At 40.2% G+C, this 144179-nt stretch overlaps 5 protein-coding genes across 10 annotated transcripts in view; 1 reads left to right on the forward strand and 4 right to left on the reverse strand.

The window, feature by feature from the left end:
* Nucleotides 1-1529: 1529 nt before the first annotated feature.
* LOC122772940 (lysosomal amino acid transporter 1 homolog) lies at nt 1530-7563 on the reverse strand. The gene is made up of 8 exons (XM_044031252.1): nt 7415-7563; nt 6488-6796; nt 6273-6402; nt 5654-5741; nt 4952-5061; nt 4659-4760; nt 3031-3216; nt 1530-2691 (listed from the first exon to the last, which is right to left on the reverse strand). Exons 2-8 carry the CDS (start codon nt 6712-6714, stop codon nt 2578-2580), a joined length of 957 nt encoding a protein of 318 aa, XP_043887187.1. The 5' UTR covers nt 6715-6796; nt 7415-7563; the 3' UTR covers nt 1530-2577.
* Nucleotides 7564-8590: 1027 nt separating this feature from the next.
* Nucleotides 8591-77920, forward strand: veph1 (ventricular zone expressed PH domain-containing 1). 3 transcript variants are annotated; one of them, XM_044031960.1, is made up of 15 exons: nt 8591-8699; nt 15649-16187; nt 16293-16511; nt 18276-18450; nt 37842-38005; nt 39031-39240; nt 45145-45365; nt 47170-47382; nt 48538-48917; nt 51989-52128; nt 52467-52601; nt 59403-59520; nt 69628-69764; nt 73448-73501; nt 73647-77920. In XM_044031960.1, exons 2-15 carry the CDS (start codon nt 16050-16052, stop codon nt 73827-73829), a joined length of 2487 nt encoding a protein of 828 aa, XP_043887895.1. In that variant the 5' UTR covers nt 8591-8699; nt 15649-16049; the 3' UTR covers nt 73830-77920. The 3 variants fall into 3 exon arrangements, with proteins under 3 accessions (XP_043887895.1, XP_043887896.1, XP_043887898.1); XM_044031961.1 differs by lacking the exon at nt 8591-8699 and adding an exon at nt 11416-11456; XM_044031963.1 differs by lacking the exon at nt 8591-8699 and adding an exon at nt 14100-14317.
* Nucleotides 22643-30671, reverse strand: ptx3a (pentraxin 3, long a). The gene is made up of 4 exons (XM_044031964.1): nt 30364-30671; nt 28114-28273; nt 26792-27243; nt 22643-24542 (listed from the first exon to the last, which is right to left on the reverse strand). Exons 1-4 carry the CDS (start codon nt 30500-30502, stop codon nt 23887-23889), a joined length of 1407 nt encoding a protein of 468 aa, XP_043887899.1. The 5' UTR covers nt 30503-30671; the 3' UTR covers nt 22643-23886.
* A 4596-nt stretch (nt 77921-82516) lies between the features above and the next one.
* ccnl1a (cyclin L1a) lies at nt 82517-91291 on the reverse strand. 3 transcript variants are annotated; one of them, XM_044031854.1, is made up of 10 exons: nt 90954-91284; nt 90647-90721; nt 89924-90033; nt 88014-88134; nt 87859-87923; nt 85402-85501; nt 85175-85279; nt 84606-84859; nt 84364-84462; nt 82517-84248 (listed from the first exon to the last, which is right to left on the reverse strand). In XM_044031854.1, exons 1-10 carry the CDS (start codon nt 91191-91193, stop codon nt 83783-83785), a joined length of 1635 nt encoding a protein of 544 aa, XP_043887789.1. In that variant the 5' UTR covers nt 91194-91284; the 3' UTR covers nt 82517-83782. The 3 variants fall into 3 exon arrangements, with proteins under 3 accessions (XP_043887789.1, XP_043887791.1, XP_043887790.1); XM_044031856.1 differs by lacking the exons at nt 82517-84248; nt 84364-84462; nt 84606-84859; nt 85175-85279 and adding an exon at nt 87374-87387 and having other exon boundaries at nt 85433-85501; nt 90954-91291; XM_044031855.1 differs by lacking the exons at nt 82517-84248; nt 84364-84462; nt 84606-84859; nt 85175-85279; nt 85402-85501 and adding an exon at nt 85618-87387 and having other exon boundaries at nt 90954-91291.
* A 7400-nt stretch (nt 91292-98691) lies between these two features.
* lekr1 (leucine, glutamate and lysine rich 1) overlaps nt 98692-144179 on the reverse strand; it is a 72556-nt gene continuing 27068 nt past the window's right edge. Inside the window, exons 4-12 of one of the 2 annotated variants that reach the window (XM_044032855.1) lie at nt 139931-140008; nt 137421-137584; nt 129077-129158; nt 120355-120432; nt 118382-118585; nt 108949-109024; nt 105536-105700; nt 104350-104571; nt 98692-99697 (exon numbers count right to left, since the gene is read on the reverse strand). In XM_044032855.1, coding sequence (XP_043888790.1) covers nt 99275-99697; nt 104350-104571; nt 105536-105700; nt 108949-109024; nt 118382-118585; nt 120355-120432; nt 129077-129158; nt 137421-137584; nt 139931-140008 — 1492 coding nt within the window. In that variant the 3' untranslated portion in view covers nt 98692-99274. Of the gene's footprint in view, nt 99698-101951; nt 104216-104349; nt 104572-105535; nt 105701-108948; nt 109025-118381; nt 118586-120354; nt 120433-129076; nt 129159-137420; nt 137585-139930; nt 140009-144179 lie in introns of those variants that run through there. The other variant, XM_044032856.1, reaches the window with a different exon arrangement.

A 144179-nucleotide genomic window follows, 5' to 3' on the forward strand; every position in this document is an offset into this window, starting at 1 on the left:
CATTCCTGACTACCTGGATTTCTGTAATAAACAGAGTAATGAAAAACAAGTAGGGGTTGAGTTGAGTAGGGGATTTAATTTAAAGTGTGCAATACGCCACATATAAGGAGAAAACAATAATCAAAATCAAAACAGAAATAATTATCTACATCTGATGTAAGTTATTGGCCAAACAAAACTAGCAGGAGGAAGAATCTACATTAATCACAATTCAAAGAGTCTTTGTGATATGTGTTTTTAACAATGCATAGCCCTATTTTGGATGTATATAAAACTTGAAATCAAAGATATGATCAAATACATTAGATAAAGCACCTGAGAGTGTAAACCTATGCTAAGTCACTCAGTTTTTCATGATTCAGATCCAAATCCTAAACCAAATTCATGCTTTCATTAATGGAGTAAAAAAGAAAGAAAACCTGTAAGTGTTTCACCACTAAAATTTACTAATATCTTCCTTGAGCCCTGCCATGGATACATAATCAGACAAAAATCACAAAAAAAACACACAAACGCGACCTTCTTGGCAGATGTAATAACCCACATTTTTCATACTTTACTGTTTGCGGACAATATAAATAGAACCATTTTAGTGCTAAATAGGCTGTTCAAAATGAATATAATAGGGATGAGTATAATTATTATAGGATATTTGTAGTGTACAAGTATTATAACTTAAATACGTTATATGAGTTTATTCATACATACAGGTAACTTGTATTTTACATAGAAGAAAACATGATCATGACAAAGAGCTCACCTACAAAACATGTGCATCTAAAAGAAATGATCATTATATTTTACTAAAAAATAAACTTATCTCAGCAACACCATTAAAACAAAATGTTCTAGAGTATATAGTGGACATACAGTATATATAATAAAAAAAAGGTTCTTTATTGTGCTAAGACTGAACAAACTGCATCAGTCTCATTCTGAAGGAAAAGGCTTAAAGGGTCAAAGTAGAAATTGTGCAATATAAAAATAATTTGCAAAAATAAAACATTTTTCTCCTAAAATCTCCTATTATATACACAGAATCAAATAAATGACAGTGAGTTGCCAAATAAACATTACATTTTGATTGAAATATTCACATTTTAAAATGTATTTCTTCATATCAATCTTCCCATCTTGTAGAGACAAACAGGAGCATTGTATTATAGTGAGGTAGAGGAAGAATCAGTTAAGTGGATGATCCTGTTTAACAGTGACACCACTGCATAAACACTGTAATAAAATATGGCACAACACTAAGAAGCAATTAGTTTTTATAACAATCCTAATGAGTATTTTTTCTTTATTTGCTCAAGAAGACTATTTGTTTTGGGTTGTTGTTTTTTTCTCTCCTTTCTTTCTCCTTGTCCTCATCTGTTTTTATGTTTCTCTTTAATGAAGCCAATGCTTAAAAAAAATAAATGTGACCTGACAACAGCAGCTTCTCTGTGTAAACACAATTTAGAGGCTCATTAATTTAACAAGAGTCTCACTGGCCTTCTAACATCTTAGATCTCTCTTCAAACACACAATTGAATGGCATATCTTATTTTATTTATGTAATTAAAATGTCGCACAACAGGATGGTAATGCAAGACACACACACAAAAAAGGTAAGTCGGAAATGGAGAGGATAAATATAAGCCTTAAGTGAAACAGTCCTTCAAACGGCTGTCAATCATTTAGGAATATGACTTATAAATAATTGATTTCAAAATGAATACATAGTGCATTTATATTAAGACTAGGTTCAGCTTAATAAGGCACAAAGAAAGTATTTCTAGAGAAAAGCAGAGAGATATTCAAACATCCCTTTCAGATGGCCTCAAGGCCAGGGTGCATCTGCACCATCTTTCAAGTGAAGCCATGGTCCCAGCAGACATTTATATTCTGTCTAATTCTAATTCAATACAAGCCATAAGTCTACAGATGTGAGGTTGTTCTCAAATTCCTGTGTGTCACTGTTAACCATAAGAAATAAAAGCCAGGGCGACCAAACTATCTGTCAAGTTCACATAAAAAACATTGGTTCCTTTAATGCTGTGCTCACAATAACTGTATATTTTACGTCACTATCATAGCAAATAAGGTTGGAAGGAAACCAGAATGTTTAGTATAAAACCACACACTGCTACAGTAGTATTTACCCTGTCACAAACATGTAATAACAAGCACTTTGTTCTTCCATAAAGCTGGCATTTGATAAACCACATCTGGCACAAAGCTTCCTCCTCTGGATGTTTACGCTCTCTGACGCAAATATAAAAATACAGTTATTCCATTTGAAACAAAAAGAAATCCCACGGGAAGAATTAATCAAACGTAGCGGGGCTCAAATGTTTCTAAAGTGGTACTTAATAAAATTTGATCTCCTGTGTGAAGAAAAATGCCTTAACCTGATCTGTAATACTACAGTAAAGCACAGAGGAGATGATCATGTTGTGCATGTCCTACAAAAAGAAGAAGATCTGACACAGCTTACTATAAATATCATTAATCAATGATGAGACACAAAAATGGTCCATAACGAAGTGTAGACTAACCAGTCCGTTCTTGACTGGATGGTCCAAAGTGGTCCTCTTACACTGAGAATTCCTCTTCCTCACACAGGAGAGGTTCCACCTCTGGGACGCTGAGTAGCGCTTTGCTTTTGGCGGACTTGTTTTTTCTGTACATGATGAACTGGGCAGTGACCTGACATGGTTAAGGCTCAAACCACAACATGAACAATATACAGTGTATTTATTTACTGAAAATGAGTGCACTCATTTTGTCAGTAAGGTTAGTCAAGTAGTTCAGTAAAACAGACCTAAATTTATAGACCATGCTCAATATGTACTCATCAATATGTACAATTGTACTCATGTACAAGTGAACATTTTAGGTAAAGCAAACACTGAACTTGCCACTGCATGTCACACAAGTCTGGGTGTGAATGTAGTGAAGACAGCTACATTGGTTCAAGGAATTACAGTGACAAAATAACACTTCAATCTTATCTTATCAATATTTGACTGGATTTGTAAAGGATACAAGGAAGTCAAGTATGAGGACACCCAGGCTACCGATGAGCCAGGCCAGATGTTTGATGATGAACGTCTGTTTGGAGCCTCTCAGTGCAGGTAGGACGACAATGACACTCAGCCCATACGTCCCATTGCCCATCATGGCCAGGGCAAACAAAAGATAAGAGGTCCCCTCTGTGGATTGTCGCTGGAACTACATGAAAAGAGTTTATAGTAGTTTTGTTGTCTTCAGGTGTAAAGACTCACACACACACATCATTTTAACATTTGACAGAGGTGGGCCTGATGCTTGGTGGCTATTGGATGTTAGCATAGCAGTGTCTGCCATGGCTGACTAAGTAGCAAGAGTTACTAACATTGGTAAAAATGATGGTGGTGTGATGTCTGCAACCTTGTCGCAGAGTTTCATTTAAGCCATGTGATATTAGAGATAAAAACAAAAATGTGATTTAATTGGCTGGCAAAGCATATATGGTATATTTGCATAACATGTCTTTCTGCAACGCGACGCAATGGACCCACAATAAAAACAACACTTGCATTGTGGGTCGGTTGCCTCGCTTTGCTTGCTGAATGAGATTTGTTTCAGGTGACATGTGAGTCGGCCATTACAGTATAATATGGTGAACAAAAGCCAGGTTTCTTTTCCACTAAATACAATGAATTTGTGTTCTGTGTATTTGCACTTCATATAGATACACACAACCACACAACAGGATAAAAGCAATAGTTATTTTACTCTTTTTTCGCAATAAAACTACTGCCTAAAAAGACAAGAACTAAAACAAATCAATCCTTAATGTATTACGTATAACACACTGCTGAATGATGATGAGAAAAGATAACACTATTGTTTTTTGTACATTCAGAGTGTCATTAAGCACAAGTAGTAAGCTCCTTAGCAAGAGCTCCTAATTTTTCTATTACTACTGCCGAGATAAGAATCAGAACAGACCTGTGAAACCAAAAACATAATTCATTGGCTGAATAAAAGACTTTTATTATCTGTTGTTGCTACGGAGCACAATCTGTCACTGACCATGAGGACAGCTGAAATATTGCTTGGCAACAAGTAAATGCTCTGTAGATTACTCCATGGCCTGGACTCCAGTAATATCTGATAAGCAAGTTGCCCCTTGGAATGATACAATGAAAGTGTTTCAGGCTTTCTGCTGAAAAACGAACACGTTTGGACATGCAGAAATTTCCCGGGGGCAAATGTGACTTAATGAATTACAGTTGTGTACAGTGTGTGTGTGTGTGTGTGTGTGCGCACCCAGAAGTTTCTTTTGCATCATAAACAGCCAACTGGGACTCTCACTCTCTGGTGATCATCATGAGCATCTGCGCCAGGATGTTTCTTCTGTACAACAGCACTATTGTCTTCTAACATCTGGCTCTCATTTTTGAAACACAAACTGTGTAAACAAACACACAAATCCCACCTCCCTCTTCAAACACACAATGTCCCTATTTGTGACTCACTGACATGTAGTAAGTACAGTTTTCAGCTGACCCCCTGGGATGGGAGCCCAAGGCTGCTGCTGCTGCCTCCTCCTCTCATGTGGGCACAGCTCAAGAAAACCATGAAAAGAGACACCACATTTCAGTTGAGTCAAACAATTTGTCACTTACATTTTTATAGAGCTGGGGGAAACGGGAGCAGAGGTAGAAGACAGACGCCAGGTATCCACACACATAGCCAGTGAATTCAATCGACTTAGAGGTAGATGGATTCTGAGAAAGATGAAAGATGAGGGGGACAGAAAAACATTTAGCAAACGAAAAACAACAACAGGGCAATCCCAATTTCCAGTAAAACATGTCTATTTTAAAATTCTAAACAAATGAAAGTCTAATTTCATATTTACTTAATAAGTAAAACTATACAAACAGATGACATTCATCACACATGATCATCTACCTACCTGACTGTCTAAAGTTATACTATTGTCAATGATGAGCTTGGGTAAAGCCAGGAGGACCAGTGTACCAGCGGCACACCACGTGAAGCACAGCCACTTCAACACAGGGCTCTCTAGGTGACAAAGATGTGGAAGCAAAATTAAAAACTGACAACAAAGAAACACACAGAGGCCAACTGTGACATTGTTTGCTTTGGCTGACATGTATCTGACAGTCCAGACAGAGTGTCTATGCCTGCTGTATTTACACAGTCAGTGTAAAAAAAGAATTAATTGTCTTTTTTTGTGATGTTAAATGGAGTCAACAAAGGCAACCAACATAAAATTCCTCCATCATCTATGAAGCCAGCAGATGATTGTGTACATAAATAAAGCTTGATGTTTTATTGTGCTAGGAAAACAAAAGGTTTATGAAATTGTTCTCAATGCTGCCAGCTTACAGTCACAATACAGTAATCATAACAACATAATTTATGTTTTTACTATTAGTGTAAAATTAGCCCAGCTTATCACGTTTTTATTTTTTTTATATCCTGTGTATAGTTTATGATGCTTTATATACTGTATATGCAGCTAATGGCAAATGCATTCAAGTTTTATAATGACTTAATCTTCACAGTTGACCGTATCTTCACTTTTACATGTACTGCACAGTGTACTCCCTCAGCAGCTGCATTCACGATGAGAGATAATGTCAGGGCTTACTTCGAGTGGAGCTGTTCTTGATCTTATAGTAGAGAAATTGGGAGATGAGGATCAGGTCTGTGAAGATGTAGAACACTACGGTGACTAGCTGAGAAAGGAAAACAGAGGGGAAAAAAAGAGCCATTAATGAAATTTAAAATTTATGTGGTAGCAGTGTAGAGAAATCTGAGTGGCATGAAGAGATTTGAAATGCTCTCAATGACTGAGAGCAGTCATTGAGTCAAGTTTGCCAAATCAATTTTTTTTTTTAAATAAATCGTTCACCTCAAAACAGCACATATCCTGTGCTATGATGTGTTTTATTCAAATCTGGTGTCAGATATAGAAAGCCAACAAAATAAAAATGGAAACTGGTAGTTAAGGAATCATGTCTACGTGGTGGACACCGGTCAGTGACTAATATCACATAAAGGAATGTACCAACACAGTTGTTTGTAGCGCTCGTACACTCAGAGGTTTGTGCAGCTATTCTTGCATTGACTTCAACTCATTTGAACAGCCTAAACAAACCATTATCCATAACCTTAACAAGTTACTACCTAACCCTAACCTTAACCTAACCACAATTCAAATCTTAGCCCTAATGAGGTATGTAAACTATGTTTTAATGTGTGTTTACCTGAATGGGCAGCTGGCTAGTGAGGTAGCACCCTGCAAAGCTGGTCATGTCTCCACTAAAGAGGAATAAAAGAAAGCCAAAAGACATGGCCTGCTCCACTTTGCCATTTCGATAGGCCTCATAGACCTGCCTGAACAGACGAACAGGTAGACAGATACACAGAGTTGGATGTTTTATGTCACAAATGGCAACTGACTACCACTACCTTTACTTACGGAAAAGTGGACAGCAGGAAACAAAACATGGATACGAGTCCTATCACCACGCTGCAGTACTCCCACACGTTGTCCACACACTCCTCCAGTAGGTAAAGGATCCACTGCGTCCCATTCACACACAGCGGCCTGCTCAGCTGTGCAGCAGTGTAGTTGGATGAGGTCATGTCCATTCTAATGCTGGGGAAGCGTGCAGCAGGGGCAGACCTGCCGGCTGGCTCTGTCATTCTGTCCTCTTTGTCCTGCTGCTATCTCCAAACTATGGACAGGTGTGTGTTTATTCTGGCGATGAAAGCAGGCCTGACACACCTAGAGTCCTCACAAAACAGATGTGTGAAGACAAGCCACGTCACTTATTTGTACATGTGGTTAGATATTGGTTTTGGGGATTTAAGACAGAGGCATCTTCTGACAAACTTCTTACAGACAGCTGATACATAACAGATATGGCAACTAAACAAAAATGTTCAACAAATAAGTGAAATAAGTAAAAAGACTGAGAATTAAGTACTCCACCAATTAAAACGTAATACACACGAAGAATCAGTGGATTATTAATAGACACCAGACAAAAATAAAATATCTGATTGCCTGAATGGACAATAGAAGCTAATAACACATTTGTTTCTACAAGGAGTAAATCAAATCAGACGTGAGTTTGGTAATGATTTACTTGTAATGAGAAGTGTTACAATCTCCCCAGTTTGCATGTACATCGTCAGCAAACTCTTGTTTAGCAAACGCTTGCTATTTTATAAATAAATAAATAAATTAATAAATTAAATAATACATAAATAAAAGTTGAACTGACACATGGTCTATGGGATGAGTTTTTTTTTTGTCTAATTAGCATTAGCTAGACACCGTCACTGTTTCGGCACTTGAGAAGATGCTAACAAACAAAGGTGGGTCAAATAAGCTTCTCACCCGACAAAATGGTTTCCTCGTAATTTACTGTAGAAAAGTAGGTCAGTGGAAACGCTCCACTCATATTCACATATAAACCATGATCCTTTATGATAAAGAAGATGATGCTACTAGCTCTTAATGTTATCCGCCCTCAATGGTGCTCGGTCGTCAAGTTATCACGAATGACCTCATCCACATCCACTGGAAACTTTCAAAATAATATTTGTTCTGGGGAATATTTCTTTACCTCCAAAAATACGCGTTATCTAAATGATATAAATGATTTTTTATAGTTTCCGTCCAATAATGATCTCGGCATCTCAACCAATAACCCTTTTGACATCTATTTGATGAAAAACATTGCGCTTTTATTTTGAAGGCAGAAGTGCCTCCACTACCTCTGTTATCAGCTGCTCACATTCTGTACCGCCCAGCTCAGCTCTGGCTGATGTCTGTGGAAATACCGCCACCTACCGACCACGTCTCACCAGACAGACCAATAAATAACTAAGCAAAATAAAAAATAAAAAAATGTTTTAAAAATGTGTACTTTTTTCTTTACTAGTCTTTTATTTTCGATTGATTTCAAGTTCCCCACCCTCTTTTTTACTGCCACCTCTCTTTACGTTTTTATTTTTTTCATATATCTTAAGTTATTATATTTAGGGTTTGCACTCGTATTATTTTTCTGTCAATTTACTGACATAGACCTGTTTTTCTGTCTATGTCTATTTCTTTCTTTCTTTCTTTCTTTCTTTCTTTCTTTCTTTCTGTATTTGTTTATTTAAATTGTAATTGTAATTGTTCTTAAGGTCACCCACACGCACACGTTTGTGCAGCATTCGTAGTGAGGGCACTCATAGACATATAATGCGTTCCCTTACCCTGACCCCAGCCCAACTTTAAAACACGTCTTCACTTAAAAAAAAACTTTTTTCCCCATGTGGAAGGCAAGTCCCCATAACGTGACTGTGTAAACAGATTTAGGTTCTCACGACATGAGGAACATCAGGTATACCACACACACACACACACATGCGCGCGGGCCCCTCTTCCCCTCTATTCACCTGTTGCGCTCTGTGGTCGCGCTCTGGTCGGCCGCACGATGGCGCGCTTTCCCAGTCATGTCCTTCGAGGGTGAACATCAAGCTTGCTGTGTGCGTGTGTGTGTGTGTGTGTGGATGAGAACTTGAAACGGTGGCTGGGTGATTATTCGTGTTGCTATGTGCACCGTTGGACCGATGTTTGCAGCCACCGATCGCAGCGTCCGTCCACCGTGTCGCCCTCGTCCTGCGCGGAGCAGGTAAGCTCAGCGGTCTGACACTGTGTGTCTCTGTGTCTCTGCAGGGAAGAGCTGGGCTTTAGTTGCTGCATGTTATTCTCTCATTAGAGGCACAAACGCGTTGCCACCGTGTGTGAATGTCACCCGCATTCCTTGATGTCGGGAAAGTTGAGGGATGAGGTAGAAACCGTGCATCTAATGCCGCTGAAAGAGGAATGTGCAGGTGTGTTTGTTTTGTGAATGTAAAATATGGGCTTAACTTGTTCATTATTGTAGATGCTGACGGTGTGTTTATATAGGACAAGTGGTAGAGATGCAGATAGATACATGTTGTGAATATGTATGCACTTTGTTATACCATGACTTTACTTATTTACACCTGCTTTAATTTCACGTCACAGTCTCTCTCTCTCTCTGTGTTTCGGTGTAAATACACTGGAATGTGTCCTGAGAGCTTGAAAGGCAAGTTCAGTCGCATTACTCACATTTAGCCTGTGCATTTCTTAGTCTGTTTCATCTCTTAATCTACTGTTGCTCCTCTGAATTTGTGCACAAAGATTGGTGTTGGTGTTGGTGTGGGGGTCTCCTCAAGGTCACACCGACTTATGACACAGACAAGGAAACTATGTAGACTCAGAAGGATAATACATTGTTTTCTTTCCTCCACATTCATTCAAGCGAAAATGGGTGTTTTAAATAATTTTTTACTTTGCTAAAAGAATCATGTTCTGTGTGGAAAGCTGCTTTAAGGTCCAGTGTGTACCAGTTAGGAGAGATTATTGGCAGAAGTTGAATATACTACCCATAAGTATATGTTGGCACAAGTGTATTACCAGTTTCCATAGCCTTAAAATAAACTAACATATACTTTGGAGCAAGGGTCTTGCTTTTATTGAGTTGTGCTGTTGTCTGTTCTTTGTTGGCACACTGGTACTGCGTCATGCTATGGGCACAAACATACTGTTCTCAGTTGAAATGCAAGCCTGACTGAGGACCTTTACCGTTCCAAACCGTTCCATACTGTACCAAACCAAACTATACCATGATGGAAACACTGCTTAATTCTTACACAATTGACCTTTAATCACAGGGCAGGTGACATATGTATTGGACATACACGTGTTGTGTAGTGTGGTTGACCTCACTTTATTTCACTGCATTCTGTTAAGATCAAATTGTTTGTCAGATAGAGCACATTTTCATGTATTTTGCACTAGTTTGTCATTCGTTATTCACAGTTGCCATGTAATTTTATTTCCTAAAAAGGAGTGTATATTTCATACAATAGGTTACATCAAACAATCTGGCCATTTTCCTCTGACCTCTGGCATCAACAAGGCATTTTCACCCAAACAACTGCCAGTCACTGGATACAGGATGATTTCTTTTTCTGACCATTCTCTTTCTGAAATACCAGCCTGTGTGGCACCAACAATCTTGACCATGTCTTCATGCCTAAATGGATCAGGTATTTGCCATGTGATTGATTGATTAGATGTACCTAAAAAGTGTTCCGTTTAGGGGATGTTCATCTTCCATGTTGGGTATATTTTTGACACACGACACAGAAAACTTAGGTGTTCATACCTAAACTTAGAAACCTATTTAACATGGATTTAGGATATGTGACAGATGCTCAGGTTTGTGTGCTGAATGTGATCCTTTTAGTCTGTGCATTGAAACCAGAACATGCTTCTCTTTCAGTTCTCAACTCAAGACTCTGGGTTTGGACTGCAGAAGGCAGCGGGGAGTAATGAATAATGTATAGTTTAGGGAATGTGCATAAATGTTATTTGGCTGAGTGTGGTGGTCGTGCACTAACTAGCACAGGCTCTCTTCCTCACAGCAGTCACGAGTCAGTTGTAGCAGAGCCAAACATGGGGGCAAAGTGAAAGCCCTCTCCGCACTTCAGGCTGGATTCAGTGATATTTGACACAGTTATGTCCTCTAAGAGGCCCACACATTTACAAACGTGCACGCAGGTTTGCACAGCTTTTCTTCTGAGGACACCACAGCCATTTCCATTCATTTGGACGATCCAATTCCCTAGCCTTAACCACAACCAGTTAATGCCTCACCATAACATTAACCTACCCATAATTTCAAATCTTAGTCCTTAACTTGACCAGTTTTTGGTCTCCATGAGGACTGCTGGCCCTGGCAAGGTTAAAACATGTCCTAAAGAGGTAACAATACAAGTATATATGTATAGAATGAGATTATTATAGAATAAGCTCACAGCAAGACCATTCCCCATTCTGCCTTCCTTTCAGTTAAGTCAGTGTTTTACAGCGGCCGCTCTCCACAGCTCCCATCATACTGATATTCCCAGCTGGTGCTTCACAACTGCATGAATGCAGGACATAAATAATGGAGAACGCACACGTACACATGAAAGACCAAAACCATATCACTGTTCCCACAATTTGTATTTAGGATTTCTGTTATTCTCATTCTTCTTTTATATTCAAGTTATACTTGGTCCTCAAACACCTTCCTTTCACATACTGAGCAGGGAAAAAATGTTACACTGGTGGTAATTCTGTGTAACCAGGCCAATCAGTTATGTAACTGATGCAATGAATTTCATGAATAAGTAAAACAAATAAGTTACACAGAAGAGTGAGTAAGTCCACACTGCCATAAAGTAATCTGTTAAGAGTTCCTGGAACAAAAGAGATAGATAGAAAAACAGTAACACATTATTGTATTCCAAAAGTCTAAGACCACTTTGGGACAGTACTTTAAGGGGAATGGGTGCAGTGAGATCTAGGTCCAGTAAGTACATACTAAACTTTAATAGTTTGTATTTCATACGTTATTGAACACTGTGAAAAGTAAGATATTTGACTTATTTATATGTCTTACTTGGCTTTGGCAGTTTACAGATTTTTCACCATGGTTCAATACGTTGATTTAAACTTTCCATTGATTCCTGGATGGATTGCCATGAAACCTTTTTTCCAAGTCTCCACAAGATGAGGTTTCTTTACTTTGGTGATCTCTGATCTTTCCTGGTCAGACATACACTGTCATTTTGTAAGGATATTGTCTAACCAGCAACCAGCCCCGTTGCATCATCTATTCTTTTTAAATGAACTTTTTTAAGTTTTTAAAAAGCAGAGTTAAGGCTGTCTCCCGTCCAAACTCCCCGCAGTCCCCCAAATTCAAATCCACTCTGTAATTATGTGCATAAATAAAGTAGAAAACAAGATAGTAAGTAATAGATTAGAGCATGTCTGTGTAAATTTGGAACACAGTGAAGTGTCTCTCAGCTTTTCTGAGAAACCAGGGGAAAGACACTTTTTGTCTTTTGCTGTAATTCCTTTCTGTGTGTCCCTTTCTCCTTGTTCCTTTTGTGTCTGTGTGTGTGTGTGTGTGTGGATGTGTCTTGCAGGCCAAGCAGGTGCACATTACACTGCAGGACAGGGCCGAATGAGCATAGAGAGCAAGAGAGAGAGAGACGTGGGAGGGAGGGGTGGTCTGTCTTATAGGTCACACAAAAGAGCCAGTGTTCTCTCTCTCTCTCACCCTCTCTGAGCACTGAATGACAGCATAAGTGGCACTGGTGTAGGAGAGTCTTTTTTTGACTTTTAACCTAATTTGCCACTGTCATTAATTTGTCTGAGTAGAGAAAGTGAACTTCAAATTAAAATTAAAAAACAGATCAGGCATCATAACATACACAGTAACACTCACACATCCGAGTATGATAGAGGGAGGGAGAGAGAGAGGCCCTTCCGTCACATTGTCCTCACACAGCCCCTCACCCTCACACCGGCCCCCCCAGCATGCTGCACCCCCTGCGACCCTCTCGCTCAGTGTCCCACTCACAGTTCTCCTGCAACATGTGGGTGCTGCTGTGGCTAAAGCTTAGTGGATTTCACTGAGGAAGAGTTTTATGTGGACACCCAACACAACAAAAGATAAAACTACAACTCAGATTATGTTGTTCATTTTGATGCATTTGCATCAGTGTGTGCAAATACAGGTAAAAGATTAATTGTGTGTGTGTGTGTGTGTGCATGCGTGCGTGCGTGCGTGTGCATGTGTGTGTGTTTTTAAAGGCTGCATTCCTGAGCCTGCTGAGCCGTAACCGGGTGATTAATAGTAACTAGCTGATTGTTTAAGAACTGAAATTCCTCAGGTCTATTTTTTGTCTGCCTTTACACGTGTGCACACTTACTCACACACCGACTGGCGTTGGATCACTTAAGAGGGCAGGAAAGGCTTCAATAAATCAACAACAGTGTGAACTTGTGTGTGTAAATTAGGGCAGGGTAAATAAAACATTAACAGTTACTGCAATAGAAGGTCAATATGGATATAATACACTTTGAGGTATAACACATTAAACAGAAAGGAATAGTTTACCTCAGGTGTCTGAACAGTGTCTCTGTTTGTCAAAGGTTAGTTGTCTTCTGCCCTTTAAAGAAGATTAAAACTACTTTGAATTAGAACTAAAAATCAACCTTCACTTACCAGACGTTCATCAGAGACAGAGTTGACACCTGTTTCTGTTTTTGGCCAAAATACCCAGCCGTACCTGTGTGTGAGTGTATGTGAGGCTGTCAGGTAGAATAATGGAAGCTCAGTGTTTCAGTTGTCTGCAAGTTTCACAGGGAATTCAGGACACTGAAACATTATCCACTTCTGGCGTTCTCTGTCTCTCTCTCTCCGACACTCTGTCTGCTCTTCTCATGCTTTCTCTTTTTCCTCCTACTTTCTCTGTTGTATTGTCAAACTCTTATTCTAACTCCTTTGTCTGCATGTGTTCCTTTCTTTATGCCCCTGCACTGACAACAGTGATGGCTTTAGGTATGTCAGTTTTTGGTGGTTAAAAGTCAAGGTCACTGTGACTACATATAGTAGCTTTTGGTGATTGTTGCTGCTGTTGATGCAATCATTCTGCCTCTGTTGGGTCTTTCTGAAGAGAGACATTATTTGTATGCTGCTCCCTTTATCTTAAAATGGGCTCTGTCATGACTGAGGGAGCGTTTTATGTGTAAACAGTGGCAGTTGATGTGATACTGGAGTTTTGTACAGATGTAAATAGTTGTTTTTTTTCCCCAAAGCCATGCTGTGAGGAATGTAATGTATATTTTGTACATCACACACTTCTACAAAATCATTTTTATGTAAGAAAACACAAAAATGCTGTGGATATCCAGGGCATACACCCTTAAAAAATAGGATAGGATAGCCTATAACGACCATGGACAGAAAGAGCTTTGATTTTTGCTTTTGTCTACACAACAAGGGTAGCAGCACAGTGTGTGTTTCAGATTCAGAAAACCTTATTGGTCCCAGAAGGGCAATGTGTGTGTGCGAGAGACAAAATCTCTTTGCTCTTTGTTTATAGTTGTTTTGTTGATTTGTTTCCCAATGGCCTGGCTTGGACCTATGTGAATTCCTGATGTGGTATCCCGGCAATGGGCGGGTTTCCATGGCCATCACCTGCTCGGCAACAGAGATAACGGTCTGCGTTGTGCTCTGCTTTGCGCTTTCCTGTGGTCGAGCTTGGACGTCCTCCAGAGAAACGGCGAAAAGATGATGTCTGATTGTGGAGGGAAGCAGCTGCACAAAGCAGGCAGTGACACAAAGTCACCATGATCACAGAGAGAGAGCAGACTGGCTGAGTATAGTTGCTTTTAACTAACCTACTTGAATTCTTACACAGGAGACACAGGAGACAGGTGCACATCACACAAGTATGTGGGTGACTTAATGGAGACCAATACCTGGTCCTAATGAAGCAGAACTGGGTCAGTTTAGTGACCCAATTTTAATGACCTCAGACTGGATTAGCAGTCTTAAAGGGGAATTTATTATGAAAAGTCAAACTGAAGTCTGTTCGAGAACCTGAGCAGAGGCAGACTATAAAATTAAAGACTTCTCAAAATATCAACACAGCAAAAAAAATAAAAAATACAAGAGAGCTGGCCAACACTGTTACCACGCTGTGGAAACTGACGGGGTGGCAGCGGGAGAGAAGAGCCGGGCACTTATACTACAGGTGATGAGGATTGATTGAAGACAGCTGCTAAGTGGGAAGACAGTTGGCCACGCCCACACCACGGGAGGGGGAAAAGAGGAGAACAGGGAACATCCTCATGTTAATGTTTTAATGGTTAAGTGAGGTTGACAGCATCAGGTAATGGTTAACACTATACATAAGAAACCCAACACCTCTAAATCGATTTTAAACACACCATATCCTCATGTAACATGTATGTATATGTTTATTAAATAATTACTTTTTTTCTATTACTCATAAATACCCGTATGAAATACTGTAAAGAAGTAGAATAGTAGAAGAAGTAGAAGAAAAAAATATAAACACACTATGCACACTTGCATACATACTACAATGATATTAAAAACTTTTATTTTGCCATACTGGGTCCAAATTTAGAAGGTGGACAGTGAACACTGCCAGTATTATTTTCAGCTAATTGCACGACTTACAAAAAAAACCTCCTTGGTAACTGGAAACCCACATTTAGTAAATACAGTGCAAGCATATTTGTGCATGTGTATTATCTAATTGCAGACATGTCACACATTACCCATGTAATTCACAACATGACTTATTAACTTACACATTCTGCACCCGTAGAAAACTAAAGGAGAGAAAAAGTTTTGAAAGGGGAGATCAGAACCTGTCTGCACATGATATACGGGGTTACACAGAGAGTTAGCTCAGCTTTGATTGTTTGTAACAGAATCTCATCATTTTTAACACGTTCCTATAGAGGTCGACTTGGACTGGCAGTTGTTTCCCTTGTTGTTTCCCTTGTTCCAATATTAATGCTAACCTCAGGAAGCTTTAGAATTAATAGACAGAGGTGAGTGTGCTATCACTCTGACATGTTGAGGCCTAAAAACACTTGTTAATTGTTAAATCTATTTTAGAATAGTCAATTAATCTGATCTCTTTCTCTCTCCCTCTCTCGCTCTCTCTCTCTAGGACCCTGCTGTAGAGCACCTTCTACAGAATATGCCTTGTCTCCATGGTAACAGGGCAGACCCAGAAACACATTGGGTCAAAATGGTCCCACTCTCCTCCAATCTACCTGCTGCTGGATTTAACTGAAGAGAAATAAATAATATAAATGATCCCCATGGTGCTGTTCATACATTGTTTTCTCCTTATATTATACAATAGGAGTGTACCTTTCAAAACTTGATGTCATTTTTAATACAAGGCGTTACTTCCAACTTTTTTTTGGAAGGGACGTTTCACAAAATAAATCCAAGATATGAGGAGCATCTTCAACATTTTCCTGGATTATTACTGTGTGTTGGGGATTTATTAATTTCCAGTTAAGCAACAGGAATCACAAAGGTCTGTTCTAAACCAGGACTAGGATGCACCAGCTCTTCAGTCAGGTGCTGGGCCAGAGGGACCTGTCCAGAGCGGGCGACCTTTTCTCTTTGGACGACACAGAGATCGAAGACTGTCTGTCACAAGCCCTCGACCAGATTAAGGCCATCTCCTGCTCACCGGTGAGCAAACGTCACTTTCATCCATGAGTCATAACAATCGTGTCCATAATAATAATTCTGCATGTCCTTAATTTTGCATTCTGATACTGTCTTGCCGGCTGACAGGACTACTTGACCAATGACAATGACCAGGCAGTGGTGGAGATTTGCATCACGCGCATCACCACGGCGATCAGGGAGACGAGCTCCATCGAGCGACACAGTGTGGCACTGGTGGGGCTGTGGGAGTCGTGTCTGGAACATAACCTCACCCCACAAGGTGAAAACACGGAGGACACGCCGCATGCCAAGATAGCCTCTGACATCACCAGCTGTATCCTGCAGGTACGCAGGCGCACACACACACACACACAGTTTGTGTATTCACTGAAAGAGATTTAAATACGTCTTCACTGGACCATATCCCTCACATACAGCACATATGATGACCGACATATTGGCTGTGTAGCCTACATTTGAATAACGCATGACTGTAATTCTGCTTTGTTGCATCAAACACATAATGTATATGAATATTTCACATTTTCACACAAATACTGTCAGTATACCTTTTCTTTCTTGGATTCATAACTTATTCTCTGTGGTGTTTTATTTTATAATGGTGACGTTACAAGAGTTTTACAGCTATAACATGCATGGTGACCAGTTTGACGTGTATTCTACACTTTATGTAATCACTGTTTTCGGGCTTCAAAAGACAAATCTGAACAGTCTCCTTTCCCTTTAGATGTCTTTGTGTCTCTCTGTCTCTTTATTTCTTTATCTTATGTTGGAAGAGACTTGTGCTTAATACAATTGTAATGACACACACACACTGTGGGGAGAATAACTGTCTGACAGCAGCTCTTAGCTCTACTGTCCTACCTTCGACAATTATCAGAGGAGCTCTCTCCTCTCTCTCTCTCTCTCTCTTGTCTGTTGCTTCCATTCAGCCTATTTTTACCTTACGTCCCACCTGTTCTTTCTTATCTTTTCTGATCTCTTGTGTCTCTTCATGTCATTTTGAAGCGACAGACGCCCCAAACGCACTTCATATCTTTCCACTCAAACTCCCACAGAGAGCAGGAGAGAAGTCAGCAACAGACTGAGATGCAGCTCTAAGACACAAACACATTTCTGTCCTATGATGAGATGACTCCCTCGTCTGTGACTTTCACTTGTAAGATAGGACAGAAAGCTCAATCTGCTGTGCAGGGCAAATATGACAAGCCTCCACCTCGTCCCAGTTAATACAGTGTGTAGTCATGTAACATAAGGGGAACAATACGTTCTCACTGATACTTTGTACCAGTGTGTCACAATTACACTATTATTAAATAATACTGATGAATTATCTTGACTGTTGGGGGCGATCACTTTTATATAAATATGCTGCCTGCACTGCCGCCGTGTGGCAGAATAGACTCATTTACAAATGAGTCTTATTCAGATTAGGAGGAGTGACAGAAAGTAGATACATGAATATCATGAGAGAAGGAGAGAGAGAGAGAGAGAGAGAGAGAGATCAGTGGTAAACAGGTGAAAAGCAAATTTTTCTAAGCTTCTTTATGTTATTACTGTAAAGTTGCTTAAATGCAAAAATATCTTTTTTTGAAGCAGTGAAACACACTTCGTGCTCATTTCTCCAGTTGGGGGTGCTAGAGCATTTCAAACCCCTTCCCTCCTGCTTCATGACAGTGTCAGCATCACTCATTTACTGCATTTACATCACAAAGTAAACCTAACCAACGTAAACCTTAACGCTTTAATCTTACTGCTACTCACTGTATCGCGACAAACTTCCTTTACATATTTTGTTTAACAAACCCAGGGAAAGAAAGGATAGGATTTCTGCTTCTGCCAGTACCATTCTGTTTCTGAGTATCCTGTTGTGCAATTTAGTCAGTAACTCTATTTTGCTCACTTTGCAAAAATAACCCATGCCAGTAAACATGTGTTCCAACAATTTCCCTCTGGTAATAATGTGGACCAATACTGGAAATGCAGCATGAGGGTCTTAAGAACCATAAAATTCCAGTTTTCAGTCAGTCTTGAATTTCTTTACTCCCTCCCCAACCATCTTCATGTATCTCTGCTTGTGTCCCCCAGAACTACAGCTGTCCTTCAGTCATGATACTGGCCGTCCCGGTAGCAGTGCGGTTCCTGCAGAGAGGCAACAGGGAGCTGAGCAGGAACATGTCGAGTTATCTCTCCCTGGCTGCCATCGCCAAGGCTGATCTGTTGGCCGAGCACACAGAGGCCATAACACTCAGTGTGCTGGGAGGTAGGGCACGCTCCTGCAAACGCACTATAAGTCACACTGTATGACAATGAATAGAAAGTGATGGAATAGTGTCATACGTGTGCAGAAAAATGTACATAAAAGGTGGTGATGTTTGTAATACAACAGATCTTTGTTATACGGAAATAAGACACTGTGCGTGTTGAAGTGCTACTAGCTGTGTTACCAGGTCCAATAGACCATAAAACATAAACAGAGTCTGTGGTTCACAAATGAAAATGTATTTCATAAATATACTGCCTGCACCATTGTTATGGGCTCAGTACGGCTCGACTCTACTCTGCTTGGTTTGGTATCAGGCACGTAGTTTTACGTTACTATAGTACCTTCTCAACGTGGTTGTCATAGCACCGCTGAATCAGTTCATAGAAAAGATTAGTTCTGTACTTCCAGAGTGCAGTCCAGAGTGCCAAATGTTGGAGATTAACACGTGTTTTCAGAATTTTTAAGTCTTTTTAACTGATCTACAGTTCGGCATTGTTCGGATTGATTCTTGTGTTGGATGTCACACTCATTCACATTGGAGCCTCGCCAGAGCAGGTACCAAAAAAGCACCAGGTACCAGGAACTCTCCCTAATGGAAAAGCAGAGTAGTGTCCTTAAACTTTGTCCCACCAAACCTCAATACTTGTTGGTGCTGTTCGGGCACACACATAAATGATGTTGTTTCCGTGATGTGCAAAGTTAACTTTAACTAAAGGCTTTTGCATAAATGTGGTTTAAGTGTTCAACAGTTTTCTTGACAAGTTTCAGCCTCTCATACTTAGTGAATCTCCTCTCTCTGTTCTGTTTCTGCTTCCTCAGACAGAAACAGATCTTCCTCCCCAGACAGGGAAATGTATGCTTGTGTTTGTGTATGGTTCTGGTCGAGCGTATACAGAAAAGGAGCTGCAGGAAGAGCCGTGCAGAGAAGCTCCTCTTAGGATTCATGGCTGTCATTTGTATTTATTCAGTTGTTGATGGCTGACATGTGGGTTTGGCTTGTGCCACCCTTGTATGCTTTTACTGTTACCAGACCTGCAACAATGGGATCATCTGTTTCACAGAACTGGAGAAAGGAATTACAGATGGAGTCATTAGTTTTAGGAGGAAACCACATCTTTATCCTATCATAAGCTATAGTGAATTCAGAGTAATGACTACCAGCCCCATGAGGACGATAATGACGGTAAATAACAGCTATTACTAATCGACTGCTCCATGATGGTAATTCATACTGTATATAAATGGTACTTATTACGGGAAGAAAAGGCTGTGTTGTCGTGTGCAGGTAAACATGTCTTTGCGTGTGTGCTGCATAATCATTTTTCTTAAGCTGACACTAATTTCTCTACTTTATGATCTGAATATAGAATGTCGGCTTAGTCTTGTCACTGGTGTGCTTTCGTTTGACAGATTATGTTTGGTTATACCCACTGACGCTGTCAACAAATGTGTGCATTTATAGTCCTCTCCTCCTCCCCATCCATCTTTTATTCTGCTTCATACAGCGTCTGTTTGAATTGGAAGACACTTAGCACCTTCAGTTCATGAAACAATGGGTGAAAACAGAGATACCATGTGGTTACAGCCACTGGGAAAGAGCATTAAAATGCCGTTGCTCAGACTGCTGGCAAATAGAGACAGAAGCACCACAATCTTTCTTCAGGAAGTCATAACATCAAATCAGTTAACATTATTTTTTATGTGAATTTTGGTTTTTCTTCTTGAAAACATTATTCTAAGTTTTCTACTGAAAGAAAGAGAAATATAATTGCGTCTTGTTAGGCCACAAAGATACTCGTTCTGCTTTTTTTCTGCCAGTTGGCATGGAAGGCATTACCTCAAACTGAAAGGTGCCTTAGAAACAAAACCCGTCTTTGTCCTTGTTGAACTTATTTCTTAATATTTTTTTACTTTTTCATCCAAATGGCACTATAAAGTTTATATCTGGCAAATGTCATCATCGTTTGTTGGTTCAGTATTTCCAAGGTAAAAAATATTTTGATTATATGTGCACTCAAATTTATGCCAAAGTCAAATTTAGTTCATTTTATAGACTGAAGAAGCAGAGACAGAGAATCCACAATCGGTGTATCGGTGTCTCATTTAATTTGAATGTTTACAGTTGTAGTGCATTCCTGACTCTCAATCATGTTTGTTTCCTAAACATTTACAGCATGTCCTACAGATTTACTCCTCTCATAAAATCACTCTCCAAGACAATAGTTGAAAGAACACAGCATACAGTAACGTTGCCTTGTTTGTGAGCTCTGAGGAAATCATAAAGCATTCGGGTGAACTGTGATCCAGCTTGGGGCAATTGAGTTAAAGTGATGGTGGGGCTTGTATTTAACCAGGACTATGTCTCAAAAATGCACCCATACTGAGAGTGGAAAGAAGATGAAAGTTATTCCAGCAATTCTTGCTGGAGGTCTTTATCATAGCAGGATCAGATTCATGTTTTCTTGGCCAGTTTTTTTTAATGCAGCCCTGCTAGTTTTCAGTGTTTATTCCCCACTGGACATTGCTGATCTACTGTGCTCTGAATGTTTCAACCACTAGTTCCTATTTCAACAACCACTCTCCATTCCTCTGAAACTTCAAAAATAAACACAAAACCTCAAAGACACACACACACACACACATTAGGGGTGGGAATCACGGGATACCTCACGATACAATATGACGATTCTGTGATAATCAATAAATTGCAAGACAATCATATAGTGATACATCACGATATCTGAATAAAAATAAAAATAACACCTCTTATTTAGATATCAAGGTGATTAATAAAAGTGTTTGAATATTTTGGGCATCACATCCAATGTCTACGTCAAGTGTGATAATGAAAACCAACCCAAACCGGACAATTCTTGTCCTCTCCATCTTTGGATCCACGTATTTACTGTATGCCAGGCAGGTTTTCTCAAGCATGAACTACATAAAATCCAAATATTGATTTACTTATTTCAAAGTGAGTTACTTAGTCTACATCATTCTGTGTTTTATTTCAAAGTATTTTTTTTCTCCACAGCAATGAAATATCTTTTTGTAGTTCTATATTATATGTAGTACATGTAGTACATCTGTATAAAAACTTATATGTGATATGGTCAAATGGGTTTTGCAGCTACAGATTAGTTTTATTTTGGTGGCGAGGCGGCGACATAAATGGCTCTTTTCAAAGTAAAGGTTGCAGACCCCTGGTCTAAGTGCAGAAAACAAAATGTGAAAAGTGAAAAGTGCAGGATTTCTCTATTCATTCACCACACAGAGAACAAAGTGCATAAAGCCCAGGTATTGAACATGGCTGGAGCATCTCTTAACATAACTTTCTCCACCATTATCCCGCTGTGAACTCCCTCTTTTTCGGCCAGGTAACTTCCACCCAAGTTTCTCTCATTCATTTGAGCAGCGACACCACAAGGAGATATTAATTATTCATTTGTTAATTCAAATATCTATATTTGCCCTGGCATATCGATGATTGTATTGCACGAGGAAAGAAGACGATATATCACCAAATCGATATTTTGACCCACACCTAACACACACACACACACACAGTTGCCTGTGACCAAAACCTGGTCCTAGCGAAGCAGAAACTCATTTCTGTGGACCTGGTTTGATACAGTGTATCTAGTGTCTATAGTGTTGACTAGTAACAGGGAGCTAACTGCAGGATAAAGTGTGAAAAGTGTCATCTGCAGCTTCAGTAAACCACAGCTGAACTCAGTGGCTGTCAGATGTTGTACGAGCGCACTCACACGTATTCACACTCACATCTGGTATGCATTTGACCCCAAAGGGATTCGGAGGCAAGAGTTCCTTTTCCTTTCAGTAAAACCTGATCTTAACGTAACACTGCAGTGTGTAAAGTGTCAAAGTCATGTGTCAGAGTTCAATGCCTGTTTTTGCCCCACCTGTTGCAAAACATGTGTAGGTGCTGTACTTTGGTTTTGGGAAAGGCTGGATGGATGAGGGGGGAGGTGTGTCTATTTTCATCAACAGGTCAAAGTTTCAGAAAAGTGTGTTTATAAAAATGTGATTATAGCTGCAGGAGGAGCCTGTTATCTTCCACGTTTAAGCTCCTATGATGTGTCACTGTAAACTGTGAGACACTGAGCAGCTACAGGCAAACACTGTTTTCATTTTTTTTATTGACGAAAAAACACGCCAAGAAATGAGATTAACAATAGACTGAAATGTTTATTCATAACTCACTCTCCATTCATCCTCTCATGTTACGTAAAATATATTTATGTACAAAATACATTCAGTTTGACCCTTTCATAAGAAAAACAAAAGCAATTTACAATTATAATACAATGCAACTTAGTTCATAAAAGATTAAATTGTGTAAACATTGTCCTCAGTTTCTTTATCACCCTTAAAAAACACTCTCTCTCTCAATCTCCACTAACATAATAACTTTCGGTAGTATCAAAAAAGGAGACATATATATTTAAACCTAAAATGAATTGGAAAAAAAAAAACCCTGGACTTATATAACTAATATGAATGTAAACACTTTAATTGGTACACACGTCTGCAAATGTAAGGTCTTAAATGATATCATCTCTTTCACAAAAGAATATTACAATAATAAAATAATGATGATTTGGATGCTTGTTTAAAGTCACTATTGGCCAGGCTTGAAGAGAAAGCAAATACAGCAGTTTTCATTTCCAAAGTTATTACATAAATCTCTACACATTGCATTACTACACATCATTAATGCATTTGTAATATTTCTCTGCTTTCAATCAACCTTTCAATCAGTCAAATGTTTAGCTTAAATGTACCTACAAGATAGCAAAGCTATAAACTAAATATTTTATGACATTAATGTCCTCCAGTAAAAGGCAGAGGGGAAACACATGATACAAAATGTGGATATACAAAGACAACAAACACATTATTACTTAAATGACACCCTGCGACACGTTTGAGATGACAATTTCTAAGTGTTTGTGACCACTCATTTCCATCGTGATTACACTGTTTACAGCTCACAACTCATTCACTTCAAATTAAGCCGTTGGTAAATGCAGTTTTCTGCTACATTACACGTTTTCGAAGCTCAATGTGAGCATGTGTGTGCACAGGTGTGACAAAGAATGCAGTGTGTGTGTGTGCGAGAAAGGGAAATAGCCTTAGTTCAGAAGGTTAGGTTAAAAAAATACACTTCAGTCTCTCACAGCATTGGCTTCCTCTCATTTGACCATATCCAGTAGAGTTCCTCGCAGCACAAGTGTTCATATTCTTAGCACTGAGGAGCAATGGAGAAGAATAAATCACAATATAATAATTTCAAATTGTAGCTATGGAGACAGAAATAGAGATGATACAGTTGTAAGTTACTCTGAAAACATTGATGTTGGTGATGATGAAAAGGACGATACCAGTGATAATAAAGTCTCAAAGAGTCTGCTAGTAGATAAACTGAGCGCCTCCGTGTGGCACCATCTCCGTCATGCCCCATGCCACTATGTTTCCTCTCTGCTCACAGCTTTGGCCATTCTGCAAAGCCAGCTGGGTAATCTCCTCCTCTGACAGCACCCTGTCCCACATATTGACTCCTGTCATCTTCCCAGCAAATGCCAGCTTGGCGTTGAAGCCTCCTTCAAACCCTGCCATGCCTCCCCCGCTGCTTGAAGATGGAGAGCAGCAGCCATTCCTCTCCTGGCCCAGCTGGAGTGAACCCCCGTCTGGTAAAACGTGTCCCTCAGCCACTCCAGGTGTATAGGCAACTTTTTTCCCACCTGCCCACAGGGTTGCAAGACCCTGATCAGATGACCAAGCCCCACACAAGTGGATCCACTCTCCTGGTTTCACCACACCTCGTGCTTCTACCAGGTGAGACTCTCCTCTGACCGTGAGGCGCGCAGAAGTTTGGCCAAGTAGCAGCTGGATCTCATACGGGTTGCGGCGGTTGCCGTAGGAGAACAGCACCGTTTTGTTGGCGATCGTCGTTGGCTTCAACCACATGCAGATGGTGAATGCAGAGATGGCGAGAGGGATATCTGATATGACGGAGGTGTAGATTCGATGGGAGCGCATTGGGAAGAGGAGACCCATCTCACAGCCTGTGCCACAAGAAGATGAAATGGTGTTTATTGTCAGTGAATTAATCCTATGCAACTACAGGTCAATTTTTATGCATGTGCTGGATGTCCTGAGAATACTGAATAGGTTAAAGTAACTAATGAACCCATTAACACCCCAACGTTTAAATGTTAATATGTAGACTCTATAGCTTTTTATAGGGTTAAATTTAATTAAGGAGTCTTACAAAACATCAAGGGAGAGTATTCATTTAGGAATATGAATCTGACTTGGGGATTATAAATGAGCCTATTAAACAAAGCCCAAAAACACAACATGTAGCTTTAAGGAAAGCAAACAAACCAGTAAAGAGATGTAACAGTGGATATGAAGCAGATGAGAATAAGCGTTACCAAAGATGAGCAACAGTAAAAATGATCCTATGTTCACTGAAGATGCAAGAAAATGATGGGATTCCAAGGTATTTTGATGTGAAAGGCCATTTACAAAACAATGAAAGTAAAGAAAGTTGAAATGATTTACCTAGACAAAGGTTTTAAATGTTTGCCTTGTCCTAGAGGTTTTTGTTTTGTACATCTTTACTGTAATGGAAGATGAAGTAATGTGAAATCAATATATAACGTAAAACATTTTAATGATATATAGTGGAAGCAAGAAACTGACAAAACAACTGGGCCTGAAATTGAGCCTTGTGGGACTCCACATAAAATGAAAGCTGAGGATCAGGCTCAGTTTCTTGTTTAACAACATAATGAAGAAAATTGAAATATTTCTACATCTAGCTTTTGTTTTATACTATCAGATAAGTGTGAACGCAACAGGCTGGGACTGCACATTATGATATGCAGGTAAATGCCTGTTAAGCTGCAGTATATGAAAGCCTTTGTTTGAATGAGAGACAGTCAGTTCATTGAAAAGTTCAGTTCATGGTCATTGATCATTTTTCTTCCCTCAGGGTTATCTGATCCATTAGTTTTTCCTGCTGCATTTCATTAATCTTTCTTCTTTCTGTGTAAATGTATTTTATACAGAGGGGCTCTGTTGGAGGTTTAGTAGACATTACCAGCTTTTTTATTTCTGTTTTTTCCTGTGTTGTACTCATCTGGTTCCCTCACTACCTTCCTTTCCCTCTCCCTCCAGTTAGCAAACACACGACCTACCCACTAAAACAGAGGATACAAATATTGCTCTGACTTTAAGTTTCTGCCACTCAAAGAATAATGGAGCAAAGTATGTGTGCGCGTATCCATGATTGTTTCCATCTGGTTCTACTTTCCCATGGTGCTTTGGTGTGGGTTTTGTGGCCACCGGCAAATGATTACACCTCTGTCTATGTATGTGGGGCAGACTTACATTTCTCAACTCAAAGGGACCAAAGGGACGAAAGCCCTGGTCCTAATGAGGCAGAACCTCATTTCTAAGTTATTGGTTCAGGTTAGAGGTAAGATGTGACTTGTGGTTACATTAAGGTAGGGAAAATGCTTTTTAGGCTGTCTAAATGAATGGAAGTCAATGTAGTGTTAAAAACAGTGTGTGTGTGTGCCTGCACTGTGTGTAAGAGATGAGTAATATGCAGTCGTATGTGATCAACTATAGGAAATGAAGTTGCCCAACTCATGTTTACAAGACTAAACTTATTCCAGGATCACTTACTCACCTAGCCACTAAAGTTACAGGTATTAGTCACTATTTATTTCATTGGTGGAGAGAGTCCCACACCAACTGTTTGTACATTATTGCTAACTTGTCATGCAATTTCATCCCTTATAAACTTATATGCTTCTATAAAACTCAATATTTTTTTAAGTTTTTTTTACCAAGGGTACGAAATCAAAAAGTATGTTTTAATGTATTTATTTTTTGGTTTTATTTGTATATCACTCACCCCTTGAAAGACACAAGTGTGTTGATTTAGACTAATATTAGTATGTGAATAATAGGATCAGTTGCCCCTTGAGGATGATAACACACCTGGAGAAAGACGGAGGAAGTGGGAACGGTATTGACAAACAAACTTAAGAAGCATGATTAGTTGTTCAGAAGCAAGGTTTGACAGAGGGGGGGTCTCATTCTAATACTTCAAGTGTGACCTGAATGTGTCAACGCAGGAAAAAAATTAAGATGGAAAATTGTTGGATGGCTCTGTGGAGAAAGGTGAAGAGAAAAGATGAAGACAGAGGAGAGAAAGATGAAGCAAAGTACAAAGCTACACGAAGCAACACGTAAAGACAGACATGCTGATTGCTGATGGGAAGATTGATATCTTTACCTGCGGGTAGATATCTTTGCCTCAATGACCCCAGCACCTCCTCCAGCTCCCCCCTTGTCTGTTGCAGTGCAGCCAGCACCCCATCTAGAGGCTTCCCTTCTGGTGTGACCTCCTGCTCTGGGTGGCCAGCGCCTCCATTCTCTGCAAGCTGGAACCCTGTCTTTGTATTCCTCCCCATGCCGGCTCCAGGACTGCTGACGCAGCTGGTCTCCAGCTTGGTGAGTCGGGAAGCTTGTGCTCTTGCTGCGGAAAGCAGCTGATGCAGCATCGACTCCAAGTTGTTGGAATTCCCAACAGAATTCCCAGCAGCAGCAGCAGCGGCAGCAGAGGTCTGGTCTCCAATTTTGAGGCGCTCAAAGGTTTCTTTGAGGCGAGCCTCAAGTTGCGAAGCCATCTTCATTCCTGCTGTCTCCACTGCGACTCCACAGGAACCTCCATACTGGGCAACAAATCTGACCAAATAGACCAATATATTTAATTAAGTACTTTGATAAAGAACATAATCTGGCTTTGCTCCCAATTTATCATTGAATTTAAATGACATGAAGACGTAAGAAATTAACGTTTTCAACACTGCAGTGCATAACTTTTATGGATCAGAGGTAGAGTGGGTCATCTTCCAAATGGAAGGTCGGGGGTTCCATCCCAAAGTCCGATGTGTCGATCTGTAGTGTAAAGCGCTTTAGGTGGTTTACCATTTACGCTGTCAAGCAATACTATCAGACCTGACTGGGGGAGTGTTTGTGCATGAAAGGCAACACAAGAGTATATCTAGTCAAACTGAGTTTCTGGAGCAGTAGGATTCAGTTCTGATTTCTAGTTTTTTGTTGGCGCTTCTCCATGTTCTCAGTCATACTGTTTGCAGACGTCTCAATTTACTAGCACAATGTTGCTGTTGCCTCCGTCTGTCTGGACATAAAACGAATCACTTCCTGTGTGAAGCACAGGAATGTCACCAGGTCGCACGGATCTAAACGCAGAGCGACTTGTGTGGAGCAGATAGGCTTCATCAGCATAATGTGAACTTACAAATGTCTTGTCACAATGTAACAAACATTTGTTAATAAGTAAAGGTTGCACACTATAGTTTTAATATTTTTCAATCCATTTGGTAACAATTCTAGTAATCAATTTAATATAATCATAATCATCACATGTGACAAATATTCGTCATTAGAGAATCCAAACATTAAAATTGACAGAAATATACTTTGGGGATCTGCTCAGTCCTCACAGACCTAGTAGGTTTAGGCAACTTTTGTAAAAGCTCATTTATTCTCATTTTTAATTATTCTGACGTCTCGTTCCTTTGTCCAACTTACTTGTGCATCTCCCCACGCAGTGACCCCATCTCCACCTTGATAATATCATCAGCATACTGAAGAAGCATGTTCTCCCTCATCTGGCTGTTCTCCAGCATGGAGAAGATTTTGTCCCACTTGGTCAGGTCTGACGAGCTGCAGGGCGGAGTGATCGATGTGGCTGCAGACCAAGATGGTGGAAATAGAAAGAGTAATGTGAAGTTATTTAACAGAACATCAAACCATTGCTGTATCTGGTGTATGTTTTTGACAGGAAACACGTTCAAACACTGTGTCCCCACTGGACTAAATTGTACCCATAGTTCTTTGGGAAGTATATTATTACCAACCTCTAGTTGGCAAAATCATGGGAAACCTTATCCAGTAATGAGAAATGTGTCAGACACACTGTTCCAATTAGCTTTTGAGCCTGTTTATACCTGCAGAGGTATTCTAGAGAGAAATCATCACAAGGCTACAGGATTTGTTTTGGCTGCCTGTCCCTGAGGTTCAAAGTGACTTAGGCTGAATGTTCATGCACTCTGCTCCACATGGCTCACCAAACAAGCAGCTCTGGTCTGACGGTGGTTTATGAATGATTTGGAAGCATGTGGGAGTGAGCTGAGTGAAAAGAGACCTTCTGGAGTATGATTTCATTTGATTGGATCTTTGACCATCAACATGCGTAAAGAGTGGCACGCAGCGCAGAGAGCTTTGAGTGGTTGATAAGACTGGAACAATTGTGCTATAAGTTCAGTTCATTTACCATTACATTTTTACCAGTTTCAAACCCATTTAGTGTCTTAATTTCTTACTAGTGCTTAGTGAAATATTTTTGTGAGCTTTTGGACAAAAAGAAAGAAAAGCTGTGATGCCAGTTTTGCCCAGTGAGCACGAGGATGGGCGTTCCCTGTGAAGACACACCTCTTCATAGATGTGAATGAGCTTCTGAGACTTTCCCTATGAGTCAGCATTTTCTATCAACACAATAAAACGCCAGTATTGCCAATAGAATGTCAGATAGATAAAGATTTAGTTTTACTCCTGAAAGTTTGCTGAATAAACCATTCATACTAGTTATGTTACACGTTTCCACAATGCATACCCGTGCTATTGACGTGTATTGAACCTTTGTTATACTAACATTAAAGAATGTCTGTCCAGCCCTAATGTATGTGTAATGTGATTTTATGAGAGCAGGGGTTTGGAGACTGTTAGGACGTTACTGCTGGTTAACATGTAGTCTGCATTCTGAGTTCTGTTGTCTTACAACAGAAAGAAACAAAAAACAACCTTTCTATAATACGAAACAATGATGTTTGACCGCAGTGTTTGTAACTGAGTTTTCAGGACATTGCCCAATGACCCCACACGGTCTGTTCATAATACTTTATAACCAAGTCTTGTTTTAGCCTGCCATTCTCTTTATAATGATCTGTTTCATGGCCTCTCTCATGTTGCCCTCATTCATTTAAATTCCACCTAGAGATTGTGAGATTTGAGCAAGTCAGGATGAATGATCTGTGTCTTCCTCCAGGCTGTGACCTGTGTTCTCCCCTCACCCACCTGCACAAACACTGTACTTAACTCAAATGATATGACTTTTTTTCTCCTTAGTCTAAAAATACCAACTAAGATTTTTTACGGGCTTCTTTGTCCTTCTTGTCCCGCCCATATTTTCCTCCCACAAACAATCGAGTGTTGTCATTTATGTGCTTGTACAGTAGTTCTGCTGCTCGGTCATTTGTCTGAGCCACTCTTCAGGTTTAACATCACATCACCACATCTCAATCATCACATCTTAGTCCAAACATGAAAGGAAACGCTGATGCTTCCCCAAACAAGATTTTCATGATGTAGTGCTTCTCCCAGATGGGGATCTGTCATTCAAGCTGTAATCTGTCTCAAACTCTGTCTCTACAGACTACACTGTGGCATATTGTCATTGGTTGTCTTTGTCTCAGTTTCCTTCTCACAGGAGATTATCAATCACTCATAATAGATTTTAGATGTGTTTTTTTCCATTTCATGTTATCCTTCAGTCGTAGTTTGCAAAGCATTAGACAACTTTCTCAGACTTGGCGTTGAGTAAAGTGTCTGTTGCTGCTGCTCCAATTTTAAATATACAAAGCGATGAATCAAATGTCACCTCTTGTACACAAAAACTTAAAATACTCCTATACAGGAAACGGATGACACACACCAGGATTAAATTAAAGTGCAACTTCACATCTTGATCCGATGAACGCATACATGTAGCTTAATACTCACGTTCTGCTGTGTCTTCCACTGGGATTGCATTGAAGTAGTTGTCCTCATAGTTGACCTCGATATTATCCTCGTATGCCAGAAGCAGACACACGCACAGCGACAGGATGCACGCTGCCTGGGGGAGACTCCACCGAAACATGCTGCTGCTTCTGCTTCTGCTGCTCAGTGTGTGTGTTAGAGAGGAAAATGTGTTACAAATCTGGTGAGATTTAGGAAAGATACTCTGAATACCACTTTTTCTGTGTGTGTGGTGTGAGAAGAAGATGCTGTCAGGTTGTGCGTGTGTGTGTGTTATTATCTCTGCTGCTTCTCTGTGTATGTCTCTGTGTCTCACTCTCTAAAGCACTGCAGGTCCACCACCCACTTTTTCAACCCTCACTCTCTCACACAAATGTGTCCCTCCCCCTCAGTGACATCCCTCTCTCTCTCCCTCTTTCTCTCTCTCTCTCTCTTTCTCAAATGCTGAGCAATGTTTTGGCTACAAGTCTGGCCATACAGAGATGTCCAGCCATAGAGAGATGGCTGCATGGGATACACAAACACACAATTTTAGTTATTTACTACACAAAACGGTTCAAACTCATGTGGTGTATTTTAAGGGAAAGAAGAAATCCTTGTGGATACATCATAAGAACAGAATTGCAAAAGGCAAAGAGGTGCGTCTCCTTGCTGTGAGCAAGGCAGTGAGTAACACTTCGTTGGAGGTAGCCTCCATGTCGTAATCAGTTACAACTGCTGCTCCTGTGACTCACGGGGAGAGGGAGAGGGGGAGAGGAAAGCGGTAATAGTCGGGGGGAGGAGGAGGAGGAACACAAACTTTACTGATTTTTGCCCCATGCAGAGACACTGTGTGTGTGTGTGTGTGCGTGTGTGTGTGTACACCTTTTAACCCTTTTCCCCAAACTTTTTCTCCCCGTGAGGACAAATTGTGCTGGTCCTCAAAACTTAATATGGTTTTTGAAGGTTAAGACCTGGGTTAGGGTTATAGTAAGGGGCTAGGAAATGCATTATGTCTATGACTGTCCTCACAAGAAAAACTCTGTGTGCATCTGAGGGAAGTTTGAATGAAACCCAGACATAAAACGTTACAAAAAGGGTTTATTGTTCTCCTGCTTTGCCTCTTTATTTTATTTATTTGAACCCCTCAGTCGGTTAGTGTGTGTATTTGTGAAGTTTTTGGGACCTTTTCTGGCATAAACGCCGACCTTGTCAGGACCAGTTGTTCAGAAACAAACCTGGTCCTAATGAGGCAGAACCTCATGTCTGAAGAACTTTAAGTTTAGGGCTAAGATCTGGATTGTATTTATGTCAAGGTTAGGGTTAGACATGAAGTGGATATGGATAAGGTTCGGGAAGTCAATATAGTGTCCTAAGAAGAAAAGCTGTGCAAACCTGTGTGTGTGTTCATTTACTGTAATGTTCGTGAAAATGTCTTAGTCGTTTTTGTGTGTACTTTGGAATGGAAATAGTGATTCCCTCATGGGAATCCAGAGTTCACCCTGCCTTTCCCTTTCCTTTCCCCCATCTCCATCTTTGTGTGCCTGTGTCTCTCTCTGTCACTGTATTGTTTCTGGCAGGAACATTAACTCTTCAATCAACAATGAATAGAAGACTTTGGTTCATTCCATGAATGCATTAGTAATAATCTCTAGTCTGATGATTTAAATGGACATGGGAGGAAGTATGATAGTAATATGATTTTGCTCAACAAGCACTAACTGAACACTAGAGACCTGAGACATTTACCACACAGAGGTCAGTAACAATCTGGCCACAAGTGACTGGAGAACCAGGGGATAAGTAGGTGCTTGATGAAGGGATTGAGAGCAGGTGTGCTCCCGCCGCAGGTGAACTGATTGCATGCAGAAGAAAAAGGGGAGGAGGCGTAGGCGGAGATGAAGGCGGAGCATGACAGACACATCAGAAATTAAACTAGTTCATCTATGTTTCTTTTTCTTTTCAAATTGATTGAACATAGAGATTAAGAATTAAGCATATATATGTATGTATATACATATATATATATATATATATATACATATATATATATATATATAGTTATATACATATGCGCAAACTAAACTAAATTAGTTTAACTTGGTGAAATAGACAGATATTTGTTGACATGAAGTAGTTGTATAAACGCTGGTTTTACCAATAACATTAATTAGAGCCAGGGTCATGAGTGTAAGGGGAGGTCGCACTAAATACTTGACACTTCAGCCTCTGAGAAAATGTTATTTTAAAACTGCATATGTGTTTTCTGGATGTGTTCCACTAAAGTGATTGAGAAATAATTATACTCTGTGGTCATTATAGCATTACTACAGCAACAAATCTAAGACGTTTGTGCAGTACTATAAATAAAAAAGTGAAACTAGGTAGGTAATTATAGGATTTAAGGGAGTTTGAGAACAATTGAATTCACCTTTGTATAAAGCATTTGTATTTAACAAGTTGAATGTCACAATGTTAGGTTTATTTTTTCTTTTATTCACTTATCCCAAAAGAGGCTGTATAAGCACACAATGCAATTAGACCACAGTTCTCACAGTTGTGAAAACAGAAACCTGGACAGGACGGGTGTTTGGTCCTCCTTTACAATACATAAACAAACAGCATAGAGCTGACATAATCAATGGTTATAATCTTTCAATGGATATCACATTGCTATCACACATCAACTATGTCATTATTCAAGATAAAGCTGTATTTGCACTGAAAATATATTAATAAAAGCTTTTTTTTGCTGGAAAAGACAATGATTTGTTTGAAAGGCATCAAAACAGAGAATGAAGCTAACAAATATTCACTGAAAGGCAGAAACTGACAAAGACACAATCACGCATGCATACACGCTGTGTACGAGCGCGAGCAATGAAAATGTTTCCACGTTTTGACTAATGTCTGCCACCTGAGATTGGCACCAAGCCAGCTGGAGACACATCATAAACATCAGGCTTGCAGAGAAATCACTTCAGTGTGTGCATGTACAGTGTGCACATTTTTATGTTAAGTATATCGTGTGTGATTTCCTCGAATAAACATTTTCTGATGAAAACCTGACATAGAAATGGAAACGTTCTCTTGCAGGACTTGAACCCTCACGGTTCAGTCGGCTCCACTGCCTGTTCTAATCACCATAAAACTTAATATCAGTGGTTTGTACCTCGTGGTCAGTAGCTCGGGTCTGTTCTGTGTTACTGGACCAAAGGGAGAGCTGTGCACTGCGAAACAGTCAGAGATGGAGAAATGAAAAACTGATTGATGACTGATGAGATCAAAGAAGCTAATACAGAAGTTTCCAGTGAGGGTGTTACAGTAATGCTATTAGTTTCATGTTTTTTGACTTGCAGAGACAATTTTATTACAAGGGCTGTCAATCGATCGAAAAATTAACTAAATAATTGCAGGATTATTGTTTGCCACAGCGGATCATCTGCCTCCATCATGTCCTTTCCCTTGTGTCTTCTTCTGTTAACGCCAACTGTCCTCATGTCCTCCTTCACAACATGCATGAACCTTCTCTGTCGTCGTCCTTTTGTCCACCTCCATCTTCAACATCCTTTTTTCCCAATATAGTCACTCTCCTTTCTCTTCACGTGCCCAAACCATCTCAACCTTCTCTCTCTTACTTTATTTCCAAACTGTTCAACCTGAGCTGTCCCACATATGTTCATTTATCCATCTCGTCTATCCTCCAGAACATCTCAGCATCTTAATCAATCACATCTTTTCATTTCAAGTGTGAAAAGTTATAATAAATAACTGAAATCACAGAAATCATTTGGATTCAACACATTTTTAAGTTCAGAAAAAATACTTTCAAAACACATCTTGAAGTTCAAACGTTGATTCTAAAACTGTCTGTGTGCATATGGATTTAGGTTGTGAAGTGCATTGTTGACATCTGGCCGGCTGCTACGGCGTGGACTTTTTGATTAATGGAGTGTAAAATATTTGAATGCATCAATCATTTCAAGTCACATGTACATGTGCTGCGCTCTGGTAAGTGGACCCCCTGTTAGAGTGCAGTCATGTTTCATACGGGCCTAAATTCTTGAAAGAGTTTCCACCGTGTTCCAGGGGAGGATTTGCTCATGCAACAAAAATACCCAGAATCCCAAAGATATGGGCTTTGTGAGGGTTGTTTCCTACATTTTGATTTGACAGTTTCTCTCCGCCCTCACCCACCTGAGAGTTAGTCGAGCTACGTGATATGACTTGAGGGACGCACGTGCATTAAAATCAGCACTATATGGAAAACAGGTTTAAGTCGTAAAGCCCTCCAAAAAACATCCGTCTGGATGTCATTTGTGCTGAGCGCTGCAGATTTGTGCTGTGCGTTAACCTCCCCGACATACACGTTCAATGTTAATGAGTTTCTCTTGGCAGGTTGTGCACATTCCTGTCCAGAAATCACTTAATTGACCAAATGATTGTTAGATTAAGTCATCATGAAAAGAATCACGAGTTGCAGCCCTTGTAATTTAACTTTTAACTCTTTTAGTATGAAATAATGTTCTTTCTTTTTTTACTTTCTTTGACTGATTACTTCAAACAGCTGTTAGCTCTTGTTTTTGTTTGTCCAAAGTCGAAAATATGTGGGTTTTTCTGCATCGTTCAACTCTGTTTCTTCTCTGCAGTCACGTACCGCTGTTCTTGATCTTGCTGTCTCTGGGAGCTAAAATATTTGGTGTCATGTCGCTTTTTCCATTACTATCGTACCTCTTCGAGTGGGCAGGGTTGTCATAGCACTGCCATGACGTCTATACGCGACACAAACACACAAACTAGTAGAGTTGTTTTCACTGTACTGAATCATTTAATTAAAAAGATTTGTTCACAGAATCGTTCAGCCCTTCCTGCCTGACCAGAGCACAGACTTCGTCTAACACAGTCACTGAACTAAAATACGGTGATTTGGCTCGCGATCGCTTCTTGTTAAATTGTTGAATATTGATATTTTAGAAATGTCCTTGTTAAATGTTGGAGATTAACATTAATGCTTTATGTGTTTTTAACTGATCTACAGTTCGGCATTGTTTGATTACTGTGTCAGATGTCGCACTTGTGACTCATGATACAGCTCTAGCACTACTCACCTCTGCTCTCTCTTAATGGTCTAAGTGCAGTGTCTTAATCTGCGCCTGTATTTCTGAGTATTTCTAAGTATGACTTTAAGATAGCAAACAGTTAAGGACTCGTTGAAGTGAACTTTCTCCAGAATTAGTTTTCGTGTCTCAAATTTCTATTCTAATGTGACATTTGGAAAATGTGCACACTGTCGGAAAGCCATCAGGTCCTCGTCTGCCTCTTCACATCATGCTAACAATAGTTTGACAGTCTCTGCAGATCAGTCAGCGGATTGTTTTTGTCTTTTCTTGGAAAATGTGCGTGCAGCCCTTCAAGAATGTCACCTTTGTGTGCTGAAGGATTGAAGGTCATTACAGGATATTTAACAAAGATTTGTCAGACGTGGGGTTTGCTGGAAGTGGAATGAAGGCATGACGGCCAGATACTGTGCGTCACACACACACACACACACAGAAGAAGATTTAAGTAGAGGACAGAGTGGGAGTCAAGTGAGGCTATCATAATAAATTGGTTATCACACGTATATACATTCATGTGTGTGTGTGTGTGTGCCTGAGGTCAGAGTAGACCAGTGGCTAAGAACAGGTAAGCTCTTCAAATCCATGTGAGCGTGTTTCTGTGCAGACTCCCGTCTCCTCTTGCCTTTTAACATTCCTCTGAACAGACCTGCAAACATCAGTTTTATGGTTATTACTATCTCTCTCTCTTTCTGTACATAAACTATATTTGTCTCCTTGAACAGTGATTTGTAACAGAAGTTAGGGATTGAGGAGTGTTTGTGTAATGCTATCCCGTATAATCCCTGATTAAAGGGAAGAGAAAGGGACTTAAAAGAGCCAGTGTCTATCTCCTAAATATTTATGGGTGCTCCTCTCCTTGACTCAGCGCAGTCAGGTTCCTCTGTGTTGATCAGTACCAGCCGTCTGTCTGTGCATCTCTGAGCTCACAACCTGTGCTTACGGTGATTTATGGCTGTGTGTGCATCCCCCGTTGTGTCGCGGGATTTATTTCAGATCCTGTGAGGTTTTATCAAAAACGACAAATGTGCACCACATGTAGTTAGATTAACTTGTTTTCAACAGTGACCCGTTTGACTTAAAGCGCGGTCAATGCAGAGGCAACTATTTAGAATACATTCTGTGCATGGGCATAATAAAATGAAAATTGAACTGAAGACGGCTGGACAGAAGTTGAACTTGTGTCTCAGCAGGTGTGATTCTTTTTTGGGAGTAATAAAGTTATGGTCATATATCAGTCTCCACTTTTGCTGATACATGTTGGAGAGAATTGCACAAAAAACATTTCCCTTCTATTGCACTGTGTATATGAGTAGCTTAGTTTTGTTGACACCTTTGTGTCCCTGGGCAAGACATCTTATCCCAAATTGCCGCTGCCGGCTGTAATGGCAACATCATTAATGATAATGTGATAGCTGTATTATAGTATATGTACTGTATGTGTAAAACTCTGTACCAGGTTTAAATCCAGACCATCTAATGCTAAAATAAGTAGCTTCGTATAATATTAAACTATACCACCTTAATCAAATACCTCCTGCATCAGTCCCTCACTCCTTTTTCTGCTTTTGTTCATGGTAACGTTTGTAATCAGCTCCCAGAACCCCAGTTTAAAATTAAATTTAAAATATCTCTTGCTGCCTGGCATTTGGTCCCATGTAGGACACAAAGGCCATTGTTTGAAACTGTTAAAGAGTCCTTGTTCAGCAATGTGAATCATTCAAAGATGTTTCTTAAGTGAGTCAATAGCTGTTGGGTAATGCTGTGGGTTTTGTTGTTCTGTGTGCGTTATTTTATTTTTAACAAACACCATTATCACCACTAATGCGTCACCACTGACGGGGAAATCTTGTGCGTGTTTTCAGAGGAAAATGAAATGCACCACAGACAAATTAAAGGGAATTCCAGCCTCACACAACCTGGGTCTTATGTCTTCTTGGTAGCAGTAAAATTATAGTCACACAAGTTAATTAGTGAGATCTGGAAATGTGTGGCTTCAGACAAGAAAACACAGGAAACAGCAGTCAGGCAATTAGACATGTTTGGCAAACTTGTTTAGAGGAGGATGTGAATGGTAAAAAAAAGAAATTGAACAGACTGACACTTGTAAAGGTTTTCTGCAGTACAACCTCACACTAGAGCTTAAATCAAACTGTCATTTAATCTATAAAATGCAGAAAATACTGTTCCATTGCTTCTCAAACCTCATACTGACGACAATGTGAACAGTTGTTTATGTTGGGGGAAAAACATTTGAAATACCCCTCATAGTATTTAAATTGACGTCTCCATATCAGTATTTAAAACTTGACTTTAATGTGTAGTTCATCTCTCGTCTCATCTCTCTGTTTCTCTTTCTGCCAGGTAACCCCATGCTCCTGCGAGTGTTGCCATCGGTTTACCCCAGACAACCAGATACCATCCACCGTCACCTAGGCAACCTCACTGCAATGATGCCACAGCTGGAGTCTCCAGAGCAACAACACCTGATCAGGCTCATTCAAATTGTTGCAGAACAACATCCACTCGTGAGTGTTTTCATAGTTTTACGTTTGAAGCAAAACAAAATGCACTGTGGGTGAAGTAACTGTCACATCTGCTCAAGGGGCTAAAAGGGGGGGGTAAATATTTTATTACTATCACTTTACCAGCAATTCATATACAAACTATAATTTGTCGCCTTGACTTATAAACAGTTATGTCTTGTAAAGTCAGGGATGATTTGGATAACTATGAGCTACGTATAATATGTGGCAATTCCATAAAGTAAAAACATGAATTCAACATGTTACCGTTAAGCTGTGCCATGTTTTGCATTGACTTTGTGTGAACATGTAGAAAAACATCCACAAGAACATGGTCGCACGTAAGTAAATACCACAGTGAATGTGGTTTTCACAACTCTCAATAGGAATTCCCTCAAACCTGCGTGTTTTTCGAGCACAGCTTCTTATGTTCAACGCGAAGGGGGAAAGTACCACATACCAGTGAAAACAGCACATGGCGATAAAACATGGATAGTCTCACGCTCATGTGAAGCACTGGAGGAAGAAAACTCACCATCTGGAGTTATTCTAATTCCCACCCCCCACAGAGACACACACAGGCACACACTGCACACACACAAAGTATTTCCGTTGTGATTGAGGCTGCATGCGGTTACCAGATCTTTTTCATATTTATAGTTGCTCCCTGGAAGAAGGACAAATTAAAATGACAGTGATCAATTAAGAAACTCTAATATTAAATAACTTTAATCCATTGATCAAACTTTGCCTCCCTTAGGAACAGATGGTGTTTGATTTTAGCAGGATTATAAGAACAAATGCAGGCTCAGCAGGGGAGCTGCAGTGATGGTAATTGTCAGTGTGATCCAGTAAAGATAATGAGGAGGAAATGCTTGTTCACTCAGTTTTTCCAGACGGTCCTACAATCAGGCTTTTGTTTCTTATTAGTCACCAGGCTCTTCGTCGCACACTGGGACACAAACAGTGGCAGGATTTCTTATTGTCATAATAAAAAGCCATGTTTTATTTTGTGTCGTTCAATGCAGATGTTGAGCCCTCAGGTCCCTTTGCTGGTCGGTTACCTCGGTGAAAAGTCTATGACAGAGGCCGTGTTGGGCGTGCTCGTAGACGTGTCACAGGCCAGCCCCTCCTCACTGGTCAGCTTCCTCCCGGTGCTGAGGACTGTGGGACAGCAATGCTCTGCTCTCCTGGGCCATGTGGCCAAAATCCACAGTGCTGTTGGCATCATCAGTGAGGTACAAACACACACACAGCAGAGACTTACATTGTTAATTTCAAACTGAACAAAGTTTTGAAATGCACACAAACATCAAGAGGGGGATGAATGCAAACATATGTGGGTTAATTTCAGTGACACATGTTAAGAAAATTAACTTTTTCTTTCCCAAGTTCACATTTAAGGAATGTGAGGAGAGAGAAAAAGGAAAACAGTGAAACTGTCGCACAAAACTACATGTAAACAAATGTATGTATTGCCAGTGCAATGATTCAACAAAGACAAGCTGTCATTATGTAAAAATGGCATGAGAATAATGTTATAGTTCTGTCTGACACATATTCACACACTGAAACAGACAGTAGTGATTATTTTAACAAGCGAGGAGAACATCACAGGTTTGGCTCCAGAGAAGATGACTGCTGCTGCCTGAGTCTCTCTGATACAAGCACACGCTGAGTCCAACACTGCTGCTCTGAAAAGAGCTCATTTAAGGGAACATTTAAGGAGCAGTGTAGCCATAACACTATTAGATCTTCTAGCACTGGAACGTCTTGTGCTGACAAAAGAATAAACTGTAAACTTCAGTCACCACATTAGTTGCACAACCACTGACTACAGTTCTTTTTCAGCCAGCTCCATAGTCAAAGGCACCATTGTGTGCAGTGCCATCTTTGACATTGTCTGGATAACAAATGGATATACAGTATATACCTGAACAGGTACTGCAGCAGTATAAACAAATGTCAGTTTTGTTTGTTTGTTTTGTCGAATGAGTGCACACATTGTTGATTAAGTCTATCGGCTCCACGCACTTCTTTTCTGTGTTTCTCAGTCGGGCAGTGTTTTGATCTCATGTCGCTCGGGGACATTCCTGCGCTGCACACAGGAAGTGATTTGTTTTACATCAAGACAAACAGTCGGACGGACGCAACAGTAACATTATGCTCGTGAAGTAAGGCAGCTGCAAACATGTTGGTGTATAACTGAGAACACAATGAAATGTCTGAGAACAGTTTGAGATCAAGGCCACAGCATTATGTTGGTTTCTGTTCACAAAGACCAGACAGAGGCAGAATAATAATGATAACAACAACAACAATAATAATAACAATAATAATAATAATGATAATGTCTCCCTGGTGTTTTAATCTCAACCTAAGTACCACAAGAAGAGATCCTTCTGCAGACTTCAGTGAACATGATGGCGAATATGGATCTAAGAGATCACTGAAGTAAGATGGGGCAAATAAAAAAACAAATTTTAAAATTAATTCTAAAATAGATTGGGAGCCAGTGCAGAGATGCTAACACAGAGCATGAGCTCTCGCGTGCGTGTTCCTGTCCCCCAGACGTGCAGTTAAGTTAAGTCTGGGTGTCAGATGTAGTCTGACATTAGGCTATAAGCAAAAGTCATTAGACACCATTATTAGATAGCCATCACTCTTAGGATTTACAACGTGCACATTTGTTGACACGTTTTCCATCGTTCTGCATACATCATCCAGATCCTTGGATCTGATTGGTTGTAGGTCTATCTAATTGCGTACAGAGGCATTTTGATCTATATCTGTTGGTCACACTTCTTGCATTCTCATGGCAGCTTTATGTTGTGCAGCATTTATTATGTCTTTCAGGTATTTACTTTTTAAATTACGACTAATATGACCACAACTCCCATTGCAACTAATACATTACCCAGCGCCCAAGAGAAATAAAGCTAACATTAGATTAAATAAAGCTGACTTTGTCCTGTGAGCCTCACTCTGGCCAAACCCCAGGCTGTCCTGCAGACCTGACTCATTATCCCCTAATTACCCTTCTCTTGTAGTCAGAAGTGTTTTAGTGACTATGACAGGAACCCTCTGCTCAAACGCTCGAGCTGCTAAATACAGGTTAATTAGCGCAATGGCTTGAACAAACCGCAAAGGTGGCATCGCTGTGGGAAATGTGTGTGAGTGACACGGGCCGAGGTTCTTCAGAAAACACACGAGCACACAGAGGGTGAGGTCAGTGAATCCTGTCTTTGTAGCTGATCTTCTTTCTTTCTGAGGATGAAAATAACTTGACCTTAACCTTTGATGGCTGGTTGGCCCACAACCTCAACAACTATTTGACGCATGTCCACGAGATTTTGCATCACAGAGAGAGAGAGAGAGAGAGAGAGAATGAAGTGCAGTGTTTTCATGATTCTGTCAGTTAAAGCACCCTCCTACACACCCGTGCAAGTTTAGAGCATGAGATAAATGGGTTAACTGATGTTGTACAGACATTAAATGGAATACATAATTTGTAATGACAGGTCAGATGAAGTCACAGATTACAGACCCTCTGAGGTGTGTGTGTGTGTGTCTAAAGATATGACAGCGACAGCAGGACACACCAAGGGTTCCCACTCTCATTTCCTCAGGGTCCATTTAAAGTGGTGTAATAACAATTTTGGGAAATTAACCAAAGGGGAAAAATACATCATCTGTCTGTAAATAAGGTGCACCCCACACACAGATGTGTACTCTTATGTATGTATATGTATATGTATACATATATATATATATATATATATATGTATACATACACACACAGAAATCATTAACCATAATATCGTTTTCTATTACTCCAGGGCAACCTTTCTTCCAAAAGTTCCCTTCCTCCTCTTATTGTCGAAAAACCTGCCAATCCAGCTTAGAAACACACACATATACACACACACACGCATGAGCACAATTGGTCGGACCATAGTGTCCTGTCTTTCTTCACACTGGAACCATTTGATAAATAACCCGTGTTTTTCTGGGAAATGCCCCTGCAGAGGCCTCCTGGTGATGGCAGTGGAGAACGCCTCCTGTGGGCTTGTGTTTGTGCCCCCCCCCCACACACACACACACACACTTGATTCTAACAGGATTGCACAACCCTCTCTCTCTGGCTTCCTTCACCTCCTTAAGGAAGTTAGTCTATATTGTTCATGACATGATTAAACCACAGTTCTAACTTAGATCTATGTACTGTAACTAATAAATACTCAGATTGATAATGATAGGCTAAAATGATTTGATTTTCCTGTTGAGGTAGATACAGATAAGACATGATTCAGGTGGTGTCTCAGTGGGAGAGCAAGTCGTCTTTCAAGTGGAAGGTTGGGTGTTTGATTCCACTGGACTACATGCCAATGTGGACAAGACACAATGTGGGCATATTTCCACTGGCTCTATGCCTCGCCTCGCCTCAGCACAGCACGGTTTAGGTTGCATCTCCACTATAAAAAAGTACCTACTCAGCGTGGGCGGAGTTATCACTGCACGGCTGCGCAAAACTGCGGTGACTTCATTTTATACGCGACACACACACACAAACAAACAAGTGACCAGTGACTCCTAGTTCTTGGAGATTAACCCACGTTTTTAGGATTGTTAAGTAGTTTTAACTGATCTACAGTTCGGCACTGTTTGGCTTGATTTGTGTGTCTCTTCCTTTGACGGCACTCTGGCCAGTCAGTGGCCGGCAGTCTGACCAATCATCGCATAGTACCTACTCACTCCGGAGCAAGTACTGAAGATAGTACCTGGTACCAAGTACTATGCTAGTGGAAACGTTACAGAAAGCAAGGCGAGGCGAGTAAAGCTGATAGAAATATGCCATTAAACCCATGTAGCTCCTGACAGTGCGTGAATGCACTTTATGAATGAGTGAGTAAATGGGTTTGATTGGGTGAATGACAAAACAGCTTTGAGCGGTCATCAAGACAAGAGAATTCGGAGTTATGAGCATCGTATTTGTGGTCTTTGTATGTTTTTCTTCGTATTCACTGTAATTAGATGAACAATATCCCCAAAAACCTTTACCTGTCATCCTCACCACAATTTTTGAAGCCTCATAAACTGGGGAGACTCTAAAACACATAAATGTTATTTGATCCAAGCACCTATTTCACAACTCCGTCAGGGTGCTTCTGTTTTTACCACCAATCAGTTTGAATAAAAGTTCCCCATGGTTTTTCCAGGCATCAAAGGAATTTCAGTTTGCAGTGATGTAAGGCTGCACATTGCATTTTGACGTCAATACATAATTTGAAAACAATAGAGCACTTCACTTGGTGCCAACCTGGGTGTCACAAGAGAGATTTGAATGATTAAGCACATTGAAAATATAAAGAAATTGGCATTAATTTGGCATTAAGATAAATAGATTTAATATCAGGTTTTATCGTTAAAAGGGAGGTGTGATGTTTTTGTTACTGAGGGAATATGATTTCTGCTTCAATTTGCTTTAAACCCCTCACGCATCCAAGGAGAAAATGACCACATTTCCAAGAAGTTACATCTCCAACGAATATTGTTGCTACTGATTTCCATGAAACAAAGCACACAGCTTCAGTTTTGAGAGATCAGTGAGCAGATGGATGAGGGAAAGACTCAAGAATCACATGTTGGTGAGCAGAGGCATGGTGATCAAATAGACCAATGCAGTGTTTTCTTCATTTGTCATTCATTTATTGAAACAGATATCTCTATCATACAAGCACATGTGCTACTGCCAGATGGGACCGGCTCTCATTGTTGTATGAATTATGATTATTAAGTAATTAGAAGTGAATGGGCCAAATTGTGTCTGTCTCAGAGGAAATGTGCATGTGTGTGTGAGTGTGTGTGTGTGTGTGTGTGTGTGTGTATGTATTTCCCCATACATAAAAGTGCTGATTTCTTACTTCATTTCATATCTGTCTTGAGCAGTAAATCAGTTGGATCACTGCCCCACTGCTCTGTTTTGTTTGGAAAACAACAAAACACATAATTAGGTGCACCAGTTCATAGTTCTCATACACTTCCTGTTAATTTCACTACTTTGCAGGATTTTACATTCATTATTGACCAATGAGTGAAAAAAGCTCAAAAGTGTTTAGGACATCAATCAAGGCCAAGTGTCACTCGCAGAGTCTAAGATGAAAGTTCTGCTTATGTAAAATCATCACAACAATAAAAGCCAGAACTGTGGTGCTCCACAGACCTCTTAATCATGTTTGCATCAAAACAGTCATGTTCTAGCTTTCCTGGCACTTTTAGTCATAGACCTTGTGAAACATGCCAAAACTGTGCAGTAACTGCATTCTTCTCTCCTCAATACAAGGTGTCCTTAAGCACTGCACACTCGGGTTAGCTCTGTCCATCTTTCTGCTCCCCCATCAATCCATCATAGTTTGTCTCTCACTCAGTGAAGCAGAGGAAGCACTTTGAAGCTGTTATTTTTTAAGAGCAGAGCATTTTTTTTACAGGGTTCTTTTTTTCTGAGGCCTTTCTGGCTCTTTTAAATCACGTCTGTCACTTGTTAAGTAATGGATCAGAATGTAATTTGGCTCATGAAGGATTGCAGTTTCCATAGTGATTAAATAATAGTACATGTTTCAGTTACGTGACTATATTAGTTATGAGTATTGCTCATTTCAGGACATATAAAAAGAGATGTTTGAATCTGCCTTGGAGAATACAACAAATATACTCAAGAGAGAGTTGGATACTGGATACAGTTTAAAATATGGTGTGTGTGTGTGTGTGTATGCGGACAATGGGGAAGTAATGTCATTTGGAAAAAAAACAAGTTTATATTCTCCAAGTTAAGCTGAAGGCCATCTGCATGTGTTCACATTTACTGTTTGTCATGATTTAAATGCAAAAGAAGGTTAAACAAATCCCCCAAAATGCCGACAAATGTAAAACCAATGTGGGTAATGTTACAAAATATTCACTCATTTATCATCAGAAGACGTAATGAAACCATAGTCCCATTTTCTGTCCACAACATTAGAAATAACCACTCAACTGTAAGGTTTCATCTGTTATTTATCTTTTACTGTTGATATCAGGATCACGTCACCACATATTATGATTTCTTTTCTTTAAATATTGGCTCTGTTGTCTCCTTTCTCCAGGCTCATGCTCACAGCTCGCTGGTCTTCCTGGTGTCACTGCTGGGCACCATGGAGCACAGCTTACACCACACGCTGCTGCTGGAGATCCGAGCTCTGACTGACCGTTACCCGTTATTGCTGGGAGGCTGTGGGAAGGACATTTACAGGATGAGCAACTCCTTTACAGCTATAGCCAAACTGTTGGGTAGAAGACTGGAAGAGAGCGCGGCCACTCGCTGCAGGTTGGGAAAGTCCTGCTGACCTGACGTTACTTCATTATCACTTCAGCAATATTAGTCGCCCATGACAGACACTGCTCTGCTGACCCTGATAGCCACCTCTAGCACCAAACATTAGGCCCGCCCACTGTCAAGTGGTTCAATATGTAGAGTCTTCCAACTGGAAGGTCAGGGGTTTGATATCCATCTCCTCTGGTCCATGTGTCCAGTGTGTCCTCAGGCAAGACACTTAACTCCCAGCGAACGTTGCGTCAGTGTGTGAATGATGTATGGTACACAGGAGATGTACTCCAAACACTGTAGAGTAAAGCTCTTAAATGAAGACTATATAGCCCACTTATATATATACTTCTAACTCACTTTGAAACTGTTATTATTAAAAGTCATGTATGCAAAATATTACACGATACATTAGTGGTTGAAACCCAAAGCTGACTCCAAACAGGTTAAAAAAAAAAATCATGTAGACATTTATTCATTTCTGTCGTCAGAGGATGTTGTTCTGAATCCTTGTATGTCATCACCTGACAGTCATGACTCACTGAGTGCTCACCAGTACTTAATAAGTGCCTGTGTGGAATTGCTGATCAAACAGCTTGAATTCAGATGTTTAAATTAATACTTTGTGTTTGGCTCACACATTCCGACAAAACTTCATGAAGTATTGAGGCGCCTTAGGGAATCACTAGCACTGCAGACACGTTATTTCTCATATTTCCTTAATATGATACCAGCGTTTAATGTGCTTTGTCATCATTAGTTTAATGATGACAAAGCACATTGTGCAATTTCAAGATTATTTCAACACAGATTGCAACCACCAACAGAGCCTTGCTTTCAAAAGTGACTGATTTATCTGCACGTCTCAGCGAGCAGTGACGAGTTTGGAGACACTGAAGACAATAGACCATAGCAACAGACACATTGAAGACACATGCTAAGGCCTAAAAAACCATAAATAATTCCTAATTCCCTATTAGTCTGTGTCATGGGATGTGCTTAGAAAACGGTATAGATGCACAACACATAAAACAGCATATGCATGTGCTTGTGTGAGGGTGTGCTTCCATGAATTTGCGTGTTAATGTGCATAAGTTGAATGGGATTCATCTGCCTGTAGTGTGGGAATGAAACACACAGTCCTCTCTCTGAAATAAGAACAGTATGTGCAGGATTGGCGGCTTCTAAGAGGCTTTGCTTGGGGTCTACTAAAAGAAAGATGGAGAGAGTGGGGGCTTGAGAGAGGCAGGCTATTGGTGAAAGAGAAGGGGTGAGGAGCACAGGGATTCAAAACCTGGAGAAAAACAAACAGCAACGGGAAAAGTTTTAGAACAAATTATCCTCAGAGGGGAAAAGAAAAATGGATACAAAAAGAGAGAGGACGGGGTTAGATTGAGCCAGCAACAGAGAAAAAGAGTCTTGTTCATGTTTACTGTGGCTGAAAGACCCTGAAATAGAGACGCCATTGTGAGAAAGAAACAGTTAACTGGAATCAAAGTGATTAGGAGAGAGATATCCAAATTAATCTTTATGCCAACTTCTACCTCCATTACTAACATCCATATTTCCATAGTATCATCATAATTATTATTGTTGTATAACCTGCTGTTGGTGTGTGTGCACTGCGACACATCATCATATACCATCATTTTTGTCATAATCTGCTCTGTTCACATCTACTGCACGTCTGTCCTGGTAGAAGAATCCTTCCTCCTGTGGCTCTTCATTGTTTCCATGTTAAAAGATTCTAAGGACATTATCCAGTCACCGAATTTGGGTTGTAATCTTTTCATTTCATCTGTTACAGGGTGGATGAGCCAAGCCCGTCATCTCCCTGTGCATCTCTCCCTGGAGGTGAAGGAGGAGGAGGTGAGAAAGGACGGGGGTCGGTACAGCAACTTCAGGTGAAGTTCCAGACCATTGAGGAGAAAATGGGGGGAGAGAGGGTGGAGGAGGACTCGCCTGTCTGCCTGCGACGCTACAGCCCGAGCCAAGCTGTCAGAGAGGAGAGATCCAACAGGTCAGCTGGTTTGTCCCATTAACATTAACGTTTATGTCTTTATCTTGATAGACACTGAAATGAGACAAGATTTGGGGAGAGATGTTCAGTGAATGGTTCATCTGGCTGGGAGTCGAGCCAGTGACCAGCTGCTCTAACTAACTTGTTTGTGGAATGACCCAAACATTTGTTCTTTAAAAGGGAAACGATTATTATCACTGTCATTGTATAACTCTGTTGATTTCATTGCTTTAATTAACAAGAGATCGGATTCAAGATGACATTATTCCATCTGTTTATGTACAGAGAGCCCACAGCAGCTATCGTGCTGTAATGGTAATAATATTTAACCTTTTAATCAAGTACAGTGAGTTAATCAAGTGTTCCAACATCCAGATCATAGTTTAACAGTGTGTGAGAAATGCAGCCATCTCGAAAGCATGAAAGCCAGTAGTCATTATAGTGTAAATATAGGCTGCAGTTAACTTGACCTTGCATAAAGCTGCTTATATTTTGATGCCAGGTAATATCTAAGCTACGGGAATGTTGACTCTGTCTGCAAACATATGGAAATTATATCTATTAATAGTTTGTAAAGCATGTTCTGACTTTGAGTTACAGTAGCTTCTTGGACTGTATCGCTGAAGCAAGTTTAATTTGGACAACACAGACCTTGGTAGTTCAGTAACCGAAGTAGAAACATGGCTCGTGGCCACAGTTCTGCTGAAGCTGAGTCATTTTTCCTGTTTAATGTTGTTATCTTAATCGCCCAGTGCGTAAATGTTTAGGAAGGTTTATTGGCACAAACTGAATGTCCTTCCCATAAGTCTGTTAGTATACGTGTATAAACGCTGTAAAATTAAAATTTGGTTTGGTTTTCGTAGCCTTAGAATTAGACTTTTATAAGCAGAGGCTGCCATTTTGCAGCAAGAACATGCCTTTCTAGTTTCTAAGCAGAAGCTTACGAGACACACACATGAAAAAGAATGACAAACCATAGTTGTTTGATTTGCTTGGGAAAGGTTAAGTCAGAGGTTATAGGTTTTTATTATAAGACGTCAACAGCAAACCAACCCCCGTACTCTGTACTCTAAGGTGTTGAAAAGAAGAAAACAGACTTTGAATTGGTTTTAGCTTGTCAACTCTACTGGACTGACTTCTTTATTTCCCTCTCAGGTCAAAGAGCCTGGCGCTCCATGCTATGCACTCACACTCCATCAACTCAGACAGTGGGGAGGACGGTGATGCAGTGGAGCCAATTCCAGACAACATCTCCCCCAACACTTTACCTAAACAGCAGCCAGAAAACCAGAAAGCACCGCCAAGCGACAGGAAAAGGACCAGTGATGGCTCCTCACTGCCCGTCACTGCTGCCCTGGACAGAGCGGTCAGAGAGGCAGGTAGAGGTGACAGCAAAGAGAAGGATGAAGCTAAAGAGGAGCGGGACGAGGCTGACAGACTCTTCATCCATTTAAGAGACAACATGGAGACAATCAGAGACTTCTGTAAAGACATGGTGAAGCAGATCCCAGTCCCAGATCAGTGTGTGATAGAAGGTAATGTAATCGTCTTTGTCAGTCACTACTACAGCGTTAGTGGATTATGAAGTCCTATATGAAGTTCAGATCATGTGACCTGCTGAAACTGCAGTGACAGTGATGGCTGTAGTGTCATTAATGATGACACGCACACAGAGACTCACACAAATTATTTTCCGTTATCCTGAAATGAATGGGTAATTATCAGGCTTTTGCAGAGCGTGATGACGAGCTGACCATTTGAATCAGGTGGGTTGGAGCAGGGAAACATAGAAATCATGCATGCAGGGCACGGGTCCCAGGGCTCCAGGATTGGGAAACACTGCTGCATAACCTTAACTATAACCAGTCAATGCCTAACCATAATCTAATTCAAAGCCCTAAACGTCAGTACAAAGCCCTCAGAAAGGAGGTTTTGTCTCATTAGTTCCAGGTTTTGGTCTGCATTTTTGGGACTAATTTCACTTGAAGATTTGGTGTGAAACTGAGTCTTAACATCAACATTTGAAGCCTTATGGCTCTGATCAATACCTCATACCGTTGCTACCTCAGTGTATTGTTGGTTTAACATTTTCTACAGAACATGGCTGAACTGCAGACCCTCAGTATTGTTTGCAGTTGTTCTTCATTTCTTTTTAAGTGAGAAAGGATGAGCTCTAATGTGAGTGAAACCCCCATGTGACTTCGTCATGGACGTATTTGTTAATGGAAACATTAATGGAGGTATAGAGTCAAAGAATGTGGAGTCATTGTATTCAGTTACATCGACACAACATAACCAGGTCTAAGTAGAAACAGATGAATGTGATGCAATGGTGTGTGTATATGGGTACAGTTTTCTGAGCATGCACTCACAGTTTCATGCCATACTTTTAGCAGTGTGTGCAGAGTAGAGACAAAGGATCAGGCAGTTTATTTGGTCAGCAATGAAATCAAAACCCTTTGTCTCTAAATGAACCCAAACCATTGTCTACAATTTAATCCACTTTTGCATTTCACCTCTTATCCTTCTCATACTTCGTCCTTCTCAGGGACTGGATATTTTACTTTCATTCATGTCTCATGTTTCTCAATTTCGTTCGAATTGAGTCGAGTTAAGACTTTTTTACTATCTTTTAGCGGCGCCTGTCAACACATATTTGATTGTGTGTTTTTAATTTACTTGATGCTGCCACTCCCAAACTAATAAGTCACTGTGTGTTGTAATAACCAGTCTGCGAAACTTCACCAACATGAAACACAAAATTAAGAAATTAATGTTGTGAAATGAATGCACAGTGAAGCAGAAACAGAAAAGAAAAAATACATGCATGCACACACACACACACACACACTTCTACCTGTTGCTTCCTAATGTGAGTCAAAGCCAAGGCAACTAGAATATGATGATACATCCTCAGCTAGATGATGTCATCACGCTGCTGGCTGATTTACACATAAGCTGCTGACCCTCCCTTTCTTGGATTATCATGAACAGTGCACATACATATCAACATAGAGTGTGATTAGTTTTTGTATATTAACATATAACATATTAACTATCTTTGACATATGACACACGTGTGTATGAGTGAATAATATTGTATGTATGTAATTAGTTTATCCCAGGAGTTCTGACAGTTCTGCCTCAGAAGAGGAAGGTACAGGTCTTTTAGAATATCATACTCAGTGTTTTATTACCACTAACACTGCCTGTTGAGAGCTACTGCTTAAATATGTCATGGAACCACTTAGGCGTTGAAGATAATTTGTAGAAAAACAAATTAAGGTTGAGTTTTGCTGCAAATTACTTCTGTTGCCTGCAGTTAAGGTTCATTTAAATTTGCAGCAGATTTTTGCAATTTTCAAAGCAGATGATCAGTGCCAGGTGAGGAGTGTGGCTGCTTTTTGGCCAAGAGACATTTGACAGCCTCTGGTCGGTGAATACCTCGAGTGGAATTGGAGGGAAACAGACGATGGTTACATTACCAGGCTGCAGTGACTGAAGCTCCAAATCCGATTGTCAATCAGTGTGTTTACATGCATGTTAAAAGTCCGATTTTAACGACTAAGATAATTGTTTTTAATGTTACGCAAACACGTTATAATGGCATTCATCGTACGATTACTCCTGCATGTATACACTTGGTCGGACTAGTTTCCGAGCGGAAGGAGACAACATATGCCGTAGTACTGTTGCCGGAAATCATACAGCAGTGGCGTCTTTCTTCAGACAACATAGCAACCCCGAGAGCCATGTTTGATCTAATGAAACATACAGAACCACAGCACGACCCATGTCACCATCCATCTCCTTTGTTTTTCTGTCACGTAAAGGTCAACAGAAAAACTGATTCAATATAGTCCTACTGTACTAACCTACGGAATCAGACGTACACAGACAATACATTGTCTCCTCCTCGTGTACATTCAGACATGGCAAGTTGTCCCATTGCCATATATGCCATTCCAGAAAGTCAGATGCCATAGCATTTGTAGTTATGAATGTGAGCCATCAAATCTGGCCTATATTAAATTGGAATTCCATCGTAAATTAAAAATGTTGCTGGTGTAAACATCAACGAGGTTGTTTGTGTACACTGTTTCACGCTCTGTGGCTTGAGTCATGTTACGCTTTGCCCAAAAGTGAAAACACTCGTTACCTTAAGCAGACTCGAACGGAATAAGTGTTGTTAAGATTTTATTTATAACTTTGTTTTGTCGATACGAAATTAAATAATTATGTAAATGGAAATGAAATGCTAAAATGAAGCTCTCAGAAAGTTAATCCTTTATTTTATTTTGAACTCTGTCCTAATGTAGCAGATGATTTCAATGTGAAGCACCGCAACTGTTCACCGACTTCTCCTTGGCAGAGAGGTGGAGGTTTGTGGGGGGTGTTAGTGGGAAGAGAAGCCCTTTACAAGATGCATTGCCCTTGTATGCTATGAATCAGTCTCCAAGTATGTTTCCAGTATTGCACAAGTCCATATGTGCAATAGACACAAGGCAGCATGCAAAGAGAGATAGAGAGGGAGAGAGAGCTGTGCGAGGTTGACTGTCAGCAATATTTTAATCATTTTCACTTATCTGTTTGTTTTGTGTGTCAGATATAAATCGAGGCTGTGTGGCCAAGCTGTCGTTCTCGTGTCCTCAGAAGGGACACTACTGCCTGTATGCCAAGTCCTGTTTCAACCTGACCAGCAGACAGCCTCACCTGTGGATTCACATGATGCTGCTGCATCTGCAGGTGCTTCCACATATTCTGCTTGCGAAAGATAAAATGTAATCTGCAAACTGTCAAGAGTTTCACTTTGAAGCATTATAACACTCCACACTGGCTCCTGGGCCACGACTGTCAGGAATTATAGCTTTGTAGCATTGAATCAATCGTCAAGGAGAGCTTTGTTAAATCTGAACATTCCTGGCATTTAATTAATGTCCTGCAACGTAAGACGTGGTTTTGTAGGTCAAACAAAACTGACTATTGTTTGCCCAACTTCTTTCACCATCTTTCATTCATTTCTCTTCACACAGTGTCATATTTATTTAGTTTGTGTTAATCACTTGTTTTCCCCTCTCAACCAGAGTAAGTCCAGTGTCCCCCTGTGCACCCGGGACGAGTGTGTCCAAAGACTGGCTTCTCTTTGGGAGAAGACGCAGCTAAAGGGAGCCCACAGTTTTCCCATGGCTATGACACAGCACACCACCCCACACAGGAAGGTACTGGACCAGTGTGTGTGTGTGTGTGTGTGTGTGTGTGTGTGTGTGTGTGTGTGTTCGTCCAGCAGAGAGGATGAAGTCATGATGAGTGAAAAAACAGAAAAGTTCAACGTGGACTTCATGTAAATATGAAACTCTGTGTGTGTGTGTTTGTGTGTAAAGGAGTAATTAACAGATTGGGTGAAGAAGACAACAGCAACGTGTGAATTTATATGCGGGTTTCTTTTTTTGCCTTTGTTTTTGTAAGTGCGTGGATGTGGGTGGTGCTCCCCATAATGTGACACGCTAAGTGTTTTCTAGGAAGTAATTAGACCTGCAAAGATAATACAGCTGTTGTTTGTCTTTCTCTACAACGGTTGTACAGTGTCTGCAGTGAAATGGACCAGCTATGGTTACCGTATGAAAAACAAACACACACACATTCAGTCTCATTCATGTAAAACCAAACACATGTTTTAGAAGAGAACAAGGACGTTGAGAAGTGTCTGTGTCCCTCTCTACAGTATATGCATGCAGACTTTTTTTCTTTTTTTTACACGATAACTCACCATTGAAGTTGCACATCCTGCTAATCTCACTATAAAAACGCTTGACTGTTCTCTTCGCCACAGATTTGAAGTTCTTTCATCGCTGTTTTTATTTGCTGCCACTTTATTTTAGTGTGTTTTTGTGAAGCCCATGTACGAAGTAGTGAAGTTTAAAACAGCAGATATATGGATCCTAGTTTGTATTAACCAGTGTGGAGTTACTCTTAATGTCTCTTTTTTTTTCCTTATTAAATGAGCTCAGTCTGGATTTTCATGAAACACTTAAAAAAAAAACCCATTGAAAGAAGGAGATGAGATTTAACAGGAGAGGTCACAACCTTTACCGCCATCCACATGCACTGCATTTCCTCTCTGCTTTCTCTCTCCATCAAACCTACAGGTTCACCCCTGTCACCGTCAGCCAAGCAGAAACACATGTAGTGGAAGACGGGGAGAGAAAAGATGTGAAAGCTATTACATATATAAGAGACTGAAAGGTTACCAATTATATCTGTACTGACAGGGAGATTTAAGGCCAGACTAAAGGACTTTATGAGGCTTCAGCGGTTTAAGAGAGACTTGTGTTTTCTCTGAGAAGTCAGTTTAGTAGTTTTACGACACAGAAGTAATAGAAAGCTGATGTGAGAGAGATAAGAGTGATGGAGTAGGAAGGGACAACAAGAATGTGGACAAAATGGGTGATAGAGATAAAAATGTATATAAAAAAACAGATAATAAAGAGTCTGTTATAGATAAAAGAAAGAATTGGAAAGATAAAATCCGGAGGATAGCAACACACTGAACGGAATGACAAGAATCAAAGAATGTAAAGATTGTGAAAATGCAGGATAATGGGAGCGTTGACTTTAAGTAACTCGCAGAAAAGAGGATGTAGTGCGAGGGAAGAGGAAGTGAGAAAGGAAAAAGAGGAAAGATGTGGCTTGAGATAGGATGAGAAGTGGAAGTCTGAGACTGAGGAGATACTTAAACAAGCATTGTTTTCACCTTTTTTTTCCCCTCTTTTATTGTCCATAGTGAGATCATATGTTGACACAACTGTGGGGAAGATAAAGTCTGATAGAAGAAGAGGAGGTAGGAGGAAGGAGGATGGAGGATGGACAGCTGAAAACCAAGAGATACAATTCAACTAAATGAGATTAGATTAAGAATTTTCAGGCAAGAGAGAGAGTTATATATACCCAATTCCCACTGGTCAAAAACATGTTTAATTTCGGGTTTAACAGGGTTTTACCAGTAGGATCAGCATTCTCCCCTGAGTCTTATGACAAGATGTGCAATACATGCTGGTTTTTAAATCAGCTTTGGGTCTGAACAATATCTCCGATCCAGGTGAACACATTTGGCACGTTTCCTCCGGCTCGCCTCGCCTCGGGACCGTTATTTTGCATTTCCACTAGTGATAGTATCTGGTACATGGTACTTTTTCTAGTACCTCCTCTGGTGAGGTTCCAAGCGAGCATAGGCGACACTATGCGTGACGTCACCATAGAAGTTAAAAAGACTTAACAATCCTTAAAACGTGGCTTCATCTCCAAAAATGACCAGTAAAATGACTAAAATCTCAACATGTAACAGAGGAGTCTGGTTTATGTAGCGAAAGCACTTCCGATCGCGATCAATAAACAAATATTTTGAACAAATATTTTTAATTAACTGATTCTAATGATTCAGTACACTTCAGTGCATCAGTGCAGTGATGACTCCTCCCACGTTGAGCAGGTACTTTTTTGTAGTGAAAAACCAACCTAAACCATGCCGTGCCGAGATGAGTCGAGAAGAGCTAGAACCATAGGTTACAAGCTATTCATTCTTCATCTGCTCTATTTCAGGTGCAAAGCTGCAACACGCATTTGTCCTCCAGCTGTTAGTGTTAATGTTTGTAGAAAATTCTTACTTTTTAAATCTTTGGACAACGCCTGTATTTCATCTATTAGATCATCTAAACCAGGGGTGTCAAACTCAAGGGGGCCGGACCAGTAAAAATAGCAAAATAATGAGATAAAACTCACCACACAGAAATTAGTAATCTATGAATGGATGATGCAAAAGCAGATTGCTCTGCGTAGTCCATTCATACAGCTGTCTGGAATTAGCAACCTGTCAGCCAATCAGAAAGTAGTATTTCTTGTTGCCAGGTAAAGTCTGAAAATAGGCTCCCGTGCAGAGATGGAAGTGAAAGAGCACGTTCAGGTAATCATTGCAATTATAATCACTTAATTTATTATAATAGCTGCTTATTACAAGTGTAAGTTTGAAGGTTAAAGAGTATGAACTTAACCTCTGCCTGTCTTTTTTTGTTCTGAAAGGCAAAAGAAAGGTTGAAAGGTTTAGTGGAATTTGTCTTGGTAAGCTTAAAAACATACATATATAGGGGTCGTATTCAGGGTTTGGTCAAAAAGACCCAGAGTTACACGTTTCAGTTGGAGGACTGGTTGATTTTGTTTCCGGCCTGTCAGCGACATCACAGTTTATGCAGCTGTCACAAGGTGAAAAGAAAAACAACTAACCTAACTATTTTTATTGTGAACGAAGGGCAAGAAGAAGTTGAAGTAGTGAAAGATCTTAAAGCATCACATTCATGTGAAATGCTCCACTTCTTATCCACTCACCGTTGTCCTGGCTTCCACTCCCCCCCGGCTCTCCTCCTCATCTTGCCTCCACCCCCCACTGTCTTTCTCCCTTTGGTCTGGAAAACTCAAAATCAAACTCCAGAATATATTTGTTTTCATACTGAATCAACATTTTATCAAGGACTTTAAAACAAATCAAAAGTTAACAACATGCAACGTAAATTGTTACTTTTAACGCCTAAAATCATGTCTTCTGTTTGTAAATAAAGTTATAAATGCAATTTAAAAATAAAACGTCTCCAAAAGGTTATATTTAATACGTCTATTACTGCATTTGCAGGCTGCCTGCAATCAGAATCTGTCATGAGCAGTTACAGCCGCATCTTGTTCAAATTATAATTAGTGATGGAGAGAGTTGCAAAAAGAAAAAAAAGGAGGGGGGTGTTTACTGAAAAGGAAGAGGGGGTTACATGAGGATAGAGAGATTAAATTCAGACCCACATAATCCAGCCTTTGTTTCTTTGTGTCTTTACTGAATCAACTGCTCTGGTCCTGATAAATCAGATATGGACTTGTTTTGTTCGGCCCCGTTACTCGGCTGCACACATGTCACTCTAAACATGGCTTATTCAAACCATATACAAGTCATTTAGTCTGTGCATTATGGGCTGTCAGCTGTGGGTTGCACCGTGGTGAACCTGGCACCACGCAGACTGTGGCTAGAGTGTTTTATGGTAATAGAAACAAATGTGTCATCTTTCTCATTTTTCTTACATTTGACAGCCTGTTTTTCATCGCCGCTCCTCTTCTGTCTTTTTTTTCAGTTGTTGCTTTCTAGAGAATAGACGAGTCGTGTCGGCTTTGTAACGATCTGAACCAACCATTCCTTTGTGGGTTTTATTGCCACTTCTGTATGATATTAAATTATTCAATTAGGACCTGTTCCACTGTTTTTAGACTCGACACTACTTCAAGAACAATTTAACATTAACCATTTTCACATCATCCCCCTCTTCCTCACTTCAGACATTGGTATAGTGAAATTAGATTAAAGGTGGAGCGAGAGATGAGGGGACTAATCATTTTATATTTTGCATTTAAGCATTTAGCAGCCGCTTTTATCCAAAGCGACTTAAGAGGTATAAGCGACATAGAAGTCTTGAAAATAAATCCAGTAGATAGGAACAATGGACTGACAGAGGGTGAGAGTGCAGAAGGTGATAGTGCAGGGGAGGGGGTAAGGTAAGTGCTAGAACAGAAGATGCACATTTGCTTTATTTTCTACGCACTCCGGTCAAAACCCTGTTATATATGTAACCGATGATTTTCTGCGTTGTGTTTTATTGAGTGAGGCACACACACACACACACACACAGGAGTTGAGTTCTGGAGGATTTATTCCACTTTTCAAAGGAAACACAGGTGTCACACACAGTCCACAATGCACAGCATCTTACTCCACTCAGCTCAGAGCATCAGTGCTCACTCAAGCTTATGATGGAATTGTTTAACAGCGACAAATTAAAAAAAACTTCTAAAAAAAATCAAAGGGAGAGAAATGTAAAGATAACCAGCTCAGAGCATCAGTGCTCACTGAAGCTGGACACACAGGTGCAACGCCAAAGTACTCCCCTGGGAAACAAAAAGGTAAATGGAAAATAACAATGTGGAACCAATTTACAATAGAAAACTATTTTGGTGGCGTTCACAATAGAAAATAACGTGAATAGGTGACAAAAATTAAATAAAATTTATCTCGGCTACACATACAGTGTTTCTGATTTTCCTCCAAGTACCAAGGAGGAAACTTGCGTGCCACTGGTGGTACATGTACCACAGTTTGAGAACCATGGCTCTAGGGAGTATGGGCAGGTGAAGAGTCTCAGGAGGGAAACTTTTCACATACCGCACTAACATAATCCTCTGATCCTTCATCACGCTACAGCAAAACGATAACCAGGAATCACGAAAAGGTGACATCATTTGTTCCTTTGGAATGCAGTAAATGAAACTTGACATCGTGTTAGAAGATGTGAACGTTATTACCTTATTTCACTCATGATGCGCGTTGACCGCTGTATAAAAATTCCATATGGGCATGTTAACAAGGTCAAAACCTGATTTTCATTGGAAGGGGGTCTTTAATGTTCATGTAAACCCACAGATGGCTGTCGGTCACAGCCACACATGGTCCTCGTTTAGCCGTATACACAAGCAAAAGCCCTTTCACATCAATAATTCCAAGTTGGAACAACACAAAATAAGCTCTGATGTATGGATTCATCCGAATGCTCTGACAATCATTCAACTTGTGCTGAAATGTTGCTTTTTCGTCCACGTCTCAGGGTTCCACAGGGGAATACCCGCTTAAGAAACAGCTTTCACATTTACATCCAAGCTCATTAATATCAAAGGATGAAGGAACACAAGTCAGAAGGTCAAACACACCAGTAGCTCAGCCTTTACAGCTCCCTGTTTTTCTCAACGTTCATTTAGATCCAGCCCTCCAGAAATGGTGCTTGGATCATCAGAAAAAGTCAAAGGACAGATTTCTGTTCACGGGATATTTAAACTGCAGATCACATGACAGAAAATCACAGTATGAAGATACATACATAGATAAACTGGTGTAAATACACTATAGATGCTCAGAGCGATAAAACTGCCTCGTTTTCATGAAGACTAATGAGAGTAATCCATCATCATCTTACCAGCACCATAACATAAATATATTATCTCAAGGGTTTAAGTGTGACAGCGTGTATTTCAAGTGGAGTGCAGCTCTCACCATGTGTTGCAGTCCTTCGGGGTTTCTAATGGGGATCTATTACTGTCTCACACACACACACACACACACACTGATTTGTTCATGCTGATGAGCAAAAACTTCTCTCCTGGTGCTTTTCTTCCCCATTTTCTTCTCACTCTTACAGTGATTTAATAACAAATACAAAGAAAACCAGACAAGTGATGTTCGAACCCACATTCATATTCATTTTTTTGACAGTTTCTTCGTGATACCCCACTCTATAGCTTTGTGAGCATGTGCGCTACACAGACACCAAAGAGTATGGATTATTCATAAACGGCAACCAGCAAGGTGAGAGAAGCTATCATTTTTCAGAGACTTGTGAAGCTTAAGTAATATTGATCAGCATCAGCAACCTTCAACACAGACAAGTTGTCAGTGTCTGAGCTTCAGCGTGTCTCAATTCTCTGCTCAAATTCTGACAGTGATATTTGTGGCCTCAATCTTCTGTCCTCTCTCCACTCCTCTCATCTCATCTCGTTGCCCCATCTGGTCTTGTCTGTCTGTTCTGGATGCTCACTTTGATGGGGAGCTCCTGTCTATTGCATACCAGAGCTGGAGTGTCCCACCCCATAGTTTATGTCTTCTGCTTTCAGGTCTCATTGATGTATAGCCTAGTGTGAAAAAAACAGGCCTTCCTGCAGTTCTGGGCCTCATAATATACACATATGATTCTTGATGGGACATGAAATAGAGATACAATCACTGATGTAAGATGCAAGCAAAAGCGTGATGTGGATTCTGGCTGCTGTGTGTTGAATTAAGGGTTTGAGAAGAGAGTTAAAAATGTCTAATGTGTTGTAATTTGTATGGACAGGCTTACAAACACAGTCTCTTTTTAGTGATTTGATTTGCATCCGTCTTCTGTCTTCAGGACCTAGACAGTCTTCAGATCCAGCTGGACGAGGTGCGTTTCTTTGACCTGTTTGGATACAGTGAAGAAGAGGGAGGTTGGCGCTGCTTCATGTGCAACAACCCTGAGAAGGCCACAGGTACACACACACAAACACACACACGCACACACACGATCCTTTGGTGAAAAATGCTTTGTGTTCATGTGTAAATGTTTCAGAAGTGGATTGTGTGACTATAAAAAACACGGATGTTCAGCGGTTTGATGGGATAAACGCTTGTTTCAGTTGGTTAGCAGAAAGGTGGGAACAATCAGGCATAAAGGCATCTGCAGTGTTTTGGTATTTACGCAGCATTCCCTAGAGGTCCCACAGAAGTTCAACACTGTATCATCAAGCAGTTGGACTGTAAAAACATTTTTTTCTGTATACCCTTAAATTGAACTCAGACTTTGTGTGCAAAATAATCAGAATAAAATGTTATTTATATGGCACTTTTCTTAATAATGTGAAAAAGTGCTTACAAGTCCAATCAAAGTAGAAATATTGAAAACATACTGTGAAAATAATACAAAATGAAGCAAAAAGCTGTTATTTTCTGGTCAAGTGACACTTTCCACATTTAGGAACAACTTAGCACACACATTAACAGCATCGGCTTGGACGAACAGAGTAGAGTTACATTTCTAACCTTTTCTTTTTTTCATATTCATTTATCTGGCTCACTCAGGCACAGTTGTGTTTCTCAGATGCTGCAGAGATCCATGTTTTGTTTTCACTCAAAACACCTTCAAGGCAAATGATATTTTCCCAGAATGGGGCAAAGCCTCTGTGCATTGCACATAGTTGTGAGTCATCACAGTAATGACTGCAGTCACTGCCACCATGTCATATGTCTGAGTGTTCTACAAGGTTTATGGATTAAACAATTAAAAAAAAAAACAGTATGAAAATGACCAAAAATATAAAAACATAATCCACACTATGGGTTTCGTACTCTGTGCTACTGAAAGTTTCATGCCTGGGGTTGATTTATGCTGTGAATCATCTCTCCTCATGTTCCTTGGCGCTTTTCAATCATTAATCTACTCTGAGGATCGTGGAAACGACAAATTGTGCGATGATAGGTGAGCGATGAGACAGTAAATTAGTCCGTATTGTAAATCAACGAGTGACAGTTTAGCCTAAGGAGCGCATACAGTAGGGAAACAGACTTTAAATTTGCGCATATCTCTCCCGTCAGTTTCACGTGGGAGCAGCTATTAGTTATAGAAGTAGAGTCAGAGGAAGGCAGTGTGTGGCATGTGTTCTGGTGAGAAAATATGGAGGAGGAGGAAGAAGAAGAGGTTAAAAATCAGAGGGAGTAGCTTTTGAAAGTAAAAGAGAGCCTCTAATAAGTACTTAAATCCTGTGTTTCATACAGTAACATGCTGTTTTCCGGCAGCCAATAAGAAAACAGCAGGTATTTACAGCCAGAGGCAGGAAATTGCTTGGGCAGGACAGAGAAAGGCAGATTACAATTCTCAGGAGTGTAGATGACAGGCAACTTAATAAGTAACGACCTGTAAATAAAACAGCTGTAGAGTTGTCAGGTCTTCAGATATAAATTTGGTGATCTTAGAGTGATCATCATCAACATCATCATCATCATCATCCCCTCGAGTGAAAATAATGTCCACATGATTGTGCCGTAAGCTGTCATTAAGTCTGGGTCACAGCTTTTCATTTTCTCTGTCTTCCATGTTTCTTTGTCTCATCATCATCATCACCCATGTCGTCACATACACAAACATCATCAGGCCGCTCAATCCAAACAGAACACAAGCCAAATGAAAGTCATTCTTTCAACTCTGCTGCTCAGTGTAATCAGTGAGGGAGCTGAAAAGGACGGGTGATTAACTCTGTTTTGCTTCATTAAACAAGGACTTAGAAAAAGTGAAAATTCTACTGTCCCATTGGGACTGTGTGAAAGAAAGAGTGTGTGCATGTGGATACACACACAAAAACAGTAGTTTCATTAGTCATCATTTTTATTTAGTCAAGATAAACAAATCCATCTGAAAATGGAAAACTATTAAAAGGCAACTGTTCTTGTTGAAAAGTAGTGTTTTTTTTCTCCAGCTTTTTTTGAGCGACATGCTATTTATTTAGGGATCAGAATCAGTATCAGTCACTATTGATATCTGTGCGATACTGGTCAAAATCTCTGGATTGGATATCAGACAGATACAAATGTAAAACTGCAATCCAAAAAGTCCTATATGTCCCATGCTTCACTCGGCACACAGACTGTAAAAATGTAAGGGAAATCAGCAAAGGCATTTTAGCTGAGTCATGTCTGGAGCAGTTTATTTCTTTTTTGGGGGGAGCACAGTTGGAGAATTATATCTTTGAAATGACTCAGCACAATGTGTTGTTAACAGCATCATAGTTCATATATGGTCTGAAATGACTGTAGAGGACTAATATCGGTAGATACTCGTATCGTCCCATCCCTATTATATCGTAATATGTCTTCTTGTCACACATTTTCCCAAATAAGCTGGTTCATGATAAAACACACACATTAGACCTCACTCACTTAATGGGCTGTTTGTTCCACCTGGAGGATACAGTACACTCCACATGTAGTAAATCAGTCTGTATTCTTTTGAGCATCAACTCAACTTCCAAGACATTGAGCGTAAGATTGTTCTTGGATTTGATGAAGAAAGACATTCAGAGCTTTTATGGTAGTGACATCTCGACAGTGTGTGTAAAGTCTGCCCTTGGCAACTTCCTGTTTTCAAAATCCCCTTGGAAACTCAGGGTAACAACAGCCCCCCGAGCTGGCAACCTGCACACTGAAAATGGCATCTTTGGATGAAGATTTCGATTGGGTAATCACACAGTTGACGTGCAACTTTAAAATCATGGCGATCACCGCCCACCCTCTAAAATCCTACCTAATCCGGCTATGTGAATTTATTGGACAGAGACCAGTGACAAATTCAAATGGGTCATGCACATGACAGTTTGTGGCGTTGTCTTTCACCAAAATGAAAATATCCATGATACAAGTTTAATGTGCTGTGAAAGTTTCCACTAAAATCTGAACAGTGTCCAGCTCTACCAAGCATTTTAGGTCAAGTGAGAGTAAGTGACAGTGATGACTCATCGCACTGAAACAATACACTGACTTAACTTCAGACGCAGAGTGATTTAAATGTTTACTACCCCTTACACAGCCTGGTATATAACACATCTGCTTCAAGGATCAATGTGTTGTGTGTTCACAAGTGTTTGTCAGCATACCTTAGTTGTAAAGAGTAGTTTTTTTGAAACCAGTCTGGTCATTCTCCTCTGACCTCTAACACTTAAACAACTGCTGCTCACTGAATACTTGGAGATGGTTGAGTGTGAAATACTCAGACGAGCCACCCTGACACCAACGACCATGCCACGTTATAGCGTGATATAACCATGTCTACATGCCCAAATACAGTGAGCTGCTGCCAAGATAGTTGAAAGTGTGTACCTAATAAAGTGGCCCGTGTGTATATTTATTTTTATTTACCAGCTGCCGCCAGCCAGCATTTTACTTGCTCCACATTCCTTTGCTATAATCAAAACTTGCTGACATGGAGCAAGTGGCTCAGACTCGTGTTTTTAATGATAAAAAGGAGTTAAGAGAGAGAAAGGTGAAGTGTTTCCATTGTGAAGGCCAAAGTGGAGCCAGTAGATACTGCAGCCCTATGAAGCTTTATGATATACTGTTGAACTGTTTAACGACTGGAATGCTTTTGAAGTGAGTGGTAATGAGCAGTCGTGTGTGTTTGTGCTTGTACTGTATGTGTGGACATGCCAGAAGAAGGTACGCACATGTAACACGTCCATTTGGCTGAGTTCTCTCAGCGTTTCTGTCGCAGTTGAGTAGTTTCACTACAACTTGCCAGCGAGTAATCATTAAGAGGTAACTCGTTTCTATGAATAGCCATAAAAAAAAAAGGGGGGGGGGAAGGAGAATTGTAATTCTGGACTTTTGGCATTCAAAAGACACAGTTGTGAAAATATGCTTACGGAATCAAATTCTCTTAAGCCTCACTGACATTAACTTGTGCCTGGAAGACAAATCCTCTGTCTGAAAAGATGGAAAACCCTGAGCAGTACTCTCCATCATTTCACTATCATTAAGTCACTGGAGACATGCTGAACATACCAGGAATTATGCTGCTAATTCAGGAGATTTTGTCACAGTGGATTTACTTTTCTCATGGGTGATGAGTTTTGGTCATAATGAAACATTATGTCTTGAATCTATGAAGCTCTCATGTCCAGACGGCGAAACACAGGGAATATGGAGTACACAATTTTAGATTCTAGATATATGTACAGTTGCATTATGTTCACGCTAAGCATGGCAACATTGGGTTCAGGTTTCTTTTGTGAGGAAACCGCTCCCAAGAACAAACTACATGGACTAAACCACCTCAGTGTAACTTGGTCACTTCCATATTCAAACTTTCACCACAGCTTCTTTTAAAAACACATTTCCAACTTCGCAGTTTAACCTGTCGTCTGAACATTTCATATCATCTAGTCATGTTTGTCTTGCTGTTTCATGTCTGAGCTAACTTGAACTTGATGTTCCATTTTCATTAAAAGCCACTGAAATGTAAGTTTTATTCACATTTTTCCAAAGTCTGACTTCAGTGGCCATTTCAGACAGTTGATAGCCAGACTAAAGTGGAATAGCAGAGTCCTGGTTGTCTGGTGTAGCATCAGCACTTTAGTAATAATTTGTTAACTTTACTAAGTCACAAAACAGTATTTTCCCCCATAAAATTGACATTTAAACTGCATTCTTGATTAGTTAGTATGAAATAAACTGAAGTGAACAAAATGATTTGACCTATGCACATGTCATGTCATGTCATGTCATTTAATTTCATTTCATTTCATTTCGATGTATGAGGAAACGGGGGTCACGTGTGTGTTTGTCTCAACAAAGTGTTTTTTGAATTTGATTTGGACCCAAAACTGAACAGAAGAATAATTTTTTACTACAAAACAAGTTGAATAGTGAATGTACTGAGGAGGTGGTGAAAAACCAGAGATCTATGCACAGTAAACATATCAGCAGACACAAAAACACTGACAAACACTCACAAGATAAAATACTGCGCAGCCAAAGAGAGCGACTGCCACTGGGCTCACTGAACAGACTGAGCATGGGTAGAGGTTTTTGTACTGCCAGGTGATTGGAGATGATTGGACCCAGGTGTGGAGCTTAATCAGGCCAGGTGAGGAGCACACACACACACACACACACTCATTTACCAGGCTTTCAGGGGACTGTCATTCTACATCACCCAACAGTGGACCTCTGTTTCTGGTTATTTTTGAAAAACAAAAACAGAATAGAACATTTTCTTTTAATGTCTTTTATCACAATATTACTTCAAATGTGCTTTTTAATCATTTTACAAAAAAAACCTGAACCCTTGAGCGGCCTCTACCTGTCAAAGAGGGAACAGTGAAACGTTGACTTATTGAGTGTCTGATTACTGCACATTTAACATTCAACATTTAAACCTATTAATGGTGATAAATAAATTACAAAAATATTCATTACCACTTTCTTAAATCAAAGGTTACTGAGCTGCATGAAATATCAAGAATTACAGTTTTGGCATCAAGGCTGACTTTATCTGGACTTTATTATTATTATATAAATAATAAAGTTAATTTGTTAAATCATCTTTTATGGCTGAACATTTCACACACACACTCACAGAGGGGGAGAGGAAGTGAAAAAACCTGTACTTACAGCAGAGGTTGTGACATATGTATATCAGCATTTTTTTTAAGCAGTGAAAAAATTGTTTTTTGAAAAGTATACTTAGCATTTAATTAATGGGAGGTGAGTGGGGGACTTGCTTCTAATAAAAACCTTTTTTTTTTTTACTACAATTGATTTTTAACAAGACTTCATGTACTGTCTGTGGTTTACAACCATCATTTTCACCTCAGGGCTCAATTTGCTGCTGTTATTCCCGAACCAAACCCTAGACTCCGTCAACTGAGTCACACTTACACACATACGTTACAAAACCCAACCAACTGGACACATATGACGCAAGACGGTCTTTTTATATGAGGACCTGAGGGTGTAATTTGGGGGGGAACAGCTGTTTCTGGTAAATGTGTTGCATTTTGACTCGTGTTACAGTTTTGAAATTCTGTGACTCCCATAACTTGTCAAATGTGGCCTGACAATAAAAAAGTAATTGCGTAGGCGTTGTGGGGACGAACCAGACAGCGGAGCTTCACATTTTCATTGCTCTCCATGTGGCCCGATTATTCATAGACTTAGAGCTCACAACTCACAGACATCATAGCATCAGTGTGAAGTCTGCTTTTATCACCGCGCAGGCCCCGTCACCATGGTGACACGATAAACAAGGTTTGCTGAATTATATCCATATCGTGTCCCGTCCAGAATTCACCCAGAGTCAGTGTGTCTGCTGGGCTCTTGCTGAAACCACATAGCTCTGTTACAACCTACAGGACACAAGATGAGTTGTCATGGTGATACAGACATAGTGATAAGGCCCATAAAACATGCAGTGACAATCATAAGGATTAGGGTTAGGGTTAGGGTTAGGGTTAGCCTGCAATAGACTGAAGATACACATCTTCAGTGATAGAAACATGAGACTCAAAGGTAAGATGAAGTCAGGATCTCCCTCAGGATGGATTGCTGGTTCTCTTTCAGGATCAGTTTGTCATAAATTGTGATTTGAACATAGTCTGTGTCACATTTATACATAAACACAATGTGGTTAAGGTAATAACTCGGCGTTACAATGAATTAAGCTATAATCTTCAATATGGCACTTGGACACACCCCTTAACAATTCACAGTGCTGGTGGAAAAAGTAATGGATCTGTTGGATTTAATAACTCGTTGAACCTCTTTTGACAGCACTTACCTTAAGTTGACATTAACCTGTAAAATCCTTTGATTGAATGCGGCTCCCGAGGCAGCAAAGCTGCACCCCATATGCAAATGAACATCGATTGAGCTTGTCTTGTCGGAGCACTTTACTGTAAAACTCAGTAGTATATGTATTATTATTGTCACATTTAAGAGAAAGCTCCAGGCTCCTCATGGATGGCAAGATTTTACTTGAAACAGAAACCACTTATTCATATTATACATGCAGGTTTTGGACAAAAGCATTTTGTGTTTATTTAGCTTGCACTGGCGTCCACAGCATTAGTTTGTGGCTCAGTGTGTGTTTTGCAACCTTTTTCTTTCTTTCTTTTTTTTGACATCAGTGTGTGTTGAATAAGGGGTTGTGAACTCCAGCACACGCCTCAGGCTGACCACAAATTTCGGGCATCACTTTCCAGGTGTTAACTTCAGAGCAAAGTGACAGCACGGCGCTCGATGATTTATGCAACAGACAAGTTTACTTCTGCAAATCCCAAATAAGAAATATGTTGTTTGCGGACACAGACAAGCTGGCAACCCCCATGTGTCCAGTTTGAAATGAGCAATGTTTCTCTGCAAGTGGCCGACAGGAAGTTTGAAAGCTGTTCGGTAGGAATGCTGCGTGAGTCAGACTCTCGGTAGCCTGGTGAATCATGAGTAAAGTATCTAACGTACTGTATAAACATAATTAAGCGGTACCCTAATTAAGTTACATCAATAACTTCACTTTCTAAACATTTAGAATTGTTATCTGAAAAATCAAAGAGTCCCTTTTTTATTCTACTCCCTGAAAACAAGAGTTGTTGTTTTTTTTACAACATAATCAATCCAAGAATGCCTGAATATCACAAGATATAAGCAAGAAGATGCATTTAAATTTGTGTGAATAAACTACTTATTCAAGAGTTATTATTTTAGTTTTCGCCCAGAGATGTTTCTTCTATTGTTATTACTTATTCATGTTCAATTCATCATCAAACCCTCAGACCCTGACATAAAGTCTTTATCATGTTTCACAATGTAGTTGGACCGTGTTTCAAAGAAATGGGGGGCAGCTAAGAATGAAAAGGTAGAGCGGGTCTTCTTCTCACCACGGGGGTCTGTGGTTTGATCCCCCTGGTTCCTGTAGTCTACATGCTGAAATGAAATGTGGGCAAGACATCACAAATCACTCCCAGTCCCAGCATCCGTCAGGGCAGCGTGGGAATGGATGTGATAGAAAAATATCGCTGCATATACAGTAGAGACTTGTATGAATATGTGTGTGTGTGTTCTTGTATGGGTCTCTTTGTGAGGACCAAAACAAACTTGTAAACCTCAGGAAGTGAGGACATTTTAGTTGGTCCTCACATGTTTGAAGTGCTTTTTGGGGGGTTAAAACCTGGTTTTAGGGTTAGGGTTAGAATTGGGTTTAGGTTAAGGTTAGGATAAGGGCTTGTCAATGCATTATGTCAATGAATGAATGCTGTGTATGGATAAAAAAGACGTGGATTAGTCATTAAATGGCTGTATTAATTTGTGGCAACAAAGAGCTTCCTCTCTTCTCTGACTCAGGTTGTGTTGGGATGAACTTTAATTTGTCCAGTTTGGCATCAGTTACTTCTGTGAATCATCTCTGTGAATCACAAAGATACACCACACACATACACTTTATCAGATTGTGGAAATCTCTCTTTAGTCATCGTCATCGTTTGTCCCCGGGGGCGAACACCATCGAAGTACACACCAGTGCCGAAACAACTGCTCACTTCCTACATCTAACCAATGTAATTACATTTAAATTAATTGAATTGGACAAAATGAGCAGGTACTCAAGCACATCATCCATACATAAAGGAAAACATTACCAATGTCATGTCGTTATAGACGCATACACAAACACTCAAACTGGAACATGATCCGACTCAGTCAAGGAGGTTGATGAGGTTGTTTCTAATCACAGCAGTTGAGAAGCTTCTATGTGGGAGTTCTCCCCTACAGTACACTCTCACACGTGTGTGTGTGTGTGTGTGTGTGTGAGAGAGAGAAAGACAAAAGGCTTTTGTTGATTTAAAATGAAAAACAACCATGTTCCCTGGAAGTGGAGAAGTTTTAGTAAATTTCATGCAAATGCAGTTTTAAGTGCTTCAAGGTTTCAAAATACTGCAAACGTTAGGAAGCACAAGTGAGAGTGAGTTACGTGCAGAGCAGAGCAGAAAGCTTTATTTAGCAGTTTTGTGGTAATTAAGTGATAGAAATGTCAGAGCAGTGGGGAGAATTGTAGCTGTTTATTTGGTGCAGGCTTTGGGAACACTAACAATGCATTCTGGGTGTTTCTCTTGCATTACATGTTGTATTAACCAAAGAACACTATCACACTAGATGTTATGCTACTTCCATAATAATACATTCCTCATAGTTTCTTTGTTAATGACAGCAGCATTATATTTTAAGATTACAAACAATTTAATGCTACGATATCTATCTATAAATTCCAGGAACGTCTGTGTGTGACTCGTGTGTTATCTCCTGAACCAATGGTCCGATGGATTTCAAACTTTACAGGTGTCTTGCTACGGGCAGTTTGACGGTGTTTGTATAAGCTATGCAAGAGATATCGTTCAATATATCGCTAAAACAAGCACACATTGGCTTTCACCGCTCTACTGTAGCCACTCCCCCTCTCACTCACACAGACAACGAACGCAGTGCCAACCACTGACTGTTCACCCCACTCCCCCTCCGGGAGGCGTTCCAGGTCTCTGTGCACCCGAACCAGCAGGTTCAGAGGAAGCTTCTGTCCTGCAGCTGTCACCCTACTGAACTCTAGCTCTGCATCCCAGTGACAACCAACTGTTATGCTAGCATATAGTTAAATTTTCCATATTTATTGTATGCTATTAAGTCACTATCAGTATTTGCTTTCTACCATACACAAATGAAAATGTCACTGAACTTTGAATATACCAACAATTACTAAAAACACACACAAAAACAGATTTTGCACGGGCACTGCACTAGTATATTATGATGTAATAAACACAACAGAAAGCAATTTAAATAAAACATTTCCTGCCAGGTGTAATATCATTTTAACATGTAGGGGGGCTTTATGATTGTCACCTGGCTTGTACCTGACAATTCTTAAATTTTCTATCATCTTTGCTCATGTACACAGCGTTGTGCTGACGTCACCTCTGATTAAGCCATGCACTTATCACTATTGTGACGTAAATGTCTTCTTTTGAAGTTCTATTTCTCTGTAATACTCTGTTTATGTCATCCCACAGTCGTGAACAAGGAGGGGCAGCCTCTGATTGAGGGGAAGCTGAAGGAAAAACAAGTCCGCTGGAAGTTCATCAAGCGCTGGAAAACGCGTTACTTCACCTTGGCAGGAAACCAGCTCCTCTTCCGCAGGGGCAAATCAGTACGTAGCCAACGAAAAAAAGATGCTTATTCACTCACAGATGCACACGCACAGTTTTCCTCTCAATTATTTAACCGTCCTTAATGTTTTCCTGTTCCGTATCATTTACAACATGATGATCCTTTGTATAAAACAGTGGAAATCCCATTTTGTGATAGGTTTAAGTGTCCCTCAGGAGCATTTGGTGAATCTGACTGTGTCAGTGACTGGCCCCAGGAAGGATTGACAGGGCCAAAGCATGATGCTGCAACATGAGTCACTCTCCCCCTCCATAATGTAAACACAGAGAAAGAGGCACTGCTTAGTACAGTGTGTTTGAGTAAAAGAAGGACTGATTATTCTCATCTGAGCATAGGTGAGGAGTTTCCCCTCCTGCTCCCCTCTGTTTGTGTGCTGCTGACTTGCCCATTGGTTAAACAAAGGCTGAGGTCACAGAGCCGAGCACTGTTTGCAGAGACAGAAGTTTGCTTAATCAAAAACATGGAGAGTAAGCAGCGTGTGCGAAATCAAGCTCAGGTCAGAGATCTGACAATGTTTTGTGCAAACGTAAGGTCAAGTTTGATTTCAACCAGCTGACGAAAGGGGAAACGCTGATTGATGTGGAAGTTTTAGTGCAGTTTTGTAGTATTAAGCGCAGGTCACACGCAGTGCCTGAACACACGTGGCTGAAGCTAGAGGTGAGAAGTTTCAGGGTCAAACTCCTGGCTGACACAATAATGTAACTGTGTGTGCTAAAGATGGCCGCACACTGTGTATGTCCTGGTCTCACGCCAGTCACCAAGAGTGAAATAATTAGTCATGATTAACATTTTCACAGCCAAGACATGTGGTTGTTCTCTCAAGTTACAAAAACTAAAGCAAAGCATCACAGAGGAATACCTGGAAACAGAGAAGGACTTCTCTCTATCCTTTTTTTTTTTGTTGTCACTGTGAACAATAGTCTTTGTGCTCCCATCCAAATGGTTATGATTTCCTCTTTCCTTTTACAGCAGCCACACATTGGAAAGGTTTTGTGTCTGTGTTCTCGCAGCAGTTTGTGTTTGCCAGCATGTTGTGGAGCTGGTTAATATGTTGTGAAAGACTTTTTCCCATCTGGAGAGTTGAAATTAAGAACCACACAAAAAATTCATTTTAAATGAACAGTGACCCACAAAGCTGAGATGAGCATCTTACTTTTTTAATAAGAATTCAACCAGCTGATAAAACATGTACTAAAAAATGAATGCTTATTGTAATGTGTTGTTTGCTCAGCTGCATTTTGCTTGCCTCCAAACATTAATTATTTTTTTTCAGAATAATGCTATACTGCACTTTGGAGAGTCCTCGTGCACTCGCTTTGTGAAACGTTTCCAAAGTAAATGCTCTTGCACGAAGAGGGGCATGAGTATAGGGGGGAGGGGGCAACAACAGTTTTATTGATGTATCAAGATCCAGTTAATTAATTCAGACTGTTCATTATTCAATGCATTAATTAACTGTGAAGTGCGTGAAGAGGATTTTAAGCAATACAGTAAAAATGCTCCAGAAAATGATCACCGACCCCACCTATAAGTTACAAAATCACTCAGTACAGAATATACTGCCATTTACAAAGATGAGACAGTTTGTTTAGTACGACTGTACTTTATCTAAAATAATGATGTCTATTTTGGTCCTCCGTGGGACTTTGAGCACACTCAGCCTGGAGGTAAAACTGTAAAACTTTTTAACAGTCACATCCTTCAGAGAGGATGTGGACAGTCGCCTCGAGTCCTGCAGCTAGTTCTGGTTATGTGGTTACGACCACAACCTTGACTAAATGTGGGATAAAAAATACTCGGTGCTATACTGGAGCAATTTGACGTACAAGTGCACACATTCAGAATTACAACAGACAGGGGGGTAAAACACAGAGCTGAAGAATTCAGCAGAACAATAAAGTCTAACTGTTGGTCCTGCAGATGGTTTGGAAACAACACGAGCACACAGTGTTGTGGGTGTTAAAATCGTGTGGTAGTTATATTTTTAAGAGCTGTTTAACGGCGGGTTTGAACTGAATTCACATCACATTATGGTAACTAATTAAAAACATAAAGTGGCTCCACTTCTCCTGACTGCCATGAAAATTACAAGGAAGGAAGGAAGAAGGAAGAACAACGATTCCCTCAAGCCATTTACGAGGAGCACAGAGGACACTGGCTGACCATCGCATGTCCGTCACACTGAGTATGAGCTCTTACCCTCTGGCAAACGACACAGTGCACCAAAATGTGGATTCACTTTGTTTAAAAATGTGTATTTGTCTTCTTCCATCATGCAGTATGTGGCCATGTGCTTTGTTCCTTTTAGCCATGCAGAATGTTTTCATTCCCTCTTTATCCTACTGTATTTATCTATTTAATTGTAGTATACTGTATGAAGTTTGGTCCGCATTGCCGGCAGTAAGTCTGATCCGTTTCCAATGGGGGTTGGATTCCGCCAGGGCTGCCCTTTGTCTACGATTCTGTTCATAACCTTTATTGGCAGAATTTCCAGACGCAGCCAGGGCGTGTAGGCAGTCCGGTTTGGTGGGCTCAGCATTGGGTCTCTGCTTTTTGCGGATGATGTAGTCCTGTTCGTTTGATCTTCAACTCTCACTGGAGCGGTTCGCAACCAGGTGTGCAGTGGCTGGGATGAGAGTCTACACCTCCAAATCTGATCCTAAGTCGGAGAAGGTGCCCTCTCCGGGTCGGGAGTGAGATCCTGCCCCAAGTGGAGAAGTTTAATTATCTTGGGGTCTTGTTCACAAGTGAGGGAAGACTGGAGCGGGAGGTTCAGAGACGGATCAGTACAGTAATGCAAGCTCTGCATCGTTCTGTCATGGTGAAGAAGGAGCAGAGCAGAAAGGTGAAGCTCTCGATTTACCGGTCAGTTCCTATCCTCACCTATGGTTACGAGCTGTGGGGAGTGACTGAAAGAATGAGATCGCGAATACAAATGGCCGAAATGGGTTTCCTCCACAGGGTGTCTCTCTTAGACATAGGGTGAGAAGCTCAGTCACCCGGGAGAGGCTCAGAGTAGAAGCGCTACTCCTCTGCATCGAGAGGAGCCAGATGAGGTGGCTCGGGCACCTGGTTAGGATGCCTCAAGTCCCACTGGAAGGAGGTCCCAGGGAAGACCCGGTCTCGCTGGAGTCAGTTGGCCTGGGAATGCCTCGGGATTCCCCGGAAGGGTTGGCCAATGTGGCCAGGGCAGAGGGAAATCTGGGCTTCTCTGCTCAAGCTGCTACCCCTGTGACCTCACCTCGGATAAGCGGTAGAAAATGGATGGACCTTGGTCACACGGTGGAATAGTGGCTTGCAGCAAAAAAAAAAATGCTCAGGTCTGAGCATGGATCTTTCTGCATGGAGTTCTCCTCGTGGGTGTATTTGTTTCTCCTCATACTCTGGTTTCCTCCCATAGTCCACAAACATGCAGAGGTTAACTGGACACTCAAAAATGAGTGTGAACGTGAATGGTTGTTTGTCTCTATATGTTTGCCCTGTGATGGACTGTCGGCCTGTCCAGGCTGTGACCCCGTCGTTCACCCTTTGTCAGCTGGGATTGGCTTCAGTGTCCCCGCGACCCTCATGTGTTGATAAAGTGGTAGACAATGAATCCATGAATTATGAAGCCTAATTACCTTAGTAAGCACTTTACTCATTTATTGTCTGTCCTGCCCACAGAAAGATGAGCTGGATGACATTCCTATCGAGCTGAGTAAAGTGCAGAGTGTCAAGGTGAGGAGTTAATCAAGTCATCATGACAACAATGGCGTATTCTCCTTCATTCAACATTCATTTTCATATACCAAGGTATCACAGAGAGAGAAAACAGAGGAAAACGTAATGTCTCACTGTCATCACCTCTCCTCGCTTTCTATAGGTCGTGGCCAAGAAGCGCCGAGATCGGAGTCTGCCGCGGGCGTTTGAGATCTTCACCGATAATAAGACGTATGTGCTCAAAGCTCAGGACGAGAAACACACAGAGGAGTGGCTGCAGTGCATCAACGTGGCTGTGGCTCAGGCCAGAGAGAGAGAGAACAGAGAGGCCACCACGTACCTGTGAGAGCGACACAGATGCTGACGCAAACTCACACTGAGGAATGTATTTTCTCGTGGTGAGCTGTTATTTTTATTTTATTTTTTTAACCTATACCAGAGCTGTGAAAAAACAAATGTAGTGTTTTCACTCAGAGGAAACACACTGCCAGTAACACTGTAACTATAACTTTATATGTGTACTTTGTGTAGTACACACCTTCTATTCCAGTGACGATGAAGCACCATTCAAAAGTTATTAAATATAATGCAGTATTTAATTTTTCTTTTAGGATTTTTTTTTCTTTTTAGAAATCAGACGTATTCAACCAGCAATACCAGCATTATAGAAGAACGGTGTTATTTACTATATTTACTGTTACACCATGTTATTTCTCATCCTTTCATCATTAATAACTGACTCCTTTCAATACATTAAGTGGTAAAGACTGACTGGATAAACCAATGCTGCTGCAGAACTTCAACAACCAAACCAGCACAGCATCTATAGAAACTTTGATTTAGCAATAAAGGTCTTAACAGATCTAATAAAAAATATGTGTTGCAATAATTTCACTGTCAAATGTTTGTATTAAACAAGACCAAAGTTTCAAACATTAAGGGAAACATTGCTCTGAACTCTCAACTTTCTAATAACGAGCTGACGTCAACTTTTCGCAAATGTTTTTATACAGTCACACTGACTTTTTTCAGGATCACTAACAGATGCTGTGGCTACAGACGAGTTTTCTCCATCTGTTCACAAACATCATTCAGATTTCCTGTCTCACTGTTCTCATTTGCCATGGCCAACAGAAGTGCTCTCCCATATTCTGCTCCTGACAAATCTGCTGACAGATAAGCTGACAAATGGCGAAATGAAGGGTACACCCTTTGACACATTTCATTCACTCATTTACTCGCAGCTTTTTTTGTTTTGTTTTTAACCAAAAAGGGTGAGAACCAATCCAGAGCAGATGTGGAGATACCCACCAATGACTTTAGTTTCTTGATAAAATATCATGATCATCTGTGTCAGACACTGAGGACAAAGAGCATTTCCCTCCATCTGCAGCCATCATGGGCCACATTCAGATTAACAGGCTGACTCAACTCCACGCAGGTGTGACTCAAATGTGATTTATTTTAGGTCTGTGTGGACACAGAAATCCGATCATCAATTCCAATTTGTGAATGGTTCTATGTCAGAATCAATGTTTCAATCAATTGTTTGCATTTATTCATTGGCTTGCACTGCAACAGCCTGGCAAAAACCATGGAGGAGGGTAAAATGTCACCCACAATGCTGTCTGCATTCATATTCAGGATTAGACTCACAACTCAGACTCAGCATGATGCACATGATGACTTTAAGGAACTCTTAAGGATTTCATGCCAACACTACAGTCATCATTTTACTGTATTTTCACATTTACCCAGCAAACAAAACCTGGCTGTTTTCTAAAGCCTTTTCTAAAGGAAGAAGCCAGCCATCAGAACGACAGATGAACAAATAAACTGGAATTAAAAGTAAATTACAAGTCACTGAACAGGAGGGCAAACAAAAAAAGACCAAAAAGAGAAAACACATACTTTTACCACAGATTTTAAGTAAAAACAGACTAAAAAGAACACAAAAACCACACAAAAAGTGAGCAGAGAATCTTTAACCTCACCCCACAATCGGGTTGATTGTCCTCAGCTGTGGGAGATCGCAGGTGCATCCAGGAGCTCCTGATTAACCAAGACAATCTGTGACCTACATTCTGAGTCTTTGACCCTTTAGTATTTCCCACACAAACAAATATTAACTAAAAACCCCATACTGGAGTGGTTTAAACATGTATTGCACCTTTTTGTTCAGTAGATCAAAACTAACAATATGTCTGTGGATGTCTCAGGATCCACATGATGACTTTAAGGAGCTGTTTGTAAAAAAATCTGTAATGTTCTGCTATTTAGTGGCAGTTTGCCTTCAGAACAACCACACGTTCAATAATTACATATTAATACAACACACATGCCCAGAAAATATCTGAGCAAAAGTGAGAAACTCTATGAATCTGTGCAGTGGTCGGATCTCGGTGCTATAAGGATTAGGCTATTTTATTTGGCTTTGGAACGAGAAATGTTTGCAACAATTTAATCCATGTCTTCCATGGAGAATGTCCGCTCAGTTGCTGCTTAATTCTGCTGTGGTGCTTCTGTTTGTGAATTACATCTTGTGAGGTACATCTATCTTACATGTCCTGTTGTTGTTGTTGACACGTGCAAAAAGGTGTTTAGATGTAAGACACTTGAAGCATTGAATCTAATCTGGAAAGAATCTGTTTTTTGTCACATTTGAACTGTTGTTGGTTGTTTCTGTTGGATGCAGTTGACGAAAACCCTGATTGAAAGATGTCATACAGGCGATAAGTCTCTAAAATAGATATAAGATGTTTTGTGACTACTTTTTTCCGGGCAGTTGAATCTCACGTGTCATCATAGATAAATAGTTGTAATTCAGAGAGGGTGTAGGGTATAGATAAACCATATAGCATGTTTAAACTGCAGGACCAGTGGAGAGGGAGGCGTTACCCATGGGTACACACGTGGAGCTAATTCAATTAAACGATTTTAAAAAGAAGGATGAGGGACGAATGTCAAGGGGCCTGAATTTGAGCAACAACATTAAAGCTTTAGCTCACAAGGTTGGAGCTGCAATCACTTTTTCTGACAAGTGGAAAGGTGAAGAGGTTTGATATTAGAGAAAGGGTTGAGAAGGTACAGTAACTGCTACACATCAGCTCTTGTTTTTATAGTCATAAATAGTCTTGTGTTTATAGTTCCAAAGACACATTTTGTTGCTCAACAAAATGATCCTGTCATCCTTTATCGTTTCATTCCAACTGATTAAAAGCTTGTTATAAAGTGCAGTGGACCTCAGCGTGGTGGCCTTCTATCAGTGTGTTGTGCTCCACATATAAAAGGTAAGATTCCCTTTTTACCAACACCTTCCACTACAGTCATCTGTTTAATGTGTTGTCACTTAAACAAACCTGGCTGTAAGGTTTTCTAAAGGAAGAAGCCAGCCACATAGTTCTATCAGAATGACAGACGAACAAACAACAAACAAGGAATTAAAAGTAAACTTCAAGTCACTGAACAGGAGGGGAAACAAAAAAAAAGACCAATAGGAGAAAACTCATACTTTCACTCGTATTTTCAGTAAAAACAGACTAAAAAGAACCATTTGGAGACACAAAAATCAAGTGAGCAGAGAATCTTTAACCTCACCTCACAATCAGGTCGATTGTCCTCAGCTGTGGGAGAACACAGGTGCAGCCAGGAGCTCCTGATTAACCAAGACAATCTGTGACCTACATTCTGAGTCTTTTCCCACACAAACAAATATTATCTAGAATGTATGGACAAAAAAAACATCTTTCAGTACATTAAGTGGTAAAGACTGACTGGATAAACCAATGCTGCTGCAGAACTTCAACCACCAAACCAGCGCAGCATCTACAGAAACTTTGACCAACAACACACATGCCCAGACAATATTGTGCCGCTACCTTTTCTTTTTGTTCTTGTCCAAAATGAGAAACTTTATGAATCTGTGCGGCGATGTGAGTTCTGTTCTTTTGCAATGTCGGTGCTATTAGGATGAGGCTATTTTTGGTTTAGTCCATGTCCTTGCATGGAGAATGTCCGCTCAGTTGTTGCTTAATATTTGAGTGTAGAACACAGATTTCTAAGAACTCATTTAAGTACATTAGTGGTTTCTTTATGTTGTAAGAAATGGTGCCAGTTCAGTCAAAGGTTTTGTTTTAAAAGCCAGGCACTGAAAGTGACCTTTCATTTAAAAACAACCGTTTCAGAGGTTGGAGGCAAAAAGTGTTTTTTTGGTCTTTGGATGATGAAAAAGAAAACATCTCACATGTAAAACTTCGAGCTAGAGTTCTTACTCAGATTTCCTGATCCTCTTCTCTGTAGTCACTCCCATCTGTTCATTTTTCATTTTCCACCCCCCAAACATCAACTTCATACTGAGGTGAAATACTGTAAGTCCCTTATCATGATGCAGATGACAAGCATTTCTTGACCCAGTTAAACTCGGCCGTAGCAAATCAATTACTCTGTGTGATGTCTGATTTTGATTTTTATCTGGAGCCACATCTGAGGTGTGGGTTTGCCCACAGGTGATCGCAGAGCCTTTCCGTTTGGTTTTCGGAAAAAAAAAATCCATGAAAGTCCAGATTTTGTAATGCCAAAGGTGGAACACAACCATATTTGGTCTTATTGTTGTTCAGCCCTGTCACTACACTGCCTCTCTCACTATTTTAGGACTCTGATTTCATGCAATGATTCCTAAAATGTGAGCTGTGGCCCACTGGTGGCCTTTGAAGGTATTGCATTGCATTACAAATGGATCAAATACTTACTTTGCTATTCTACAGAGTATTTGTAAACACAACACTGGGCTTCTCAATTAAGGCCAAATCCTTAACAATATATTTTAACTATATTGACATCAATATTATTTATTATTTTATTAACTGGTAGTTTGGACAAGAACCTCTGAAGTTAGGAAAGCTCAGTGTGATGTAGTAGAACAAAGGTTACTGTCAGACACAATCCTACTGCTGCCTTTAAGTGATGTCTGATTCTCTATTTTATTTTTATTTTTTGGTAAATCAAGTGAATGTCTGTGAATATCAAAGTTGTCTAAAACTATAAAACTATCAATGTGAAAACTGCCTCTGAATGCATCTATCTATCTATCTATCTATCTATCTGTCTGTCTATCTATCTATCTATCTATCTATCTATCTATCTATCTATCTATCTATCTATCTATCTATCTATCTGTCTATTTATCTATCTGTCCTTCAGAATGGAGATGAGTGAGCTGTTACTGTCAGTACATTAAAGCACAATGACAATGACATTATTTATATACACTGTAGTTATCAGCACATAAACCGTTGACTGTGTGTATGTGAATGTGATCATCTTAAGTATTTAAGTTCCTGAATGTCCATGAAAAAGCGTGCGTATACAATAAAAGAACTGGAAGGTTCTCCTTTTTTTTGTTGATTTTGTATTTTTAGGGAGGATTTCCTCAAACCGTGAATTACAGATCTGTCTTCTCTTTCTCCCTCCCTTGATTATTATGAATGTAAATTGATTCTGCAAACAAACCATTACATCTAAGCTTATGGACTGTACTGTATTTGACCCGTTGCACCTTTTTGCATGTCCAACACTGACACTTTTTCTCTTTTCTAATTGTACAATAAAGAAATCAATCTCCCATGTCTCGTTCTGTCCTGTCACACCTCCACTTAACGTAAGTAAGATCATTAAAGTGCATGTAGAGTAAATGCAGATTCTCTTCCTCACGCTAAAAAGAAATTAAGAATTATGGCATAATGGCATGTCTTAAAATACGGCTCGATGATGCACCAGGGCCATCGTACGGTGGCCTGGAAATGCAAACCATTATTACAAAATGTGAAACACTTTCAAAAGCTTGAGACAAATTCACATTTTTGAAAGCAAATGAATAAAACATAAATGCAAAAGCACTTTTACAAATCCCAAAACAAATGAACAACATTTTAAACACTTTTACAAGAGCCTCAGTCCTTGTGGAAACAAAAGGTACCAATGCCTGGAAGCTACCATAACTCCCCCCCCTCAGATGCTGTCATGATATAAAAACCCTCTGCACACTGTATCACTGAATAACTGCAGCTGCTCCCACACGACCACTGCCTTTGGTTTGCTCGCAAGCTGAGATGTTTTGGTCTTGAAACCTTGATGCCAAAACACACAGAAAAGCTCTGCCACTTAATAAAAAATTCCTAAAGATGAGCTGCAAGTAATGCTGATAAAAAGGAAGAGGGAGAGAGGACAGGACTGTAGCTAAAAGATTAAAGATTTTAGTCGGACTAAGACAATAATTCTTTATGTTTTCTTTATGTCATGTAAACATACCTGGATAATGTGATTCATAGTCCGATTACTCCTCCATGTATACGCCTAGTCGGACTAGAGTCTGACTAGGCCTTGACCCCGAAGTAGAAGGAGACGACATATCGACTGCAGTCCTGTTGCCAGAAATAATACGGAGGCGGCATCTTTCTTTGGACAGCACAGCGACCACAAGAGCCATGCTCCATCTCATTTGTATCATGATTAACATGTACAGAAACAAACAGAACCACAGCACAATCCATCACACCGTTCACTGTTTCTTTCTTGTGACGTAAAGGTCAACAGGAAACTGATTTGATATACACAAGCTTATAGAGCGATACGGCGCCACCTACAGACGGAGTTACTTGGACTCTGCAAATTGTCCAGTTGCCTGTCTTAGTCGGACTATGGCCTTCGGTTTATTAAACTGTGCATGTAAACGTACTGTGTGTTTGTGCAAAGTGCAAAATGTTGTTCAACTGCGACCAATATGTAACACCACAGCATTTACGTTTATATTCTGTACAAATAGCGACAGTCACTTGCTTAGGTCCTCATTAAGCAATGAATGTGTGTGTTAGAAGAGTTTTGAATTACTTAAATTACTTTAAATTGTATTTTTTTTGTATCTTTACTAAAATACTAATTTCAACAAAGTGGGAAGTGCTTCTGTGCAAGTCCAGCTTTGTCCAGTTTAGGCAATAGTGATGACGTGCTGCTTCATCGGCTCACGCAGTTTCTGTGGGGTTATCTCTGACCAATCTCCTAGAGATTATGACACTATGACTAATGTGAATTAATGATAGAAATATTGAATTAAGGACGCTGATCTAACACTCACCACACATACAATAAGTTCACTCAAGGACAAAGAATAAAATGATTCCATAGGTTGACTTAACCAGAACATTTTATCAACTCATGCGTGTCTCTCCTCCATCATCCCACAGACTCGCTGCAGTATCTCTGATGGGATCTCCCTCTTGCAGTCAATCTATCAAGAATATTGTAATCCTGAAATCTGTTTCACAATTGACTGAACTGCCGCTGGCTTGTTGAGGACTTGGTGTTCCCGACGTTAGTTCCCATTTAAAGTTGTTCAAAGCACTTTAAACACATACGACACCCACGAGACCACCTCAATCACTGTGAACTGTTAGGAAACTTCTCACTGCGTTGTACTTTACTGAATTATGATTCAATCGTTCAATTCAGATGAAAAAACAGTTGTCAGACGCTCGGAATGCAATTTCTTTTCTAAACACAACTGACAACTGAACTTTTGTACACCTGAGGAAATGACTGTATACTATTGTTTCTTGACATCTGTTCATATATTCATGCACTTGTTCACACTATAAACAGTTTGTCCAATCCCTGATGCACATGCGCAAATATTACACTCCTCCTCCTCCTCCTCCTCCCATGGAGTCTAAACATTGCTGGGCATAAATCCAAGCCAGTGTTTGTAATTGTATAGACATTACCTCTTTATAGTGTCAGGCTGGAGCAGACCTTGTGTATTAATGCACGTGTTGTCAATAACAGGGTGAAGAAAGAAACATTTCTACATATGATCGTCCTTAAAAATGGCAATAACCTTGTTACGGCTGCTCATTTACACAGGCTAAAAAAAGAAACCCAGGTTTTAGACTCTTCACTGTATGTTCCGTTTCAGTGTCACACAATGTCACGCGGTGAGTTTCAGTTAAATACAATGACTTACAACTGTATACACTAGGCTGGGGGGTTAACCACCAGGAACAGGACATAAATCTTTTCAAGCCCCGATCATTCTTCTTTACAGCAGGGAGAGAATCGGCCAGGTTATCTTATTCATACCTTATGCCTAACATTTCATGAGCTGCTGGTGAGAGGGCGCTTATGTTCAGAGCTGGGTTTTCATCGTGCTGATTATGTCAGGTGGGATTTCAAACACACTTCTTAGGCTTGTCTCAGTCGGGAATTTGACCTTTCACTAGACATAGATTGATAGATGTGGTGGGACAGCAGCCAGGCTGAACCGTGGACACATTTGTGTGAGCAACCTGGGCTTCTTAGGGAGACTGTGTGTTACCCAATACTTTGGCAGAGTGTTAAATCAACTTGTTTGTCTTTTAAAAAAAACAGACAAATTATATGAGGACCCACTTTTTAAAGAGCAAATGTATGCATCACATTTCTGAAAGTGATTTTAAAGGGTGCTCTTAATAAAACTTGGAGACAATTTGACATGTCAGATTATTGTGAAGTGTGGGAAATGGTTACATGTAAACCTCTTCTAATTATCAAACCAACAGCACCCTCTTGCTGCTCAAACACACATTAATAATAACCCTCAGCAACAGGGAACTCCACACCTCTAAATCTCATCTGTCCATTCTTTTTCACTTTATGCTCTACATGAGGGTCACAGGGGAAAGACAGGATACACCCTGGACAGGTCACCAGTCCATCGCAGGACCAATAACCATTCACATCTCTATGAATCTCATTTGGACTGTGGGAGGCAGTCAGAGTATCTGGAGAGAAACCACACAATGCTAGCCACTGCACCACCAACTCTTATCTGGATGTGCGTTACAACTGAACATTACTTGACATAACTAGTGCAACAGTAAATAACATCCATTCAAGTTAAACATCATTGTAAGTATGCTCCAGGATTTAGCATTATTGTATATATAGGTCAATGACTGATATTGTAGATGTCATTCTTTTTTAATAATAAAGATTAAGAACAGGTCAGTGGCATAACTCATTTATTATCGAATAAAAATTGGACATGAACACGTGCAGACTAAAAACCAGTGTTACAAATTGACAACCCTAAAATGTTCTGAAATGAAGTCTGCACCCCTGCTGTAAAAAAACCAAAAACTAAGAAAAAAAAACCCAAAAACATAACCAGTTTGCTTTTTTGAAACTGTACAACACAGCTTGAGCAACATGCATCTGTCCATAAAGGAAAACAAAAGCAAATTAAACACAAAATTGCCTGCCAGTCACATATTGTGCAAACATATTGATCTTTCCTGAATGCTTTCTGCTTTTATTTTACATTTTTTTTTTCATTCACTCTTTCCACTGTGAAATTCACTTTTATAAATCAAAGCGTTCACATTTAGTCAGTGGATATGAATCCATCTTTACACTGTAAATAAGTTTCCTTTTACCCCCCCAAGTCAATACCTTTACATGTAAAACCAAAGACATAAGGGTAAGCTAGAGGGATGGTAGAGGTGTGTGGAGGAGGGCATGATGGGAAGAAATAAAAACCTACAGGTCCCGGACTGATCGTCTCGCTGCATCAACGCCTCCCCGTCAACCACTGATCAAAAACTGGGTGAAGAAGAAAATAAAGGCTCAACACATGTAAATGTATAAACAGCACTCATCACGCTGGTTGTTACTGCTGTCACCTGGATTCCTCTGATGCAAACCTTCACCAATTATCAGCTACAGATAATTGGTGAAGGTTTCCACAGTCTGCACACCACTGCTGTGGAGACAAGAGTCAGAGACAAATGTTCCATCACCAAAAGGTTTGTACATGCAGCAGCAATTCAAAAGTGTTTACATTTACTGGATCCAATGTCAAGATTAATTTAACTTTTCCATCATGACAAAAACTTGTGGTCCTACAATTGTTATTTAACTTGAGACAACAGATCATGGCTGAAGAAAATTCCTGTAAATCATGGTTTAATGGTCAGTTAAAGGATGCGCGTGAGGAACCCAGTCAACCAACTATGACAGCTGTTAAGTACACAAAATTAAATCAAACTCGGCATGTTCTCTGACAGATGTGCAGCATTTAGCTTTGACAGTTGTTGGTCACTTAGCCCCATGACATATCAGCATCATCTGATAGGCTGCAAATATTAGCTTTACTTTTTTCACTCGGAACATGACAAATTTGATTTTGTTTTGAGTATAATGAAAACATGTCAGTATCCATCAGTCCTGGAGCTAGTCTGTTGGGAGTGAATATATATATACACATGTGTCTCAGCGCCGATGACGACCGTGTCCTGAGTGTCCACTACTGCTGTGGTGTTTGCTCTTGTGGCTGCGCTCCCGCTCTCTGTCTCGGTCATAAGAGTGAGACCTCTCCCTTCTGTCGCCTCGATGCCCCCCTCGCTCGTGTTTGTGTTTCTTTGTAGCCAGGTCAAAGGAGCCGCGGTCTCTGTCTCGTTCCCTCTCCCTGTCCCGGTCCCTGTCTGCTTTTACCGGAGTGCGGGACCGTGAACGAGAACGAGAGGAGCGCTTCCTCTTGTGGCCAGATCCTCCACCTCCGCTGTTGCTATGGCGTCCACTGGACTTGGAGTCGCTATTGCTGTGGTGGCTCGTCTTGGACTTCAGGTGAGGGAGAGATGGCGAGGGCGGGTGCCTCCTAGGCGAAGGGCTACGACTGTGGGAGCGAGAACGTGAGCGAGAGCTATAGGTCCCGGAGCGACTGCGTCTGCTATTGTAACTGTGGAAACGGAAAAGAATAACATTAGGAATACATTCAACTAATTTAATTATACTACATGTTCAGATAGGGAGTGTGATGCTATGAAAAAACTACGTAAACTAAGTGATCTTACTGTCTGCGAGGTGATCGAGATCTAGATCGGGAACGCGTTCTTGAACGGGATCGACTTCCACTCCTGCTGCTCCTCCCAATCTTCACTTCTTTCCTTAACCTTATGAAGTATAAAGAAAGTTAACTGAATTAATGAAAGACAGGAATTTACTATCCTTCACTCAGAAAATTTATTTTTATCAGAAGTACAGCAAAAAGACCAACAGCTGAAATGTTCTCAAAACAAAATGCCTGTATTCTTACCCATTATGGGGGCTCTTGTTGACCTGTGTCCGGTTATCTGGCTCCTTCTTCACTGGCTTGAGTGTCTGCGCATTGGGGGACTTCTCATCTACCTTGACCACACTTGGAGAACAGGGCTTGGAAGCAGGAGAGAAACCTCCCAGCGTAGACAGTGCAGGGGTACCATCAGGATTCAAGCCTTTAGCCTTCAGCTTAGCTTCGGCCAAAAACACCTTCCTCCGCTCCACCTCCTTCTCCAGCTGTTCATAGTTGGGCTGGAGAAAAATAATCACAATGTCAGTTCACATAAAATGTTCAGGTTTTATTCTAACAACACCTGCTATCTTTCTGGTTCCCGGAGGGCCACACACCTGTGCTGCTCAACATTTCCTTACAAGTGTAACACCACTTAAAAGGGGAAATAAACAGACTTTCCAACAGTATTATATATTGCCAACAATATCAGTACAACAAAGAAATAATTAATCAAAGTGTGCCAAGTTTGTATAATTTGTATCTTGGAGTTGCTCAGCTCACAACAAATTCAGAATATCTGGCTTTGAGAACCTAAACAAATAAAGAGAAAGTACCTTCTTCCTGGTGTAAAGTTTCAATGTGGTAATGCAGATCTCCTTAATCTCCTCTTCAGTGACGCCAAACAGCAGGTACCAATGAGGTCTGGATGGCAGGGGTATCTGGGGGAGAAAGGACAGATGAAACATTGCAACACTGGGACATACTACACAGCAAATCAATGATAGTTTAAATCTGTGGTATCTTTGACAAGAAAAATCAAATCAGTTTAATGTCCTCTCACCTGCAGAGCTCGGGCAGCGAGGTATATGCACGCACAGGCAATAGTCTCAGCTTGGAATCTCACAAACACATTCGTCCTCAGGCTATCATTCATGTAGTTCCTATAAAGGCAGAAAGAAGACAAGAACCAAAACATAGTATTTTCTCCACACGAAACGACCTTCCTCCACACACACACTTTCAAGTTACTACTGCAGAAAAATTGTCTAATATTTGGATATTTATCTTATCTTTCTCAGTGCGTTTAAGTAAATTATTTCGTTTGTAATTGCAGATTACAAAAACAGCTGATTATTGCATGTACAAATGAGTAACATCAACAGGTCAATGACATGCTGACAATATAGTATCTGTGGACTTCAGCTTTCAAGGCAGAGACAAGCTTTAGACCCAATACCTATAATAACATCAGCTGCACATTTGAGATTTCATTTTCCTGTTGTGAAACACACATTTAATTAAGTTTAACTTTGTCCATTTTTCTCTGGGGCATCCATGTGACATGGTACCATTATGTCACTGGTAAAACATGAAGACACTGAACACCTGCCAAGACCATTTCACCACACAATGACCCTGGAGTTACTATATTTGGACTAATGATGATCAAGACAATGACATATGCCTTGTAAAGGTGGGGACATGCAGCACACAGATGAACAGCCATCAAAAATGCAGGGGCCACTTTTAGATTGTTAGACCTCAGGTAACATGGAAGGACAGAATACATGGCAGGAAGCAAGACAGACAGGGTTTGTGATTCAGTTCCATGGTGATGTCATCAAATGATGTAAAACTGGTCAACTATTCAGCACATATAGTGTATGGACCACAAAGATTGTGACCTTCATAGTGACTGAGAGGTTCGAGCAAAAACCAAAACTTCCCACTTCCCAAGTTTCCATCCATTCAAGAGTTGCAACTGACCACCACAGGATCACCGATTCTACTAGCCCATAACTCAATTCCATTCCATGTGGCATTGAAGGACTTATCTACAGGATATGAAATGGCAAACTATGCCTCGCTACTGAGTCTGCACACAACAAACAGATGTCAGTAGGTTGACCAGTACAAATGATAATTGGGATTAGCCACTGGGAGAGTTAGAGGAGATACAATGGCCAGGATGTCAATCAGGCAAACGGAATGGTGGGTGTGAGCATCTATGTCCTTGGAAAACATAGAAGTCAAAAAGACAAAAAAAATGTGACAAACATTATGATTAAAATTCCAGATAAACTAACTCCTAACTGTTTAGACTCAGGGACTATAAAAAACCCAACTACAACCAGGCAAAAAGGGACATGAATAGTGATAACAAAGCAGTGCAACTTCCTTTCTACAGGTGACACTTCTCCATTTCCATACACTGTATGTGTACACAATGAGCAATTATAATTGAGAAGAACCCTGCTCTATCCTGCTCGTCAGACCTGCTATTAAGCAGACGGGTTTGCCAAGTTTACTTAAGAAAACATGAGGCCGTTGAATTCTGACTGCTGCATGGATGAGACCGATCCTTGGAGGCAAAACCAGAGAACTGGATCAGCCTGTAAGACAGACACATGTCTTGACACCATGTCAGTTGGGGACAGGACATAGTATACTACTGTTAACATTACAAAAAAAGAGGCAGGTTAACTCGTAAAAAAAAGTTAGTCTGTTCTGGCAATGTTTACTTCATTGCTTGATGCAATGAAACGAGAAAAAAAAAATCTAATTATTAGCTATCTGGCAAAATAAGAATTACAGATGAAACCTATGTAGCAAGACCAAAAAATACAAATCCTTCTGGACACCCAAGAGAAAACAAGATGATGTAGGCTGTTGGGAAAGGCCCGCCTGCCCCCTTCAGTGAATCTCGGCATTGGGATTGGCTGTCTGGAGAGGGGCAGTCAGCCAAAAGGGGGAGCTTCTTGAGGTCATGTGGTTGGAGGAGGCAGAGTTCAGAGGTTCTTTATGTGACTTACCAGCATGGACTACCCTTTAATCAAAGAGTAGAGAGAAAGGACAAAGTTAAACCAAGTTCCCTGGGCACTGCAAATCAATCAGACTTACAGCAAAGCCATGTAAAGACAGGCAAGAGTGATTCACAGGTAACAGTAACAGGTTTGTAAATATAACAACTTGTACTATCAGAGAAAAAAACAAGAGGTGGAAGGGTTAAAATGGAGTGAGGGAATGTCTCAGTCAGACCTGGGCAAAATGGATGTCGAATGGTTTTAAGTTTGTGCTTAATAACATGCAGGGCACTTGAATATCACTTATCTGACATATGTTGTTTCCACATATAGGTCTGTCTCGAGTTCCAGGCAGATAAACCAAGTGCTCTTCAATTCAACTTTTGAAACTCATTCAACTTCATCTTTAGCCCAGGTCTGGTGGCACTTCTTGCAGACATGACACAGGTTGCTGCTGTGAGGAATGGTCAGTGATGAACTAAAAAGGAACTTACCAGGCCGTCTGGACAAGTGTCTGATTCCGTTCACATTCCAGGACTTGGAGGTACATGACGATAATCTAGAATTACAAAATAATCGTGGATTTACCAAAAAAGAGCCCAAATTGCTCTGATGGGTAACTGGTTACTGTATGTCTACCTTAGCTCACCTTATGTGGATGCTTGACGTGCACACAGAAGCCCAGCTCCTTCAGGATGCGTCGCTCCCCTTTGATCACTTGGTTTTTGGTATTTATGTAGTTCTGATCAAGTATCAGTGGATTTGGAGTCCTAGTTTATAAAAGGAATCAAAACAAAATAATGGCTCCCCCCTTCAAAATGAGGGTAAAATAAAGGAAAGAAAGAAAGTGCCCTTCTGATATCAAGTTCTCTTTTGCTTTTTTCCCCTTTCAACCAACTTAAAGCAACAGGTTTAATTGTTTGCATGCCTGACAGTTTGCAGGGGTTTGTGGACTCCTGTGGTTCCTGATAAAACTTGTGGGATCTTTAAGACAGTCCTCAACCTCCACCACCCAATGACACGGCTTTGACAGAAATATCAACAGAAAACATCTATCTCAAGGTGCAGCAACAGTCTTTAAACCTGACTAAAGTCAAACAAAATGCACAACTATGAGTGATCACATGCCACTCTATATAATAGATAGCATACATGTTTACAATATTCAATTCAATAAACAACTGACAACATACTCTCTCATGCAGCGGTATATATACTTTTTATCAAATAAGTAGTTTTCTTTGTAGAAGGACTACACATTAGCTCACAATTGAGATAAATCTGTGATGGCCTACACCATGGTATGCTGATTACATAAAGCACATTATTCAAAATGTGCAAAAGATAAACATACAGATTACAAAAGTGCTGTTTAGAGATGTGGACTTATGAACCACCAGCCAACTACATAAGGGACTATGGAACACAAAATTCCAGCCAACGTCCCTCTACTACTTTCTATATGACTGAACAGTGATTCAGCACTTTACCTTCCCTGAGACAACAACGATCATCTTCAGTGTTTCAGTATCCCCAGTAACATCATCACACTAAAAAACCATGAGCATGGGGAAATATACTACACCTTAAGGAATTGGCCATTGCATGTCCATATCTAAATTTGAAGACATCTTAAATCTCTTTTATAACTACAAACATATGAAGCCAAGCTACTGAAGCTGCGGTACATGCACTGACACTAGTCTAATTCATAATCCAGATGTGCAACTTTAGTTAAACTCTATTAACTTTAATGGACAAAGTGATATTTCAATGAAAGCCATGGGTAACATTTGGTGAATGAGGTTTTGCTAATGTAGCACAAACAAAATGCAGGTGAGGATCAGCCATAAGAGAACTACATTACCCAATGGCCCGCAGATTGACGGACAGATACCCAAAGCTTAAGAATGAACCACAGAAGTCCTCAATGCGCCCCGGGGGCCAAGGATTTTCGGCCAACCTGTCATCCCCGATCCCAGTGCCCCGCGGTGGCTCAGACCACGGGTGTCTCCCACAGGAGGGGGTGGGGTGTGTCTGGGGGAGGAGTGTGACCCCCTTGCATCATGGTTGTCATGCCGACTGCTTCATCTTACGTACCATTCCACATCACCCAGGCTTTGGTAAATGTAGCTGGTCGCTGTTAGTTGGTTGCAAGGGAAAAAAGAATGCAAGTTAATGCCAAGGTCTATAGTACCAGCATGAACAAATTTCTAAAAAGACAAAGGCACGTGAAAGTAATCCAGCTGTGCCTTGTCTTGTAATGCACTCCATTAATTTTAACAATGAATGCTGATTTTCAGTGTAATGTCAAACTCAGATGTCATATGTAGACAATTACACGTTTGAAACTACTACTGAAGTGGAAACTGAAAAGTTTAAAATGGTTTAGAGTACATGGATAAACAGAAGGGCACTTTCACAGAGCAGAAAAAAACAACATCCAATAAACAGCATTGGGTACAAAAATTAAACCAAATACAATTCAAGAAATCCACTGTGAAAAGAACACAATACAGTATTTCCAAAATGAGAACTGGATTCAATATCCACACTTACTTTTTGACTCTCATCTGTCTCAGATGGTGGAAAACATTGATGACATCTCGTATTCGCCGGGGCGCTTCTTCAATCTTGGAGGCCAAGTTGATACAAGCCATAGCAACAATCTGTTGGGGTAAAAATAAGTTAAGAGGAACAGTTAAAAAAAAATTGATTGAGTCAAGTAAAATCGCATCAGCAGTGCGGGTATTAAGTGTTTCCTTTTAGTTTCAGCTGGACACAACTATAAGTCAATATATTTTCAACATTAAGTAGACAACATATGTTTAAGTTTAGTTGTACATGCTTATGTACAGTTACATATTACGTTATGACTATGCCGTTTTACATTATTTTTCAACATAAACAGATATTTTAATTAATATTGTGATATTGACCTGACAGCAGTAATGTTTAATTATTGTCATTACCACATGTAATTTAAGAACGTTACAAAACAGGCAGTTTAACTGATACTCTACATTAGTGTTCAGACACCCACCCACCCACCAACCGATTGACTTTCAGACATTAGAAGTTTTCCCACTAGTGATCCAGTAACAACTCGTTTTATTCATCGTTTATTCAGAATGCCTCATCGTTGACCGTAAGATGTTGGGAAACTCTCGCGCGACGTCTCGACAATATGGCTGCCCCAAACGCAACCACGACGACAACCTATGCTAACATTACATAGCAAAATGCTGCCTCATACCATTACAATACCGATGACGAACTTACCTCAAAGCTGTGTTTGACGAAGGACTTGGAGTAGAAAAAACGATGGAAGAGCACCTGACCAGTTCCCATCGCCACCTGCGGGGGAAACGAAACATCCTGTTTATCCTATGCTTTGTGTAAAATAGCTCAACCTTGCACAATAGATCGCCGCCATTTTAACTCCACCACGCCAACGTCTAACAGCTAACGTTATTAGCCGCTAACAACCAGGCCATGGCGTGCTTCGGTGCCAAATGTGTACTAATAACGATGTACTATGAATGAAATTTAACCGTATTCCGATACGGAAACACCAGAAGTATTTTACCTGTGGTAACCGGAGAAGAATGCCCGCCGACTGGATCAGCTCACATCCGAGTATGCGAAGGTCGGTCTCCGTGTTCAAATCTAGGCCGTCGAGCATTGACGGCGTCGGCGAAAGCCTTTCCTCCGGTATGAGAGAGTTGTCGATTGTAAGATACACCTCTGAGTACACTTTGTCACCAATAAGAATGCCATCGTTGTTTGTGGATGCGGTGGAAGATACAGAGAGGGGACCTGCGGCCATATTCACCCCGAAAATACAGCTCGGATAGCAGCTCTCAGCCTGTTGCCTCGATAGAACGACGGAGGAGCGGCAGGGTGACTGACAAACTGAGTGACGTCACGGCGACGCTGAAAACCGATTCATGTGCACATCCGCGGGAGTAAATAGTCGAACAGTTTGGTATCGCTGAACAAAATTAACATATCTTTATTTTTACTCACAAACTATATTAGAATTTTGAGAGTTTCACTCTTATTTTTCATTGCTGCTGGTATGCATTTAATGTAAGACTTATATTCCGGTCAGGGTACCAAAGTATAATCCGTATGTCTGACAAATCATATTTCCGTTGAGTTACAGTTGGTGATGATTTACCTCATCTGTTTTCACGTAGCACTTAAATGTTAAATGGCAGTTGGCAATCGTAATGTTGCATTAGTTAATTCTTGAAACTTGACTACTTTAAACATATTTATGTACATATATGTATGGTCGCATATTAAACTGTCCTATTTTGTGTGGCCTTTTATCTCCCTTGGTTGGCTGTTTTTTAAACGACAATTGGCATTTAATTTTACATGATTTAACCATTTTACATACACGTGTATTATTATTTTTATTGCATTGTATTATTCCGTTTACATTTATTTTTCTCCCCTCCCCCCCCCACTTCGTATTTCTCTCAATTCAGTCTCTAAATTTCTTGTCAAAGTGCGTCAACCGGTTAAATGAAAATTTGCACAAACGTTGTTTTCAGTGTGTTCCACTTCTTCAACTGTGTTTCATGGCAGTTGATGTCTGTAATGTCGCATTACTGCCTCCCTGTGGTCTCGGCTGGTCTTGATTTAAAAGTCCAGACTCCGAGAACAACAACTTGAAAACACAAACCTTTCCAGTACAAAAACAGATAGTATATAACAATCGAATTTGAAATTTGTAGTTATCGTGGTAATTATTATGTTCCCACCGACACCCGGTATAGAATGAGGAAATGACTCAACACCAACGCTTTCTGTGACGTATTTTACTGGAAAGTCCGGACTTGTCACCACTACCTCTGGAACATATCCATCCGCCAATTAAACAGACCATGAAAGTAAGAAAGAAGTTTCTCAGCCGCAACGTTACAGATTATAATTAAGCAATTATTGTTTGCACGCTCTTTTCACGCACAGTGCAGTGAGGTCAGTGATATATAGTGATTGTAATGTTCCAATCAAACATTCAGAGAAGATACATCGATCAAAGAAACAAAGGCAGGCCGGCACAGTTTAGGAGAAATTATAAACTTAATTTTAAATACAATTTATATTGTAGCACAAAGGTGCGGCTCCACATGAACAGTAAGTACACAACAGTTTGTTCATTAACTCACTCTCCTATGAGGTTTTTGTTTGTTTTATGGCCGGAGACCTTGCAGTAACTACATACAGACAGAAGAGGGAAACAGAGACCCAGCAGAGTGGATTCCCTGGATCAACAGAGACAGTGCACTAAATCCACACCAATGACCCAATGCTGCTGTTAAAAAGTTAACATAGTTAATTGTTAAAAGTTAAAATAGTTGATTGCACCCTTTCCACAAAGGAATTTGTGTGTGTTTGTTGAATGATGTTAATATTTCTATATACAGGACACTGCTGTAGCACATCTGCTTCATGGTTGGTTGTGTTGTGTGTTCAGAAATGCTCTTCTGCAAATCTTCTTTGATTTCTTGAGTTACTGTAGTAATACAAACTCCAAAGTCACTATACTCTGTTTGACCTTCAGCAGGTCATCTTGACCATGTCAATATGCCTTATTGCATATTGAGTCCCTGTCATGTGATTAGCTGATTAGATATTTGTGTTAACAAGCATTTGAACAGGTGTATAAAGTGGACAAGGAGTGTATATAAACAGTAAGGTTCACATCCAGATAAAAAAACAGACACAGAAAGTATAGAAAAAAATCTGTACCATTTCAAACTATAGGAGGCCTGTATCTATAAGCTTGAGGTCATCTCTTGATAAACTCCAATTTTAAGACCTAATACCAGCAATCTCCAGTCTGTTGGCTTAAGACACCCATTAAGGAAGCAGTTTCTTAAAAAAAACCCTAGACTGTTTACTATGCTGGTGGTAAAAATCTAACATTTAAATCCAATTAAAAGTACAATAATGATATTGTGATTTATTTTGTGACTCATACAATACAGTGAAGTTGTCACGTTTATTTTGCTGTGTGCAGTGTTCATGTGGACAACAGGGTAAACAAGCGGATAATTCTCACTCACACAGGGAGGAAATGGGGAAGTCAGAGGGAGACAATTTAGCAATTTATTGCCCCAGGCCCCACTCACAGTAAAATCTTCCCAGAGTTGGTTCTTTGCTAAGGTTAACTCTACTTGCATGAGTGCTTTTGTGTGTCTGAAGCTTAGAGAAAATACTTCATGACCACATTTACACTTTAGATGACATTAGTATGGCTTCCGGTTCTACTGGTCAAAAATAACATGGTTCCTTACATGTAAGGAACCATGTTATTTTTGACCAGAATGTGTCATTTGACTCACACATAAAACAAATTTCCAGAACAGCCGTCTTCCACCTGCAGAACATTACGAAAATTAGAAACATTTTGTCCTGAAAGGACGCCGAAAAACTAGCTCATGCTTTTGTTACATCTCTATTGGATTACTGCAACTCGTTACTATCAGGATGTTCCAATAAGTCTTTTAAAACCCCACACTGCTGCTGCAGCACGAGTTTGGACAGGAACTGGAAAGACAGACAATATCCCTCCAGTGTTAGCTAAGTATCACTGGAAGCGGCTCTCATCCATACAGAGCTCCCGAATTTAACAGTGAAACTCGCCACGTTGTCTCTAGCTCCTTATGGTTGTTGTGAATCCACAAGCGATAAAGTATCACACAGCTCAGAGTGTCCACACACACACTTTTTCCCGAGCGGAGTCTGGCCACTGGCAACTACGTGATGTCATTCAGAGAATCTCAACGCTGATTGGCCATCATGTCAGCGATGCTATGGGCGCGATTTTGTCGCATGGCTGACAGTGCCTTGAGATAATGTATGTTTTGATTTGGCCCTATACAAATAAAACTGAATTGAATTAAAAGCAATAACTGTAATTATACAAACACAACATGGAGCCCTACTGTCATAAGCTTTTTTGAAAGCCTATGTGGCATGTGAGACACACACACAGAGAGACATTTTAGTTTTAATAATCGGTGCAGACTGAGGTTTCATTGTCCTTGTCATTCGCCAACACCTACAACAGCACCTTTGGCCCCTGCACTTACGCAATTACCACGACGATGACAAGAATGCTGGGCATTCTTTCTTCAGTTGCCTGGGTGACGCAAATTATAGGGTGTGGGAGGGCTCACGGGACGGCAGAATACCGAAATGACCAAAACCTCACAGAAGAGAGGCGTTCAGGGACGCCCATTGACGAACAAGGGCTGAGTTGTATACACACACACACACACCACTCCCTGAAGCGTGTGTGTTTATGAGCAACTTGCACAGATTCCCCAGGGACACGTGTGCATGCCTGCCCTGCTATGATAATTACTGCGAGGAGATCATGCTCCAAATGTGTGCATGGCATGTGTGTGTGTGTGTGTGTGTGTGTGTGTGTAGGGGATTTCTGAATGTTTAAGCACAATCAAAAATGTCACCCATGCCAACGTAGTGGGGCTTTATGCTGCACGTATCAAGTTGTATAAACTGTTTCAAGGAGTTGCCTATCTATTAAAGCCAGATCCCGCTCATATGACCAGAGGCTCACACACAGACACACACACCAGGAAGGACACCCAGGCAAGGGCTACAAAGCAAGGGCATGAGCAAACGAAAAAAAGCAAAGGGGAGTAGAGATGAGAGCAGTGACTGGATCAAATATAATGTGGAGGCACAGAAAGCTGAGGAGGAGAGGCTGAGGGGGAATTGCTTTTTAGCAACAGGGTCAAAGGGGTTGAATACAGAAAAGAAGGCCGAAAAGAGTATAAGCATATTGACAAAGATACAGATGAATGTATAAATACATGTATGTGTGTGTGTGTGCCAGAGATACAGTAAGTGGGAGCGATAAAGTGAGAGAAAGAGAGCAAGGATGTTTGTGTTTTGAGGTAGACAGAACCTGTGTGTGGCCAGAAAACAGAGTCAGTGAATTAGAGACAGGGAGAGAGTGTGTGTACTAAAATTACACCCATGCTCTTTGAACCTGGCCATTAAAGGCTCAGTTTGTAAGATTGAGATGAAATTATTTCCATTCAAAAAGGAACGGAATACAAAATAATTATAACATTTTGATCAGGAGTGAGTCTTGGCCGCCACGTTGGACCACAATGTAGTTACAGTAGCCCACAATGGACAAACTAAACACCTTTTGAGTATAGTGACATCTAATGGATGCCATAGAGCTCCTCCACTAGCTGACATCATGCAGCGTCGTCATGGAACAAAAACAACGCCATTTTGGCAGGAAGCTGCACTGTTTAAAACAACACAATAACTGTTGTGTCTGAAGACACCAAAACAAAAGTGTTTTACCAGAACGTGCAGTAAAACAAGGCAAGCATCGAAAGACAGACCACCAGGAACCCACAGGCGATGGATTCCACTTGTGATCGCTCTATATTAGGTACAGAACCAACAGCTTACCTACAATAATATCTTGTTTATTTTATGCCCTTTTAATATGATAGTCTAAGTGTTCTCTGGAGTAGGATGAGGGAAAGCTTAAGATTCACATGACGTACGGAGCTCTGTAGGGTGTTTGCATGCATGCCTTTTTCAACCATGTGTTCAATATGACTTCACAAATGCACTGGAAACCAGTCACAAAGGAGCTCAGTTACCATTTTTACAGTCGCTACTATTTTATGTTGATCCCTTATTCAAAGTCAACGGTGTACTGTCCCATGCAGTAAAGAGTAACCTTTTTCTCAGTCATAGCTAACAGCTGAGGTAATAGCTGGAAGATGAACGTACATCTTAGCAATTTGCATTGCTGCCAAAAATAAATACAACGAAGAAATTGGTTTTGCATTCCCACTAATGAAAATCCTGCATGCATTGCAGTCATTTGACAGGCAGCACTGATTAGACATGATTGCTGATTAGACACATTCCCACTGGTCATAAACCTGAGATTTAACTGGTTTCTTGGCCAGTGAGACTAGGGTCTGTATCATGGGACAGAGCCGGGCCAGTATCTTAACACCACCCAGACTGGCTGTGAAAGAGGTTATTTCTTCAAATACACGGCAGGCATGCAGGTCATGGTGGAAAGGAAGTATCGCCGGAATATAAAGAAAAGGTCAAAATACTTTTCTGACAAAAGCATCTGCGGGGAGAATGTGAGCAGCTGTCAAAAGGCCGAGGCACGTCATCTGGAATCAGGAAAAAGACAGGTGTGAATGAGTCCATTGGGTGTCCCAGTGAAGCCACGTCAGTGAGCCGGTACCATGAAACTGGCTCACCTCAATGAAATGCAGCTGTCGTCCTTTTTATTATTTCCACCTGTGGCTTGATGGAATAGCCTGAAAGCTTTTTTTAACAAAAGCCACTCCCTAGTACAGAGGTTTCAGTCACACATCAGGCTCATGTGACATCTTCCTCTTTGACGCACACACACACACAAACAAACACACGTTTGCTCGCCATTTGTAGTAGAGGACACTCATAGACATTACCCTATCCTTAACCATCACAACTTACCCTAACCCTAACCCTAAACCCAATTCTAACCAAGCCTTAAAAAGACCCTTTAAGGCAGGGGTGTCAAACATATGGCCCGGGGGCCAGAACTGGCCCGCCAGAGGGTCCAATCCGGCCCACAGGATGAATTTGTTAAAATTTCACTCTACGATTACAATCTTACTTAATGTGTTTAATATGTTTGTGCCTTTTTAGATCCAGTGTGATGTGTAAATAGTAAGTTTACGCATGATATTGTTGAAATTGCACTTACATTTCTCAAGAAATGTCATGTTTTGTAAAAAATATCCTGCATTAAATGTAAAACAAAGGAGTTATTGTTGTTCATAGATTATTATGCTATTATTTTACTATTTTTACTGGTACAGCCCACTTGAGATCAAATTGTGCCGTATGTGGCCCCTGAACAAAAATGAGTTTGACACCCCTGCTTTAAGGGGTGACAGAACATGAGGACCAGCCAAAAAGTCCTCACTTTCCACAAACGTCCTCACTCCCTATGGTTTCTAAGTTGTTTTGGTCCTCACAATGATACCACATACAAGAACACACACACTGTATTGTGACGTTGACCATACAATTGATGTCCTTCACTACATGATTACAAAGACTGACCCACAGTGGTGCTCTGAAACAATCACTCACTGGAGAGAGAGAGACACACACACACACACACGCACGCACATACAAGGCAAAGTGTTGCGCAATGACACCGAGTAAACAGACACAAGGACACACACCATCAAACACTCAAACACAGGAAGGCAACAAGACGTCATCCACAAAGTACAAAATCAACGTTACTGATAAATATACTGTAAATCCCATCACAAGAATATATAGGCTTTTTTTGGTAACACTTTAGATTAGGGAACACATGTTCACCATTAACTAGGTGCTTACTAACATATATAAGTAGTATACCAGACCTTTATTAGTAATTATTAAGCATGTATTAACACCTTAATCAGGAAAAATCTTAATTCATGTCGTAATGGAGGTAGAATAAGATTGTGTAGAATAAGGTGTTAATACGTGCTTAATAATAACTAATAAAGGGCTAGGGTGCTGTTTATGCATGTTAGTGAGCACCTAGTTAATAGTGAATATGTGTTCCCTAATCTAAAGTGTTACAGTTTTTTTCAGAAATGAAATGAAATAACAATAGTTAACAGCATTTGAACGATTGTTTCGGGAATTATAAACTCACGTGATTATATCAATTGAAAACATATTTTGTTATCAGCAATGTATGTTAACCAACATCAAACATGAATCAGTTTGCTATGTGTGATTGGAAATGTCCCATTATTCCATGTTGTACAAATAGAGGAGGTAGACAATTAGGTTTCAGTGGCACAGAATGCTTATTGTTCTGTGACTCAAAATGTTTTTCCACACAGTGAAGCTTGTAGCTAGACAAACCATAAGTGTGTGTTTTGGCAAAACAGGAAACTTTGGCAGGATAAAATCATTACGTCTGTCCTGAACGATGGGCATTGTCTTGCAGACAGACTGGAAGAGAGGATCAAACCAAAAAGATTTCCATGTGTGATAGTAGGCAGGGAAATTAGTAACATGCCACACACACACGCACACACTCTCTCGCTCTCTTCACGGGTTTCTCCCATTATGACAATTCATCCCAAACATAGACAGAAAGGAAGAGGGAGAGGGAGGGATGGAAAGACCTTGTATGGAGTAATTGATGTCAATAACACACAATGCCTAAGGGGAGAGGACTGTGTGTGTGTGTGTGTGTGTGTGTGTGTGTGTGTGTGTGTGTGTGTGTGTGTGCATGCCTTACAGTTTCTTTTGTGTTGCCCTTTGTTTGTGTCCATGGGTGGCAAGGGACATGCTGTCATGCTCCTTCAGCACTGTCCTTGTGACAGGCTGTGTGTGTCCGTGTGCGTGCACGTCCGTGTGCCCGTGCAGTTTGTGCGTGAATGGGTGTTTGTCTGTGAAATCCTCTGCGTGCCAGTGAGACTGCGTGAGTCGGGTTGTGCGAAAACAAGTGCATGTCTATCGGAGAGAGTCTACGTCCTGGGAATTTGCTGCTGTGTCAACAGGATTCAGCAATTGTGTCTATTGTATCAGCTTGTCTGCTTATTACATATGTGTCCGTTTATTTTAGAGAAAGGCAGATAAAAGGCAACGTGGCTAGCACGTGGCTGGTCACCTTGCAGCAGGAAGGCTGCTGGATCGCATCCCGGTTTGGGCCTTTCTATGTGGGGGTTTGCGTGTTCTCCCAAGTCCTAAAACATGCAGAGGTTCATTCGACACTCTAGATGTGAATTTGCAAGTGAATGGTCTCTGTGCCCTGCGAAGGACTGACGGTAGAAGATGGATGGATGGATGGACTTTTTACAGTTTCTACTTCCTCCCCATCCCTGAAGTGACTTTATGTTTGACTTCACTCACTGTGCTGCTTACTTTCAGTCTGGGTAGTTTTCCTCCACCTAACACCTCACCACCATTCCAGGACTCCAGACTCTTGCCAGCTACTCCTCCATCTGTGCTGCGGTCTGTGCGGTACCAGGCAGGAGAGGGTTGTGTGAGTGTTTTTGGTGAGCTTGAAGCACGGTTAAGTGGTATTCGGGAGTGACTAAGGAAATGGAAATGCTTGTTCCCTAGGGGTGTGTTTCTTTTTATGGGGTTTAAAGGAGACTTCAGGGAGTCCTGATGAGACACCGGGGAGCGCAGACAATGGAGCTCCTCTTGAGCTTCGGACAGAGCGGCAGTCAGATCCTCCCTCTCCTGACACTCCCTCCTTACTGTCTCCTGGAGTAACACCACCTGGAGGAGTGAGAGAGAGCGTACTGATGTAAGCAGCTGAGGATACTGCTGTCTATTTCACCTAAAATGTACGTGTAATGTTCAGAGTCAGCATGTAACACAAACTGATGACACATACACACCCCTCCCAACTCCATACAGTACAATATTAAGCAATAATATAAACACGTACATTTCAAGAGTGAAGCAAACACAAAGCTGATAATTCAAACAGATGCAGAGAGGTTGTGCAGATTTAATTGGGTCAGTTCTTGCTATTTTATATAGTTTATCCTCTAAGAAATCAACTAAGAAATAAAAACCTTCCACTAAATCAAATTGGATTAAAGAAAACTAAGGATCAGACAGACAGAGATATGAGAAAGCTGCTCACTTCATGTCCAAATACTAAAAATTAATAACAAGGCTTTTTCAAGGCTTTACATTTATTTTCTACCAATATGGTGTATGACCATAAACACTGCTCAGTGGCTCATTAAATTACAAACATATGCCATTTGAAAAAGTTACATTATTACAGCCATCTGCTGCCTGATAACAAACATGTGTTGTATTTTCATCTCAAAATGTTTGGGTCACAAACTTAAATGTGGTAAAGTCAACAGATGCTTTATGGAAGACTCCTGTCAACGCTCTCCATGGGTTGCCAATGGAAAGAACGCAGCGAAAACTCAAAGCCTGGACACTCCCATGTAGCACAAACAGAATGGGAATTCTGCTTTGATAGTAAATGTACGACATTCTCAAACAGTATAGCAAGTACAACACTGTTTGAAATGAGGAAAGCCGATCACTCGCATCAAGAAAAGTCATTTCAGTATTCAGTATGATACGATTGTGGAACTATCTGTGGCGCCACAGAAGCCACAAATAACAAAAAACATAATGGTGATGAAAATAGTAATAACAGTAATTACAAATTAATAGCAATACAGTATTCTGAACAGACAGTGGGACAACTTTAGCTACTGGTCAGAGCAAACCAAGTCTGTAGATCTCCTGACCTGAGTGTATTAAACTGCTAAGGGATGTGGTTTTAATTTCCATACCAAGTCACGTTTTCATAATCATAAGAAAGATTACAGTATTGCCATAAAACAGGTCATCTACAATAAAATAAAAAGTGTTTGGCTATTTTCAACAACTGCAAGAAAACTATGAAGCCTGTGATAAAATACAGTGGTGAGTAGTTACAATAATGTCATAATCTCACTGTGTTAAACTAATCTGATCACAGCACAGAATGGACTGAGATATTACTTAAGCTTAAGCTTGCCATATTTTCACTTGTCACACATGTGATGTCATGACATGCAGAAAGATTATAGGTTTCAGGAAGAAGACAGAGAAGAAGGAAAAATACTGTGTATTGCTTTTATGAAAGTTGTACGCATTTTTTGTAGGAATGTATATTTGACTTTTAGTCCCCATGGTGAAGTAATGGAGGTCATACATAGCACCACATGTGTGTAAGACTTTCATTCTGTGCGTCTGTAATAGTCAAAACATGTGTATAATTTAATAGGTGCCTATACGTCATTATATCCATTCCATGTGGCACGCATCTATGGCATGTGGCCATTGTGTGCAATTATTGAGCAAGTGTGCGTGATATTTTGCACACTTGTTTGGCCACTTTCAGAGTGTGTTTCAGAGTGTGTGGAAGGACTTTTATGTGTGTGTATCTCCTATCTGCCTGTTTATATGCAGGCATGTGTTAGTTAGATCCTTAGTGTGTCTGTGTGAGTCTGTGTGTGTAATGTCGTGCATCCCAGTCTCGCCATAGAGAGGGACAGGCATCATTAGGGGCTTCTAGTGTGAGCAGGATTACAGGGTTATTAGATGGAAGTCACGTGCAGACCCACTCAGGCTCGTACTCTCAATCTAACACTGTAAGCCACATTCCACTGGCAAATCACACACACACATACACACGCACACACACACACACACAAAAACCCTAATGAACATATACAGTTTAAAGAGATGCCTATAGACTGGCATTAAGAGGGAATAACACGTTAACATGTGGATAAGACGTCCAATGCGCGCGCACACACAAGGCACACATAAACACACACACTGTGCATCATGTGACCTCAGTCAGTGTTTTTAGTGGGAGGTTAAAGTTCAATCATCTCTTCCCCCAGACACAGTGACCTTTTCCACTCATTCACATCCATCTGCAACAGAGATGGGGGGGAGGGAGGAAGTCAAGATTAGGCAGGGATGGAGAGAGACAGAGACAGAGAGAGAGAGGGAGAGGGAGAGGGAGAGGGAGAGAGAAATAATAAATAAAAGACAGTTGGAATGAAGAAGACAGGGGCAAAAAAAGCATGTAGAGTAGATTCAGAATGACCTGTGCTGCATGATAATAAGAGCCAACAACAACATGCTTTACTGAAAAATGAAAAATGAAATTGCAAATAAAATGTATTGTATTCATTAAAAACCTGACTGGATAAAAGGTCACTCATACACCATGCTCTCTAACACTTAGAGAGAAAAGATTTCACACCGCAACGGTATCTTGGCAACAGAGGACATCTGAAGGTCATGATCAAAACCTGATTATCTCTAACCACCATACACACACACACACACAAACACACACAAACATCCACAGATCAATATAACATCGGGCATGAATGAGACAGAGAGATCATTAGAGACAGAGACTGAAGGACGAGGAAGAAAGACAGGCAGAAAGACAGGAAGAAAAAGAAAGATAGAAGGTCATCTTCAGAGATTATACTGATTGATCTGCCTTAGAAGTATGGATGCAGTGAAAATTTCCCCTTTAAATTAGATTAATAAGCAGAGAAATAAGGGTGGCGCTGTGTTAAACATAAAAGAGCACATCAGCTGTAAAATTGGCATCAGGACACCTTGAATAGGTTGAACCTCCTTGGACAGACACTCTATGAGATGGAGATGATTAGAGAGACAAAATGGATGGACTGTTAGCAGTCATAAGACAGCAGGAGGTGGATGAGAGACATAGGAGGAGGAGATGAATGAGTTGATGAGAAAAGGACAAGAGACACTGATGTGACCTTTCTCATCCCGTCTCATCTCGGCTGAGGTGACCTTTCTGTTGTAATGAGTTGAAAATAAGGTTTCAACTTTAAAACTGAACCATCTATCCTGACAGAAATTAGCACAGGTAAACTGTGAACACCGCCTTCCAATGAGTCTGGTCAAGAATCACGATATACAGACTGCAGCACTGTAGTTGCCATCTTGTTTACACTGTAATGCCGCAGGTGAAGGCCTTGGCATCAAACCTCAACACTTTTGTAGTATCTAATATTGAAAATGTGTTTGTTAATCTCATCAGCGTCAGTGAGCCAATAAGCATGAAGCATACGTTTGCCCAAGACATGATTGCGCTCGTGACGTGAAGAATTTTACAGCACTGTGTAAATTTTTTCATTTTATTTCATAAAACAGATTATTCTTATTATCTTTCAAGACTCAATATTAATGTATCTAAAATGTCTAATCAATATCCAACTCTACACAGGGCTTTTTGTACATTCAGTGTTATTTCTCTGCTGTTCTGTCCATGCATGTCGTGTATTTTCTTTGCAGATTTTACCATTTTAAAGCTGCTCTAATGAACAAGGATCAAATAATTAGGGTGTGCAATAGAAAAGGTGACACAAACCCTCACAAACAGCTCACAACTTTTCTCTCTTAACCAGGTGACTGGAAAAAAAAACTGAAATGAAAGCTAATGTTGATCTGTGTCAGCTGGATGGATGCAAACCTGTGTTGATGAGAGATTGTTGCAGAGTTCATAACGTGTTTCATTGTGGTCAAGAGGATTAAGTAACAAAACTTATGATACATTTGGTACATAGTTGTGGACCAGTTTTGACTTTTTCCTCATGTCTGCAATCACGTCATATAAATAGAAGGATATCACCGCCAGCATTTAAACGACCCTATCTAGCAACATAGAAGAATGAACTATAAAACAGCTACGAGCCACAATTTCAGTTCCCAAATTTGATGGGTTCTTACTTAAGTGATGCCAGGCCCCTCCACATTATTTCATGAAAACCACCTTGAAAACTATGGTCCCCATTTCCTGTTTTTGACTTGCTGCATCACATACTTTATATTGTTAGTGGTCTATACTTGTGTATAACAAATAAATAAAATCAGTTCAGTGGTTTTTTAAGTAATCCCGCTATATTTGTGTTAGTGGCCAAAATGTGCCTGCAGCCTCACACATAGACAAATGCATGCATGCGCATGCACGCACACACACACAGAGACAGTGTTGTGTTCTATTTTTGGTCTTTCTCACTCTCATGTTCAAAATGACTTAACTTAACTGCCACCATTGCATTGCTTCCTTCCTCCAGGCTCTTCATATGTACACCACATCCTGTTTCCCCGTGCACTGCCTTTCTCTTTTCACTTTTTGTTTCACAATTCAATTCATCTCCATTCAGATGGCCCAGGCTCAGAAATCCATCACCGCACACTCTGCTGCCAACGCAAATACTGAATGAATGGAAAACACACAAGTCGAGTATGAAGCAAAGGCAAATCTCATTTTGTTCTAACAGTCGTAGTCACAGCTTCTTCTGTCACCTGACTCTGGTGAAGATAATCTACACACATGCGCCTACACGCACCTCTTCTTGTAGTTCAGCATTGCTCTCCTTCATAAGCTGTAGTTCAGATTTGGCTTCGCTCAGCTGTAGTGCCTCCTGCTGTCTGGAAAGGTGCAGCTCCTTGTGAATCTCCTCTCTCCTCCTTCTCTGCTCATCTTGTGTCCTCCTCTCCTCTGCCATGCTCCTCCTCTCTTGCAGCAGCTCCTCTTTCAGTTCTCCCAGCTCCTGCTCTCTGTGCTTCAGCTGGAAAGGAAACCCCCCCAAAAAAAATTCTGTGTGTGAATATTTATTTTCCACAAAATTATGCTTATTTAACAATTGATGTGTTTTGTCAACTCTGTAAAATAGCATTTGCCCTTTTTAACATTGACTCAGCCAAAGACAACACAGACTTCAATATGACTCTGAGGGGTTCTGCTTCCTCTGCTGGTTGCAACATGTTTTCTGTTACCTTGTCTACATTTTATACAGAAAGTGGGTGGGAGGAACTCACAGTGCCAGACACAGTGGGAGCCAGAGACACTGAGGAATTTTACTATTGTGTGGAAAGTTCTTAACTGTCACTACCTTATTGACGTGAAGTGTTGAGACCTTCTTATAGTGTGTTAGTGATGATACTGTGGGTGGATTTGTATAATTAAGGATATGAGTGATCCCTCCTCATTTAATGTCACCCCCACTGTCTGAATTTCTAGTCTTTCTTCTTTCTTACCCCCGTCAGTACACAGAGACTAACCACAGTGTCATTCACTCTGTCTGCATGCAAGTACATTTGTCAGACGTGTGAGTGTGGTTCCGCTGATGCACAAATTACACACAAATACATGTATGTACATCTGATGAGTAGACACAAAAACAAAGTGGTAAATTCTGGTCTTAAAGGCAGAAAGTCAGAGAGAGAGACAGAGAGGAACTGAACAGAATGTACTGGGAAGTCAATCAACCATAACACAAGCAATATGAGAAATACCAAGAAATAAAAAGAGTGAAAGAACGATCTGTGGGCCTGTGAGTGTCTTCTTTCTCAAAAACTATGGAGATTAAATGATGTGAAAAGAAAACAGGACAAGTCAGGGAAGCTACCGAAGAATGCATGGAAACAAACCACAAAACTCAGCACCACAGAATTAAAGAAGCTTTATTTTAAAGAGTAAGGGTTAGATGCTGAATTTCACAAATACCCTCCACTGTTACTTCATCTACAGACCTTCTGCTGAAGCTGCGTGCTGTCTCGTTGGTATTGAAGAAGCAGCAGTTGGTTCTTCTCCCTGTCAATGCTCAGCTCCAGCTCCACCTCCCTGTGGAGCTCCTCCATCTGCTCCCGCAGGTGCGATCCACTCTGGGTCTTCTGCTCCTCCAGGGCACCAGCCAGCTACAGAACAAAACAACAAGAAAAGGGATACATTTACCAATTAACTTGAGCGTTTGTGTGTTCATTCTCACACACAGTAAACATAATATGATGCACATGCGTCATTGTGTTGCCACTTAAAATACAGAAAGACTTTTCCTTTGAGAGCAAAAACATCAGTGTATAAAAATAGTCGTGCCCACATTCTAATGTCTGTGTGAAGTGTTTAATACTTCATGATATAAAGAGGAACAAGGAAGGTCTGACAGTTTTGTGTGACAAAAAGGACGGACAGAATTAGACAGCGGTGGTGTTTGAAATCGCTAGATATGAAACACTCACACAACCTGAAAATGTCAAGGATGAAAAAAATGTGATTTTCTGCTGCTGCCAGGGAAAGAATTTAAAAAAAGGACGTGGCATTGCTGCCAAATATTTCAAAACACATCAGTTCTTCTGCAAACACATTCTATCTCAGCAGAAATGTTGCACTACTACCCACAGTCCCTAACCTCGACATGACATTTGACAAATGTGCTATTGTTCCACGTTACATTTCATGTCATTGTTGGCGTGAGCTTCAAATAGAAAAAAAAAAAATGCCTTCACCCCTTTCATGATGTAAGAGGAAGACGTTGTTTTTTTTATGTTAAGTTCTTCAGAGAACAACAATGACAGCAGTGTAATTGTGCTGTCATCGTCCTCTGTCAGTCACAAATGCAATCGTCAGGAAAATAAATCACCAGCTTTGGCCCTTAAAAGATTGACGCCAAAGCTGCATGTGGCATATTTTTAGTCAGGCTTGGCCAGGGCCACCGTGTTTTCTTTCAACCAGCACTCGTGCCATGCGCTGAGATCATTCTGGCTGTGGTATGTGTGTCTGTGCGTTTATCTGTGTGTGCGTGTGCGTATTTACGCATGCAAGCGTGAAGAGAAGAGAAACAGTGGATGTGGGTGTCAGATAAAGACACCGATTAGCATGTGAAGAAATGTTTATTGGAGCCAGCGTGTTGTTTGCGAGACAAAGATTGCGTGTGCAAATGAGAAAACACTACTTCCTATTTGCTGCGGTGAATGTGCGTGTGTGGAGTGTGGATGGTTGTGGCGTGTGTCTCCTTTTGTGTGAATGCGAGTGTGTGTACGTACGCATCTGCCGTTTATATTTAAAAAGTGCACAAGAGTGACCACTTCCTTTCTATGGGTATGGACCCATGAGAAGACAGGAAGTTCACAGTGAACAATGACCATTATGGACTGTGTGTCTGGAAAACGTCCCAGGTCAAACATGTGTCTGGAGTTCAGAGCTGCGAGTGTGTGTTTGTCCATCTGTCATACAGCATGAACTGTAGAGTTTCACATCAGCATGTTGGACAGTTTTTCTGGGATAGACAGAATAGAATAGAATAGAATAGAATCAATCCTGAATGGAAAGAGACATTTGTTAGTCGTAGTGCTGTGTCTTTTAATGCAGCCTCTAAAGCAGGGCTGTCAAACATATGGCCCCTGGGCCAGAACCTGCCCACCAGAGGGTCCAATCCGGCCCACAGGATGAATTTGTTGAAATTTCACACTAAGATTACAATCTAAACGTAATGTCAAATGCAATATTTTTCACTTCCAGATACCTGTGACTAAATGTTTGCGCCTTTATAGATCCAGTGTGATGTGTGAATAGTAAATTCAGGCATGATATTGTTGAAATTGCACTTATATTTCTCAAGAAATGTCATGTTTTGTAAAAATGAAGTTCTTGTTGGTCATAGGTTATTATGCTATTATTTTATTGGTCCGGCCCACTTGAGATCACATTGTGCTGTATGTGGCCCCTGAACAAAAATGAGTTTGACACCCCTGCTCTAAAGGTTGTGGCCTCTTGACATTCCTGTTATTAAGTGGTGTTTAAAATAAAATAGTATTAAATGTATTTTGCAACAGCAGAAGAACACAACTGAAGTAGAATTTTTCACCCTCACCTTAGGATAATGTAACATTTTATATCGTATCTTAGGCTACTGGCACCGATGTAATACTTAAAATTATTATGGAAAATACAGTAAAAATGTGCTGTAACTTGAGACTATCTGCTCTGGTTTACTGTGGACAGATCACCTCTCACTCATATTGTGACTCAAAGAGACTCAAAAGTCTTGCCGCTATTCTTAAAGAAAGACCACGCAGTGTGTGTAAACATCGTTCATATAAGAGGGCCGGAACTGAGACAGAAACAAAATATGATACCGCACTGATATAAAGGAACACTTTCTGAGTTGTTGTTCAACTAAAGCTCAGTGACTCCTGCTGCCAGACAGTCAGACAGGACAGGAGACACTGCTCCACTGTTTGACTAATAAAAGACAGCTTGATTTTGGGACTCTGTGTGTGTGTGTGTGTTGCAGGTATTACTCATGTTGTGGCAAACTAAATCCGCTTATATATTCACATTATGAAGTCTTGTCTTCCTTATGGGGACAAACTCCAAGTCCCTATTACATAAATGATTACATTCTAAGGTGAAGGCGTGTTGTATGTTAGGTTAGGGATACGCCAGAGGTCGTTGTGGTTGTGAGTCAATGTAATGTCCTCTGAAGTCATGGAAACCAGTTTGTGTATGCGTGTGTGTTTTTATCTGGTGTTAAACAGACTGGTGCTCTTGGAGCCTCATAATCTTATCCACGTTTTGTGCATCAGGATCTTCGACGGTAAACTCCTCTGAACTGTGACAAAGGCTTGGATTCTGTCCTACGCGTCTGTTTACTTCAACACACTGGAACTAAATGTCTGCCAGTAGTAAACTAAAACCCCATAGTCACTACGCTTATGAGTCATGTTTTGATTTGTTTGAGTTCTTCATACATAATTCAAAACATTACATCGACTGTCTAGATAATACGACCCGTATCCAATTCCACAAAGCATCTAGATTGCTAGCTAGCTTGTAAAGCCTGTAGTTAGTTATAATGACGCCATGGTCATGTTTTTCTCACCCAAACCAAGTCTGCAGCTGAAAAAGAGTCAGGGCCAGCATTTATTATTTCATTTTGTTGCACAGTGTATCCTTCCTGTAACATTGGATTCAATTTTAAAAAAGTATGTGGTTTAAATATGTTTGGCAGCTGGTAACTCAATGCCGTGTGCTTAAAATAAAAAACATTTGGGGAAAATAAAAACCAGGATCCTTATAATCAGCTTTATTACTATTGTTGGTATATGTGTAATCTGCAATACTAGGATTACTGTGCTGAAATAAGATTATTGTTATAAAGCATTACCTTCAAAGCCATTTCCTGTGTGAAGTCTTTCTCCAGATTTTCCAGGGCTCGACCATGGGAGTCTATCAACGCGTCTCTGTGAACACACATGTAAAGGTACGAACACTGAATCACTGATTCTTCAGATATCTCTTTTGTTTGTTTGTTTGTTTGTTTGTTTTTAAAAATGATGCACTTGATACTTGATCTGATAAGAGCAAACATTCGCTGGTGATAAATGTAACATAAGGCCATGGTCAAAAAGCCACTGCCTTCAGGCTGAGTATGCCGTTCCTTCACTTAATCATGTGTGTCTACATCATACAATTCCAATGTAAATGCCTTAAGATCCCCATATGTGGCCTAGTAGCATGTTCACAGTCATTGGCAGCATTGGTTTCTGGAGTATAAAGAAACACAACACAGAAATGCAACAAAAAAACTACACACATATAATTATTTCTGAGGGAAAATCAGAGAAACTCTTATGCAAAATGTGTAAAGCTACATTTCTTAGAGAAACAAGTGGACAAACTAGCTTTAACAGTCAGTGAATGAAGTAAACACACATGCACACAACCTTTGCACAGTGAGCAGCCCTTTCTGCAGTTAAATAGATAAAATTGTTAGCCAACATCACATCCCAATGCATTGATCTAAAAGACGCTGATAATATTTACTCATGCTTCACTTTTGGCAGATCCTGTCAGGATGTCAGGTTGCATAATGAATATTTAACAGGAATACTGTCTGTGGGGAAACAAACAAGAGGCATGTTAAGGGCCAGTGTGTACGAATTACTGACAGAGAGACTGTGGATCATAACAAACAAAGGACTCCTCTGTTCAATCATCCCTTTTCCAACCATGTCAAAGAACTATGGTGGCCTTCTCAACCTAATAAAACATGGCGGTACGATGACCTCTGCCTTTCTCCAGTGAACTCCATCCCTGCACTCGAGGCAATCTCAGTCCAGATTGTTCTCATTTGTGGTTCCCCTGTAGTGGAAAGAGCTGCTTAATTCTGTCATAGCAACAGAGTCTCTCTCTCTATCTTCAAGAACACTTGAAGACTCATTTCCTAAGGGTTAATTGGAGACTCTAAATCAACCGTCGGTGTGAAACTGATTTGTCTTTTTACACACATTAGCCCTGTGATAGACTTTTGCCCAGTCTAGTCTCTACCCTGCCTTTTGCTACATTTCAGCTAAGATTGGTACCAGACTCTCAAAGGATAAGCAGTAGATAATGACTCCATGTATAAAATATTTAGATACAAATTATAAAGTCTATTCAGAAACAAGAGGAGGGCCTGGCCATTTATTATCAGTGTTTATACAGTTTCTACAGAAAAGGCTCTTTGAGGGAGCTCCTTGGACATGTCATGTAAACATTTACTAACAAGCTCACATACATTTTCATCACAAAACTCCATTTTGTATTCACCAAAGAGGCACAATGAAACACACACACACACACACACACAAAACATAGAACTGTGTAATGTCTGTGCTGGGCAATATATGACAATGTGTGTGTGTGCGTGTGTGATTGTGGAGTAGATGATCTACAGTATAATAAAGAGCAGCAGCTACATTCCATCTCTTCCTAGTCAGGGCAGACACAATATTATTCACTCCACTGGCTGTGGCTAATCACATCAGCCTACATACACACACACACACACAGTGGGAGAGAGAGAGAGGGAGGGAGAGCGAAAGAGAGCGAAAGGGAAGCACAGAAATAGATCCAGACAGACGAACATGCATGAATGTGCAGGTTTGATGCTAAGGTCGGACTCCTAAGGCTCATTTAAATGTGCTCCAATCTTGTTAAAGAAATATGAGAAATAGTCGATGTGTAGAAACTAGAGGTGGACTGATGTAGTTACAGTATATGCAGGCATAGCATATTTTAAAATAAAATACCAAATATCCGACTAATAAACTACAAAACACAGCAGCCACACCATGTATCAAAATAAACTGTCATTGGTGTGTGCACGACCTCTATTAAAAATTATATTTAAATGTAACATCCTATTACCATCCAATACAATAATTACTTAGAATCCAATAATCATGACATGATGAAGTGACCCTGTCGAGTTCACCACAAATTCAAAGTCTAGAAGAGATTGTATTCTTATGATGTCATCATGTTGTTTTAAAGAAATTGAATTGTATACATTTCATAGTATTTTAAAAACACAAAAATACATGACACAGAAGTATTTTGATACAACATATGAAGGCATTTTTAGTCATCTCAATAAAATACAAATTACAATTATTATTGTATCAGAAATACTGCCCATCCCTGGTTATAGGCATTATGGAGCTCCACCCACCAGAAATAATAAAACCCATTTGCAATAGATGTGTCGTTACACTTTGTGTGCTCTTGTTTTGTAGTTAAGTCTTAACTGGAGGAAACTCCCCAAGTAAGGATTATTTTATGAAGCTCAAGTCTTTTTAATAAGCTCATTTAATAACAAACTAATGGTACACACAGTGTGAGTGTGTTTGTGTGCTGTGAGTTTGTTTGAGTCCCACTGTCAGATATGAATCCAGCTCTCTGATGATCAAAAACCTCCGCAAAGGTAGTGCATCATAAGTATATACGTACAGTATATATAGTGTGTGTTTGTGTGTGTTTTCTGGTATGTGTATCTTCATGAGGACCAAACATATGTATAAACATAGGGGGTGAGGACATTTTGGGAAGTGAGGACATCTTTAAAGCGCCTTTTGAGGATTAAGACCTGGTTTTAGGGTTAGGGTTAAAATTGGGTTAAGTTTAGGGTAAGGATTAGGTTTAGGGATTTAGTTGTGATGGTTAAGGTTAGGGTAAGGGGCTCTGGAATGCATTACATCTATGAGGGTCCTCACTACAAAAGCTGCACAAACATATGTTCGTGTGTGTGTGTGACCCTGGGGAACATGAGCGTGCAAATTCAGGGCTCAGGGGGAGGTCTGAGGGGATTACAGGGAGGAACGATGGGAAAATCTGGGAGCACTCTTTCATACGCTCACACGCCACGACTGCTTTTAAGGACAGACGAGTGTGTATGTTTGAAGTGTGTGTCTGTGTGTGAGAGGCTCATCAAAAGGCAGATTCCGGGTTTTTTTTCTCTCTCTTTTTGTACTGATACAATCTTTGTGTGCTCACACAGAAAAAGGGAAGTGGACTTCTCCAAATAATGTGTGATTTTTACAGCAAAGCGAAAGGGGCCATTGAATCAATACAGTACAGTCACTCAACTTCCTTCATTTGTTTTCTTTTCAGGTCCTTGAAACTTTCTCCCTGCAGACACACTTGTATTTTCAGATCTGTTTTCTTTTCAGGTCCTTGAAACTTTCTTCCTGCAGACACGCTTGTATTTTCAAAGTCAACATTTTTTAATTTTTTTTTACATTCACCCACATTTTCAAGAATTTGACACATATATTTAAGGCAATGGCAGTTCATGACATGTGAATCAAAACAACTGGGAGACGAAATAAAAGTGAAGACCAATACAAGTATGAAACTTTCCTCTCTGGAAAACTGAGAGAAAAATAAGACAGTATAGAAACAGAAAAAGAGAACAAACCATTGTAAACATAGCTGAAAGTAGTATCCTAGGTAAGTGGTTAATGTTAATCTTTCATATGTTCTCTGTATAGAAATGGATAGAAGGGAGATTTTTGAGATCTTAACTTCTGTCAGGAAATATTTCTCTGCTGCTTGAATCCACTTGAAACAAGTCCTCTCACATTTAACACATTGTTAAAGGAGCCGCACAGACACCACTGACCTTTCACTTAAAGTGTCACATCTACTAAATCAAGGGCAAGCTGTCACATTTCACCCGTGTATGTGTGTGTGGAGCAATCTACATTTACTTTACTCACTGACTGTTAAAGATGAAATGTTTCTGTAGCAGATGTAGCTTTCATGTCAGTTTCCCTGATTTTGATTGACCTTTTCTCTGTCCTAATGAGGCAGAACCCAATTTAATAACCTAATTTCATCATCTTTGGCTAACAAAAGAGATAAGATGTGAATTGTGGTTAGGTTAATGTTAGGGACAAGCGTAGGCTGTCCAAATGAATGGAGATCAATGAAGTGTCCGAACAAAAATAGCTTCAAGTGTGCAAGTGTGTGTGTGTGAGATCATCTGCGGTCCCTGTGACTGTGGCTGTGTGCATGCGAGAGCCAGACTGTGATAAGTAACCACTGAAACCACAGTTAGGGTCTCCATCACTCCGACCACAACAATCATTCTCTTCCCTCCGTGCTTCCCTCCCTGGGTCTTTCATGTTTGTCCTTTTTTTTTTCTTTCTTCCTTCATCTATACACTTATGTGTCCTTCCCATCAACTGTATATAAAAAAAGACATCTTCTGGTTTCCTCCCTGATGCCAAACTCAAATTAACATTATATGGAATAGCCACCAAAGCAAACCTACAAAAATAGGTCAGTTTCAATGCAAGTCTATGGAAAACTAATGTTCTGGGTTTGAGGAAAATAGACGATAAAGTTGTTTTGACTGAGGGACCATTTTCATAGCACTAAGCTTTAGTTTAAGTTTAAAAAATGCTTTGGACAGATTTTGCTCATAACTTGACATTTACACCACAAAGACAACCATTATATCAGTAGATCCTTTATGGATGTTTGAACATGACTTAATCCTGCTTTATGGTAGATTATAAAGTAGAATTATAGTATGTTGATTGACCTCATTAACCTAACACAAGGTAAATGAACTTTTGTGAAATGTTGTGTCAGCAAATTACAAGTACGCCTCAACACCTGACTCAAGCAAAACAGATATCGTAGCTGAACAATTACTTGGGCGTGAGGGAGGAATAAAGCATGATTTTCTCCACCCACAGCCTCCAACTACAGAGCTTTAAAAGCCACATTAACCTACTGCATATTAACTCCACAAAGACAAGTGTTTTATCCTTAGTATAAACTAGATGTTTAACTCTGGAAAACAAGTAGCCATTTTTGCAACAGTATTACATCAACAAGTCCTTATGAGCAATAAGACAGCACTTGTTTTTTTGGAAAATGCCTACAAGAGAGGGATTGGCACTGGTTGATGTGCAGTTATAATGGTGGTACAGAGGGTGGAGTGTGTGTTTGCAGCTGGGATAACAACAGAGGTCAGAAAAGATAAAGATGAAAGCAGATGAGATTACTAAAGTGGTGATAAGGCACACAAGTAAAACTGTATGTGTGTGTGTAAGAAAGACCAATGTACAAACAGGAGAATGGTCCTTTTATGGGTCACTGATGGTCACTGAAAAATCTCTAATTTGGCTAAATAAAAAAAAACATCTAATTTGTACATGAATGCAAATGTGCAAGTGACAGGATATGGCACAAAGAGAGTACGGTGAAATCTTTCTTCTCTGAGCCTCTTCTCATTTTACTGAGCCAAAAAAGTACACAGGCAGAGGTCATGCCTAAACCGAGAAGGTCAAACACAAGGAGATTGCTAAAATAAATGCAGGAACCCTTTCTGGGTACAGATAAGACAGACAACGCACACTCACACACACACACGCACGCACACGCACGCACGCACACAGGTGTGTGCAAATATCCTTTGAAGGACCATCATTGACTGCCATTCATTTAGAAAGCCTAAAACAATAATACCCCTTACCTTTACAGTTTATTAATTAGAAATTAGGGTTTGCCTCATTAGCACCAAAGAACGGGTTTTGGTCTCCATGAGGACTATTGGTCCTGACAAGGTCACTGTTTATGCCAGAAAAGATCCTAAAGGTCACTGTTTATGCCAGGAAAGGTCCTAAAAATCACTGTTTATGCCAGAAAAGATCCTAAAGGTCACTGTTTATGCCAGGAAAGGTCCTAAAATCACTGTTTATGCCAGGAAAAAGAGAAAGATCCTAAAGGTCATGCCAGCCAGGTCAAAGGTCCTAAAAATCACTGTTTATGCCAGAAAAGATCCTAAAGGTCACTGTTTATGCCAGAAAAGGTGCTAAAGGTCTCTGATTATACCGAAAGGTCACTGTTTATGCCATGGTCATAAAGGTCACTGTTTATACCGGGAAAGGTCCTAAAATCACTGTTTATGCCAGAAAAGGTGCTAAAGGTCTCTGATTATACCAGGAAAGGTCACTGTTTATGCCAGGTCACTGTTTATGCCAGAAAAGGTCATAAAGGTCACTGTTTATACTGGGAAAGGTCCTAAAGATGTAACAAATACAAGAAGACACACTCAAACACACAGTTTTGTATATCTTTGGACTCTGCATTTACTTCCATTCCTTTGGACAGATGCTAAACAAAGCATTATCACTAACATTTACCATAATCAGTAAGTACATAAGCCTAAGCCTAACCGCAATTCAAATCTTATTTCTAAACTTCATCAATTTCTCAGAAATTAGGTTCGGTCTCATTACGACCAGGTTTTGGTCTCCATGAGGACTATTGGTCCTGACAAAGTCAATGTTTCTGCCAGTAAAAGGCACCCACACACACACACATGCAAGAACACACACACACACAGACCATTAGACATCGAATAACTTCAGTTCAGCTGAGGGCGCCTAATAAAAGCTACACAGAAACGGATGGGGTGTTTCATGTGTCCCACCATGACGCTGATACATAATTAGATCAACTAGAAAATGTTAATTTATTAGGAATAAAAATGGCTCATAAAGTCATTATATACGTTTTATTTTGAGTACAAAGCTGGACCAATCATGTGGTGTTATTTATTGTACAACACTCATTACTGTTGCCCCATATCAATAGGATAGCAAGGACACAACATTGATTATACAGGGACAAATAAGGACATTTTTGATGGGGAAGAATTAATTAACTGATGATGCGCGCACACACGCACACACACACACACACACACACACACACACACACACACACACACACACACACACACACACACAGCGAGAGACATCTGCTCTACAGTTGTAAACTCTTCTGAGATTGTGAGCATTTTTTGAATAATACACTTGTTTTGTGCTAGATATCTGAAGGAGTGTTTTATTTCATGAGAGGCCAACTCCACATTGAAGGTCATAGGTTGCAGTGCTGTGTGATAAACTTATATGATATATCTCTTATACTAATATATCAATTGATATTTATTGGCACTCCTGCTCTACACGTTTTTGCAGGGCACTGGTACTGAATTTATGACGTGGAGAGAGACAGATGTTGAATGAGTGAAAACGTCTTTTTATGTGTGTGTTTAACAGATTCTATAATTGATCTTTCATTATTAATAAATTGAAGGTTTGTCAGACCATCACTTTTCAGAGAAACTGATGTGCTCATCGGTTGGCTTTGGTGTGAAGAATGTATTCATTTACATCAGTGTGTTTAATTGTATTGTTTTATTGTCCGTGTTTGTAGCACAAACTTATCTATCGTGTCCGGTTGCTGCTTAATTGACTCTGGTGCAGTAGAGTTTTTTAAAGGCTATGTAACATGAGAAAATGGTAAATATACTTGTGCAGGTGAGCTTTTTGTAAAGTGGCTAAAATTAGGTTTGTTATCAGGTCGTAGCCATGTTTTGCTAAACTTGTGCCCACATGATAACATGCAGATCTGTATGTAACTCTCCGACAATGCAGTAATACATATTTATACCCCACTTCAGAATTCCCTTCAAGATACTGTCGTTAATATCAAAAATATGGTTTTGGGATGCCATCTGGTCAGTTTGCTTGATGGCATCATCTGGACATCATTAACTGGTTACATTGTCTCTGTCTTGCATCTCCAAGGCTATAAACTACATAAGTAGGTCACCAGTGAAGATTGGCCCAATAATTTTAACGGTGCATGCAGCCCAGTTAAGAACAGAGCTCTACAGCTGCATGGAGACATGTGTCCATTGGTGATTTCACTGGATGATCAAAGTATCCTCGGGATTTGTTGCAGGACTCGAGGGAGAATGTGTTTTTTTTCTGGTTGGTGCAGCAGTGAGGTGGTTGGCAGCAGTTTGATATGACGTAAGACTAACTCCAGATCTTACGTGAAACCTGCTTCACACAGGGAATAATTCTTCGTTCCTCCAATGTAGTGCAGGAGAGCTGATGTCATATTTTATATATGTATCGGTAAATCATAAAGGCTTATAGCCTTCAGCATGGAGCTGACCAGGTCCGGTGTGGAAAGACACAGATAAGATAGACTGCTCCTCAGTTTCAGTCCTGAAGTGCCATAAAATAGTTTGCTTTTTACAGGATATATGATGAAATTGTATAGCACTTGTAAATATAATATGCATTTGACAGCTGTAAACCTTGACCTGCTCAGGAAGTGACACATGGGAAATACTCCTTCCACCATTTATAAGGGTTCTGATGTCTCTTTTAGTGTTTCAATTTTATTTCATATTCTAAATTCTTATTGTAATATGTCTTATGTGTGTGTGTTTGAAATTATTATGCAATCCTTTTATTTTTATTTTGTTTTTATGAATTATTTAGACTCAAGTTGAGAAGAGTCAAGTTGGTTGGGAAATGAAATAGTAAAATAATTATCAACATAAATGTGATTTCATGGATTCTCATTGAACATGGTAACACTGTTGTCTGTACATTTTTAATTTATATAAATGAAAATGGACGTTCAGGTTCAGTTTATGACCTGCTTAAATATTATTTTCATCTAACTACAGGATCCAAAAAAACTGAATGCTGATTTAAAAGCTAAATTTAGCTTAAAACTCTTAACAAGAAACATATGTGTAACAGTACTGACAACCAGTCTAAGCTGGATGCAGTGAGATCAAGGAAATGTAGTCTGCATGTTGACAACAAACGCGATAAAGTGCTGTCATGGATGAACAAACCTACACGCAATCTGGGCAAAATTCCCAACACTCTATTAGATCTGCACTCATCCTGCACTGACAGAAAGGGTGTATGCCTTTGGCTTGGGCTTTGACAAGAACACATACACATGATTCCTGTCTCTACTCACCCATGTCCTCTCAGACATAAAAGGGCTGTAAATATTTAGCATTAGAACCAAACACTTGATTTTCCAACTGGCACTTTAGCCTGCCAGCAGCCTGTGGTTGTAGTTTCACTGTCGCTGCCATCACTGCACTCACACTGTCTCACAGTGACCTATAACTGCTCTGGTGTCAATGCTGAGGTGCCAGTTTGACACTGTGGTTCAGTATCTCACAGTATCTTACTTATAAGTCGGGTGTTTGAATGAAAGCTTTTATTAGAAGTGCCAATGGACCAAAGTCAAATGTGCCCTCCATATATACACATATTTGATATCCGTGACTGAATCACTTCTGGTTCATAGTTTAATCTGCAGTGCATGCAGGTTTCTCAGATCAGCATTGGAGGGAAGACAAGACCAGGGTTAACATGCTAATGTCTCCAGCAGTTAGTCATGAACAGAAACAGAAAAGATGCATCAGTCTTTACCGTTCTCTCTTCAGGTCTCTTGTTTCCTGTTGGACTTTCTCCAGGACTTCCTTCAGCTGTGTCACTTCCTCTTTGGCTGAGCAGTACCTCTGGTTTGTTTGTTCTTCCCTCTGTTGCCATAATGAAAGCTGGTCCTGTATCGTGTCACACGTTTGTTGGCATGACAACCACCTGTCACGTTTCTCCTCCATCTCTGCTTTTAATCTGTTGTATAGATACAGTAGCACATGTAAGATAAAATAAGATAGTCCTTTATTTGTCCCGCAGTGGGGAAATTTACAATGTAGTTACTGTCCACACTGAAATGTTCTCTGTACATTAATGTTTGCCCACAGTTATGTTCATTTCAAGGTTGGAAATGTCAGTGAAGGCCCAAGAAAGAAGACTCAGATGGTTATGTAGCACATGTCACAAACAAGATAAAGGTGGAGATGAAGAGGAAACGTGGCAGACTGAAGACGACTTGGCAAGAAGGCGTAATGAACGATATGAAGTTACTTAATCTAATGCACGTGGACATCAAAGACCGTAAGAAATGGATAGAACTGATTCGCATGGCGGACCCATTCAAGGCACATAATACCAGGACATGACGATGATGATTAGCGTTCTGATTGTTGGTGATTCTGATTTATGTTGCACAAAATAACTGAGGAGCATGTGAGCAAAGTGAAACTGAACAAAGTCGAAAGCCTCATGTTCTGCGGTTTTCTACAAAAAAACAAATGTTTTAGACCAGGTAAACATGATCATTGAGCAACTAAAGCCTCCATTCTCAGAGTTGTCTCCCATTACATTTTTGTCAGGTGCTCCTTACCCCCTAAATCTCATCCTTGCTGAAATAACCCACACCCTCCAGTGAAGTGCTATCATATGTTGAGCTGTATAGGAGGCAGTGGGCGCAATCAGAGACTGCTGTGTGGGACGGGAAATAAATCAACAGTGTAATTGAACACACCAGGCTGCCAGGGGCTTAGACAAAGAATACCACCAGACACCATGTGAAAGAATACACACCCCACATACATCCAACGCCTGCATGGAAAGATGAGAGGCTCCCTGTGTGTGTGTGTGTGTGTCTGTCTGTGGGTGCATGCATGTGGGTTGGGTGGAGGTGCACATGTGTCTGCTGGCATATTAATGTGATGTGCCACTGCTCCTCTCCATATCTATGGTGCGTGTGTGTGTGTGTGTGTGCGTGTGTGTCTGTGTGTGTGAGAAACATGACTCCACGCCAGCTAAGAAGTGCTTCCATCTGTTGCACCAGCTTCACACGAGAATCTCTGCTGTGTCACTGGCACTTTATGGAGCCTAAGATCTCTTCAAATGATCCACAAGCGGATTTCAGCCGACACTAATATCCCCACCTCTCTCTAGGAGGAAGGAGACGGAGGAAGAGAGAAGAGGAATGGCTGGAAGAAAGGATGAATGGAGGTGAATAAGTGGGATAAGCAAGGGGAAAGTTGACGAAGTCTACTGTGATAATCTTTTTAGTGTTGTCAATGGTTGTTGTTGTTGTCTGTTCAATTGTTGGTCTCTCTGTTAAGGATTATTTGGGTAACACTTTAGATTAGGGGGCACATATTCACCATTAACTAGGTGCTTACTAACGTGCATATAAGTAGCATACCAGACCTTAATTAGTAATTAAGGTAAATGAGTAAGGTGTTAATATGTGGTTAATAATTACTAATAAAGGGCTAGTGTGCTATTTATGCATGTTAGTGAGCACCTAGTTAATTGTGATATGTGTTCCCTAATCTAAAGTGTTACCATTATTTGTTTTAATGTGTCTTATTCTTTAAAAGGACTGCAATTTAGCTATAATGACATGTCCTATATGCATGAAATGGATCAATGCTTTTATGTATCATCCCTATGAAATAAATGAATAAAAATAAAATACAAACAGGATAGTGTGGGAAATTGTGACATGAGATAAACAAAAAAAAGAACAACAGAGATTAGTGTACCTGAGGATTTTATCTCTGTTCTTCTTGTCAGACTCTTCCTGTTGGAACAGCTGTTCCTCACTCCGTTTCCTCAGCTCCCTGGACACACAATGGATGGCAGGGTCATGAAGTTCTCACAAATTGTGAAATCAGAAATGATTATTGTACCCACATTTCACATTCAAACAGAGGGAAACCTAATATAAATACATGCACACTCTCTCCTTCTCACGGCCTCTTTATCTCGCTTGTTATTTAACAAATGAACAGCTTAGCATAAATTATTAAGCTATTTTTAAGTATGTGTATTTCACCACATGTGGCTGCTGCCTCGCTCTGGAGGAAGTAAATTGGGAATCAGTTTTAATTCTAATTGTGCATGCCATGACAGTGTGTGGAACTCCAAAGTCCTACACACACTCACTCACACAGACACACACAAACACATACACACACACGCAGACTTTACTCCAACCCTCCTAACCCTGTCGACTTCTCAGCCTAATCCCCTCACTGGCGGCATGATCAGTTAATGTCTTTGTGTGTGTGTGCGTGTGTGTGTGCTTGGCTGGCTGGCTGTCTGTCTAGCCCTGTGACCTTGCAGACACACGCAATGAGGATACAGAGAGAGACAGGGTCCGCATGTCTGAGCTCACAGACAGACGGACTGTTTTCACTGTCGATCCTCAGCGGATTTCTCTCACAGCTACGTGGAATTATTCCTTTATTTCACTAAAGTGGATTTAGTAACACAGCCATGGTGTCATTAATAATTCATTACATCTGCATCATAAAGAAGTATTTGTCTAATATCAATAGTGGCACAATATGGTAATATTATCATCAAGTAGCAGTGACACACACACACAGCTGTCTGGCACCAGTTTATCCACCCCCTCTCTCTCTGTACCTCTCATCACACATCTCCATCTCACTTCCTCTCTCTCGCTCTCTCTTTAAACCCCGTTTTCCACTCCTGCTGTCACAGCTAATGGTGATTTAGAGCAAGCCCCTGAGTTCTCCTATCTTCAGGCTATTTAAGTAACTACCACTGTGCTGTTCATACTGTGTTTCTCCCTCGTTTCTCTTTGTTTCTCCCCTTGCTGTCTCCAAGGTCAGAGATGACACAATACATGACTCCCAGCTGCTGTCTCCATTATTGTTCATCCTCTGGTCTCCTGATCCTGATTTTGATTTACATATGAGAGTAAGATGAGAGCAAGAGTAAGGTTTGTGTTCTGGTGGATTACTGTATGGAGTAGGGTTCATAGAGCAGTCACAGCACAGTGCACCAAGGGAGTGACAAAGTGCTCTGGGTATTTTGTTTGTGGCTGCAGGCGTGTGGTGTACTTGTTGTGCACGTGGAAACAAGGAGGAATCTATTATTATACATTATTAGTGGGCAAGTTACTGATGCCAAGTGGGCTCCTTGAGGGGTTTAGAAAAACATATATATATATTTTTTTCCTTCCATTAATCTGAGTTAACTCTATGTGTGCATTGGTTACAGTCTGCAATGACAAGCACTGTATATGTAGTATATACTGCGAATAAATTATCATATTTAATCAGAATCAACAAAGGGGAAATGCTGTGATTGACACAATCTATTTACACCTGCCATTAAATGCATTTTGCGTCATTAAATTGCATTCTGATAGTGCTTGACACACATGGCAGTACAGGTGTTAAAGCATTCAGGATGTTATGGAAATGGATTGTGATCTGATCAGCCAAGCAACAACTATGTGGGTGGAAATAATAGTTTTGCCAAAGCTTCACAATGGTAGCAGCAGTTAGTAAGTAAGCACAAATAATTCCTCCCCTCAGTTCTTAAGTTACTTAAGATGTGTGAAATGTTAAGACTGGCTGGAAAGCAATACGTCATAACTCATAAATCTCGGATTGGTAATATCTTTCCACAGGGTCTGTCAAGATAGATAGTTTGCTTCTGTTAGATTTTAAAGTTTGATGTTGTTATTTACCATTTTTATGTCCCATGTCCTATGAGGTTTCCAGCTTGTGTGATTACGTTCCCTGTCTTAACTAATTGCACTTGCATCTCTCATTGTCCCTTCTTCATCTTCATCTTCAGATGTGTTTTCCTCACTTTCAGTACATACTATATACACTTACTGTATATGGTGATTTATATGTGAGTTAATGTGACATGGTTATTGGTGGTAGACGGGCTGGTGTGAGTGCTTCAGAGACTGCTGCTCCACTGGGATTTTCACACACAATCATCTCTAGGGTTTACAGAGAAGAAGAAAAATATCCGGTAAGCAGCAGTTCTTAGGGCCAAAATGATTGTTGATTGCTGGAAGTCAGAGGATAATGACCAGACTGGTTCAAGGTTATAGAAAGGCAACAGTAACTCAAATAACCACTCATTACAAACATGATATGCAGACGACCATCTCAGAGTGTACAACACGTCATGGACCTTGTTGGAGCCCCAGCTTTCTGGCTCCAATCCTGTCTGATCATGGGTTTTTTTACCTTTTGTTTTGTTTTACTTTGTTCCGAGCACTAACTCCAACTGTCATAACCGTCTTTTTGTCACTCGGATGAATCATACATACCTGCAGCCTTAGGCTGTGATAAGGGTTAACCAGCTGACAAAAATCAATCATTAATTTTCAGTATGCCTTCTGGGAAGATCAAAAATGTACCAACAACACTCCGCTGAGTCAACCTGAGGAGGCCTCAAGCAAAACGTTGCTGACGTGTAAGTAAAGCCCAGTTAAGTCATCAAAGTGTGCAGTGTGCGGATGATTTGTGATCTCCATTTTTATATTCTCGCAACAGAACCTCTTTTGTGTGTTTGTAATCAGATGTGGTAACCGGTCAAAGAATGTAGCATTAACGTGAAACAGACAAGCAAAACATGTGGGTGTGCCACCACAAATTAAAGTGAAGAAAACTGGTGTTGAACTGAAACTGATGGTGTTGATCTATTCCGAACAGATGGTGCAAAACGTGGTTAATCTTGATACCAAAATTGTAATTCACCAGTGACATCCTGCTGAGCTTTCCCTCCCTCTGTGGTGACTGACAGCAAGAAAAAAAAAAAAAGTAGCCACATCAAAGGCGGAAAAAACTCTCTGCATTTCAGGAAAACACAATTTCTTATGTGGAATGTGCCAACATGATAAGAAGGAGAGGGAGGGAAAGAGAGAGGAAACTTCCTCTTCCCCAAAAAGCTGCAACTGATTTTTATCAAAAAAGAGATAGAGATACGACTGATGTCAGAGAGGAGGAAACACTGAAACACAGAGACAAACGCACACGTGTGTGTTTGTTTGTTTGTGTGTATGTGTGTGATGGGCACGATGTTGCTGGAAATGGGGTCCACCCTAAGATCAACTGTTATTTCACTGCCGCCGGTCACACAGGCACAGACACATGTTGCTTGCACACGTACGTATACACACACACACACAGAGCAGTCGGCGTGCTTCAGCCTTATGAAAACAAGCTGCATCACATCAATCACATTCCTCGTCTGTCTCTTGACCTTCACTCATTCCATCATCCACTCTTTCATCCCTCCTCCCTGCTCAATGCGTCCATCCTGTCTTTTATCTATCCCTCTCTTCCCTCTAATCCATCCTTTTAACCTGGCCTGCTTCTGTGTCGGATGATCCACATGTTCATCCTTTGATAAAACGATGACCTCAACATCTTCCGCCAATCACAACGCAGCAGCTTGTTTCGCAAGCACCTCTTACATGCACGCAACACAGGAAGACATTTGAGACACTGAGATCCATTTACAACTGAGACCCATTTTCTCCGAGCACTGCAGCTTGATTTAATCCATCGTGTCACACAATTATTTGTGTTTCCATTCTCAAGGTTGAGAAGGTTACCAAAACAATTGATCCGTACTGTCCCAGTTTGTGGCAGGGGAGACAAGCACAGTGGTACATTGGTCCATTGATTTGTTGACAGAGATTGTCTCATATGCAAGGTAAGGGAACATGGCTGATTTTTTGTTGATCAAGAAGAGTGATGACTGCTCCATGATAGCAGGGGAAGCCCTGCTTTCTCTAGAATGTCAAATGCGTACTGTTGTATTTATATTTATATTAATAAAACGCGATACACTGTTCGACTAATTTGCTCAGAATCAGCTGTTTATCACAGATCGTCTGACGTGATTTTTTTCTCATACAATCCAGTAGCAGCACGGGGCATTAAAACCAGTGGAAGCTCAGCTTTAATTGATCTCTAGCTTTTATTCACTGTAGTGAGCTAGACGGTGATTGGATAAATGTGGCTAAATCATCACTTCCAGGAAAGGTGAGCATCTCTGGGAACAGAGGGCAGAATTCATGTATAAATAACTGGTTTACTGTTTGCCTTCTTCTTCTTTGTCAAATTTATTGGCGAATATGTGGCGCTGGTATGATGTCAATAGATCTGCAACTAAACATTAATTTCATCATTAATTCATCTGTCGATTATTTTCTCGATTAATGGTGTAATCGTTTGGTCCAGAAAACGTCAAAAATGTTGATCAGTGTTTGTCAAACCTGAAAATGATGATGTTCTCAAATGTCTTGTTTTGTCCTCAGACCAAAAGGATTCACTTTTAATAAATTTTTGTTATCTGGAGCAAAGAAAGGAAGAAAATATTTACTTCATTTAAGAAGCTAAAACAATCACAAATCTTGTTTTAATAATGAAAAAAAGCTTCAAACAATTGTTTCAGCTCTAGATGTCAAGCTATTTATGTAGCTGACACAGCTTTCACCACTAAAGTGACCTCACACGAAATCATACAAGCGTCTTATACCCCTTCTACATCAAAATGAAGGGATATACGGACATAGATTTTATCAAAACATGGGTAAACCCCCTGAATAAAGATTGGACTCAGGAGTTTGACTTCCCATGTTTTTTCTCCAGTAACTTGTGTTTGATGGCAATCAAATATCACGGTGGTTATTATTCAGTGCCTCTTTCAAACTCATCAGCAACCTACATCAATGCTCTTTGGGAAAAGGGGCAGCCTGGTGCAGCAGGCCTTGCTAACAGACAGCAACAAATAAGCATCTGAAGATGGAATTACCATGTTTACTCAGGTGTCGTGTTTATATTACTGCCAATCAGAGTCAAAACATCTAACAACCATTTGTTAGATGCAAATTTGACCTGCAAATGAATGCTGATTTATTTCCATCACAGACAAAAGCCAGGTGTTAGCACACGTGAGTGTTTTCTTCCACCAGTGAAAAAGTCAACACTATTAGCATACTGTAGGAGTCTATGTGCAAATAGTAAAAAGTGTGTTAGTCTGTGTGAGCGTGAACAGACATGACAAATCAGCCTTTGAGCATCTCTTTGACATGCTGATCAGATTGCATGCTAGGATCAGAAGGATTCCACAGCCACTCACTAGACCACCCCCCCGTAACATGTGCATGTGTATATGTGCATTTCCAAGGCAACGGTCTGGCGCCACAGATATGCAACAGGTGCAGAACACTGGTAGTTGATGGAGGTGTGGGATAAAGTTGGGCAGTAGTCATGGCAACACATAAACAAACTGGTTCTTTCTGTCTTTGGATCTCGAGGGAGAAACATGTGAGATTTGGGAGGTCCTGCAGCTAATATGATGTAAAAGTGTGACTGAAAAGAAGAAAGATCACACACACGCACACACACACGCACACACAAAGAATCAGTATCAACTGGACAGTGAAAGGCTCAGCGAGCTCACTTACGGTCTGCCACACCTGTGACAGAGTTGGTAATCCTTGTTTAAAGACTGTGTTTACAACAGTTTGCAATGCAAGGTTTATATTTTGTACACAACTTTACTATAGTTTGATACATGTATTGACCAGAATTACATACATACAGTATATAACTGTAATATAATCTGTGAAAGCTCATGCTCATACCACATGTGTATTTAGCAACCTTCATGACATTCATTAACCTAGTTAATTAAAAGTAGCTTCACTCTGGCCACAGTAAAATGCTCCTCTCACAGTTCATGATCTAGCAATATAAATTAGAATAGAGTACTTGATACCCTTTTCTGCTAATAATACTTTATTGCAGTATGGTACTATGATTCTATATAGTAAAGAAGGTAAACACTTTGTCCAGCACTAGATTTTGCATATACAGTAAACACCCAAAATTAATAAATAAATATTATTATTCAGATTAATCATAATTTAACATTTTAATTTACCTGAAAGCCAGTCTTTCCCAATCAGTATTTGTTTTTTTTTGTTTTTTTTACTAACTTTATATCTTAAAAATATGTTGGTCTATATAAATAAATGATGTGGCTTCAAATAAAATTTTATATATTTTTGCAAACAAATTCATTATTTATCAACAGCTGACACAGTTCACCCAAGACAAAACGTAGTGCTGCTATGACATCAGACGCCCCCCCGCATGTCTTATCATGCAATACAGTCTTATACTTCAGTTCATCCACCGTCTCCTCCACACACTTCATCATGCAACATGGCCTTAAGGCTGATTCTCCCTGTAGCATATGTCCATATGTCTGGGTGAGTTGCGTGCGACTGCAAACATCCACTCCATCCGTCTTTTCAGTACATTTTTCTGGATGAGGGTGGAGGTCAATTCCTGACTTTCCTGACGTGATGAGATATTTGGAGGGTAAACCAGCTGGATGGCGATTTATATAAACATTTAATAAACTTTTTCTTGATACTCCATGATGTTGAATTAAATTTTGCACTACAACCAAATTTTATTCATTTAAAAATAATCTTCAAATAATAATCTTCAATAATCTTAAAATGTCTTTATTTGAGAATAAAACACATTAAAACTGCTTGAAGCCACCAATCTCGTCTGTGTCACAATATTAAGTCGATGACAATATACAGTAATTAATAATCAAAACCCTGACACATTTTCTGCACCTTTAACTGAATCCTACCCACACACGCGCACGCACACACGCGTAGAAATCCACCACACATAGCAAAAGTCTTTAAACTGATTAGAAAACGAGAGAAAGAAAAAAACCAGAGCAAAAGCTGTCATTTCTAAAGGTCAAAAACAAAGTTTATGGCCAGAAAATGTGGGAGAGGGAAAGAGAGACTGATGAGGAGAAGGAGGAAACATTAGTGAACAAATGACTGCTTCATCTGTAGTCTGTCAGGTCAAGTAGTCCTTTAATACTTTGATTATCAGATAGAGAGCAACATTTAACATTACTCCCTTTTGTGGAGGGGGATGTTTGTGTTGCTGTGTATCTGCATGTGTGTTTCTGCAGCTTTTTCATTCATTTCTCGGTGCACCTTTGAAGTGGCTGATTCAAATATCCCATCAAATAAAAGATGGCATCAAAATAAGAATAAAGGCAATGTCTGCTCCTTAAAATAACAAAACTAGGAAACATTATACACTGTATACTGTGTGCATTGGGGAATGTATTCTGCATCACCTCCACATAACTCTCTGTGGTTCTTGGCATAGCCGTGTTTTGTTTTTGTGTCTGCGGTGACATTGCCGCGCTGCACACAGTGACGCATTTTAAATCACAACTGAGCAGACAAGGCAAAAATGAAACTAGGTCAAATCAGGGCCATGGTGTTCTGGTATAGGTACATGGGGGGCAAGAGAAGTTCTGCAGTGGAACTTTAACTTAACTAAAGACGCTTTCATACGTGCATTTTGCTCCGATTCAGAGAGTAATATGTAACAATGTTAACCTTAACCTTAGTGTGATTTGTTTTCCTACTGCATTCGAGACTCGTCATGCCCTCAGTGCTACGTGCTTTAAACAGTTTTGTGACTGGTCAGAATTTAGTGGGAGATTTGAGTCCAGTCATCGAAAATGGATTACAAGCATATATTGCTAGGTGAAGACGTGTGACATATTCACATCCAGTAGGCTGCTTGGTTTGTGGGTAAATTGTGTACACACTGCAAACGGTTTGCTCTGTGGAGCGATTGCAACCGAGCTGAGATCACCTTCTCGAGGCAGTTTCAGCCCGGGTTGATTTGTACTAGAACAGCATGGCGATTGTTGTGTTCACACTAGCCCATTAGAGTCGATTTGCGGGGGAAACGGCCCCGTTTTTGGAACAACAACAACCTAGGTATGAAAGCACCCTTAAGCTGTCTTTGTGATAGTGGTGATGTGATGCTGGAGGTTGTGTTTTGTGCTCTGTAATAAGAAAAAACTAGTATTTGTGACTGATATAAAAACTGACATCATGATTAAATCACACTCAGCCCCACACTGAGGGTTAAAAAAAAGAGTACATTCAAGTGACTCCATCTATATATCTTGTATTTATAGGGTATACATGGTGTGTTTGCGTGAGTATATCTGTATCTGGATTCTTTATATATGATATTAAAAGGGGGAAAATGTCAAAGCAGCAGCAAAATATTTTAAGTGAAAGAGCTGCATCACCATAATATTTTCAATAGCCGCAGTGTGTGAGTGTGTATACAAGTCTAATCCTCTGTTGATGCAGCTTAGCAGGCAAAATATGTGGAGCATGAGCATTTCCTGGTTTGGGCAGTGCTAAAGGGAATGTACATTGTGATAGGCTTAGCAAAATTATACATACTGTATAGTCAAGTCCCGCAGTGACCTGCTCGTCACCCGACATATTTCAAATGCCATGATCCACCTGTGTTTCCATCTGTGCACATGCTTTCACATGACTAAAGAGTGTGTGTGTGTGTGTGTGTGTGTGTGTGTGTTTCACCACATACTTACGTCAGCTGCTGATTTAGGTTCTCTCTCTCTTCCCTCATTTTGTGTAACTCCTCACTGGAATGTTTGAGCACTTCTTTTAGCACTACACACACAAACACAAACAAAGAGAGAGAGAGAGAATTTACATGACACAAATGCCGTAGAAGCTCACAAAACCCGCCTGTGACCTGAGGCTGTTACATTTATATGAGTCACAGAAAGAGGGAGACAGAGGAGAGTAAAGACACAGACAGGTAGAGAGTTTCCTGATATTGTTACTTCACTCTTGTACAAAGGAAGAAACCTGACACCAAATGAAACTCTCTTCAAGAATGACAAGACTGGTAAAGGCAAAGGAACTTAGCATGGAGGAGAAGTAACACGAGAGAAAGACAGATAGGTGTCCCAGACAGAAACTTGAGAGCACTGAAACCGTAAGACGAGGAGGAGACAGAAAAGCACTGGGGCTGAAAAGAAAACCAAGGTGAAAAACTGAGGCACAAGGAAGCAGTTGAAAGTGAAAGGGAGAGCAAAAGAAGGGGAGTGTGCAATAAAGAAAGGACTATGAGGGAACCCATGAAACAGTACACCACAGTCTGGCAGTGTGTTGTTGTGTGTCTGATACAAAGTAGCTGCTGTAATGCTACCGTTTATTCCCTTCACTGTCTGTCCTATTTCACCATGACTATAATATCATGAAACACTTAATTATTCATTTTAAAAACACAACAGAGCAGAGCACATTAATACTTTAAACATTAAAACACTTAATCTGAGTGAGGGTGGTGGCGCCTGTATATGGCTTATTTCGACTTCCTTGAATACTTAGTATAACCTTGCATAACCTTAAATGTGTCGCACAGTTTTCAAATTCACATAAGGACTATGTGGAGAAGAATATGTCTATTTAAAATACAGGAAGAAATTCAACATATACAAGAGAAAGACATTTGAAACTGCAGTGCACAACTTTCAAATGAAAACAATTGTCTGTTCTATTCAAACCATTGTTCAAATGAGCTCAGACAGTGCCCACTGTGCCTATTCTCTGTAGTTGTGTACAGTGTGTATAGTGGTGTTTTGGTTTAGCATCACCCGGCAACAATCACATGCTGCACGTGCGACGAGTGATTTGTTGTCAAGACAGACATGGTTCACAGACATTGCCCTAGTAACTGTGCCACTGTGGGTGTGCAGCAGGTGACCTTGTTCATATTCTACAGTATATACACACCAGTACAAACTATACAATACATTGTTTTTTGTGTTCCGGCATTAATGCTCTACGGTGTTGCTGTGCAGTTGAAGCATTATTTTGATGCACTTACAGACTAAGAATAGGTCAATTAGAAAAAAAGTGCATGCACAGGGCAAATGAAGCATGAGCCTTTGTGTGCTCAGTGTCGATGGCTGTATTTATCAAAATCACATTTAATTTAAAATGTTGCAGAAAAATGGTATTGTATTGCTATGGTATTTGTGTCATACAGTACACAATATACATGTAAATATTCCCTGTTAATGGACATCTACTTTAATGCAGTCTATAATGCCTGGTATATATATATATATATATATATATCTGTATATGCCCTACATATTTTGTGTTAGCTGTGAAAATGTTAAGCAAATAGCCCAATCAAGGGAATTTTGACTGCTCTGCCACTGTGTGTGCCACTGTCTCGGTTGCCATTAAAAAATATGGAAAATTTTAACCACATTTTCAATGACTCTGCAGTAGGTTAAGAGTTAGTAAGAGTTAGTTCACCAAGCAGAAGGTGTGGCTAAAGTGAGTGCATCATCATAGGAAAAAACTTGATTGTGAAAATTGATTGTGTAAATAAAGAACATCAATAGCTGTTGATACTGTCATGTGTCTTTGCTACTTCACTGTAAAATTGTAGCAATATTTGCTTCTTGCAGTAAATGGAGGAAGGTTGTGGTTTTCTCATCAGTACACATATTCCGTCTTTGCAGTTACTGCAATTTTTCACTTAGAGTAGAATGTGGACGCAGTCAGTCGCATGTCAGTTTCAACTGCACACATTTGTGTTTACCTTCTATCAACAAGCCAACTTTATCACCTCCTTCAAGCATTATATTTGGACGTTCAAGCGTCTAATTAGTTAAAATTAGAATAGAAATTCACATTTAAATACCACAAATGAAGCTTTTCTGAAGTCCAAAATGCCAACAGACAATGGTGCTCTGCAGGGGCAGCTTGACTAGGTAAATGATTGGTTAACAGGCTGGCAGTGTGGGTAGTGAACTGAGTGCATTTGTGTCTGTGTGTGTGTGTGTGTGTACTGTATATTGAATGAGATGCCTGTGAGGGTCCTTCAGAGCAGTGCAGCAGGGCACTGTGGCTGTGCCATTGAAGAGCTCTCAAACGTATTCAACAATGTCACTGTGACATTCTCTTCCTTCCTTATTCACTCTCTTGCTTTATTTTCCTCTCTTACGTTCTCCTCATTATTGTCTCCCTCCTGTGTCTTTCCTGACTTACTTAGCTGTTTCTCTTTCCATCTTTCTATGGCTGTTTTCCCTTTTTCTTCTGATCCTATCCATCGCTCTCTCTATCCTTTTCTCTCTTAGCAGGAAGAGGGGAGTGCAAGAGGTCCTCCTCAAAGCGGCAATACAGCAATAATTGCTTTCTGGTCACTGTGACATGACAAGGTCTGCCAGGGTAAAACAACACGCACACACACACACACACACACACATGCACGCACGCACGCAGACAGAGTAACTCACATGGACTCAGACAGACAGACAGACAGACATGCACGTGAACACAAGAACACATGTAAGAACCACTAAGCACGTCTGACATTCTCCACAGTGCCTCTGTTATGTGTCTTAATGCTGCAACACACAAACACACACACACACACACACACACACACACAGTGTAATAAGGTGGCTACGAATATTACAGCAATTTGGAGGCATTTGACCACCAAGTCACTGTGACACTTCTGCTACAGGACTGTGACTGGAATAGTTGTTCACAATGCTGCTCTCACAGTACACATCATTGCTGATAATTAAATTAAAAAACTAGCTTGTAATTATATCACTAAGTGCAAATAAAATAAAAATAAAAAGTGCAAATAAAAAACTATTATTAATATTATAATTAACTAATATTAATATCACATTATTATTTAATAACATTAATATTGAAAATGTAATATTAAAATAATCATGTTTATAAATACAATTTTCCAAGGAGGGAAAAAATGGCAAAATTAGCATTTATGTGATTAAAAAAATGCAGTGATTCACTGGAGTCACTGAAGATAAACAGCACACACCATGTCAAAAGTACTGCACACTATGAAAACTATCTAAATTAAACGTGTATTTCTTAAAGCACACACATTCTCATGTAAAGCATACAGAGTACGAGATGATTCAGCATTGGGAGTTAAGTGTATGTGCAACCTACACTAAAGCACCATCACAGACAAACTGCAGACTGCACCGCGGAATATGATTCCACATTAATGTAATATCACATTCTTTTCTGTGTGTGTAACATAAATATGTTCTGTGTCTTTCCACTTTATCATGCACAATAAAAGCTATATTAACCCAAACCACAGCAAGTTCTTGAAAAATGGGTCCTGTCAGTGTTGGATTCCAAAGAGAATAAAGCTGTTTCTGCCTGAACTTTTTTTCTCCTTCAAGAAACTTGCACTAGACTAGAGTTCTTATTTTGTCTATACGCATCTATACAGATATACGCATCTTGTACAGATATTAAAATATCTGTACAAGATATTATATTGTGCAACAAATGCATTCCCAAACTGAACCTACGGACAGCAGACATTTTTCATAGCAGCCATCTGGTCATGAAATAGAAGGGGAATAAATAACAAGTATAAATAATGACATTCATCAAGATTTTGTTACAGAGCTCTAATTAATGTGATGTTATTAATTAATGTTAAGTAACACCTGTGTTTGCTATTGTGGGTCAAAATGAATGCTATGAAAAATGAAAGGAAATGGCAACGTTTTCACCATTTAAAATTTAAAGAATCACTACATTTTCTCGGGTGAATACTGTTTAGCAAATCAAAGTTGGCAAAAAGCTCCCAAATAGCATGCAACACTGATATATGTTGTGCTAATTATGGCGGGAGGTGGTGAAAGTGTTTCTAAAAAAAGATTTCAGCCATCTGGGAAAACGGAATACAATTGCAGAGGGACACTTGAGCATGTGCAGACGTCAGAACCATGTTAACCGGGTTTGTGAAATTTGCTAATAGTTTGAGTTAATGTAAACCGCAATGATCAGTGTTAGAGACTAAAACCGGTCAAGTGGGGACAAAATTAGAGTCACCCATTAGAAAAAGCCTGATTATTTGGGTTAGTGGTTAAGATCATTGTAAGGTAAGCAAGTCAAAGAAATGAATGCAAGTTTGTGCAAGTATACAAAAAGTCCTCAAAGGTGCCAGCCACTATGAATTAGAAGGGGGAAAAAAAGAGTTAATTTGTGTGAGAAAATATTTCCTTTTTTGTCTTTTGTCTTTTTTTCCCTGTTGTCAAAATCAACAAAATCCTATAAAAAAAAATAAAAAAAAGTTGACTTCTAAGGAAATAGATACCATATAATCTTAGGATAGCCCAGGGTGTTGGCAGATGCTGCGGTTCAGGGATCGGCCTCTCTCTCTCTCTCTCTCACACACACACAAACACACACATTCATACACTCTTACTCACACTTAGTCACAGCCCTAATTTCACTGTCAACCCTCTGAACCCTCTTTTACAAAATTTTGAATGAAACCTCCCGTGCTCCAAAGGGTCTGTCTATCACCTTTAAATCATCCTGTTCAAGTCACCCACTGACATGTGCACAAAACTCATCTGAGATTAGTCATGTTTTCAGCTTCCGCACCTCTCGGTTTTTTACCTTTGTCTTGTCCTCAGTAAAATTCCACACCCCTTGAGGTTGCTCTCTCATCTCCACCTAACCATAAACCACGTTCATACTGCATGTTCACATTAGGCAACCTCCTCATGATTTTTTTCTTCTCTTCCATTTTTCCCTCTCCTCTTTCTTCTGCTGTTTGACACTAACCACAAATCTTTGATGGATGAGTGGCAGAGTTTAATAGTTAGCTAACGCCCACATGAGTTTGGAGATATATGCAGGTGACTGACTCAGGTATGTGCTCTGTAGAGGTCTGCTACTTGGACTCCACTGACACCCAGGAACTTCACAAATTCTGGATCAGGCCACACTTTCATCTGTATATACACAGGTTCTTATACAATATGAGCACAAGTATTAAGCACTTACTTTCAAAATTAAAATGACTATTAATTATTATTAAGACTTCACTTTCTGCGCAGACTGAATGCTTTTTAAATAAAGAAATGAGTCCTTTATTGGTCCCTCAGGGGAAATTCCTTCTCTGAATTTAACCCATCCTCTACTACAAATGTTCCTAGAATCAGGCGCAGTGGGCAGCCACTGGGCAGCACCGGGGCCCCTTGCTCAAGGGCACCCCGGTCCTTTTTTGACGTGGTGGGGACTCAAAGCGGTAACCCTCCAGTTACAAGCCAAGTTCCCTTTCCAGTTGGCCATGGGCTGCCATGTGGATATGGTGGATAAAAGTCTGATGGTTTTATTGGTTTTATTTTATAAAATTTTGTCAATTTTAACATTCTGTATTATTACATGGTATGGGAACCTCACAGTGCAGAACAAAAACCGCCTGTCCAGCATTGTTAAAGCATCATAACAGCAACATAACTGGCACACCGTAGCTTTCTCTGACAGCTTTTTATGACAGGTTTTGTGCAAAGTGCAGTCGAGCGTGGCCAGTCCTGATCACACACTCTTGGAAGAATTTGCTCTTCTCCCTTCTGGGCAGAGATACACGTACCCCAGGGTTAAAAGCAACAGGTTTAAATTCTCCTTTGTCCCGAGTGCAATAACTGCACTTAATTTGCACTGAGTCTTGACTTGAACAGAAGATCCTGTTCTTTTTGACTTAATTTATTCATTTAATCCCTGTGGTAGTTTTGTTACCGTTGTATTGTCCTACTGCAAATCAATTTTCACCATGAGGGACAATAAAGATCTGAGCTGCACCGAACTAGTGGTTAAAACTGATTTCTTTGGCCTTGTGTTTATATCTGTTTGTGTGCATATTCCTGGGTATGTGTTTTGTTGCATCTGTTTTGTCTCTGCAGCAGCTGTCATTTACGCTCTCATCACTGAACACACATCGCATAGTCATGTGGAATCAAACAGCAAAACTACTTTTTTTTCCCTCTATCAAATCCTCTTGTAGTCCCTCTATTTCCTCTTTCCACACACACGCTATTCTTTCATGGACCCACACTGACTTCCATCCGTTTAGACAGCCTGAACAAAGCAGCCCTAACCTTAACCTAACCAAGACTCGATTCTTCGCCCCCAAAACCTAACCAGTTCCTCAGAAGTGAAGTTCTGCCTCATTAGGTCCAGGTTTTGGTCTCCATGAGGACTAGTGGTCCTGACAAGGCCAGTGATTATAACAGAAAAGGTCCTAAAGTAGAAACAAATAAATGTAAAAACCCACCCACCCACATACACACATTTACTCTAGGGAGATGTTTGGAACACGCAAAGAGAAAAGACCCACCCATGAGGTGAGCTGGAGGTTAGCTCTGCTTCAGGCATTTACTGTCAACTATAATCACACACACACACACATGCACACACTGTCTTGTACAGCATTCTTTGGGCGGACACTCATAGACTTATTGCATTCCCTACAGCCTATTAACCATCACAACTCAATGCTTTACCCACACTCTTAATCTAACCTGAACATAAAACCCAATTCTTAAAGTCCCTGTAAAGCAAATACAGAGATTACCATCTTCACACATTATATAGGTTACAAAATTGTGAGTAAAAACGGAAAAAACTGTTCCACTTCAATGTTCTGTCCCAGATTTCTTAGGTATGTCTAAAATATGGCACGACGATGCACAGAGTTAGGGTTAGTTAATAGTAAAACCCACCCTGAAACACTATAACAATATAAACTGTATAAATGCACCACCTCCTACACTACTCGCTAACTGAGGACATGTCCACACAGGAACAGATTTTTTTATATCGCATTGGCGTTTCATCCACACAGAGATATATATATATATATATATATATATATACGTCTTCTTCTGTTTTTTTTTTTTGTGTAGCAGCATTACAGCGCCACTTACAGGCCTGGCATATGTACTGCAGCATTTATCGTCATCCTGGGGGGTTTCGTGCAGATGGAGACATTTCCTGAAACGATGCCGTGTTTATGGAAAACTTTTTTCAAAGGGACAAAGAAAAAGATTGTTTACGTTTCGTTCCGTTTCCATGTGGATGGGGCCTGAGATGTATTTGTCTTGAAAATATGTCTACCCTGATGCAAAAAACACACAGAAAAGCTCTGCCATTTCATTTAAAATTCCTACAGATGAGAACATGACGTAAAGAAGAACAGACTCACCCACTGATAGAGAGGACACCAGTGCATTAATGTCAATATTCTGTACAAAAACTAACAAATAGAAATGTTTGTGGACTTTGGTCCCCAAAAAGTATTTAATAAATATTTGGTAACACTTTAGATTAGGGAACACATATTCACCATTAATTAGGTGCTTACTAACATGCATATAAGTAGCATACTAGCCCTTTATTAGTAATTATTAAGCACATATTAATGCCTTAATCAGGACAAATCTTAATTCATGTCGTAATAGAGGTAGAATAAGATTATGTAGACTAAGGTGTACGTGCTTAATAATTACTAATAAAGGGCTAGTGTGCTCTTTATGCATGTTAGTGAGCACCTAGTTAATAGTGAATATGTGTTCCCTAATCTAAAGTGTTACCAAATATTTTTCTATGGGGGTGACAAAGTCAGCCCAAAGAGTTATTTTTATCACTTCACAAGTTTAATGACCTTGAAAAAGCTGTTAAAAGTTGTGAGGACCTGCCAGATTGTCCTCACTTTCCCGAAATGTCCTTGCCTCCAATGATTTATACTTTTCTGGTCCCTTATAACGATAAAAATCTAAGCACTGTCACACTGTATATTACAGTTTTCCATTGACGGTGCTGCCCGCAGAACTGAAAGAGGCGTTGTTATAATATGTTCCTGCTGAGTGATTATTTGTTCAACTCTCTTTGCGTTTGTTTCTCCATTTCTCTGTCACATCCACTCCAGCTCTGTATTAAAAACATCACTGTGCTATAAATTAGTCTCAATCATCTACACACATGTTTATCTCTCTCTTCCGCGAAGTGAGAGGTTAGTGTGTACATGTGTTATTGTAAATGAGTGTGTGTTACCTGAGGATGCCTGTGCACTGTGCTGCAGTATCTGCGTTTTGAAGGCCTGCCAGGCCCCTGTCAACTGGCCGAGGAAACCCCGTATATCAGCGAGCTCTCTGCCAGAGGAACGGAGCGTAGAGAGAGTGGCTTGGAGGACCTTCACCTGCTGCACACACACACCTCTAACACACACACACACACACACACACACACAATAAAATCTACTGTAAATAAATAATGGTGGAAAATTCCAGTGACAATATAGTTTTTCCATCATAAACTGAAGGTATATGACAACCACACCCTGTTATGGTTGTCATAACAGGGTGTGTGTCCTGCATTAGCAATGAAAATGGGCCTCAAAGACAAAGATAGCTGCTCTTAGAGCAGAGGAGTGTAGTTACTGCTGCCCGGTGTGGATGTGTGCAACTATGGGCATTAAAAGAATATTTATAGAGATACTCTTCTTCATACTATAAGTTATGGGAGACATTCCCTAGATAGATCAGCATCTTCTATTTAGTTAGGTGTTAAATAATGTCTGTGTGAGTCGGTGTCACACAGTAATCAAGGTTACAGATTTTATGTATATCAGAGCAACTGATATATAATATGACTGTGCAAATTAATGGTTAAGGTATCACAATAAGTTGGTTTTAGTTAAATTAGTTGGTCATGTACATCTCTTTAACCAAATTCCTCTGTCTTTAAAATGTATTAATTATTCACAGAAATGCTTGAACTTTTGGAGCATAAAAGCTGAAAATCACCAAACCCATTTGAAAATGACTCACCTAAAATTGAACACATAAAAAGAGTAATTTAAAGTAGTTAGATGAGTCAGAAGTGGTACTCTCCATTTGATAGTGTGAAATTACATTCAGAAAATCACCCTGCCATGCTGTTTTGATTGATTTTGATTGTGCTTTTATTGTGAAAGTGACACGTGAAATTACACCAAAAAAATAAAATGATATACATACAGTACATACATACACAACATACAATGAATACATACGAAAAAACTCGATGCTTAGGGGATTCATGCAGCCAAAAGTGAAAGTGGGGAGCATTGATAATTATGGATTAGAGAAGCTCAATTAAGTGCTCAATCAAATGTAATTACACAATTTCTGCAGACTCAAAACATCTCTTACACCCACAGTTCCGGCATTAAAAGTACAAAAATCCTGTTCTTACAAATCTGTGCTTGTCAAATGTTGTTTCTTTTGTACTGTTATCCACAGATGTAGTGAATGAATGACAGGTAGAATTTTGAAATACATAATTAATAGAGATTAAAAGGAAGACAGAGAAGGTAGGACATAGGGAAAGTTAAATATAGGAGCCGGAGGGAAACTGGGGACTAATGTAACGACACTGTCCTTAAAAAAAAGGCCACAGCCATGTTTTACAGCACTCTACTCTTCTTTCCTCTCTTTCTACTCCAGCTCACTCATCACAAAGAAATGTTTAGATGAAAAGCACTTTTAGCAACATGGAACTAGCTCATCTCCTGCATGTGCATGTGCACACACACACGCACGCATGCACACACGCGCGCACACACACACACACACACACACACACACACACACACACACACACACACACACACACACACACACACACACACACACACACACACACACACACACACACACACACACACACACACACACAACAAGTCACAAACTCATGCAAAGCATAGATGTGGAAAACTAGAGCACTGGAACAGAACATTCTGTTATTCCAAGAATACTTTTGAAGGAACATGTGGGTGAGAGCACACTGAGCTTACCATTTTCTAACACACACACACACACACACACCTGAACACACACACAGACAAACACCGGGAACATGGCTGCATGCAAAATGATGTGACAGTTTTTGAGAGCTTGATGGGGTTTGTGTTGGGTTGTGGCTTAAGGTGATCAAAAATGAACACAAGAGACAAGATGGAATAAGAGGGGAGAGAGCTGGTCTGTGGTGCCTGAGAGACACACACACACACATATGCGTGCAGACCAGGTGAAAGCGCAGACACTGCGTGTCACAAGAGACTGTTTTATAATGTCAGATGACATAAATCATAAGGCTGAGAACACCAAATAGAGGAACAGATAAGAGCCAGATCTGTCATTTGAGATAAGGCAGAGATATTGAAAAACAGGGACAGAAAAAAAAAGCCGATGGTTTATTCATTTAGTGACTTTCACTGTGAGCAGCTTGATTGAAAAAGCATTTTTAGCCTCCTGATCTCCTCCCACTCGCTTTGCTCCACTGTTTTCTTTTGCTTGTGACTTTATCAATCTCTCCCTTCCAGGAAATAACCAGTGGGTCAGCTAAATCAGGGTTCTCTCTTTAGCGTTTCCATTCTCTCTATTATTGTCTTCCCTCTATCATCTGGCACAGTTGTTTCCCATCTGCCCTGGCCTTCCTGGCGTGCAATCTCGTCATGGAGCAAACAGCCAATCAGGGCGACACAGACAAATATTCTCTATTCTCTATTCTTATTTCCTTACCTGAGCATCTCCCCGTGCTGTTTCTCTTGCCCAAGTAACTGTTCTGCATCCTCTTTCAAGGAAGCTGCCACCGCCAGGCTGTCAAGGAAGATGAAGAGAAAGAAAGAGTGAAGTTAAAAAGTCACAAGCAGTGCCGGATAGCTCAGTTAGTAGAGCTGGAGCCCTGTCCTTTGTTGTGTGTCTGTCTTTCTCTCCCTCTCTCTCTCCCTCTCTCTCTCTCTCTCTCCCCTTTGTCCATAAAAGCCCCCCAAAATACAAGCAATATTAACTAACTGAAGAACCTAAGCCAAGTGTAATGCCACTGTACTCCTATGAGATAAAATGAGATTATTGATGATGCAACTTTAATGACAAAGAGGAGAGGATAATTGAGATAAGATGAAAAATGTAATGCTCTTACATGTAATGATATTAAGACGTGGACTTCCCTCCCCAGCTCATCTTTCTGGTTATTTTGAGCATGAGCAGTGTCAGCAAAGTGTAAATTGGATCTGGCCTCAAAGGATTTATAAGTCGTAAATTAAAAAAAAAAAGAAAATAACTGAATTAGTCTCCAAATGTGAGCGAACCTGCAAGTATAATGACAGACAGGAGTGTTAGGATTTGTCACTATAGCCACAATACTTGCACATGCAGTGCTGACCATATGTTAATTATACATTGGAGGTAGGGATTAGTCATTACAATACTAGAATCTGAATCACATATCATATTGGGCTCTGTTATAAGAACAAGAAATGGTAAATCCAAAAAATACTTGTGTAACTTTTGAACATAAACAAATGTCCATTACATTCAAACCATCGTCAACCATAAGTTCACAGAATGCTAATTATCTATTCCACATGACTCTCATATCTCATATCTTGTAGGCAACTGCAGCATTGCACAAGTAAAGTGAGACACCTGCAAACAGTTTGATGCAATCAGTGCCCCTGCACTGCTGGTGTATACACACAAATGCTCCCTCTGTCAGGTTTGGTAGTATTGTTCGTCAAAGGACGCAGTAAACAAATAATGTTACATCATTTCTGAACAGGAAGACAAAACAGAAGCAGAATAATTACAGCATAAGAAACATAAACACTGAAAGTTACGGTACTTACTAAAGCTTTAAAGCCCATACATGTCCATGTAGTCTTATAAGAATGCTATTCAGAGATAATATTAAAAAAGAATTTAGTAATGAGCCTATTAGCTATTCATATGAGCGACAATGATCTACAGACAGTTAAAGTTCATGACATGTTTTTTTACTACTCTTAGAAGGCATAAATGTGGGTTTATGGACAAACCTTTTTGTTTGCACTGCTCTTCAGCAGATGTTTTCACTCGGTCATAATCGGCATCATATTCTCCAGTCAAAGCAACTTCACTCCTCATTCATCCTCACCTCAAACATTTCCTCCTCAACCAGCCCGTCAGCCACACCCACCTCATCAGTTGATTCCACTCCCCTGGTTCACTCAGCTGCTCGACATCTCCAATCAACCCAGTATGAAGACTCCTGCTGTACAGTAAAGCTGGGGACACGCCGCACAACTGTCCCAGTATTTACCGACTTGGAGTACACACTAACCTACTGGTTTCAGCAGATTTCAACAGAGTCTCCAAGATATTCCTTCATGACGCGATTTCCCGTGTCCCACCAAGTCTTTTCTCATTGACTGTTGGCATCATGTGTTTGCAGTTGAGTCAGTCAGATCAGCACACACTACCCACGAGTCGGCTCGAAAAATCAAACGTGATTGTTGGGTAATTCACCCTCACACACTTCCATTCAAGTCTTTATCTTTTCACAAATAGCCATGCTGACTGGAGCAGACGTGGGTAAAATCAGGCAAAACATATTGTAGCATGTCCCCAATTTTACTCACTGGCAGATTGTTCTTTGCCACCCCAATGCAAGACTTTCCAGCACTCTGGACACATTTACACACACAAACACCGGTCGCAAAGGAAAGACGTTTTCTGTCGCCTTGTCAGGTGTCTGTCGTGGGTGGAGCTGGTCTACCTCCTCTCGGACTGTACTGCACCATTTTACTCTGGTACTCCAAATATACGTACCGTACCAAACCGTTCCACTCAGCGAAACCACGGCTTTAAGGACACTACCAGAGACTCCTGTCATACTGTGTGCTGCATCAGGATCCAACCCTCACCCATTACACAGTTTGATTGACTCCATATTGCCTCACTTGAATTTGACAGACAGGTGTTAAAGAGCAGTAAAAAAAAAAAAAGAAAGATACTGACAGTGAGCGTATGTGACCTTAAAATACAGAAACAACACTTGTTTTTTTTCTTAAACACCACAAATAAGCACTGGCAGTGAGACAGAGATAAACATAATGAGCCAACACAGCAGACTAGACAAATCAAGACTAAAACCAGACAGGTAATGATCAAGACCAACACAATTTAATCAAGCAGTGTAATTTAAATAAGATGCAGCAATCCTAACTGGGGATTTTCTGCATATTGCCCACATTCAAAAGCCCTGTATGCAATGAAAAACACCCCAGTGATGATAAAGCAATGGCAGGTACATTCTCTGTCACTGTTACTACATAAGACAGTGGAAATAACTGGTTTATTATTAAGACATCTGTGTTTATGGTATACCTCGGCCACTGACATCACCCTGTTATTGATATTGATCGGCAGGTAATCTTTAGCTATGTGTTTCGTGGCAACTATTTCACATACACACCTCTTCTCATTTATTTAGTGACTGATCTGCTGTCGTAACCACAGATGTGCTAATAGGCAAAACAAACAGGCTCTCGAGTGTCACGCTGAATATCTCAAACAGCTCAGACAACCTCAAACAACCAGGAAACCGGTTATTAACGTTTTTTGAGAGCCTCAGAAATAAAGAGGGATTGGAAATAGATCAGTCGTTTTATCAGTGGTATCCAGAAACGGTTATCTTTGTTTGTTTTATGTAGAGGGAAGACACAGATATCAAGTTGCCTGAGTGTGATTAATAGCATCATCATTTGAAGGTAGTGAACAGCCATTTTATATTTCATGGAGTCATTTATCCAAGATTACAAATGGAGTTAGTGAAGTGGTGGTGGAAAGAATTTAAAGACTGATATGTTGTATCCCACTTTCCTCTTTCAGAACTGTGTTATTTGCACCAGCTTGATGAACAAAAACAGCTGAAAGGGGACATTTAAGAAGATTGTAATGTATACATTTTAGGATTAAAAGGATTAACATTAAGTGAGTTTTTTTTTTTACATATTTCTGTGAATGCAGTCGTGTTTTTTTTCTTTTTAATGTGTAAATATTTACATGAAATTTACTATCCTGATTCAATAAAGGCCACATGTTGGTAGGAACTTTGTGGGTGAGAATGGACTGGGCAAATGTGTGTCTCTGGTGATCCTGTGTGTGTGTGTACATGCATGTACCATTTTCATGAGAGTGTGGCTTAGCTGACATGCTCCTGTCTGTGTTAATGTGAGAGTCAGACATTTCTGTGAGCATTTAATCCTGTCTATTTGTACGTTTGCCACTTGCTGACCAATTGTGGCTGAGTGTGTGATCTTGTGTGCATGTGAAATGAGTGTGTCTGTGCGTGCGTGCCTTTGCTTTTGGCAGCTCAGACTCCCACTGTTCACCCATCTGTCCCCACCAGTCCCAAAGCAAGATCAGACAGAACGCTGCCGAGAGAGAGGGAGAGAGAAAGAGAGAGAGAGAGAGAGAGAGAGAGAGAGAGAGAATGGCCGTTTGCGTGGATTCCGTGTGAGTGTGTGTGTGTATTTTGTATACAAATCTGTGTGTGCTCTGTGCACACGGGTTTGAGCTCCTGTTCCCAGGGTAGTGGCTGTCAGTGGAATAACTAGCTAGCACGGTGCCAGTGAGTGCGTGCCAGATTAGAGTACCCCCTACCAGCAGCCCGAATCAACTGCCTCATCAGGACATGCCTCTGTCTCTCTCACACACACACACACACACACACACACACACACACACACACACAGCGAGAGCAGACGTTACATGCACACACCAGCAGTGCTGATCTGCTAATCACAGTGTTATCACGACCGACCAAGTAAAAGATTTTTTTTTTTTTTACGGGTGTGCATCTGTCGAAGTGTTTATGCGGTGTGCTCCTTCATATTTTTTTGAGATTTGGGTTAAAGGTCAACTTTACAGAACAAACTGAACCTTCCAGACTGAGCACAAGATGTCTGTGTTGATCCCTCTACTAATACTTTTTGCTGTCCTTGTCTTT

Source organism: Solea senegalensis, linkage group LG8, assembly GCF_019176455.1.
Source record: "Solea senegalensis isolate Sse05_10M linkage group LG8, IFAPA_SoseM_1, whole genome shotgun sequence".
Lineage (NCBI taxonomy): Eukaryota > Metazoa > Chordata > Actinopteri > Pleuronectiformes > Soleidae > Solea > Solea senegalensis.

Excerpts from the sequence above, each read along its gene's own strand:
- LOC122772940 (XM_044031252.1), bottom strand. The coding sequence starts at position 6,714 with ATGACAGAGCCAGCCGGCAGGTCTGCCCCTGCTGCACGCTTCCCCAGC. Across the intron at positions 4,761-4,951 it reads GTATAACTTTAGACAGTCAG|AATCCATCTACCTCTAAGTC; the intron begins GTAGGTAGATGA and ends CATCTTTCTCAG. Across the intron at positions 3,217-4,658 it reads TCCCCCAGCTCTATAAAAAT|TTCCAGCGACAATCCACAGA; the intron begins GTAAGTGACAAA and ends CTTTTCATGTAG.
- veph1 (XM_044031960.1), top strand. The coding sequence starts at position 16,050 with ATGCACCAGCTCTTCAGTCAGGTGCTGGGCCAGAGGGACCTGTCCAGA. Across the intron at positions 45,366-47,169 it reads AGCGCGGCCACTCGCTGCAG|GGTGGATGAGCCAAGCCCGT; the intron begins GTTGGGAAAGTC and ends CATCTGTTACAG. Across the intron at positions 47,383-48,537 it reads AGAGAGGAGAGATCCAACAG|GTCAAAGAGCCTGGCGCTCC; the intron begins GTCAGCTGGTTT and ends TTTCCCTCTCAG.
- ptx3a (XM_044031964.1), bottom strand. The coding sequence starts at position 30,502 with ATGTTTCGGTGGAGTCTCCCCCAGGCAGCGTGCATCCTGTCGCTGTGC. Across the intron at positions 27,244-28,113 it reads CTGCGTGGGGAGATGCACAA|ATTTGTTGCCCAGTATGGAG; the intron begins GTAAGTTGGACA and ends CTATTTGGTCAG. Across the intron at positions 24,543-26,791 it reads GCAAAGATATCTACCCGCAG|GCTGTGAGATGGGTCTCCTC; the intron begins GTAAAGATATCA and ends CTTGTGGCACAG.
- ccnl1a (XM_044031854.1), bottom strand. The coding sequence starts at position 91,193 with ATGGCCGCAGGTCCCCTCTCTGTATCTTCCACCGCATCCACAAACAAC. Across the intron at positions 88,135-89,923 it reads AGACAGATGAGAGTCAAAAA|GACTCCAAATCCACTGATAC; the intron begins GTAAGTGTGGAT and ends TTTATAAACTAG. Across the intron at positions 84,463-84,605 it reads AACAAGAGCCCCCATAATGG|GTTAAGGAAAGAAGTGAAGA; the intron begins GTAAGAATACAG and ends ATACTTCATAAG.